At 41.6% G+C, this 144,179-nt stretch overlaps 3 protein-coding genes and 1 long non-coding RNA gene across 5 annotated transcripts in view; 3 read left to right on the forward strand and 1 right to left on the reverse strand.

Annotated features, from left to right (window-relative positions):
* The first annotated feature begins 19,452 nt into the window (after window positions 1-19,452).
* PDK3 (pyruvate dehydrogenase kinase 3) lies at window positions 19,453-81,466 on the forward strand. 2 transcript variants are annotated; one of them, XM_059834774.1, is made up of 11 exons: window positions 19,453-19,587; window positions 44,237-44,378; window positions 54,129-54,200; window positions 61,994-62,178; window positions 64,288-64,377; window positions 65,560-65,643; window positions 67,797-67,867; window positions 69,061-69,162; window positions 69,773-69,883; window positions 74,827-74,940; window positions 76,054-81,466. In XM_059834774.1, the coding sequence occupies exons 1-11, from the start codon at window positions 19,482-19,484 to the stop codon at window positions 76,195-76,197; spliced, it is 1,221 nt and encodes a 406-aa protein (XP_059690757.1). In that variant the 5' UTR covers window positions 19,453-19,481; the 3' UTR covers window positions 76,198-81,466. The 2 variants fall into 2 exon arrangements, with proteins under 2 accessions (XP_059690757.1, XP_059690700.1); XM_059834717.1 differs by having other exon boundaries at window positions 65,560-65,637; window positions 67,791-67,867.
* Window positions 81,467-93,771: 12,305 nt separating this feature from the next.
* On the reverse strand, window positions 93,772-123,974 carry PCYT1B (phosphate cytidylyltransferase 1B, choline). The gene is made up of 8 exons (XM_059822152.1): window positions 123,858-123,974; window positions 111,281-111,380; window positions 109,746-109,862; window positions 106,424-106,575; window positions 105,402-105,480; window positions 102,081-102,223; window positions 99,749-99,937; window positions 93,772-93,978 (listed from the first exon to the last, which is right to left on the reverse strand). Exons 1-8 carry the CDS (start codon window positions 123,972-123,974, stop codon window positions 93,772-93,774), a joined length of 1,104 nt encoding a protein of 367 aa, XP_059678135.1.
* LOC132317622 (uncharacterized) lies at window positions 110,646-114,412 on the forward strand. Its single transcript, XR_009484124.1, has 3 exons — window positions 110,646-110,661; window positions 114,047-114,104; window positions 114,298-114,412. It is a non-coding gene; the product is annotated as an uncharacterized LOC132317622 (long non-coding RNA).
* Window positions 123,975-140,546: 16,572 nt separating the features above from the next.
* The window catches only part of POLA1 (DNA polymerase alpha 1, catalytic subunit), a 205,252-nt gene continuing 201,619 nt past the window's right edge, over window positions 140,547-144,179 (forward strand). The window contains exons 1-4 of the mRNA XM_059815506.1: window positions 140,547-140,577; window positions 142,175-142,299; window positions 143,317-143,413; window positions 143,891-143,971. Of these exons, the coding sequence (XP_059671489.1) occupies window positions 140,547-140,577; window positions 142,175-142,299; window positions 143,317-143,413; window positions 143,891-143,971 (334 nt within the window). The remainder of the gene's footprint in view (window positions 140,578-142,174; window positions 142,300-143,316; window positions 143,414-143,890; window positions 143,972-144,179) is intronic.

Here is a 144,179-nt window from a genome sequence, read left to right on the forward strand (position 1 = left end):
TTTTCTTGTAATGATTGTAATGGGATTTTGAATTGCTTTTGTAACCTTAAAGAGGAGAAAATGCTAGTATCGTACCAACACCACCATCATCATTTTTAGCCTGTCTCTCCCTCAAGGAAAAGAATGCTGATAAATGGAGAGAGATGAAAAGGATTTAATTTGGATTTATCATTCTTAATTTTCTAGACTTAAACCCAACCTTTGAATGGCTCTTTTTGAGGAAGTGATCTGAATCTTCTTTTAAGTTCAATAGGATTTGGCTAATATTACTGACCTTATCCCATTCTCAAGCTGAATTTCTGCCAATAGTCCAAACAGATTTGCCTGACACTAAGGGAACTGTAAACAGTTGTAGCTGTCTGAGACGGGACTTGGTACTGGTGCTTTCCCTCCACGCGAGCAAGCAATCTCTGATGAAACACTCTCCTAAGGAGAGGGTGAGAAAAATGTCACTAAATGCCAGCTGTTTGTTTTTTCTTTAAAATCGTGCGATTAATTACTTCCAAATTTTCTGATCTGTATTCTTGTCTGTATTCTTCTACCAGCCAAAGCTGGGTGAAGGATCCCTGTAACTGTGCCACACTAAAAAATTTGCAGTGAGAGATGATTAGTAAAATTTGACTGACCGTCTTTCCCCCTGAACTCCTGTATTCCCGGAAAGCTACAGGCTGACTGCCCGGCAATGTGCAACAGCTATCCCCATCCCTGAGCCACCTGAGGGCTTTTATCTCTTTTCCAATTCTTGATGATCATTGAAAATGGCAAGCATGTGCAATGTGGTGTTCCCCCCGCCTCTTGCATCTCCTTCTGTTTGTCCTACATTGCAGGTAGAAGAACACGTGGGTTTGTAGTCTATGCTGTCCCGCCTTTCAAATATTTTTTAGCAGAGAACTGATGCCCATTTTGCTTTTCTAGGACACATCAAAGAACTTATTATGACAGATGTGAATTTTTTTAATTGTGAAAATAATTACCAGAAAAGTAAAATATTTCTCATGGAAAAAAAAGTTAAGCATCCCCCATGATACTCTCAATGAGCAAACTGCCTCATTTTTTTCCTGATGCGTAACATCTACACTATTCTCACTGTGTGTGTCCCCCAAGCAAAGCCTGTTTGGTTGAGTCTTTGGTGGTTCTATACATCAGTAAGAGCTAAATCAAGTTAACTTGATTATTTTTTGCAGCTAACACGTTTAGCTTTTTAAATTTGCATGTGCAGAAGTGGCTAACAGAGCAAGGGAAGGGGAGCTACCAGAGAAGTGTCGGTGAAGGAGGGGCAGTTGCCAAGGATAACGGCAGTAATTCCCCAGCAGCCTCAGTCTCAGAGGTTCCAGCACACTGTCACTGGGATAGCAAAAGAGGCTGTAGTTCATATTTGTGCCTCGATGGGAAATACAGTTCACCCCCATTTAATTTGGTTTTATTCTACAGCCTCTCAGGGGCTTTAGTGCTATACCTTGAGAAGGAACTTCATTCTGTCATGAAGTCAAAATCACTGTATTTGAGATAATTTCCCACTCTGGTTAGAAAAGAAGAAAAACAAAAAAGGAACATGATAAAATAATTGCGTGTCACCCTCCCTCCTCCCTCTCCCGTTTCCCAATTTCTTCACAGCTGAGGAACTGAACGTAGCGCCTACAGGGTAAGGCAGTTATTTCACAGATCAGAGAGTGAAGGTAACTGTTGAATGCTCAGTGACTCCACCTAAGTAGCCTCTAAACACTGGACCCACTCCCTCTCACCTTCTCCAACAACCAGATGACCAGTTACTGCGGCGATACCAGCAGTTTCAAGCATCCAGCGTAACATCTGGGACATACAGCTGTTCTGAAAAACAGAAAGGTGAGGAATTCCCATATGCAGGCACTGCAAGTCGTGACTTACCCATAGGCAGTCCTCAGTCAAGCATACGGCAGTCACTAGATGGCACACTTAAACAACTCACTGCGCTTTGTTACCTTGCTCTACAGGTGCTGGGGTGTAGCAGAGAGCTTTTCCCACGGGAGACAAGGGATTCTTTGATGCGCAGTCTCGTTCTATGTATATTGTATTTTTATTGCAGTTTCTTGCCTTCATTGGTAAGCTTACAATTTATTATTAGCACGTGAAGCTCCATTTCTTTGCCTTCAGTTATAGCTAAATTAGTCTTGCCGTCTTTAATTTTGGAGGACAGCTCATTTCGGCTGCTTTGAGGAATGTCTGCACAAAGTGATATGAACCTGGCTTGTCACCCCAGCAGTGATCACACAGCTGCAAGGTTAGGGGTATCTGTGATTTATTTGGGGGGAAATAATGCATGGTGCAGCCCCTCCTGGATACTGTTTTGAAAGCATAATATTTACAAAATATTTGTATCCCTTCCATCCTTTTACTTACACTCCCCAAAATATTTAGTAGGAGTTACTGTTGTTATCACTGCTACCAATAGCATAAGCAGTAAAAATCAAAACCTTCTAACCATCCTTGTAGAGGAAAAATGTAAATCAAACGAGGGATGGGCGGCAGTTTCAGTTGTTCTTGCTCAGATCCTACTGTATTAGTCCTGCCAGGTGGGCACTGCTTCTCCTTTACGGCACAGTACACATTTGTGTTGCAAAAATCACAAATTCAGTGAAGTTACTCCTATCTCACCTTTTGCTCTGACTTTCAGCCTTGCCAACACAAGACTGTTTACGGGACGTGAAGCTATAGAAACTCTTGAACCTTGCCCTCCAAGTGAATGCACCACTGCGGGGACCTTGGACTGGTTCTCCAGCTTGTGTTGGAGTCCATCCCCTGCCTGGCACAAAGCAAACAACTCCTCAGGGATGCATTATTACAGCTTGCCAGACTGGATGTGTCTATAGAAATGTTTTAAATTGGCTTAGCGCTTGCGAAGCAAATCTTCTAATCGTGTTTCTAATGATGCCTTGGGCTGCCCAGGGGGCTATCTCTGAGCACTCCGGCAGGATGCCTTTTGGGTGAAGCTCAAGGGGAAGATGTGCTCCAGGAGTGCACCTAGTGCTCCTCAGCTGCCAGCAGGCTTTCAGCCCACGGGACCAGCCTAGAGCTTGGCCAAAATGTGAATAATGGAGATATCAAGTCCTCCAAACAAACCATTGCACTGTACAGGTTTACCCCTATGGTGCCACGCTACCTGCCAAGTGTACATGGAGATACTGTCCTTGATGCTTAATGCGAAATTTCCCCCAGTCTTCCTTTGGGAGCAGTCCTTGAATTTGTCCCTCAGCGATCTCTATACTCTATGTTGTTTCCTTCAAACTAAAGATTTTAGAGAATTTTGCCATTAATTAGTGAGAATGTGTCTACTGTGCAATATTTTTCTTTCCTCCTTTCTCCTTGTCCCTGTATGAAGTACCAGTCATGACTGTCCCAGGGATTTGTTCTTCTGCAGTGCTGATGGACATGGTACCAGACACAGGAAAAATTCTATTTCATACAAAGAAGTAACATAACCCCATGCCCTACCCCATAGTCTGTGGTGCCTAGGGGTTGGAGCATTTTAAAGGCATGCTGCAATTTTCCATCTAGGAATATTCAGTCATACAGGGTAGCTGTTTTCAACCGTGCTGTTTTTCACCTTATCGTTCTGGCTTGGATGTATAAAATCCAAGCTCAATGTGCCCTCTAGTGAGAGCCTATTCCTTCCTTCTGGTTAAAGAGGCACTGTCAGAATGTAATGTCCTAGTTTATCCTCCCTTTAAATATGGCTAGAGACAGCCTGCTAATGCCACTTACTAGTGGAAAAAAATTCTTCCCTTCACAGCAACCCCTCTGTTAGACAGCAATACTATCTAGTGATGCATGTTATCCATCTCCATTTTAGTTGGTGGTATCTGGTAACTTCAGGCCTTGAAGTCTTACTGTGTGGCAAGAAGAAATGAAGCAGGGGCAGAGGGAACGGAGGAAGAGAGCCAGGACTAGTGCTCATGCTGGCAACCTTTTCTCAATGGGTCATTTTTCCTTGGGCATCTTCTACTATGCCAAAAGACTGCAAGGTTTAAAAGCATACAGCAACTATTTGTATCAACTAACACATACAGCACACAGGTACAACTAACAGGCTACTCAGCTAAGTATTACAAGTATTACAACAGCTGCAGGCAGGCAGCTGTTGGTCAGGAGGGGAAGTTTTTATTTCCGTGGCTCTTTGGAGAGAGTCGTGATCCCTCATCTGGCCGAACTGCTGTCTGCTGAGTCTCTGCCTTCTTTCTTAAGGTGTTGCATCTTCTCCCCGCCCCCAGTATTTTCCAGCTATCTCTTACTGGCTCTACAATTCCACTTCTGCCTGTGTACTTACTTTCACGTGGCTTTAGCTTACACTCTTTATTGCAGCTGGACAACAACTTTCTAAGCAAAACTCAGCCAAGGCACCGCAGCTGTGCCACTGCAAAAGCAAGCCTTGGGTCACAGGCAGCGGAACATCTGGGCTCCTGTTTGGTGTTTGAAAGTTAGCTGCACATTCCCATCAGAACAAAGGTAAAGGTAGAATATTGCTCTCTGTCGTGACACCTAGACTGGCATCACACTGATAATTAACATTGGGGTTTTTTAAATTACGATTAGGGCACGTTAGACCACTAGCCCTTCAGATATTTAGATACAATCATGAAGAAGTTCAGGCTCAGCAGCTCATCATAACACCAGCAACAGTCCTTGAACTAACCATTGATTATACCACAGAAAGTCTTTCAGATAAACACACTGGTTTTGATTTCTGAAAAAATCTAGTGATAGAAAATGTCCCACAGGCTCAGATAAATTGTCCTGGTGGTTGCTTTAACACCTTAAGAAAGACCAAGTGCACCAGAACGCTTTCAGTGAGACATGCTGGTTTTGAAATAGGCTGTAGAAGATCTGAACAACAAATTTTGTGGGAGTGTCTTTTGCAGAGAACAAAGAGAATATTAGAATCCACCTTCTGAAAGTTCAGACATACAGGAAGAAGACCAAGCTTTTTGGATAGCAGAGCAGAAAAGCCCCCAGGTATCTGATAATGAAAAGAAGCACTTACTTATCAGGAGCCACACATATGGAGAATGAAGAATGTGATCTTGGTGGGGCAGCTGGGAAAAAACCTCTTTGATTTGCCGGTTAATCAGAATGCACTGCAGAGAAATCAATATAAAGATAATCTCATTTGCTATTTATTTCTGGCTCATATTTTCACAGGCTTTGAAATGTGCATTTCATCAGTCATCTACTCGGGAGAGGAACGGCATGAATTTCAACTCTTCTGCTATTTTTGTCTGCAAAATATTCAAAATTGTTTCTGCAGAAGCTATGGGCAGCAGTGGGGGACATTTATTTAAAGAAATTTGGAACAATGGATCACTAGTGATTAAAATAAAAATGGAAATTACATTCTGGATGCAGGAGGCAAATAAGTATTGCATTTACAATACTTAGGCATTTTGCATGTATGAACTATTCCCAAGTAGTTGCACTGTGGAAATTTTGAAGCCTAGTTGTCTTTTGAAGCCTATGAAAAATGCAGATTCAAGCTCCTCGTTTTATGCTAATGTAAAAAGGTGAAGGAGAATACCAGTTTGTTGAAACAAGGGAATTAGCATGTGAATGGGGAGTATTGGACTTCTCCCTCTTGAAAAGGCAGCTTTCAAAGTAGAAACTAGGACTTAAATCTCACGCTGTGATTTTTCTCTTTTCATATCCCCAAATCATGTTACTTGTAGTGCATTAACAGCCTTTGAGCCTGTACCCCATCGGGCTACAGGTGCTGTCATTTTAACTAATAGCCATAATCTACAAATATAACCATCAATGACCCAACTTGTTTTCTCTCCCCGCTTCCTGATTGTTCTTTCGGATCTCAGTTTCAGTTTTCAGGACTGACAGTTATAAAAGTACTTACAAAGTAAGAATCTGACTGGGAGACCAGCCTGGACTCCCTCCTTCCTCGTCAAATCCTTTTTTTCAGAGAACTGCATTGTCAGCCTTACCAGAGAGGTTTGCCATTGGTGCTGATGTATTCCTGGCGAACAAAACAAGCTTGCAGCAGTATGTTGCTGAGTAAGCTAGATTGTAGTGACACAGGAGAATTACTGCCTACTGAAGGGAAAAGGCTTGTGGAGTGTTTCCAGCACAGGCGGCCATCCACATGTCTAAAACCACACAGCTCAAACAACCTAGTCACATACTGTAACATGTCAAGCCACCTTCAGCAGAGACTATGACATTCTTCGCTCACATGAGGTAAAAACTCAGGAATCTCTGCTGTGAATGCAATTCCCCAATGAAAGCAGATTTTTGCTTTCTGAGCTCCTCTCCTCCCTCTCCCCCACCTCCATTTCCCCCAATTAGCCATGGTAACCTGCCCTGCATTTCAAACACCTGCTTGCATTTGTGCGATGGTGTGCATGTTTGCTCTCCTTCATTGCATTTTATTTGCCTTTGATTAATGATTAAAGCAAAACAAAACCATTCTAGCTGGTTTTAAGTGCCTCCTTTAGCAGAGAATGGAGCTTGCAGTAAGTGTGCTCTGGTGGCACGACTACTGCTGCCTCTGCCGGCACCGGAGCTGGGCCACTCTGGGCTGCTCTCCCGCTGAGTCCTGCACATATGATGTGATATGATGCTCTCTGCCCCACCCAGCTTGCTTTTATCTGCAAATACATTCACATGATTTTGAAAACAATGTTTTATTTGACAATAACACGGAGATTTTTCAGTTTTAGTCCTCTTACTTGTTTGGGGTAATCGTGGTAGTCTTCTTACAAAGTAACACTAGCCTGAGCTCCGTAGCAACTGGATGTTCCCACTGCAATAACAGAGAGCGGTGGCTAAAACCCACTTCTGCTGCACTGCCAGTTGGAAAGGTGGCAGGAGGTACAGTCAGATTATGCTGCTTTAAAGGTTGTAAAGCTCTTCTTTCTCCTGGCAATGCCAGTGTTTGCCTTTCTAAGTGACCATATTTTTGATCCAATAGCTGCTTTGCTCTGTAGGGGAAATGTAACTCACTCAATAAAACAAGTGTTTACAGTCATAAGATTACAAAGGTTGTTTGGTTTTGTTTGTTTTTAAAATGGATGTGTACTTGTCTTGATTGTCCTACTGGGCAATAAAAGTTTTCTAATCAGTTCAGTGAAAATCTTGATTGGTACAGGACTGGTGTTGTTGCTGACTTGTAATGAGATGTAGTGTCTCCCAGAAGGATTTATCGTAACACACCTGTAATCTTCTCAAGAGAAGGCAATTTAGATGGTAGCTGGTGGGAGATAACACGCCACTTTTCAGTTCAAGTCACCCTGACCGTCCCGTGAAACCAGTACCTGGTGTCATGTTCCTAAAGCTGCTTTACATTGTGCTGATTTAAATGATGTCCCACCTGATGTCTGCATCAGAAAGGTACTGCTATCGTTAAGAGTCAGGCTGTGCCTAAAGATGAGATATTTTAATATGGCTGAACAAATCTCACGCTGAAAGGAGTGCCTCTACTATCACCCCGGTTCCTTCGCAGCTCTGGAAAGGACCGGTAACCTCTTCTCTTTGCTGTTTTGGTGAGGAGCAGGGAAGCAGGAGCACTTCTCTGCTTCTGCAGATTCACCTGCTTAAGACGGCAGAGCCTGAGGCTGGGCTTGTGCCCTCAGCCGGGCAAGGAGGCATACTCGGGAAGGGGAGGAGGGGAGGTGGGACAGCCTCTCGCTGCAGTTGAGGTGCTTGTGGCAAGGTGTGAGCTGGGTACAGCCACAGCCGCCAGCTGTACTTGTCACTTGTTAGACCAAGAGGCTCAAAATTAGGTGGCATTGCAAAGTCCAGATGTCTGCAGACGGCACTCCATGATGACTCAGTACTGGCTTATCTAAAGCCATTAACTGATGGATGCCCTTTGCTTCTTAAGCCTGAGCATTAGCAAGGCAGCTGAGTGACTTTTGGCTGGGGCCAGGATGCAAATTCTTCCTCAGAGCTGTCTCACCTTCCTACCTTCCTTGAAATTGTTCACAAAGAGACGCCTTAAGCTATTTTTCTATATCATGAATATTCTTCTTAGGAGCTCCTTTTGGTTTGTTTTATGTGGCAAGGCAGAATACTGTGCTGCATTGAGCTGAATAATTTAAGTGCACTTTTCTCCCACATCCTGCAAGTGTCCACGTTTATACAGATGTGCCTCACATTTGCCTTTGTCTCTGTGTGAACCTACATCAAATCATAAAGATTGAGTGGAATGTCTGTATTCCACTAAAAAGAGAAAGAAGCCTCTGTGATATCAGTATATAATGGCCAGGAGACTTTTTGGCAAAACATTTTAATAAAAAGTACTTGTCAAAAATTGAGATGTTGAAAGAAATACATTAATTTTAAACAAATTCCTTGGTGAAGGGAATGGGCTGAGACAATAAATAAATAAATAAATAAATAAGGGAACATTTACAAAAAAATTCTCAATGTTAATGCTGGGTAACAACAAATATGAAAATCAACTTCACAATTCCTATTCTATAATCACAGGATTACAGACTGGTTGAGGTTGGAAGGGACCTCTGGATGTCATCTGCTCAAGCAGGGCCACCTAGAGATGGTTGCCCAAGACTATGTCCAGATGTCTTTTAATATCTCCAAGGAGGGAGACTCCGCAACGTCCCTGTGCCAGGGCTTGGTCACCCTCACAGTGAAAAAGTGTTTCCTGATGTTTAGAGGGAACATCCTGTGTTTCAGTCTGTGCCCATTGCCTCTGGTGCTGTCACTGGGCACCACTGGAAAGAGCCAGGCTCCGTCCCCTGTGCATCCTCCCTTCAGGTATTTATTTATACACACTGAGCCTTCTCTTCTCCAGGCTGAACAGTCACAGCTCTCTCAGCCTTTCCTCATAGGAGAGATGCTTCAGCCCCTCAATCATCTCTGTGGCCCTTCATTGGACTCCCTCCAGTATGTCCGTGTCTCTCTTGTACTGGGGAGTGCAGAGCTGGACACAGTACGCCAGGTCTGGCCTTACCAGTGCTGAGGGGAGAGGAAGGATCACCTCCCTCGACCTGTTAGCAATGCTTGCAATAATCATAACAATTGAAGTATTTAATTTATTTTCACAAATAAAATTATTTAGAAGGATGATACTAAATGATTTTGTATAACAAAAACATTTTACATTTAGGTTTTCTGATAACTTACTTAGTGAACTCAAACCTGTAAGATCAGAATTACAACTATGATACTCATGAATACGTGAGATGTGATTTGGAAGGGAGGTGTAGTTTGAACGAAAAGAACAGGAAAATATCTTAGAAATGGTGTGCATTGCCTAATGTTTCTACAGTCAGAATCTAATATCCTGCTGATCATCACTGCAGCACATCTAAAACATTTCATACACACAGTAGTCACATAATCAGTTTGTGTCGCTTACAACGTGTCTGTGAGAAGGAAAGGGGCTCAGTTTCAATTGTATAGTAAGGTATTTATTTTGGAGGAACAATATTTAATGTTCTTATGGCATTAAATTTTCAACTGTTACTGAGTAGCAATGTAAATATTTTTCATGTAAAAATACAAACTACAATAAAATCATCAAAGTCTGATCTTAACAGGTGAAAAATTATACAATAAGTTGAAGTGTGACAAACAAGCTGGTAAATACCATACCATTATAACCAGCGAGTCAGGAGACAAAAGCAAAACACCAGAAAAATGCAGCCTTACACCTAGTATTGTTATCCTCTTCTTCACTGTGCCTGGCTCAGAAAGATTGTTTTTCATGCTAGCAGAATTGGACTCCAGCTTTCACTTAGATACATTAAAAAAGGATAGTGAGTAGTGACACTAGTCCCCTTATGCTCCCCTCGGAGTGATGTGAAAGTATCAAGCAAAGGACAATTTCTTAGAGCAACTCTCTCCAGTGCTGCTTTATTTCAGGTGATTGCTCACCCCCAGGCTGCCTGGACGCTTTCTGTAGGAAAGTCCAGCTCATATTTGACACTGTATCTGGAAACGTGAGATTCAATAGTTGTGCTCCTCCAAGGGTAATAGCTGTAGCACACACAAGACACAGTCCCTTTGAGCTATAGATACCTAGGCCTGCTTATGCTGTAGCTTCAATCATGATTGCACCTGATGAACCTTTTTTTTCCCTTCCCCTGACTTAGAAAAGTCATCTTGTATTTGTATCTTGTTCATTATGCATGTGTAACATCAAACTATCAGCAGTCAATACTGGTCAAGTGGTTAAGGGTTGGTGAATGTCTGCTGAACACAACTGGAAATGGCTTCTCAAGGCAAGCATTCAGCAACTTTAATAATAAAAATGATCTGTGCTCTTCATTCTGCTCTTCAGTGTATCCATCACACACCACTCCCAGCTTCAGCTGAGAAGAAAAGCATTAAAACTACCTGGATGTGGAAATGTTGTTAATCATCTGAGTGTGACACCCTCATGTTTAGCATTCGGTTGCTTAATGAAGTGTAAAGATGACCCTGGACCATCAGTAATTCCATTCTTATCCATGTCCACATCCGTATCCATATCTAATCTTTCAAAGCTAATCCGTCCTACAACAAATGTGTAGACCAGAGTGATGGTGCAATGTGGAGAAAGTTAAGACTTCCAGGTAGTCAGTTCTCTGCACAGAACGGCATTTTATTACTCCTATTATCTCAAAGCACACATCTACAAGCAAACACTGAAGCAAAAGTTCTCTCCCCACCCATGAAGCTATCGGGCTATGCTTTCCCACTGATCATCAGAATAATTTGCAAAACAAGCTGCATATTATGCTCAGTAGGTAGAACAGTTAAAAAAAATATTAGTTTGCTTCTCTTCACAGAATCACAGAATCACAGAATCACAGAACCACAGAATCACTAAGGTTGGAAAAGACCTGTAAGATCATCAAGTCCAACCATCAACCAACACCACCATGCCCAATAAACCATGTCCCACAATGCCACATCCACACGTTCCTTGAACACCTCCAGTGATAGTGACTCTACCACCTGCCTGGGCAGCTTATTCCAGTGTTTCACCACTCTCTCAGTAAAGAATTTTTTCCTAATATCCAGCCTAAACCTCCCCTGGCACAACCTGAGGCCATTTCCTCTTGGCCTGTCGCTAGTCACTTGGGAGAAGAGACCAACACCCACCTCTCTGCAACCCCCTTTTGGGTAATTGTAGAGAGCGATAAGGTTGCTAATATATTTGTAAAAACATTTTTTGTTTTGATAACACATACCAGGTCAGACAAACCTGATACCCAAACCCACTGTAATTGCATGTGTGTTATATAAAGGCATTCTAGTGCATGTAATGCTTATTGATTTCAGAAAAGCACTTTCTGCATTTGGTGCATGAGATACAAGGAAATATCATAATGGGGTGGAGACTGATCGATGTGGAGGAACAAAGTGTTGTATCACTGCATCCTCAGAGGGCAGAGCTGCTTTTGGAACAGAGACTCTTCTCTCATCCCACTTTCTACTGCCAAGATCTGGAAGAGGAGGCAATTGGAAAATGCATTTGTGTGCTTCCCTAAAATGTCTTCTTTTTTGTTGAGAGGAAAATGGCTGATAAGTCACTACAAAGGGTGTGTTTGGACTCAGAATTTTTTATTAATTTGTTTGTCTCTGGCACACAGATACTTCTGGAAGGTGCAGCTCAGGAGCAGGAATTATTCTCTGAAATATTTTTAACGTTCAGAAAGCTCCACGATGACAAGAACAACAGCTCTTCTTCCCAGTTGTTTCTGGAGCTGAACTTCTATACTATTTTGTTTAAAGAATCCCATAAAATGGGTGGATTCTCAAAGAAGAATGTTTTGATGTTTCTATAGAACCCATGATGTTTCCTGAGATCTTTAGTTCTCACCTCATGGGTTGCAGTGAGACCAAAAAGCCCCAGTTTCAGGACAGTCCATATGGCAGAGCTGTGGAGGTTGGGGCATGAAAGCCTTGGGAAACACGCTTCTCCAGTCCTCCAGCCTGCTGGATAGGGTGTCAAGTTCCAGCATAGATGGGAACAACTTACTGTGAGATTATGGTGATTTTCAGACAAAACTGGTGGTTTCTTCTTGAAGATTTGAGTGCGTGGAAAACAAATGTTCTATGCAAAATGAACGAAAAGTGCATTTCTCTCCAGCTGAGAATTTTCAGAGCCAAGACAACTCAAATCTAGTCCCCTAAATGGCAGATTTTATTCCATTTATCTGTGGATACAGGAACTTCTCCTGCTGCATGGCAAATTCCATGTAGTAAGATCTAACTGCTTTTCAGCTTTTTCCTCACAAGGCCCCTGCAGGCTTCAATTTTTGCAAACAAGAAGGTACTGAGATGATTTTCCCCAAAGATAAAGGTATGTCAGAGTGTGATTGCAACAACTCAAACGGAAATAAAGTTTTGAATTTTCCCCTAGAAGACTCCCTAGCAAGGGAAGAAAAAAAAAATCAAGAGATGGAATTTCTTTCAGGGGCACTCCCCTCCTACTAATGCCAAACTAGTGCTGTCCTCCTCCTTGAAGTAGGCTGACAATCCCATTTTAAAGGATCTACTACAAAACCCAAAGATATATTTCTTATGTATATATAGTGACTCTTCCTCAGCTAGTGTTCTTGCAAGCTGTTTCTGGAAGAGAAGATTAAAAACTTGAGACAGAAGATTAATCCTTGACGTAAGTGTACTGACTGCTGGTTAGATTCAGTTTTGCACGGTTGAGATGCGAGTTAGGACCTGACTATGGTTTTTTTGTACATTTGAATAGTAGAAGGAGCACCAAGACGTAGTCTTAGAGGGAAGGGGTTCTTCTGATATGGTTCTGTGCCACACAATCATAGCTCTAACTCATTTGTTCCAATGGTCGCTCTTACGGCACAGGTAGGACAAAATACCGCAGCAATAAGGATAATCCTCCTAGACGGTTTCCTTGTTCCTTTCTGACAACTGTTACATTGCTTTATCCTGTCTGTTAGGTTAAAATGGGACTTTCCATTTCACCAACATTTTTACCTGCCTGCTGGAAAAACAGCCCCCTGAAACAGAAGTGTTGGGGTCAGAACTCTGCTCATGCATGCCTTTGTGGTACTTGGACACCCACAAAGACTGGCTCCTGCCCAGAGCCCACAAAGACTTGTCCTCCATCCCCTAAAATGCATTTGAGAAAGGGGCAGATGTGAAACTCCGTTGGGGAAAGAATGAGAGAGGAACACCCACGAAACAAAAGCAAAAAGCGTGGCTAATGGCGTACTCTTAAATAAGAGTGAGTAAACTCATAAACTTAAGGTGAGCTTTCCTCACTGCTGAGAGAAGTAGGTAAACTCTTTTTCTCTACATTTACCCTCAGTTGTCTCAGTGGCAAGGATTTTTTCTCCTGTGTGCCTTAATAATTTCAAAAGAAAATCACCTATTTGTTTTTCCTTAGAGATGAAATTTTTATGGGCTATTAAAGAATAATGTAGCTCTGTCCATTAATACTGGACACACAGATGGTGTCATCTGATAGCCAACATCACCACCATGGTGGCATCAGCTCTACTTAGTCTGAAGCAAATTACTGAGGATAGCTATGTAATTAAATGAATTGTGGAGTGCATACTCTAAAAAACCCTAATACATCTGAGCCAGCTAATTATAAACACTTTCACAAGCCATTCTCTTTACAAAGAGAACCAAGAATTTCTTTAATAACTTCCTACCTCTTAGATTTGCTGAACATTATTTTTGATAGTCCCTGATGGTTCCTTTAAAAAAATTGCTAAACTTTGCTGGTCAGCTGACTAGAATGAGGAACACTAAATGCAATGGCTACCAGCTTCTGCTGGCAAAAAACCTCAGTAAAGAAACTTTGTTTTCTTGGGTAATGGACATGAATGGCTGAAAATGTGGACTATGATAGTAACAGAATCTAATACTACATGTGCATTCCCAAATGTAATGACCATATTTACTTCAAACTCATGCCTTTGCATGCTATCATCTTCTGACCATTATGGGTAACAGCCCATCCAAACTTACCCCTCTGAGTGCAGAAATACTAGGAAGAGATAAATTATTAAAAATAAAACCATGTCTTTTTTGAAGTTTAGCAAAGCTTCATTAAGAAACCTTATCCCTTTCTAACTCCATGTGTTCCCAGTGCGGCTTTACACGATCCACTGCTTGAATCTACCCTTGAAAGCATATAACAGCGGGAGGGAAAATATAGCAGTGTTACTGAGAAAAATTAGTACTATGAACAGAAGGAATTTGTATGAAACATTGCACTACCTTACACCAGTTTTTCCTGTTCCTTGCTGGTTTTTTCTGTCATCTTGTAAAATATACATCAGGACTATAATTCTCTGTGTGAATTTCCCCCAAATAACTGTTATTGGTTACTGTTATTGTTAGTGTTTCAACTGTATTATACCCATTCTCAACGAGTGCTTCTGAACTTTAAGATATAGGGGTTACAATAACTTCAATATAGGTTTTTTTTGTTAAAAATATTACTACGAATTCCACAAAATCAATGTGTCTAGGAAACACTAATAACCATATTTTCTTGGTTTACAGTTTAACATTCCTTTTCTCCTCCTCTGACATCCATACAAAGAAGTTGATTATGCTGAATCCCCTGCAGCTAGTTTATAGACCTACTGAGTATTCTGCAGTGAAGAAAAACAAGCTTTGCTAAGGAGATTATGGCTCTGGTGTTTTAACGATCTGAAATGTTTGCTGTGAATAAATCTTAATTGGACAAAACATTAAATGCAAAAGCTTCACTCCCTGAAAATGGAAGTTCACGTAACACAAAGGTCCTAAAAGAACAAGATCTGAAAATGTAACAAAAATGTGACTGCCAAATTCTCCAGATGAAGTTTTGCTACAAATTTCTATAGGAATAGGAGTGAATCTCTAATCGTAACCAAGCACTAAGAAAACTCACACTTAAGGAGACCCTTCTTTTCCAGTAACGTAATTTTCTGACTACTAGTCATACAAGTGTTCCTTATTCATCCCTGCAGCTCCACTGAATTAATGTATAAAGACTACATGCATAGAGATTAAGCAGCAAAGGCTCTTCTCTGTATGCTCTGCCATTAGGGGACACCCCCTCCCCATCATATCCAAAGCACAAAGCTGGGGGAGGCCGGTTTTTAAATACTGGCACTGAAGTCAGCGGGAAGCAGTCAGCAACTTAAAACTTCTGAGGGTAGGAAACACCAAAAAGCTTTTGGTTATGTAAATATGCTCTGCATCAGATCTCCTGTTTTAAGGAATCACTCTGCAGCAAAACCTGACATTGCTTCTTAAAGTTGCTGTGGTTTGGGAGTCAGAAGCATTGATCTTACACCAACTCCAATGCAGAAAACCAAGGAAAACAATTAAGGCAAGACTGGCTACTCACAGAATCACAGAATCACAGAATCAGTACGGTTGGAAAAGACCTGTGAGATCATCGAGTCCAACCTGGGAAAAAAAAAAAAAAAAGAAAAAACACACAACATCAAAAAACCCACAAAAGAAAAGAAAAAAAAAAAAAAAAACAACCCACAAAACCCACGCCACACAACAACAACAAGCCACAACCCACCCAACACCACACAGCACCATGTCCATCAAGCTACATCCCACAATGCCACATCCACACGCTCCTTGAATACCTCCAGGGAGGGTGACTCTACCACCTCCCTGGGCAGCCTGTTCCAGTGTTTCACCACTCTCTCAGTGAAGAACTTTTTCCTAATGTCTAGCCTGAACCTCCCCTGTCGCAACTTGAGGCCATTTCCTCTAGTCCTGTCACTAGTCACTTGGGAGAAGAGACCAACACCCACCTCTCTGCAACCCCCTTTCAGGTAGTTGTAGAGAGCGATAAGGTCTCCCCTCAGCCTCCTCTTCTCCAGGCTAAACAACCCCAGCTCCCTCAGCCGCTCCTCATAAGACTTGTGTTCCACACCCCTCACCAGCTTCGTCACCCTTCTCTGGACACGCTCCAGCACCTCAATGTCCTTCTTGTAGTGAGGGGCCCAAAACTGAACACAGGATTCGAGGTGCGGCCTCACCAGAGCCGAGTACAGAGGCATGATCACCTCCCTGCTCCTGCTGGCCACACCATTTCTGATACAAGCCAGGATGCCGTTGGCCTTCTTGGCCACCTGGGCACACTGCTGGCTCATATTCAGCCGGCTGTCGATCAACACCCCCAGGTCCTTTTCTGCAGGGGAACTTTCCAGCCACTCATCCCCAAGCCTGTAGCGTTGCCTGGGGTTGTTGTGGCCGAAGTGTAGAACCCGGCATTTGGCCTTATTGAACTTCATCCGGTTGGCCTCAGCCCATCGATCCAGCCTGTCCAGATCCCTCTGCAGAGCCTTCCTACCCTCAAGCAGATCAACACTCCCTCCCAACTTGGTGTCGTCTGCAAACTTGCTGAGGGAGCACTCTATCCCCTCATCCAGATCATCAATGAAGACATTAAACAAGACCGGTCCCAAAACCGAGCCCTGGGGGACTCCGCTTGTGACCGGCCGCCAGCTGGATTTCACCCCATTCACCACAACCCTCTGGGCTCGGCCATCCAGCCAGTTTTTTACCCAGCGAAGAGTGTACCTGTCTAAACCACAGGCCTCAGATTCAGTTACCCATCTCCTTTGTGACAGTGCAGACCCAACAAAAACTGATTTGATGTGTCAGGGTGCTGCGAAGGCTGGGGCTCCCCGGGGACTCCCCAGGGAGGCCGGGCAGGGGCAGTTGGGCTGGGTGGTGCCCTCAGGGCCAGGACAGCCTGGCCATCTCGTCCTCAGTGTAGGGTTCTGGCAAGCGTCCATACCAAGACCCTAATTCACCTACAGGTGCTGAGGTTTCCGATTGCCTGCACACCCAACATTTTTTAACTGAATGGGGACTAAGATGTTTGGGCTACTAAAGGGCCATGTAAAACTGGGGCATATTTGACCCCTAGCCTACTTCTAGTTATTCCGGCTTTGAATTTAACTGGAAAATATTAAAATAATACCCTTGATAAAAGGGAGATGCTAAGCACCCAAGAAATTCAGCAGTGTTAGCTGTGTTATCAATGTTGTAATTAACTTTTCCTAAGAGGCAAATCCTTTCTTCCCTGCACACCTGTAGAGGTTCTTTATCATATAAACAAAAATTCAGGGAGGCACTTGCAGAATAAGCTGCAGGAAGCATTTCTGCATCAGATGTGTGCTGAAATACATAAAGGAGGCAGGTAGGAGGTATGAGAAATCCAAATTGTCCAAAAACCTGCTCTTTGCAAAACTCAGCTTGTAATTTAAGCCTATTGATCGCAGTGACATTTTCTATTTAGCATGGTTTACGCCACTAACTTCTCTTTATTTAGGCAGACTGTTTAGGAACTAGGTTTACATGTATGCTTGTTCCTGTCTTGCATTGGTAAAACAACCATAGTACCTACATGCATTTTATGTTCTCTCAAGCAAGTCTTGCAGTCTTCTTATGCACAAACTTAGGCAGAGTTTTTCGGTGAGTCTGGGATTCATATTTGTCTTGAGTGTGTGTATGAACAGTTTTCAGAGAATTTGACCTATTGGTTACGTCATCAGTTTCTCCAGTGTCGAGATAAGCTGTCGAGAGTCCATTTGATGAGAACACCGCACCTCTGTTTTCCAGTGACTTTGCCCACATCTTCATTATGGTTTTAGTCCGTGTCAACATAGACAAAAACAGTTCCAATTTTCACATGGGCTGGTTAATACAGGTTTAAAAAATTTCCAACAATGTGATACTGTGACACTGTTTATATTGCAAAAAAGGTTTTGTGTTTAGAAAGACAACTTAGTAGTTAACTGTTGTCTTGCTATTTTTTGAGGCAGAAGTGAAATCACACTAGGCTTACTTAAAAATGTGAAAGTATATAAAATCAAGTGGCTTACATTTTGACAAAGAATTGTTCTTTGAGGGTGCTAATTTCATCTTAATTTGGGGAAACATTGTTCTGTCTTTCACACAAAATGATACGATTTTCTGCCAGATAATTCTGCAAGCCATTTCAGAGTTATGCTATAGATAAATCAAAATCAAATCCTGAAGAGTATATAAAAAAGTTTTAAAACACCTTTCTTCATCTGCCAAAAAAGCTTCAGAATTACAGGAGATGCTTCATTTTGTCAGCCTTGATTACATGACAAGCCTCTTCAAGGCGGTCATTTCTATAACCTGCAATTGAAGTGATTTTAAAACGTTTTCCAGCTATTAGAAGTTATTTTGTACATTAGGTCAGGATTTCTCAATCTCAAATTCTATAAGGACAATCATGATAGGAAGGATGGAGAGAGATTTTCAGGAACTGAAGAGTACCTGTTTCTTTTGTGAGTCAGTTATAAAATTAGAGTAATATTATCTTGTATGTGCTAAAGTTTATATTGAATTCATTGGAGAAAAAATAAAGGGATTTGTGACCCGTTGTCATCAGATGCATTTGTCATAAATGTACCTAAACCACATCATAGCAAACCAGGAAAAAATAGACAGTGATTTCATTCAGCGGTACATTTTTGCTCTCAAATACCTGGCTTCACTTTTGATTTTAGCAATCAAAATTAATTTTAATTGTATTCAGGTGCTTTCTCAGCTAAAAATGGACTTTTGAGGGAATTGTAAGCATTATCAAGAGCTGAAATTTGACAGACACTGGACTTGGACTGTCTTCACAGGGAGCACAGGGTTTTGAGAGATTCCGTAGGGCCCCATCTACAGTTGTGGTAGGCCTCGTGTTACAATACGGTGGAGTCTTCCATCTTTAAACCTTGCTCTCTTTAATTAAAACTTGCTTTGTTACGTAAAATGAAGGCAGCCTTTCTTCGGTGGGCCTCAGACAAACTGTAACACCCAGTTGAATCAGTTTAATACTGAGACCGTTAAGGCTAAATTTCGAGCTGAAGCCAATCATGCATTCAACATTTTATGGGCTGGCTGAGACAGATTAACTGAACCGCAGCAGACCAATTCCAAACGCTGGCCCCACGCGTGCGGTTGAATGTCACAGGGTGGAAACGCGCTGTGCCGACAAGACGCCAGCGACCCTCCGCCATGCGGGGCCAAGATTCTGCCCCTCCTGCTTGGCCTGGCCCGCCCCGGTCGCCACCCCAGCGGCCGGCCCCGGCTCCCCTCAGCCGGTCGCCTCACGCCTGCCCGACCCCGCCCCTCCCTGCCCCGCCCCTCGTGGCGATACGCCTGCGCGTTAGGGCGCCCCGGCCGCTGGGGAAGGACGGCGTACGGAGGACACGCGCCAGCTTCTCACGCCCGCCCCGCCCCTGCGCGGGCCCGCGCGTGCGCCAGGCCGGGCGGGAGCGCGCGCGAGAGGGGCGGGGGGCGGGCAGCGACGGGGCGGCTCCCTCCGCTCGCCCCTCCCGCCGGGCCGGGCCGGGCCGCGCCGCGCCGCGCCGCAGAGGGCGACGGGCGCCGCCGGGCTGGCCGCTTCTCTGGCATGAGCGCGGGTGGCTGCGCCGCCGCCGCCCCAGCGCCCTAGGGCCGTTGTCGGGAGGGGAGCGGAGCGGAGCGGAGCGGCGGAGAGGAGCCGCGCCATGCGGCTGTGCGGGGCGCTGCTGAAGAGCCCCATCCCCAAGCAGATCGAGTACTACTCCCGCTTCTCCCCCTCGCCCCTCTCCATCAAGCAGTTCCTCGACTTCGGTGAGTGGCAGAGCCGCCCGCCGCTGCGGGAGCGGGGTGAGGGGGCTGGGGGTTACCCCGGCTCTCCCGCCGCGCAGGAGCGGCGAGGGCCTGCCCGGGTCGGGGGGAGCGGCGGCGGAGGCCGGCGCCTAGGCCTCGTCTCCTCGCCCAGCGTCTGGGCGGCGGCGCCCGCCCCTGCCGCGGCCTGGGGAGCCGGGGGTGCGCGGTCACGGCGGGGGGCGGCCGGGCGGTGCGCGCTGCTGCGGAGGGACCGGCCCGGCCCGGCCCGGCCCGGCCCGGCCTGGCGGCGGCTCCCCCGCCCCGGGAGGCCCGCAGGCTGATGGGGGCCGTCGTGTGCGAGGCGGGCGCCTGCGGTGACAGCCCGCTGTAAGTGGTCGTCGGCAGCCGGTGGTAGACTGCCTGGCCGCCTCGGCCTCCTGAGGTGAGGTGCCAGGAGGCTGGAGAGGCAGGCTTGCCTCTTTCCTTGCGTTATTCCCAGACAGCAAGCTCCCTGGGGAAGAGGGTCAAAATACGGGTTTCTGAACTGAAATTTTGTGAGCTTAGTGACTGAAAGAGAGAGTGAGCTACTGATCTTGAATGTGAAAATTTTAATCTGCCGTGCAGAGACTGGCTTACTTAAACCTCAGGCATGGACTCTGACAGTACTTGTGTAGGAGACCTGTTCACGGAAAATTCATGCGCTTTAGGAAGCGTTGCTGATGAATAAATAGCATTTTTCTTTTCAGAAGCACTGAACTGAAACCCAGGAATGACTTGTGGTGTTGTTAGAAAACTGACGTTTATATCTAGATAACAATAAACTTCTCATAGCTGTATCAGAGGTTATTTGGCTCCTGCTCTCTGACACAAGAGTTGTTTAGATTTTATTATCTTATGAACGTTGCTGGTAGAGTAAATATAAAGGCTGTGTGTAACATCGTGGAGCTTAATAGAATGTTCCTTCATTCCAGCATTGCGCTGAAGGTACAAGATGACAAAAATGAGGCAGTGGTGTTAAGCCAGAACGTAATTAAAAGTGGAAACAATTGCACGTTTATGGCAATGGTATTAGTGAAAGAATGCTGCAAGTATTAAAGAGCCAGTGCTGGGCTTGCTGCCATGTCTCAGTGAGACAGGGTTTTCTACCATGTTAAAACAAAAAATAAAATCACACCTTGTCCTGTGTTACATTAAAAGGAGAACCTGACTAGAACCCATGCTTTCCTTCTCTGCTCACGTGAGTCTGTTTTCACTTCCCCGCCCCTTCCTTTGCTGCTGTGCTTCCCCTACTCTGGCATTTGTGCTCATTATGCCGTGTCTTTCTGTACTGGGAAAAGCAATGGCCTAAAACTTAAAATATCTTCATTTTAGTCCTGGCACTAAACAAATCATTTCGCCATTGTCTATGTGAAAGTTGGGTCTCTAAATTGTTGCTGGGGAAATGCTAACGTTCATGAGGCTTTTCAGTTGTGACTGGAGAGGTGTAAAGATTTCAGTCTTTGTTTTAATAACTTGGGTGTTCTGGCAAAACGTTGCTTTTTGGTAAGGATTTCTACCATTCTAAGTTCTCCCGGCAGTACTACTTGCTTTTGGACATCTCCTGTGTGGCAGCCTTTTAATAATGCTGGTTTTTTTATTACCTTGTAGTATCTGTATTACTTTATGGTTTGAGAAGTGTCTCATCATTCTCCAGGAAGAAGTAGTCTCATTTTATGGTTTTAAGCCTGGTTTATGTTAGTGGAAATGAACAGGGTAAGAACGGTATGTTACAGCCTGGCCAGCCCTGTTCTTTGGATGTGCTCCAGTCTGTTGTCACTGGATGTGTCTACGGAATCTTGTGTGCACATAGGCTATATATTTAAGTGTATTCATGTCTTAAGACTGACAGGAAACTATGTAGTCTTTGACATTTAAAACCTCTGCAGAAAAAAATGCCTACCGTTTAGGCTTCTAAGATCACCAGGAGTTTTTAAGATTAGTAGTCTTATGTTGCATCAGCCTTGCTAAAACGATCAGCTTGATCTTAATAAGCCTTATGGGCCACTTAACATCTCCACTACTTTATCTTTAGTGCCTGTGTTTACTTAGTAATCTTCCTACTAGAGGTTTCCTGCAATTTAATCAAATAGATTAAAAACAATGTAGATACTTAACTTGTGTGATCCTAGGTGTTGATGGCTTTGGGTAATTTCAAGTTCTGTTGGAGACTTCAGAGGCCTAGAAGGAAAAATTGGCAACAAAACATAAGATATTGGTGCAAGAATTTTACCACTTGAGGCATGGAAGGCCTGGACAATAATGTGCTGTATCAGAGACCTACATTACTTCTACCTGTATTACCCAAAAAAAGAATTTGCTGGTGGCATAGGACACAAGTATTCAAGAGAGTAAATACACCAAGCATAAGGAGCGTGCTACTAAACTGAGGTTGTTCAGTCTGCAGAAGAGGAGGCTGAGGGGAGACCTTCTCGCTCTCTACAATTACCCGAAAGGGGGTTGCAGAGAGGTGGGTGTTGGTCTCTTCTCCCAAGTGACGAGTGACAGGACAAGAGGAAATGGCCTCAAGTTGTGCCAGGGGAGGTTCAGGCTGGATATTAGGAAAAATTTCTTTACTGAGAGAGTGGTGAGACACTGGAATAAGCTGCCCAGGGAGGTGGTGGAGTCACCCTCACTGGAGGTGTTCAAGGAACGTGTGGACGTGGCATTGTGGGACATGGTTTATTGGGCATGGTGGTGTTGGTTGATGGTTGGACTTGATGAACTTACAAGTCGTTTCCAACCTTAGAGATTCTGTGAAAGGTGCAGTTCAGTTGTGTTTGCCCAGCTTAACTATTTGATGGGAAGAAGACACTCTGTTTTGTAGTCAGCTTATAGAAGCTACCTAATGTCTCACTTAAAAAGAAATGGTATTTTTCTTGAGCTACGTAAACATATTGCTTGTGTTACAAAAAGATGATTAAATTTTCAACAAATGATAAAGAAGAATAAGCCCAAAGGGAGTGTGTGAATAACCCTCTCATGGCAGTCTGTGATTTTGTTGTCTGATGTAGGTGTGTTTCTTGTATTTAAAAAAAAAAAAAAAAAGGAGGAATTTGCACTTACTGCAATTCAGATTTTTTTGGAGAAGGATTTTTTTACTTAATTTCTGACAATAATGAAACTACAATATGGTCTTTATGTCTTCTTTTTTGTATTGGTTTTATTGGTTTAGACTAAACTGGCTTCTAAATTTGTCTCTGTAAAATCCTGGTGAGCAGGGGGAGAGAAACTGTATTTCTTGTGGGGTGAAGAGTCTTTTCAGACACAGCTGGTGGCAAGGTACACTGACATACAGCTTAGACTTGTTTTTATTACTGATTAGCAGTGTGGGTTGTATGGAATACAATTGTGTGCATAGTGGGGCTGTAGAGTCTCTATTCCTTTCCAATGATAGCAGTTAATGATGATTACTTTAAAACTTTCTCACATAGCTTAATTCAGTTAATTCAGTTAAAAACAGTTTGGCTGTTTAAGCTAATTCAATAGTACTAAACCCCTGTGAAACAAAACAGAAGGCAATACTTAAAGCAGTGATTCTCAGTCAGTTTTTATAGCTGAGTCCTATTTGTGTCTACATACCATGTTCTGCCGTATGTGATTACTTTGTCGAGCTTGCAGCTATCTTTGTAGCTGCTGCAACTGCGTAAGAGGTTACCGTGTCATGGGCTTGGGACCTCTATGTCACAAACTATGAGTGCTCAGATTGTCTGTGCTGCTTTTTTCTATGTGTGTTCATTTTCTGTTTGCACACTCTTCTTGAATACTGTTCATTCAATTTCTTTCTTACAAAATGCATTTCCCGAGATTCTTGTGCAATCTCATTCCTTTGCAAAAGAATGACCTTCCATAAATGTGTTTTAATATAAACAAGTTTTGACCTCGTTTAATGTTAGCATGTCATTCTAGGTTTATCCAGGCCTCCATAATTATTATGGTCTGGAAAAAAACAAAACCAAAACCAAACCCACTGGATTCAACTCTGGAAATTACTTTGGTAGTTTTCCAAGTGCAGGCATTTCTAAATGACCCAGTCTGCTATAATTACTAAAACATCTTTTCTGAATTAAACTTATAAGTAGAGATGTAGTTAAACATTCAGGTACATGAATCTTTCTACACTTTTGGGGCTAGACTGTTTGGGGAAAAAAAAAAATGCCCATACCGGAGATCTGTATTTTGTGTCAGCTTTAATACAGCATCTCAATTTAGATTTGCTTCAGTGTGCAAGGCAGGCCTTAGAGGATGACAGGTTAATCCAAAATAGCCAATAATATTCATCAGCAACTACATACATGGGTAACCAATTGGTCATGTATGCCTGGGGAAAGTAAATAACCCATCAGACAGGTCTGTCTGAGGAAAGCAAAGTTTTTATGTCTAGGAGTGTCCTAGCATTTAAAGAAAGATGCAAAGAGGCTTGAGTTCATTCTGCCAGCACTAGAAGCTGGCTTGATAAGGGCTGGGTGTGAGCCAAAACCCTTACAGCCATACTAACGCTGAACTGTGCCCGAGCTAGCAAGCTCCATGCAACTGCTTGATTTGGGTCGTGTTGGGGTACCTCGTTGACAGTGAAGATATTAACAAACGTTTCATGAAACAAATGGTTGTACTGAAGAGGTTACATATAAGATAACTAAGCACAAATAAAAACACGGGTGACATAAATTGTGTAATCTTTTGATCATGCATGAAAGAATCATTTGAAGTTGTGCTAGTGCTGTATTGTGAATGTATGCCAGTATAGTATACTCATGTAATACCCATTGCTGTTGCTCAGCTGATGAATTGCCTGAGACTTTGTGAATTTGAGGTTTGTTTCGTCAAAAACATGTACCGTGTGCTTTTGGGGCTTTTTTACTACTAAAACTATCTTGGCCAATTGTTCTTAGCTTTATTCTAGCCTTTTCTAAGTCTCAAATGAAATGTTTTGGATGAATTTTGTACCGAAGAAGTTAAACTTTGCTTCTCGTTAGCTCTTTGTACGTATAGGTAAAACTTAACAAAATGGCACTTACCTCTTCTTATTTGTCATATGTCAGTGTTCATACACCACAGTTACTAATGAGTTTGGACAAAAAAATTGTGTATATACTTAAGATAGAACATCATGAATCATAGTGAATTCTTGTTGTGGAACGTGGCTTAGGAGATCCTGATTTTGTAGGTTATAATCAAAACATCTGTGGCAACTGCTACAGCTACTGGCATTGAAAAATATCACAAAGGTTGTAATTTAGTAATCTTACCGTACTGTGAACAGCTGAGCATGCAGCAGATAATCACAGAGAGTGCATGCAGTTTGGGAACTGTTGTGTCCTGGGGCATATCTGGAGGAAAAGATGAGCAATGGATCCTCCCCATTTTTAAATGTAATTTAATTTTTGGTATGAAATTGTTTACTTTATGTGGTACCTATTAAACTTAGCTGTCTTGAGGAAACTTGTAGGCCTCTTCCAAAACTGATGTAAAGAGGTAAGCCAGGTATTGGCATTGCTGTTGATTACTGTCAGGTGTACGTGCAGTATTAGATCAGGTTTCTGCAAGAGTGTTTACACTGTGTGTTGTCTTGTTGGCAGCAGGCACGCATCAGCACTGGAACTGAAAATGTGCCATTGAAAAGGTAGCTAGCAGATAAAATTTGAACAACAAGATGTGGGGGTACAGAAGTAGAGGTCGAAAGCAGCCTTATGTCTCCAAACATAATTACTAATCTGATGGAAGATGCCTATAAGAAGCTATTTTACAGGAAAAGTTACTAGAAGGTTCATGGATTTTTTTTTTAACAAAACTTTAATGGAGAGACTGTGCCTCTAAGGACACTCATGAAGTTTAGGGCTCAAAGGTACTACTAAATAATTACCTGCCATTTATTGCTGTGTTTTTTCTACTGCTGTCTGTACACTGACCTTAAAACCATACACTTGATTTAAGTGCATCTTCAAAAAAAATTTCCTCTTAACATGGATGCTAACCACTGAATCAGATCAGAAAGATGAATGCTAGTCAGACATTACTGTCTTTTATTTTCATCTGACTGGCTTCAGCTTCCAACCAGCAATTTTGTCATAGCTTTCGTTAGTAGGTTAGGATCCTTTGATGCCTGGAATATTGAGGTATTTGTACATTGTGATGCAATGTTTTGTCTTGATCTTGTAAAGCTAAATACATTCTTTAAATAAGTTATTTCAAGCCTTATGAAAATACTATGGCATTAACTTTTTTGGCTTTTCCAGGATTTTCAATATTCTTCAAATGTGTCTGTTAGAGCTTTAAATAGAATCCCGATAGGAGTTTTGCCTAACATTGGAATAGAATCATTTTACTGCTGTTTTTTTTACCTTGAAAGGCTAGCCTTTTGTCACAGTGGAAGCTGGCTTGTCTGTCTGCTTTTATTCTTGAATTATTTTGGGGTTACTGCTTTTCTGTATTTAGTTGTTTATTTTCTAGATCTGAGCATGGATAAAGTTTGCATTTCATAATATAAAAAAGCATTTTCTTTGAATGGGCTAAAGCACAGCAAGGAGCTGGAAGCCTTTGTTTGATGCAACTGTTATAAATAACTTGCTACTATTTACAACTCTGCCAGTCTCTGGCAGGCAGTGATGTTCCAATACTATATATAATATTGAAGGTTTTTAAAAGGCCTAATATTGATTGTTGTGAAGGTCTGGAAGAGTCATTGTGGTTAGATAACTTTGTTCAGCAGTCACTATTGAACTGTGATATGGTAGAGATATTTTCGTGTGTGTGGGTGAGCACTATGCAGTATTAGATCATTGTGCATTTCACTTACAGAATTACCTGTATCAGTCACTTTTGGAGACTTTTTCAGGGATTAAGTGTGCTTGCTTGATAATCGCTTTTATAAAGGCTAAGCACAGGAAATCCTGCCTTGGGTAGGTGATTGAGTGGCCATTTCTTGCCTGTAAGCATAGGCTAGTAGTCTGCAAGTGAGCATCCTCCAACTGATGGGATTGATTGTGTTTTTTTTCCCTAAATGGCAGAAAATGTCTTAGTCTGTGTTCTGGTTGTCTTTGGACTGACCAAAGGTGCTGCTGCAGTCCTCTGCCTTCAGGTGCTCGGAAGGGGAGATGGTGTTACGCTGCATGCGTATGTGTGTGCGTACTCATGCATTTTTTTGTGGAAGCTGGTGTAGCATTGAAGCAGACAGGGGAATGTCTTTTGGTGAAAGAAAGAAGACAAGAACACCTAATCTCCATGAAGCAGTAAACAATGTTTTGGTTTTTTGTTTTTCTGTGTGGTTTTTTTAGCAAGTAACAGAAATAATAGAGAATACAGCTTGACAGAAATTGGGAACTTGATAACACTACATTCTGGAAGGACAAAAAGATAGGATTTCCAGTTCTTAAAGATCTAAGAATCCCGATTCTACCCCCCGAAACTGGTAGAAATTGTTGAAGTGCCTGCTTTAGACTAGATTTGGACTGATAAGGAAGTGCTTGAAGATCTGAAACTTAATTAAATTTTGATGAAAATTATAATGAATTGATAGCATTCCTTTCCCTTGGGAATGGAAGAAATGACACCTGGTGATTTTAAAGTAGCATAACTTTTACAAGCTAGGGAAATAAGTAGATAGGGTCTCTTCTAAGACATAAGGAACATAAGATGATCTGTCAATTTCTGAAAGAGAAATTCTGATGCAGGCAGAAGATAAGAGAGCAGCAGAGCAGTGTTAGGAATTCCAGAAATACTGTTCATTTAAAAAAGAATCATATGAAAACTGGAAACGAGGACATATATCTCAGGTTGCAGTACGAATAACAGCTAAGGTGTAAAGTCAGGGGATAGAAAAACAGAGAAAAAGATGCTGAGATAATTTATAGTAACTGGGGAGAATGCTGAAGTATAGCGTTTACTTGATTAAAGTAAGTACATAATGATAAAGACTACTGAATTCATCTTTGCTTTGATCAGAAAAAGATAAATTGTATCCAGAAACTTAAAGGTAATCACAACTCCCCCCTGTTCCTGATAAAATTTTTGGGTAAGCTGAAGTATGTTTAGATCCTCTTGGCTTAGTGGGTGCCAGCAGAAGTAAGCCAGTGCTGTGTTTTGTGAGTAGCTGACCGCTTTCTTCTGCAAATGGGAGTGCCTGGTGCAGCACAGCTGTTGCTTGCAGGCTTCATGGAAATAACCGATGGTGATGGCCCCAGCGTTGTGGAAGTGGGAAGATAAACTACTTGTCTTTTAAAGAAAAGGAAGAGGAGGACATTAGAGTAAGTCAGGTTGACTGAAGTAGCTGAAAAAATGGTAGAGCTAATAATGAAGTAATACATGAATAAGCACCAAGAGATAATAAGGTGGTAAAAAGACAATAAATTGTGTTGAGGTGGTCTGATTTCCAGGTTGATTTGATGTTTACTAAGGCAGTAGCAGTAGATGTTGTACCTGGCTTTTTATGAAGTTCTGGCACAGTGCCCTGTGAAATTCTTAATTAAAAAAACCCCACAAAAAATATGGAAGAACTTTAAGATACGATTGCTATATAGTAGGTGTGCAGTGTTCTGGTGGGTTGACCCCGTCCAGCAGCTGAGCACCCACGCAGGTGCTTGCTCCCCTCCTCCCACCCCTCATTGGGATGGGGGAGAATAGGAAGAGCAAAAGTGAGAAAACTTGTGGGTCAAGATAAAGACAGTTTAATGAAGAAGGAAAGAGGAAGAGAAACAAGTGATGCAAAGGCAGTCACTTGCCACTCCCACAAGCAGGCTGATGCCCAGCTGGTCTTGGTGTAATGACTGTCTTGGGAGACAGAGCCACCTGATTTTTTTATTGCTGGGTATGACATCATGTAATATGGAACATCCCTTTGGCCAGCTTAGGTCAGCTGTCCTGGCTCTGTCCCCTTCCATCCTCTTACCTATGCCCAAACCTACTTGCTGGGGTTGGGGCCAAGTGGAAGAGAAAGGGAGAAAGCGTTCAAGCTGTGCAAGTGCTGTTTAGCAATAGCCAAAATATAGGTGTGTCATCAACACTTTTAGTCACAGATCTGAAGCCCAGCACCTTGTGGGTTGCTGTGAGGAAAGCTGACTCCATCCCAGCCAGACTTAGTATACGTTTATGAAGAACACTCCATATATACTCTACATTTCACTAGGAGTCATTGATTTTCACAGTACTCTTCTGTGGAGAGTGAGTAGTATTTCTTAAGTTCCCCATGGTCCAAACCAATATAGTCCATAATAGAATTTAGTATAGATTTAGGAATTGTTTTATCTTATCCTAGAGTTGTTATATTAAAGCAGCTTTTCTTGATGCCAGTTACCCTTAATATATTAGTGGTTTTTAAAAGCCACCTTTTTCCCAAAATTACTGAAGTATTTTATAGGCTGGTACTTATCCATTGTAAAATATGTTTATGATTTTCTGTGTCTTCCTGGAGTCAGTTAAATGTAATTTTTCTTCTTGGAATAATCAGTTGAAAGGGCAGATTAGAGCACTGAACTGTGACTCTTAAGAGATAAAATTTTTCTCCTTTTTCTGATGCTTTGTGTGTTGGAAGAGTATTATATTAACCCTTTTTTCCTTTGAACGGTTTTATGTAAATGTGACATTCTCTTACATGTTTCTTTGTCCTGTTTAAATTATTTTCCTTGCCTGGGAAGAGGCTACTCTTACTCTGTTGCGCGTATGTATAAAAAAAGTCACATTAGGTTCTAGGCAATGTAAAATAACGCAGTGTTATAAATACTTTCACTGACTTAATTCCTTAAAATAATACACTTGTGCAAATTTTAGTTGATATTTTTCAGAACTAGGTTTAAGACTGTAAATAGAGAAAGAGGCAAAGCTAAGAAGTTTAAAAATTACTTTCTGCTAAAAATAGTTTACATTTGAACTGCTACTTCTTTGTTTTAGTCCTTGTTTATGCTTTTCTTAAAGATTTTATAGGCTGGATAAGTACATTCAAACCCTGGTAACTAGCAGTGGCATAGAGGAATCCTCTAATCTTTTTTGCAGTGTGGTTTGTTAATGATCAAAAGCATTTCGTAACAAGATGGTTAACAATGTAATACGTTTCACCTCACTGAGACTGAAGGGAAAATGGACCATGTGGTATTAGCAGTATTTTTATGTAATTGGCATTAACTGTGTGAGTCTTTGCTCATAAACGATGATTTTATTTATGCTGGAGATTTGGAATATTTTTCCCTTTGGCATGTTGACAGGGACTAAAGGATAAAGCAGAGATTAGTATTTTTCTGGAACAGTTAGTGGGGATTACGGAAGTTTTCCATAAAGTTAGGGAGGAAGTTGTCAAAGCTATGAGAGTTTAGGTAGAGTGTTAAAAATTGGGAATATCTAATTATAACCTTCAATGTGAAATAGATCTTCACCTTTTATGGGAGGAAAAGGTGATTATGAGCTCAAAGGAGCAAAATTAAGTCTCTTCTGGTCAGTTTATTGTAACAGAACCTGATCAGAGAGCCACAAACGCGGAATAAAGTTTCTTTGGCTTGGTGTTTTAAGCCTCATCTACATTTAAAAAAAATTTCTAAATTTGTTTTAAAATTTCGAGTCTCACCAGAACAAAACACTAAATTTGTTTTGTCCCAGATCTCCTATTTGAAAGCCATAGAGCCCTTTCGCAGTGTAGGTCAGAGTTGATGTGCTGCACAGTATGTGTGCCTCTGTCCTGCTCTTGGACTATTCCCTGCTTAGGTCTCAGGAGTGTTAGAGGAAGAGGAGCTGGTGTAGTCTGAAGAGCCACTTTTTTTTTAGAGGCTCCTTGCACTTAGTTAGGGAGGGCGTCTTTGGGTTGTATGGATAGCTCTAGGATCAGGAACCTGATCTGGGCCATGGTTTCTCCTAAGAACATTTTGGCTCTTTGCCTGTTGTGTGCTGTGGGGAGCACGTGTGATATGGGTGAGACAAAGCTTAGCTCCTAAAATGATTCAGCTATTTGACTTCCAGCCTGCTCCCAAAACGTCCTATGGAAGACAACCTTGGGCCTATGTGAATTGGCCTAAAAAATAATATAGCCTGTGGGTAATTGCTTGAGCATCTCTGCATTAAACTTCATAGATCTTTTTGATTACTGTGCTTTCTCTTGGCAAATGCTTTAAAATAAGAACTGAGTAGTAAGCAGTTAAATATTAGTTTTAGATCAGAGAGGCTTATTTTAAAAATTAATGCTTTTATTTTAATTTGGGTTGGTTTCTATAATATGTGGTATTGGTTTACAGCTTTTACAAGTGGTTGTCTGATAAACCGTTCTTGAGAGAGAAACAGACATCTTCCCTTGAGTCCCTTCAGTGAACAGAAGCCTGTGGCTTTAGGAGTTACAGTTAATTATTGCAGTTTGACTAAGACTTTGATAGATCTACAGTGTCTTGTGCATCTGTTAATTCCTTCTGTTTATCTGTTATGGTTCAGTAATAAGTTAAGCTGCTTTCCAGCACAGTTTCATTGCAATTGCAAGCCCTTGTTCTTGAGCTTACCGGACGTTTGCTGGAAATATAACACAGCTGAGAGGAAACAGTCCTGGAGGTTCCTGGAGTGTGTGGAAGATAACTTCCTGACACGGCTGGTAAGTGAGCCTACCAGGGGAGGTGCCCTGCTTGACCTGCTGTTTACAAACAGAGAAGGACTGGTGGGAGAAGTGATGGTCGGAGGCAGTCTTGGGCTTAGCGACCATGAAATAATAGAGTTCTCAGTTCTTGGTGAAGTAAAGAGGGGGGGGTCAGCAAAACCACTACAATGGTCTTCCGGAGGGCAGACTTGGGCCTGTTCAGGACACTGGTTGAGAGGGTCCCTTGGGAGACAGTCCTGAAGGGCAAAGGGGTCCAGGAAGGCTGGGCCTTCTTCAAGAAGGAAATCTTAAAGGCACAGGAGCAGGCAGTCCCCATGTGCCTTAAGAAGAGCCAGTGGGGAAGACGACCGGCCTGGCTGAACAGGGAGCTTTTGCTGGGACTCAGGAAAAAAAGGAGAGTTTATCACCTTTGGAAGAAGGGGCAGACAACTGAAGAAAAGTACAAGGATCTCGTTAGGTCGTGCAGAGAGGGAATTAGAAAGGCAAAAGCCCAGCTAGAGCTCAATCCGGCCATGGTCGTAAGGGATAACAAAAAATGTTTTTACAAATATATTAACAACAACAAGAGAGACAAGGAGAATCTCCATCCTTTACTGGATACGGGAGGGAACATTGCCACCAAGGATGAGGAAAAGGGTGAGGTACTTAATGCCTTCTTTGCCTCAGTCTTTAATAGCCACACCAGGCATCCTCAGGGTATTCAGCTCCCTGAGCTGGAAGACAAGGATGGAGAGCAAAATAAACTCCCCATAATCCATGAGGAAGCAGTTAATGACCTGCTATGCCACCTGGACACTCACAAGTCTATGGGGCCTGATGGCATCCACCCAAGGGTGCTGAGGGAGCTGGCGGAGGAGCTTGCCAAGCCGCTCTCCATCATTTATCAACAGTCCTGGTTAACAGGGGAGGTCCCAGGTGACTGGAGGCTTGCCAGTGTGACACCCATCTACAAGAAGGGCGGGAAGGAGGATCCGGGGAACTACAGGCCTGTCAGCCTGACCTCGGTGCCGGGGAAGGTTATGGAGAGGCTCATCTTGAGGGCGCTCACGGGACACGTGCAGGACAACCAAGGGATCAGGCCCAGCCAGCACGGGTTCATGAAAGGCAGGTCCTGCTTGACCAACCTGATCTCCTTCTATGACCAGGTGACCCGCCCAGTGGATGAGGGGAAGGCTGTGGATGTTGTCTACCTGGACTTTAGTAAAGCCTTTGACACTGTCTCCCACAGTATTTTCCTGGAGAAGCTGGCGACTCGTGGCTTAGACAAGTGCACTGTTGGCTGGGTAAAACACTGGCTGGATGGCCGAGCCCAGAGAGTTGTGGTGAATGGAGTGAAATCCAGCTGGCGGCCAGTCACAAGCGGAGTCCCCCAGGGCTCAGTTTTGGGGTTGGTCTTGTTTAATATATTTATCGATGATCTGGACAAGGGGATTGAGTGCACCCTCAGCAAGTTTGCAGGTGACAGCAAGTTGGGCGGGAGTTGATCTGCTCGAGGGTAGGAAGGCTCTGCAGAGGGATCTGGACAGGCTGGATCGATGGGCCAAGGCCAATTGTATGAGGTTCAACAAGGCCAAGTGCCGAGTCCTGCACTTGGGTGACAACAACCCCAGGCAACACTACAGCTTGGGGAAAGCTGCCCTGCAGAAAAGGACCTGGGGGTGTTGATTGACAGCTGGCTGAATATGAGCCAGCAGTGTGCCCAGGTGGCCAAGAAGGCCAATGGCATCCTGGCCTGTATCAGAAATGGTGTGGCCAGCAGGAGTAGGGAGGTGATCGTGCCCCTGTACTCGGCGCTGGTGAGGCCGCACCTCAAATACTGTGTTCAGTTTTGGGCCCCTCACTACAAGAAAGACATTGAGGTGCTGGAGCGTGTCCAGAGAAGGGCAACGAAACTGGTGAGGGGTCTGGAGCACAAGTCTTATGAGGAGCGGCTGAGGGAACTGGGGTTGTTCAGCCTGGAGAAGAGGAGGCTCAGGGGAGACCTCATCGCTCTCTACAATTACCTGAAAGGAGGTTGCAGAGAGGTGGGTGTTGGTCTCTTCTCGCAAGTGACTAGCGACAGGAGAAGAGGAAATGGCCTCAAGTTGCGCCAGGGGAGGTTTAGACTGGATATTAGGAAAAAATTTCTTTTCTGAGAGAGAGTGGTAAAACACTGGAACAGGCTGCCCAGGGAAGTGGTGGAGTCACCCTCACTGGAGGTGTTCAAGGAACGTGTGGATGTGGCATTGTGGGATATGGTTTAATGGGGATAGTGGTGTTGGGTTGATGGTTGGACTTGATGATCTTACAGGTCTTTTCCAGCCTTAGTGATTCTGTGATTTGGAGGACCATTTACTTGAAACAGGCTTACAGGAATTCACAAGTTACATACTGTAACTTATTACATTATTATTACTACATTATTTATTATTATATTAGTATATAGCTAATGTAATGGTAAATGTAATAATTTTGTCCATGTTGAACTGTTCAGTTGTGCTAATGACAGCTGTCTGATGTTTTGTCCTTTTGCCCTACATTTACATGAAAATGTGAACTGATTTTCTCTTGGCACCAGTGATACTCATCTATATGACCATAGTAATTAACGCACATGAGACACAAACAAGCTGACTTTTTCAGAGATTTTGGAAATAAGGGGAGATAAGTATATTTTTCCTATGTACAAACTGAAGAGTCGTTATTTAATTTTGAACTTCTTAAGTTGAAATCTAGACCTTTGGCTTGTCAATGGGATTTGGTCTGGTCATTTAGACAACAGAATATAGGCTAATGCATTCATATTAGTGATTGGTATCCTGAAATTTTCCTTTGAAATAGAAAGTAAATGCTGCAGTTGGCCTGGCGGTCAAAGAGTGCTTGAATCTGTTGTTAGTTGAATTGCATAAATCAGAAATGGTTTATTAAGCTCAACTGTTTCTGTACTTCAGCTCTCGTAATTTATCCATATGCTGTGTCACATGTCTGTTGGAAAGTTTAACTGGAAAGCTAACTAACATGTGAGCTTGCTAGTTTGGATTGCGCTTAGCAATGAAATGGCGCAGAGTGGAAATCAATGGTTGTAGGGTGTAAACAAATAAATTCTCATCTATGAACATAAATAATTTAGATTGAGAAGACTTGGTGTACCTCTATCAGTGTGCTTTTCCTTAGACCGCAAAGGTGCAACTAGTAATGGGAGAACAGAAACAAGTTATGTGGAAAAGCTTACTTGCAGACTTTAATTCGTCTGGCTTTAGCTGGTTTTCTGGCAGTAGTTTTTTAACAAAGCTTAATTGTTCAGACTTCATAAAAGTGATACATTTATTATAGTTCAGTAAGATCTAAAAATATTTTCCCATCCTTAATTCCTCAAGTTTTATTTTTTGAAACTTGAGTTTCTCCAGTTTCCTTACTGGCATAGAATCAATCTCTTAATATGCTGATCATATGTGCCGAGTGAAAGCATGTCCTTAAAAGAGGGCACTTCAATGGAAAAATCATAGGTGTTGGTGGAAGTAGCCTTAGAGAGCAGTGATGGAACTTGGGCTGAAGCTTAGGTCTGGGATGTCTAAAAACAGGCTGAATACCTAAGGTTAGTGTGGGCCGGATCCTTAAATTTGGCCATCTGCTGGCTACGTGTGTTGGAACAGCTGTACAGATTGAGGTCACTATCCTGTAGCACAACATGGTAGGTTGGAAAAGGGAATCCAATGTCAATGTACAGCTTTCTTAGAGGCAGCCTGGGCTAGAGAGTGAGGGTCAGCACGAGTCAGCATCTCCAGTTATGTTGTGTGTGTTTTTTCCCTTTGCTTCATCATCTTTATTGGGTTTTACAAAGCCCTGTCTTTTACCAAACAAACCATCCCTGTATGCTTTTTGTGAGATTGGTATTTTTAGTGGTTGGTGAGATAAATACCTAGAAAGTATGCTGAAAATGTCTTTATTTCTATGGTGGAATAGGGATGCTTTTGGAGTTGGGGTTCTTCTGAGTTTTTTTTTGTAGCCACGTTTATTGGGGCTGTGCAAGCATAGCTTGTTTGCCTTTTAATATATAGCCTATGCTCCTGAAATTGGTGTATAATGAGTGGAATTTTATCAATCCTTCTTTAGTTCTCTTTTTCTAGCTTCAGTAGCAAGTTACTAGGTTTAGCCTTTGCTCAGTCCGCTCTAATGCCTTGATCTTTTTGCCTGTTCTTTTGAAGAGTTCTCCATCCTCCTGCTTCACTTTTTTGTTGTTTGTTTCATTTGCCTGTACAGGAGCTAAAAAGTAATCTGGAAGCTCAAGAGAAGAGAGTAGTTATGGTCAATCACTCCTGCCTTCCTGTCTGTCTTCCTTTGTTTTGCCCTAGATGAAAGCAATAGTAGTAGTTTCACAGGGATAGGAGGTGAAAGACTTCTGATCTTGATTTTACGGATTCTGAAAGGAGTCCGTCCTCTCAGACATACAATAAGTGGGACTTTGCTGCTTTTGAGTGTTCAAGTAGTGTGGTATCTAATGTCTCAGCTTGGTGTTAGATACATAGTTAATGGAGAGAATAAGACCTCTGGGTGCAGTGAAAAGACTAAAAAGAGCACTTTGTTTCTTCTTTTCCCATCTCATCAGACAGATAAAAGCATCAGTAGTTTCTGAGTATTAACACTTATGATGTGACCCTGGCAGTCCAGTACCTGCTAGGGATGTGTCAGCCATATTAGGTTTTCAAAGCAGGTGACTTTGATCATCATCTGTGAAGGACTACTCCTGTAGTCTGTTCTCAGATGGGTATTTCATGAATGTGGGAATCTGGCAGCTGAACTGAGAGCATTTGACAATGTTCTGGAGGAACCAAAGTTCATGGTCTCATGCTGAGTTTCTGCCCTCTTCTGCAGCAAAATCAAGGTTTGCATACAGCCTTCTGTATGGAACTAATCCTTTTGTAATCTGAATCTTGGACAGCATAGTATTGCTCTGGCAATTTGTGGAATTTGCCAGAATTTAATCAGGTTCTGCTGCATGCATGTGAATAGTGTCTACATTGTTTGTGCCTCTTGTTGCAGGACCCAGAACAGACGTTTTCTCTAGGTCCAGCTTTGCAACAGTTGTCTAAGTCCATCACTGCAATGGAAGGAACTGAAAAGACACTGGTTCAGAGGGAGTACTGTGATGAATGTTCATTCCTTCCAACAGAAAAATACTTTTTTTTTCCTCCTACATGCCACAGGCATATGATCCTTAGAGCCTGAGTGGGCCTTGTTATCTATGTTATATCTGTTTTCCATTTCTTACCACCATGGGGTAAAAGGTGAAAGAGAATAACAGGGAAGAGGTGAGTAAATGCTCAGAGAAGAGTTGAATCTCAGAGAGGGGAAAATAGATCAGTAGAGAAAACTGTCTGGAAGTAGAACTTCCTGAATTTCCTTTGGATTGAAGGGTCCACCAGTGATAATATTGATATATAACCCTGAAACATTCCACTTTTAATCTTTTCCCATTTGATGGTATTGCATTTAGAAGATCTAACGTGTTCAAACCTGCTTTTGTGACCTGTGTTACCTCAAAGCTTCTGGATCATGTTTTATTTATACATTTTCTTATCTTTTTTTTCTCTGATACCTGTCTAATTGAATAAATGGCATGATTTATTTTTGGTGGAAATGACTAACACCTTTTCACATCTAAGAAAATTGATCTTAATATTAAATGCCACCTTCTGGGTGGACTTTTTATGAAATCTTAATGTCTTACTGTCTTATTTAAATAGTTTTACCTATATTAACTTAAACTTGAGCAAGGACAGTCAAATCAGTTCTTCAGGTGTGTCATACTTCACTGCATAAGCAAATCCACCATCATTTAGAGACTCTCTTTTGTGGATGGTGACCATTCCAAATGCAGCAGTGTTTGTGTAGGTACTGTTCCCACTGTATTGTTACAAACCCTGGCTTGATTCTATCATGTATAAGGCTGTTATATGGAAGGTTGTCCATAGAATATTCTTCACTGACCTTAGTTTGATGTAAAGTCCAGGAGATCGCTGCTTAGGTCCTTGTTCAACTAATTTTCTCATTTTCACTGTGTTGAAGGCTGTAACTGTTGTCAGTCTGTTACATTGACTTGTACTTATATGAGAGTCTCAGGATTGGCATCACAGTCTCTCTGGTGCTAGTTTTGAACTGAAGATTTGAAGGTGGCAGAGAGGAGGCCATGAATATGCTTTTCTGTATGACTTCTGTATAGGGTGACTGACTGGCCCAGACATTCCCTGTCTGGATTGTTCAGAAGATTGAAGATGGTAGAGCATTTATTAAACCACCTCTTTTTTTAAACTTTTAAAAAGTCCTACTGTGGTGACACTTGACATTTCTTTCAGTTTTTGTGCTAAGTGTGCATGCAGTGGTAATAATTTGAAGATTACTTTCTTCACAAATATTTTTCTTTGACAGAAAAATGGCAATAAAAAGTGACTTCTATTGTATAACTGAATTTACACAATCTGTGCTGCATTTTTACTAACTCTGACTTGCTTCAGAGTTCTCAGTTTTTGCTTGTTTCTCTCTATGTGCGAAATTGCACTGCTTTCTTTTTGCAGGTGATTGACAAAGATACGTGGTGATCACTTTCTTCCTCTTGGGTCAGGAAAGAATTAGGGCTACAAAGAGTGTTAGGCAGTGTTCAGTCTGATTTCCAGTTCAGAGACTGAATTAACTAGCTTAATGTAATTTTTGGCAGATGTCTAACTTCAATAGTAAAAGAGATGGCAAAAAAGCAGAGCAGGTTGCTGTCTTTTACAGTGTTTGCCATCAGGAAGTTTCTGTCAAATTATGGCTTGAATCTTCTGCAGTTTGAGTCTAATACTTGTTTGGTCCTTGACGGACTAGGTTACTGCTGTGTCCTCTGTAGTGAACTGTAAGGCTTTGAAGAGTGTTGCTGTGTTCTTTATCTATTTCTTCTTGGGTAAATCCAGTCAGATTCATTAATTCCTTTGTCACAGACTGTTTTACTGTTGTGGTCATCTGGATTTCTGCTTGGTCCATCTACCCTTTTAGAAGATGCTCAGAAATTGATGTAATTTACCAGTGTTGAGTAGAGTGGGTTATTTTACATGTGCTTTTCCTTCATCCTCTTTGGTGAAATTCTGTGTTAAGTTGTAAGCACTGTAGGTATGATGTGGGGGTTTCTTAAACAGCTTGAAAGTATAACTTTCATTAAGAAGAGTAAAAATATAAAGATAATCTAGCCTCTTGGCCCTGAATTAAAATTTAGTCCCTTAGAAAACAGAATTCCTTTATAGGGTTATTTTCTACCATGAAGAGTAGTATGGGGCTGCTTTGTTCCCTGCAGCAGAGTAGACCTATAGCAAAGAGGTGGTACACTGTATGGTTTGTTCTTTATGTTGCCTTAATGTGATACTCCTCATTGAAGGAAACCTGTTTCAGTGCCTGACTTGAGAATTTGGTCTGCACAATTTTTCCACTTAAAGCAACAAAACTGAATTATCATTCAATCAAAATCAAGTAGTGCGGTATTACAGACACCAGGAAGTAAATGTTGATGGTGCATGTAAAATTGTGAACCCCATATATCATGGGATGTCTTACTTTCCTTTCTTCTTGGCTTTGTGGATAAGAAGTGTTTCACTTTGAGCCTTCTAGTATTTCCATTTTCAGTTTTTTAAAAGCATGCTTTTAAAGAGATCTATTTGCTTTGTGTGTTTCTGGGTATATAAAGGTATATGTATGTAACAAAATGGATGCTGTCCACTACAATGTCCTTTTTTGGCTGTTCTGTCTGTATTAAACATTTATTATCAAGTTGGGCAGAAGGCATGTTAATGAAGTATAATTAATTCTAGAGATTACTTGCATACTTAATGAAAGGGTCAAATTTGCAATGTTGGTAATATCTGTCCTTCATTCTTCGCAAGATTGTTAAAGCAGACTATTGCTTAATTCTTCTGTGGAACTCTGTCAGTTTTATCTTCCCAAAAATCAATGCGGAACTTGTGAAAACTGAAATAATTGCATTTCTGATGCACTGTTCTGAAAGGGGTTTTCTTTTCCTAATGCACAATCTTAGGTGTCTAACAGCTTATGTACCTCAGAAATGGTATTTAAAATCTTTAACAACTCAACAGTTTGAGATGAGAACAGTTATTTGTGATAGATTTGTACACCTCCAAAAGTGGTTTATTCCTTCATTTTTATTTTTTTCATTTTAATCTGTTCAGGACTAGCTAAACTATGCAATGAAATTCTGTTGGCTTTTGAAAGGATCCGAAGACTTGGACTGTTGTTCTGTGTTCTCAGGGGTAGCAAGATATCGGAGGGTGATCTGTTACGCAGCTTACCGAAACATTTCCAGTAGATGCCTAGCTAGAAACAGTCAGTTAAAGAAATGGGATTCAGACTTTTTCGTAAGCGGTCGAGGATCTAAGACTTCCAAATGCTGTGGTTTCTTGGGCGTTCTTTCCTTTCTAGTATTTCTAATCTCTCATCTATGGCATTGGGAACTTCAAACTCATGTGTGAGTTGATGCTTCTTTCATGGGTATAGTGTAGCATGTGGGCTGATCCACAAATGAAGTGCTGATATTGGAAATGTACGCAGCTGCCAACTTAAGGAAATAATTTTTTAAGCTGCTTTTCTTGAAATCAAAACCTTCCCTAACTTCTGACTTGCAGAAAATTTTCAGTATCTTGAAATATCACTTCAAAACTTTTAATCTGCTTTACAATCTTTAAAAAAACCGAACCAAGCAAAATGCTTTAAAGTCTTCTCAAATGCTTTACTTTTAAGTATTTTGAACAGACAACTTTTTGCTGTGCTCATTTGTTACTTGTGCTTGAAATCTAAATTTAAGTATTTGACAACTAAGCAGAAGTACATCATATATCATTACGGAGTCTGTAGAAAGAAACTGCTATGCTGTCTCAGCAGATCAGTCTTCATTTAAAGAAAATTAATATATTTGTACTGAAATACTCTTTAGGATGAAATGTTAACCTAGCCTTTATTCAAATAGTTCAAACTCAGTATGAATATAAAAGTTGCGCAGAAATCCTTAGTTATTAAAGGTGTAATGTTTTAATGGAAGCACATGCAGTGTTCAGAGAAGGTTGAATCTAAATATTTTAGAAAGTATTTGGTGGTGGATTAACTGGCTTTAATTTGAACATACTCATTTTACTTAGAAAAACGTAGATGGAAAGCACTAGTAAAGAAGACAAGACCAAAAAACGCCTCATTAATCACTAATAATTAAATAATGAGTAATAGACTGTAAAAGTGCAGGCAAAGGCCTTGCCATAGGTTTAATATCAAGGTGGGAATGCTGTATGGATAATCTTATTGGAAACTTCTCTGTCAGTAGCAGTGTAGATTCTGGTTTGTCATTAGTTGAACAGTGAGGTCCCGCTTCCCCACCTTGGAGCTCAGAGTCCGTTGCTGGCCATTGATGGCAGGACAGCTGTTCTGAGGGGGACCCCACAGCTTTTTGTTTATTCTTAAGTCTTGAATATTTTTCCTACTTATATCCTGTCTCTGGAAGAAACTTATGTACAGTATTTAACTAGTAGTTGCACTGATGTCTGTAGGACTATTCAAGACAGTAAAATTACAAATAAAATATGCGTGTGAAGCTTTTTCTTTATGCCAGTGATCCTCACATTGCATCTTCTGACCAGACTCTTCTGCAGTATTCCTATAGTTCAGCGATTCAGTGATTTATAGGTGAAAATTCATGACTCCTCAGGGTTAAAAACAAATGTTAATTTCATATCATTTAACAAGATAGCATAAAGCTGTATTTGCAATGCATTGCTTCAAGTATAAAAGCAGTGGGCCTTCTATTAGTAATTCATAGCAAAAGCTCTACTCCTAGTATATTATAATGCCATGCAAGCAGTATACTTCCATGTCATTACATTCTGCCTTGAAGTATGCTGCTACCCAATTAAACAACTCTCTGACACAGCACCCCCTGCTTTCGGAAATGAAGCTAAATACAGTCCTTGATGCCTAGTGCAGTGTAGTCTGCACTAGGGCATAAGATTACTGTATTCTTTCTTCCATTTGAATTCATACAAAGGTAAGCAGGTCATCGTTTTATATATTTGTATTATTGAGTAACTTCTTGGGGGCTGCAGTATAATAAAGGAGAGATTATTCACAAGTTTCACTTTCACTTTAACCCTGAGAGAGTGACTTCAAATTCCCTTGAACTGAAACTGATGGATTTAAACTGGCTTTAGCTTACAGTGTTTAAGACAAAAGCCTGATTCTGGCCACGTGTATTGACCCAGCTGGAGTGACAACAAAATCAAGAATGAATGTTCTGTATTTTGAAAAAAGATGTAAGAAATAAAGCAAAAATAAAGCCAACCTGTGGGGGGAAAAAAAAAGATACCTGACTGTAGGCTACACCGGCCAAAGTGGCGTTACAGCTTACTAGAACGCTGTTTCTGGAAAGACCTTTAGAACTTAGACTTACTTGTGTATGATAAATTATTAAAGAAAATACCTAACTTAAAGACTCAGATTTTATTTTTTGCACTTAGTAGGAAGTCCCTCACTTTGATGAACGTGGTTGTACAGGCATTGCTGTGAGGAACGGCAGCTAAGGAACAACTGTTAGGACACTATCCTTTTTGCTTTGAAAGCTGGAGGATATCTAATTATTGCTGATTCTAGTGAATAGCCGTTCTCTCTTCCCATGCACGTGCTGTTTGGCAAGCAGATAACCGATACTAGAAGCCGAAGCAACTGCGGTGGCTCTCAGCTAAATTGCATACAGCTAAGCAGCCAATACTCTGACCACATGCCCCAAACAAAAAAGATGTACTGAAGTTCTGATGAAGCAAGCCTTCAAGCTAGGCAGGCTTGAAACAGAACTTCCTTTCCTTTTCCTCCACTGAGCATGAGAAGGGGACCCCAAAGGGCTCTGTACCTAAAACATAGCTGTACATTAGAGCAAGGCAACTCCTTAAAAAGAGACAGTTTAGAACTGCTGGGGTGAGACAGATTGAATAGAGATGTGCCCTTGCTCATGGGAGGAGAGGAAGTGGGTCTCTTCTGCCAATCATGATTTCCACTCTAGCAGCTTTTGTTGTCTGCCTTGCAGAAAGCTGGGGACTGTGTCTATGAAGGGCCCCCATGCCCTTTCAGACTCCCGCAGGCTGTGGGTTCTTGTTCACCATTTCCTCATTCTCTGTCTGGGCTGTCTTTCATTCCTTTTGCTTTTTATTGCCTGGAAAATAACTAAACTTGCTCTCAGTCACTCTTGGGAAGAAGCAGTCATCATCTTTCGTCCTGAGGGTTTTTCCAGCCCAGAAGGTTTAGGGTGAGCTAGTTGGAGAGTCTTTCCTGCTGTCCAGCCAGTCTTTCTAAAGACCTACTGTATAAAATGACTTGTGAACAAACACATGTCTGTCCTCTATTGGAGGTGACTTGGTATCTAACTTAATTGAAGGATTGAATTCTGAAATCATTACTGTGCTTCACAGAAAACAACAATGTAATGTCTTGTTTTCTTTGTCTGATTTTGATAGGATATGTGTATTTGTAATAGAAGATGTGAAAATGTAAATAAGTAAAATAGGTCCAAATGTTTACTGGAAGAACAATAATAGAATTGCTGACACTAATAGAATTTAACGATCCACTGATTGATGATACATAAATGAGCAAGAAAAAAGGGAAACACTAATCCTTCCTGCATATTCCTCCAACCTTGTGTTACAGTTAGGGAACTAATCTATCAGTGCATGTTACCTATGCAGAGAAGGTGAAAACTGTGCTGTTCAGCTGATTATAATGGGACTGTCTTAAAAAGTATCACCTAGATTGTGCTGGTGGCATTGTACTTGAGTCTTTCAAATTGCAAATCTCAGTGATTATGTGCCTAGCAGTGCTTTTAACACTTTATGGTTTGCTTGAACGTAATTTATAGCTCTTGTATTATGCCTTCACTCACAAATTTTTCAGGCAGTTGTACTGGTTATCATCACAAAAGACATTTGCTGTCTTTCTAGATGAAAGCAGAATACTGGCTGTTCATTACAAGTAAAACATGGATTTTTTTTATATTTTAATTTACCGGGACTTTTTAGAAATTAGTTATGGTGGGGAGTTCCCCCACTTGTGAAATGCTGCAAAAGACAAAAAAAGTATGTCAAGTCAGGTCTGATCTTCCATCTGAACTATTTGGACAGGAGTCTTAACATCTTATACTTTCAAATATTGGTAGTTAAATTTTTATAGGTATCTCCAGTAACTAGTTTACCTTAAGAATGCTATTAGTCACGTCAGTCTTCTGGTTTGTGTAGGGTGACTCCAGAGAATTATTGCTGTTCCAACTAGGTCTGCAGCAATGTATTGTTATTTTGCCGGATCCCTTTTATTTGCTTTCTGACTTTTTTTAAAAATATTGTGCTGGATAAAAATGTCTTCTAAAAATGAAAGTCAAGATAATTTCAGCTGCAGCTTTTACAAATGGGAATGTGGTGACTAGCACTGCGCTTTCCTTCTAGGTGGCTAGTGAGCATCTTGTAGGCTAGCCCTATGAGGGATAAAGACCTTTTGCTGGCCTTCCCAGGTACTGCTGAAATGTTTATGTAGTTAGTAGGTTTGAAGAGCTTGTGACATGAAACATCAGCCAGCTGTTGCCATTCTGTTTTGTCCCTTTGTTTTCACTCCTTAGTCTCCATTATGTGTGTGGCACGCACTTTTTAAAAGCTAAAAGCTCACTGTAGTAGAAGAGTCATACTGATAAAAGCTAGTATTTTGGGGTCTTATTTCCAGCTAATATCAAGCCTTTGGTATTTGATTTTTATTTACAGGATGAGAGATTTTTATTTATAGGATTTTTATTTACTGGACAGAGGATGAGATGATGTGAAATGAGGAGTAGTGTCAGATAAAAAGGATTAAGCCCTAGGAAGGTAAAAGTATAATATGTGTCTTGGGAGTGAGAGGGAAGTGAAGGTGGGTATTGAAAAAAATTATTTTTAAACTGTTTTTATTTCCACAAGTGGTATTTTTTTTTAATCTTCTAGCACTGAGAAGTCTAAAATTTGATCTGCTGCAATGGACATCTGTGTTCTTCCTTCCTTCTAACAGGTCGTGACAATGCATGTGAGAAGACTTCATACATGTTTCTGCGGAAAGAACTTCCAGTGCGACTAGCTAACACCATGAGAGAAGTCAATTTGTTGCCTGATAACTTACTTAACAGGCCTTCAGTTGGGCTAGTACAGAGTTGGTAAGTTTAAAAAAAGTGGACTGAAAAATTAGTGTAAAACTGACACTGTATGTGTTGCTTTACTTGCAACTCAGCTTGAATTGTGTTGAACTGAAGTATGTTTTCTGCCTTGAATTCTTTATAATGTGTGTTTCTTGTCAAATGAAGTTTCATTTTCTTCAGTCTAACGCTAGGTAAATACTCTAATATGGGTCTTAGATATAAGAATTTGTAAGTTAGTCTTGTAAGTTAGTAAAAGCATACTGTTGTCTCCCAGATAATTAAAATCAGTCAATAACTTCCAAGAGCAAGCTTTTAAAATATTCCTTACTGTATTGCACCCATGACTTCTTGAAATAGCTGTTCTTTTTCCTTATTCTTCTTTTGTCAAAAATACTGAAAGAAAATTTAAACCTTATCTGTTCTTCTCATTGCTAAATCTTTAAAAATATAACCTCGTATTCAGTGGAAGTTATGGAATGGGGCAAAAATCTGGTGTCATCCAGTAAATAACATTCTCCATTGTAATACCTAGTGTATATCTGAAGTGATTCAAAGTCCTGTCATCTTTTCCACAGTAATTAATTTCTAGCCTACCTGCATGTTCAGTGAGGTTTGGAGACTACTGTCTTGTATGTATTAAGCTCTGAAAAATTGTTGTTCATGGGGTATTTATTGTCTCTCTACCTGCAAATACTTGATCTAAAGAATTTATGTAAAAATACCTTTGCAGTATACAATAAACTTCCGTTTGTGAATAACAGCTTATCTAACTGTAACAGCAGCTGATGGTGTAGGCTTCTGTTAAGTTCAGTCATAGCCCTTGAGCCAAGAAATTCCACGTTGACTGTGCATTGACTGCTGGGTTTGGTCTCATATTTATCAAGCTTCAGACTTAGAAAATATAAATTAGGATATGTGATATTGTGTACTTCAGTTTAAATATGTTTGTCTTTGAAAGGTAATACTAGCTGTCTTGATGACCACTTCAAACATAGTGATTAAGTGCCTCAAATGAATGTAAACGCTGTGGAGCCGCACAATAACAATCACTTTGTGGTTAAGTGGCAGCTTGCAAGGTTTGAAGGCTTGTGTCACCTCTCTGATGTTACCAGAAGCTGTTATGCCAAATAGGAAAGAGTGGATAATATGCAGGGCCTTTCAGCTTTTCTAATCTAGATGACTGGTGAAGCTGTCTTTAGTGAAATGTGAACAGATCGGTGAAAAAAGGAAATAATTTTTCTGTAGTGACTCTACAGCATAATTGTTCTAGTCCAAACATATGTTCTGTGGCATATGCTTCTGCCCTGCTAATACAGACTCAAGCAACATATGGATCACTTCTGTCAAAGGAACTGAATGGGTGTTTAGAGTGGATGCCCCCTTACAGAATTTTTGCTTGGAGGTCTGAGGATTCATGGGATGACTTTTATGGCCACAATAGATACTACTGATTTTAAAAAGTAAAAATTAAAAAAAAAATCAGTCTCGAGTGTATTAGAATATATAACGACTGTAAGATACGTGTCCAAATTGTGTATTTTATATGATAATGTGATTTGCAGTACCACAGCTGTAGACTGATAGTTTTCTGTTAAATGGGCCAAAATATCAGACTTTAACGTGGTGAAGAAGTCAAGTGGACATCCAACCCGGAGATGAAAGTTTGAAATCAAAATGTTTGTCATAGTGTTCTTCTAATTTTGATCCTCAGTTAACTAACAGTTTTTGTGGAAAGGAGTATCTTCACTGAGATTATGTAAGAATATTTTTGTGATCTTGTGTCAGAAGTAACATAAGTAACTGTAGCATGTTGTTTTCCTGATTATAGATGTGGGCTTTAAAGAGCTTATTTCTTATTTTTCTGTTTAGAGGTTTTTAAACCTTTCTTAAACATTTACCTGTAGATTATAAGTCCTAGTGATATACTGGTGATGAACCTTGGGCAAAATTTACTGTATCTGTTAGCTTCTAAAAAGACCAAAACAAACCAGTTTTATTAACTTCAGTGTGAATGACCTTGAGTATTATGCAGCTATGCTGATAGCAGGTTTTGATACGTATTTATAATTTCTTAACCTAAAGTTTAGATATATCTAGAGAGAGATTCCTGAATTTTATACAGTAGAATAAATAAATATAGCTGTTCAGCTGTTTCGTGAACTTGTAAAGTGAAGAAACCTCTTCTTGATGCACTTGTTTGATAATTCAAGAAATAATTTTTTTCAGATCAGATTTCGTGATCCTTTATTTTTACTATGCCATAGGTTGAGGAAGCTTGACAATTTATTAATATGCAAACAAAAAATCTGATGTACATTCGCGACAAGTGAACAAAGACATAATTTAATGCATTATTCACCTTAATCTGTTTATTTTATAATTTTCAGTAATTTATGTAGTCACCAACATATTTATGATGTATTTACGCTACCACTTTGCACTAGAAACCTATGTTTTTATGTGCTTTTGGTGAGACTCCAAATTAGCTGGAGCTCTTAAATTTGAGTTCCCAGTCTATTCCTTAATGTCAGCATGCCAAAAAGTACAAAAAGCTCCTAATCTTTAAAGTACGTTTTATTCAACTTTTAAATTAGAGTAAGGCGGCTCTGTAAATAGATGGAACTTAGGTTTGGTGGAGTAAGAAAACAAATTAACCCTGCCTGCTGTACAGCATGGATCCTTTCCTGTCAGTCCTCTGTCCAGCCAGGCAGTGACATTCTGGATTGCGTGAATTTCCTAGTCCCTTATAGGTCCCTTGGGAAGCAACCTTGTCTTCTGACTTCTGAGAATATGCTCCCTGATGCAGGCAAGCCCTGTTCTCCTCTCAGTTTTCTAATCCGTCTTCATGGTCATGCTGTAGGCATTTTGTTTCCTGTACCATGCTCCTTGACTGCACTGCTCTGCCTAACAGATTTTACAACTGATTGCGTGATTGCTCTCAGGAAAGGTGCATTTTTTTATCCTTCCTTTCTGGGTTCCTTAGCCTGATGTGTGCAGCAATGAGGTCAGGCAAGACAGCGGTCCTTCCTTTGTGCTACTCAGCTACGCTTTTCTGAATAAAGCTGGCATTACCCAAGAGTGAACTATGAACAAAAAAACCCCAACCAGTTTTGCATTTCAGTCTGTGCAAAGGTAAAACATTACCTCTGTCCCAGTTCGAGTTTATAAATTAGTTTGTGTGTATGTTTTGCATGGCATAGAAAGGGAAGGAATAAAGTGAATCAAAATAATAACACAGTTAATATGTTCTGGCTGTGAACAGCGGTGATTCCAAATAACAGACGGATCAACAACCAGCGTGCTAGGGATCAGCAATTTATTTTCACTTTTTCAAAATTAATGGGGAACTTCCTAGTTCCAAAGAAGTGGGCCTCTCTTAGGCCAGCTTTGAGAGGGCAGTCCCTAGCTAAAGCGCACTGCAGGTAGGATATTGAACATGTGGCAGAATTGCATAATAAAGGATACAATCACTGATGTGAGGAGGGAAAATAGTTACAATAAAACCTTATAATGGGTAAGGTCAGAGCTTGTAAAATATCTAAAGTGAGTGTGAGGTTTGCACAATAAGCTACTCAGTCATATCTAAAATTCACATTTATTTAACTCTGACCAAATTTCTCTACTTTTTAGTACTTTTCCCTCAAAAAGGCTATAAATTTCCATTTGTCTCCTGGAAAAGACCTGTTAGAGAAATCATACAGTTTGGGGATTAATAATTGCTTTTCTTCTGTTTTTTACATTCAGACTACGCTAACAAGATTGTGTTACCATGGAGATATGTTTTATCTTTTCAGTGCTTTGGTGTTAGAGAGATTCTAAAGGAAAATCTTAGTGAAATACACATGGGGAAGAAGCAAAAGTATCTTGCATGAGCTTAAAAAAAAAGGCAAATAAAATCTGGGGTTGATATTATGGGCATTTACAGTGATTTCATGTATGAAATGTGCCATTCTAGAATTATTACATTTGGCAGACTAACAAGAATTCAATCTACCTGGCAATAATTAACAAAAGAACAAGGCTAAAGAGTGCTTGAAACCAAAGAGCTTGCCCAATGAGTTGTAGTGTATTGTGATAAAAAAATTAAACACTGGAAAGACAACAGATTTGAAGGGCATAGGCTTTGATTTCTGCTTCTGGTGACTCATTGAAGATAACAAAATACAATTGACATTCTTTTTTTTTGTCTGTGCTGTGGTGGTTTTTGTTTGTAGATTTGTGTCCTGTATGGTTGTATTAATTTACTAATAACATAGCAAGTCATCTATTACTTTGGTGCTTTTCTGCTTTATTCTTGCTGGCTGGTAATTGTGTGTGAAGTGTGTTTAAAATATCACAAGGTCTTGCTTTTCAGTGCTTGATAAATCTTGTGGTTACCACCTTCATTTATCCGTACCTTCACCCACAGTTCAAATTAAAAGAAAATTCAAGGAAATAGATGAATTGTATGGAAGGGGAATGACCTTTTGTGTACAGACTAGCTATTACAGGAGTGAACTGCCTTGCTGAGTGCTCCCTGTTAGGCATATTGTAATGATGGTGGTGATTAAGACAATGTTGTGATTTATTTATTACAGCTAACCAGAGTTATAAATTTCCTTTTAAACAAGTTTTTACTTAATTTCTTTAATTTTGAGCTGTTTGGGAGGGGGCGGGGGGGAGATGATGAATTTTATGTAAAAGCTGGAAATCACAACTGGATAAAAAAAAAAACGACGTACAGCATTTGCAGCTCTGAATTTTTATTTGGAGACATGGAATAATATACAGGATATTACAACATCCCAGGTTGGGTGACACATAGTGGTAGATATTGGACAGTGGGTTAGATTTGTTTGATGTAAGGTTACTTTTTTCTAGCTTCATTTAGTCAAGGGATTGGAAGAAGTAGTAAAAGTGATGGAAGACATTTGAGTAACTTAGATTTGAAGTTAATAACCTTTTCTTTGAGCTGGTCCCTCTAACTTGCTGGATACAGTGCTTTTGCTAATGAACTTGACTTCTAAAGTAATCAATTTACTTTAGAATCAGAAAGAGACATCTAAATATTGTTGATGACTCTATCTAAAGGAAAACCATTGCCTGTTTCTGTAGTTTCTCCATCACCACAGAGATTAAAGAGAAATTTCTTTAGCACATTTATAAATTTCTTTAGATCATTTAGTTTGTAATTCCTTTGTTTCAGAAACTCTCAGTTCCTCATTGGTGCTATGTTGAGCCTGCAGCATAATGACCTCAGAAGCTGTTCCGCCTGCTCGTTGCACTGAAGACTGGTGACCTTGTTTGGCTGCTTTTTTCTGGTTAAGATCTGCTTTAGTCTTTTTCTGACTGAGACAGTTTTCTGCACAATTACTTGCTGCATTAGGTGAGAGAAACACTTGGCTTGCCCTGCCTGATACTCTAGTAAAAGTGCTGATCCTTCAACACAGGAGTAGTGATGTTTAATTATTCCAGGAGCTGCAGTCTTAGGACCAATGTCCCAATAAGCTAACAGAGTATGAATCTCAATACAGCATACCAATAATGGTAGGCAACCAATCAAATCCACACAGCACAAAAATCAGGTATCAGCTACCTTCAGTACCAGAAATACGCATTGCTGTTTTATCCTCAGCATCAGCACAGTATTGCTGATGTTCAAGATTGCTCATAGGAGGTCTGTGGTAAAAAGCACCTGCTGTGCTGTTTAAGTGTGGTGGTTGTTCTGGACCTTCAGAAACAGGACTTTCATAATATTATATGATGACAGATGGAGGTGAGCAGCTTCCTAATAACCTCCTTTAACTTTGCCATGAGAGGAGCTGTCGCATCTTTCGTGACACAGATTTATTGAAGCATCTTTCATATGGGAAGAAGCTGAGAGAGCTGAATATCTCCAAGCTGTCTGGACTGTTCAACCTGAAGAAGAGAAGGCTTCGGTGGGCTGGGAGGCAGATATTAACAGTGTGTATAAATACCTAATGGGAGAGAGTGAAGGTGAGGGAGCCAGACTTTTGTCAGTAGTGCTCAGTGACAGCACAAGAGGCAATGAATATGAATTAAAGCACATGAAATTCCATCTGAACCTAAGAAAAAACTTTTTTACATTGAGGGTGATCAAACACCACAAGAAGGTTGCCCAGAGAGACTATGGAGTCTCCATCTGTGGAGGTATTCAAAACCCAACTGGACACAGTCCTGGACAGCCTGTTCTAGCTGACCCTGCTTGAGCAGGGAGGTTGGACTAGATGATTTCAAGATATGTCTTCCAACCTAACGGTTCTGTGATTGTGAATTTCCTTGGAAAGCTGGCTTGCAGTCCTGGGTTGTTCTGGGAGGCAGAAGGGGCTATTGTTGCTTTTATGAAAATGTGTGTAAAAGAGTAGCCTGGGGGTGTGGGGAAAAACAAAGAGAGGGCAAGGAAAAAAAAATAAAGGCCCCCACAAAACAGGGAAGATGGCAACAGAAATTTAAGTAGGAAGGGATTTCAGACCAGGAGGAAGGTTTGAAAGGATGGTGAGGGGAGCATGAAGAGTAGAGGGGTGTTTGTTGGCAAACCTCCTGACACCTACAGCATTTGATCTTTTATGTAATATGAGAAATACTTTACAGTGTGGAGGGTACTTGCGACAGTCCATAGTCCAACTCCTGGCGTGTATTGTGCCTGTGCTGGAGAAATCATAGCGGTTTGGCCCTCTCATCGGTTCAGGTCATGATGGCTGCCTTGGGTTTCACACATTTGATGCACATCTGCAGCAGCTTCCAGTTTAGTTTCTCCTGAGAAGAAACTATCTTCTGAGAAGTGCCAAAACCACTTCACAAATATAAGCAGCGTGGATTAGGTGAGGGTTATTGGGGGATTAGTTTCAAAACCATATTGCAGGTTTAGATTTGGAAATAAAAATGCTAATGTAGACACAGTCATTGAGTGGCAAGAGATCAGCCTGTATTTGAGGAGTAGAATAAGACTCTGTCCCAGAAATCATGGAGGTATTTTTTGGGTAGATTGCTTTTCTCTGTAGAATCAAATAAATATTTTGCCTGATTTCCTTTTACCACACAAACAAATTTAAGACAGCAAATATTTATTTAATTACAAAGGACGATATTAGCTTTCTTGTTATATTACAACCCACAGCATGAGGGAACTAGTCCAGTCTGACAAAGCTGATGGTCTTAAGTCAAGTTACATGCCTTTTTTCATTCCTAAATGTATTTGCAAGAAAAGGATGCCACAGGAATGATACCCTTTTCTCTATTCACAGAAAAAGTCCAGAAAGTCAGTTTCATCTTTGAGACAACTGTGGATTGGATGACTTAGATATGTTGTCATCACCCATTAAGGAAATGGTGAAGGAGGTAGCAAAGACTGGATGTGGAGTGTCATGTATTCACTAGAGGCAGAGCAAAATTGGGCTTAAGTATTGCTTCTGCATGACATTGCCAGGTTTGGCGAGAAGTCAAAAGCTCATCTTACTGCCTCCATAGAGCCAAACTGATGATGCCCTGAATTGCCTCAGTGCCTTATCCACCACTTTCCCATCTTTCATTTTGGAGTTCCTTTGCTGATTGCTTATTACTATGTTTTGCTCTTATAATGGTACCTTTTTTCCTATCTTGTACCCATGATTAACTTGATTGACCTTGATTCATGAGGCAGATGATGTTGAACAACATGTACCTCTTTGAAACAAAGGAGCAAGGGTGATCATAATTTGTTACGTGTTAAGTCTTGCAGGTAAAGCAGCTGACTTCAGAGGGTAAAGCAGCTTTTTCCAGTGAGAATTAATAAAAGGGGAGTGCATGTAAGGGCACATTCTCAAAGGAGATAAGTTCTCATTCACTCTTTCAGAAACTTAGTCCCTCCACCAGCTGATGGTCCTGATGATTCTTCCCTTGCCTCTCTGTCCTCCACATCATGTATACTGTCCCTGCATAGTTAGAACTGCTTCAGTATCTTTCTGACTGCTAAATGTTGCACTTTTCAGGAACTCATCTTCAGTGGATAGTGGGCTGTGGCTCCTTAAGTTGCTGCCTGTTCCCTGCAATGACCCTAAGCAATTTCTTGAATTCCTCCGAGTTTGGTGTGATGGTTGTTCTAAACTGGTACTATTGCCTAGCAGTGTAAAAGAACATGTTTTAAAATAAGCACTACTAGAGACATCAGCTACTTCCCAAGCTTGTAACTGACAAACGTTTGGGGGATTTCTGTAGTCATTTGTGATAATTGCAGGAGGGCAAAAACACACAGAGGGACAGGAGCTAGTGTTACTGTGCTGACCATGTTGAAAATGTCAGTCTCCCTGGAGAAATGTCGCAGTGACCTGTGATGGCTGCAGCTGAAATGGGGGGTGGAGTGGTTCAGGAGTGAGTTGTGTAGACAGCAGTGCTGTCTTAAGCTTTGCTGTAGCTTGAAGATGTAGGGTGAAGTTTCATAGCATGCTTAAGCTGATCTTAACATAGAACTGCTACCAAAAGAAGTTCTGTTGTTATGTGAAGTTGTCCAAGCTCCAGTGACTGGGGTCAGTCTCATAGGTACTGAGCTTATGCACAGACCATTCTGTTGAGCTGATCTAATGGGTTGCTGCTGCTGAAAGGGGAAAGGCTTGGTCACTTGTTTTGCTTTTTCCTTATGTAGGCTTTATGGTTATCTTTTCTCTCTTGTGCTAGCTTTAGCCAGCTAAACCTTTCTATGAGTTGTTTTCATGTGCAAGAATAATTAAAAAACAACAAACAAACAAACCTATCTGGCTTGCTCTTTTGTCATTGCAGGGAGTTACAGCTGTTGACACACACATCTGATTAGCATTGATGTTATCATAGTGTAAGTGGCAGTGCTTAACCAGGAGCAAAGGGAGGGCAAAAGGGAGAGGAATGACAGCTCCTTCTGGTAATGCTGAAACCCGAACTTTTATGTGTGTGATTGATACCTTGCGTGATTTACTTCAAGAAATGGGTCCCAATTCTGTAATCTCTAAAACTACATCGTACTGTGAAATGCACCTGCTTCAGGGGGTGATACCTGGTCCTCAGGCCCAGTGGTGTGAGGTGGTGGCATTTACATTGGTGTTGAGCTAGTCTCCTATAGAGCAGGCTGGCCATGTTCATGCTGAGTGGTACTTTGCCTTAAATCTTCTTTGGGTCCTGTGTGGTACCACTGTGGCTCTAAGCCTCAGTTAGTATCTCATGTGTGCTGAAAGTCTGAACTAGAGAGAGCTGTGTTGTGCAAGAGTGGTGTTTTTACGAAACTGAGGGTTGTGTCACGTGGCCTGAGGTACAATGTGAGGAGATGTGGGAGTGTGTGAAGGGGTGTACTCTTCTGGAGTACTGTGGTAGGACCAGCTTGGTGCAGTCTTGTTAGCATGGCTTTTGGGGAGTGTTCCCTGGAGCTTTATTTTGGAAGGAAGGTTGGATTGCTCTCTGAGGACCATGGGAGCAAACTAACATCTATACGAAGTGGATGACCAGGAAATCAAGATCCAGGGACAAACTAAGTTATTTGAAATTACAAGCCGACCTGAAGAGAGGGTTTGCTCCTGCTAACTTCAGCTTGTTTTATATAGCAGTTTTCCTGAATCATGGACTGTAGGTCATAAATAATACTTTTTAACTCAATATAATATATTATAGTTGCTTTCTTTTCCTCTGTTGCAGCATCCCACTTCATTTTAGCCTTTGCAGAGAACTGTGTACTGTGCATGAGGTTGTGGTCTTAAAATTAAAAAAAAAATTAAAAGTAATTTAGGTTTAAGTATTTTAACTCCTCCTTTATCATTTTGCTTATTTCAGGTACATGCAGAGTTTCCTGGAGCTTTTAGAATATGAAAATAAAAGTCCTGAGGATCCTCATGTTCTGGATGAGTGAGTAATTTGTTTTCCTGTGACAGCTCATTTTATAATAATCTCTCTCAAAAAGCCAGGTATTTTTGTACTATAGGATAACAGCGATCTTATTTGTAAGGTAGAATTTGCGCAGCAAAGGTCAAAACTGCAATCTGGAGCAGAATATAGGAATCCAAGTGCTTTTGAACAATACATTTTGCATTTATACAGTCTGATAGTTTAAGACATGGCATGAAATGCTTCCTCCAAGCATTTGAGAAGACAACATGCATGTGAGAATATACTTGCGTATCAAATACTTATGACTAAAGTGTTGTTTTAGTATACATTGAGCTTAGTACTCTGCTGTATATAATGTATACCAACACATTCATACTTTAAATTTTTTCTGTTTGAAAATGTTCAAGGTGTCAGTGATTGCTTTTGTCTAAAAGCTTTTTTTAATGGTCTTCAATTATTGGTGTTCACCTACCTCATTGAATAATATTACTTACGTTTTGAGACAAAAGGAAAGCTTAGCCAATTGTCTTTATCTACAAAATCATATGAAAATTCTCATTGGAATGTTTCCTTGAAATTTGTATGCATTTATACAGGGGGAAAAAAACCCCCACATGTAAGTGAGAACAACAGGTGTAACATATGCATCAGAGACTTAAAAACAAAAAACCAGAACAACACCCCCCCCAACACTAAGGTTTATGGTTACCCCATACTGTATAGCAGTCAGCTTTGTTTCAGGAGATTACTTCTTGCAGGTTTTTTGTTCCATTGATTAGTTTTCTTAAGGTAGCTTTTCTTTTAAACTTGAATTTCTTTTTAAGGTCTGGAAATCTTGCCTGATGAAGCAGTGCTTTATAGGAAGTGTTCCATAAAACCTCTTGCAGTCCAACAAATGCTCTGTTTGTGCAAGATGTGGCCTGTGCTGTGCAAAAATGGTGTTTTGTCTTCAGTTAGTTTCATATACATTAACTGGTATGTTATGTTAGGTTAAGTAAGGGTTTTATTAGGTAATTCGTTTTAGATGTTATGCTCTTTTGGTTGTGGGTGTCTGAGATATTTACATTTTATTTTTTAAGTATCAAGCAATACATGCAGGAGAAACTCAAGTGCACGAGTACCAAATTCCCTGTGTGGCAGAACTGTGGAAGGAGCTGTAAGGATTATAGACTGCCTCAGTGAATTGTAGTGCTGTTGAACAGAAGGAAAGTAACTATTTTCTGAATGCAAGTCCTAAGCTGGAACAGCGTCTTCAGTTCTGGGTACTACCTCTTAAGAAATGAAAACACATGTGGACAGTATTGATGTGAAAGGAACAAGAATTAAGAGACTTGGATGGTTCCACCTCTAAATAATGTTGACGGTATTTGTTTAGACTGGCAAAAAAGAGATTGAAGTGCAAGACATTGGAAGTCTGAGTGTGCCAAAAAAAAAGTCACTGTAATAAAGGATGACTGGTTGCTCGAAGTGAAGAGGTAGAGAATTAAAAAATGGCTGATTTTTATTAAAGTTGAGATTGTATACAGGGCAAAAAGTACAAATTCTAGTATTAGTGAGAACAGACTGAAAAAGACCATTTCAAAAGGCTGTAGAGCATCCCATTTATAAGCTTTTAAGAATAGGTTAGATAGCTTTCAGTGATGTTCTAGGCACGCTTATGCTGTAGTGGATAAATTAAATGAACTTTTTGATTACCCCTAGCTGATACTTTTTGTGATTCTGTATTTACAGCCTGTTTGCTGATGGAACAAGAATTTCTGTTTGTGACTAATTTAGCAGTAAGTTTTCCTACTGCTTGACTTACAAGAACATTCTGAGTGGGATTAAGTTACCAAAACTTAGGTGTCTGTTGCCTTTTGAGATGGCATAAGCTGTCTTAGACATCTAAGCGAGCCTGGCAAGTGTAACACAGGTCCTATTAAGCCTATAATGTTCTGGATGTGCACGTGGAGGCAAGGTGGTTATGGAGCTTCTGGTACCATCTTAGATGTTCTGTATTTAGGTAGCTGAATTTCAGCTTTTTATGGACTTCAGACGTTCAAGGTAGATCACAATATATATTTTTTTTTTTTCAAAAAAAGGTTGATGAACAATTTTCTTGGAGATCTGTTCTTAGAGCCTGTTCATAGTTATCAAATCAATTATCTGATTCTGCCATATGGATAACATGCATTCTTGATATTGTGTCATGGCAATTGAAAATATTGTTTGAGATGCGCTATATTAGTATGATATACCAAATATTTGATGATGAACCAAATATTTACTTGTTCAGTATAACTGTTTGTTAAAATCTTTTGAAATCTTGCAATTGTTGTGTTATATGTAATTAAGTACCTATAATAAGGATGTTGGGAAATCTTTGCTACCTACTGAGGTGAAGTCGAGCTAGGGACTTTGGCAGTAAGAGTTGTATTTTATACTGAGTTTGGCCTGTGAAAAGAGATGAAGGACGCGTTACCTGATTAAAGAGCAAATTCATTCTTCTTGACAGTATTGGATAGGCTACCTAAGATTAGGAAGTCAGATTTACTTTCCTGTTCTTTGCATGTCATCTATTCTGAACTTTCTGAAGGCTATGCCATTTAACTGGATATTGAGCTGTAATTAGCTATTATTTTAATATTCTTTGCAAACTACGTCTTCCAAAAATACTCTTAACTACATCCATATTTATCTTGTAATAACCCACAGATAAATATAAGACATTTCTCAACTCCTATACCAGTATTCCATGTTGCTGCTGTCTAGCCCTATCCTACTTTTATGCCTTATGGTCAGAGGAGAAATATCGGGAACTCTAGTACTTAATGAACTACTTTTCAGTGGAAAAAAACACATATCTAATTTCGTTTGTGTTTACATAAAACTTTTCAATTTTTTTGTAATTGCACGTATCATTTAATACAGAATTCGAACCGTTATCTGGGACTTTGTGGGCAGTGTCTTTAGGGATGCATGAATAGGAGTAGTACTTTTCTTTAACCAGATTGGTTTGCTTAGAGAAGGACATGTGGAAGTTCACTCTGTAAGGTATACCTGGTCCTTGGAACCGGAGCCTTTCTTGTCCTAGCAGTATCTGCAGTGTATCTCTTTGAGTACTTGGCATATAGTAGCATATGAAGAGGGGCTGGAGCATGCTTCATCTCTTGGTTCCTCTCAGCTGTCTTGTTCCTGCATTGAGCACGCTTTAGAAACATGCATATTACATATTAATATTACATATTACATACTTCATATTACAGAAGACCCAGTCTTGCATCCTTTGGTCATCATAGTGCCCATCCTTGTTAATGCCCTGTGTGGTATCAGACGACTTACACATTTCATGATGGCCCCCATCTCTTCTTCCTTTAGCTTAAAAAATGTCTCACAAAATGTGAGACTTGCCTGGATGGAAGTACTTCTGCCCCAGTACCACCCCAGAAACTTTTGTTTGGAGCTGAATATGGTATCCACCTCAAGCACTCAAAAAACATGAAGACTTACAGAGCAGTTGATTTTTGGAAATTGAAACGAGTGCCTTGGTCTTTCTGGCAGCTGAGACAAACTTCAGTTTCTGCTATGGCTAATCAAGGTAACAGTAGCACAGGAGAGAAGGGGAGCTGAAACTATCTTTTAAAGAGGTTCAGTACCCACATATGCTGTATCAATGTTGGCAGTAGTTCTTCAATTAATGCTTTCTAAAATGGTGGAATGACTGGATCAGTTGAACATAAAACTGTCGCCTGCCTATTTGTGTTGTATCTCTGCTTGCCTGGGGAGCCTGCTCTGGTATTCTCAATATTTGGGCACTCTTTCTGAGGAAACCCATCTTCTGTGTCAGTGTTACGGGATTATAGATGTTATCCATGTACTGTCTATGAAGCCATGCAGTGACATGAATTGGGAAATTGATCTAGTGGAAAAATAGCCCACTTTCAGCCCTATGGTCCCTAAACTCTTACACCGTGTGCCTACAAAGACAGACGGCAGTGCTAACACAATAGAAAGGGTGAATGTTTAGGAGTAAGTTCAGAGACTGAACTAAAGCTGATGTTTTTCAGAGTGGCCCAACTTACCTCTCTGCTCTTAGCATGTGAATTTGAGGACACATGTATGTTCATGAGTGTTACCTTTTTATAAATGTTGGACAAAATCCTTTAAAGGGATATTTTGTCTCAGCATTTCTGTGATGAAAAGGTTCAGAGGTGCTTTAGTTTCTTTATTACATTCTGCTGGTTGGCAGACCTTATGCAGACTTACAAGGTCGCCACATAACTCTCACTGTCAGTAGTATGGGCATACGCCAAAAGGTCAGGTTACTTTTGCATTTTTTGGTAACACAAATATCTTAAGCTGCAGAGTGGTCAGGTGGAAGTCTTTCCACAGTTCAGTCAAACAGTGTGATTGCAGGAGTGTTAAGATAAGGTGTCCAGGCTTGGTGGAGGGTGTAAGCTGGCAGAAGTGTTGGAAATTTCCCGTGGTGTCAATATGCATCTGGATAAACACACAGAAGCAGAAGTTGTTTTTCAAAAATTGAAGGGTTTGTAAAACATGCTGTTTACAGGTACTTTCAAAGAATGCTTACTCCACCCCGTATAGCCATGAGTTTCTTTGCTGATTTTTCTTTTGTGGCACTCTTTGTCAGAGGGTGTGTGGGGGAGTGTCCTGGAACTGAGAACAACTGAAGTTGTAGGCTGAGAGTATGTCTAGAGATAACACACATAAGAAACTTAGTAAACAAGAAGTAACTTTCTTTTCTGCAGCACTAAGATTAAGATAGGGATTCTGTTAGCAATTTAAAATAAATATTGGAGTAGATTTGATTAAGAAAGTGCCATTTTGTTACTTTCAAGTGTTGTGAAATGCTACTTCAGTTAGTTTTGCACTTCAAAAGTAGCTACACTTTCTAGTAGAAAAATCTTTCAGAGTGAACTTGTACCTGTCTTTCTGGTGATTCTCAGCTACAAGCTAGCAGCACTTCTTTAAAAAAAGCAGCTAATAAAAAAAACCCCATTGCATGTCTATTCCATATAAAAGGCCTTTTTTTCCTGTCTACTCATCACTTTCTTATCTTTAATCTTTCAGATAATACTATCCGTAAAAGAGACATAGCAAAAATTCCCTTTGTCTTTATATTGACTTTCTTATTACTTCTTTTCTTGCAGTGTGATGGTAGATCAAAACAGAATAATATATGTAGTCATTAGGGAGTTAAGTAATAACTTGTGTTGTGACATTCATTAATTGTCTTTGCAGAAGTCTATAGGCTTAATTTTTTTAACAGCAATGGTAACACCTAAAATATTATTTTGTTAATACAGATGCCACTGAAGCTCACTTGACTCAAATAGCTTCATATTAATAATTTCTCATCTGTCAAACCAACTGCATTATTTATTCATTGTGGTTTTGAAAATACGATACACTGAATTTTGAAAAAACAGTCATTGCTAAGTAAAATTTTCAGAGCTATTCTGGAGTATTCCCCCCCAGCTAATCCCATGAGCTTTTAAAAAATTCCTTGATACGGTCTCCCACAGTTTTGCATACAGTAAAAGCTTTGTGTCTTTCAGGGGTGTGTGGAGTGGGAGGGTGGTAAGGAATGAGTGGTACGATTAAGGAAATGTGTTTTTATTTCTGCCCTGCTGCTTTGAAACGTGCCTATATGCTTCATGTGTTTGGTCCTTTAAAAGCATCTGCCTGATGGAAGCACTCAAGTGAACTCAGTTATCTTTGAAGATGGAACGGGAGGTTTGTCATATCGCTGCAATAATGAAGAATTCCTTTATTGTGTGTGTTTGCACGCTATGATTTGCTGGTCTGTAGCAGATAAACCTCCTAGCCCTTTGTTTGCCCTTAAATGCTCTGTGCATTTAAGCACTTTGGTAGTGGGATGTGAACAAACAGTTTGCCCTCTGTGGAGCACGTAGGCATCATGTTGTATATATTGTGGATAGTGGAGGTGTTTAAAAACAAATAGCAAAGCTGTCAGCGAATAGCAATTAGTAGAGAGTGTTGTCAGTTGTCTTTCAGATGTGATTGTAAGCATTGCTTCTCAACACTGTGTTTAGCTAGTGTCTTGTTGTTCTGAAACAGAGAAGCAGTGTGAGTACAGCCAGGCACTAGTCTTGTCTCAAACTAACATCAGATCTCAGTGGTTACGGATCACACAGAGTCAAGACTTAATAAACATTAAAAAGTCTACAAACCTTTTAAGCATATAAAATATTTTAATCTGTCCAGTCAGCAAGATGGGTAAGTAAGAGAGCAGTCATTCTGTACTGTGATAGTATTTAGATTGGGGAATTAGGCAGTTAAAACTTCCTCTTTTCTATGCAACAAAATAGTGTTGAAAGTCTGCTGAACTGTTTGTTAACGCAGAGGCAAAAACTGGTGGTTAGGCTGAAGATGATGAAAAAACTATTAAAAATGAACCCTGCATTCCTTTGGAGCTGGCAGTGTAGAGTGGGAGAAATAATTTTAAAAGTGTATCACTTGTTAAGAATGGTATGGTGTACTATCAAATGATTGTCTTGGCTAAGTGGTTATGAAAAGGAAGGAAGCATCTACTTTAAATGTGGTGACTAATTGGTAGTCTTTTTTACTTTTGGTAGTCTTAATGTCCTTTCCCCTGCTCGTTGCAGGGGGTTGGACTAGACGACCTTTAAAGGTCCCTTCCAACCCAAACTATTCTATGATTCCTTCCTTAGTTGTTGTATATTCTACTTTTGATAAAAATATTTAATACATTTCTTTTCAGTGTTCATTATAAATCTACTGAGAATGTTTTGCTGTTGATTTTTTTTAAAAAGGATCTGTACAATTGCTGAATAGGCATAGCTGAATGATTCTCTCAGCTGTGCTTTCTTTTGAAAGCTGTATTTCCCTGTGTGTGCTTTTTTAAACAAGGTCACGAAATCATTGTGGTGTTAATATTCATTTAATATTAGAGAATGTAGCAGAGTTGAAGTAGTACTGATTTTCCGTGTATAGGCTTTAGAATGCTATTAATTATTAATATTTCAAGTTTGCATCAGTTTACGGGGGGGTGGGGTGGGGAACGATGAGCACTTTGAAGATCATAGGTGTTGAGCTGCCTTGGCAGGAGAAACAAAAATGCTGCAAGCTGTTTCAAAGTAAGTGCACACTTGTTAACAGGTGCTTGTTAAAAGCAATGGAAGTGATATCCTAAAACTTCCCAAGCTACCACAGAGAAGAGCCTGTCAGAGCACCATTGTATGTGCTCTGCCATCCAGCGGTGTAAAAGGAAACTGTACAGAAGTCACACTGATAATTACCTATCCTGATATTCAGACTTACTGGAATAGATGCCAGGTAAAGGAAGTGCATTCAAAAGTTACACTGCACAGGTTGAGGTATTGGGAAGAAAGTATAAAACTTTTCAGGAAATTATGAAGGGCAGTCAGGTTGTTTTTCCTGAGTTTCCTTTCCCATCTCCCAGCTGCTGTTGGTTGCAGAGAATGAGAGTTACCATGGTGCATATGATTGCAATAAAAGAAAATATTTTCCTCTCTGTTAATGGCAAAGAGAGACTTAATCTAAAGGAATGTTTTGGGGAGGAATAACTTAATTTGAGGCCCTAAATATTTCACAGATCACGTGAGTGAGAGGTTGACCAAATATTTCTCCTTAAATAGGTTTGTTTAGGTACTGCTATTTTTATCTTCTCCCTCTGATAATTTTTTGTTGACCGGGAGGGATAGTGAACAGATAAAATGGTTGTGCTGTGGGGAGTTGAAAACAGAAGTGAGAGATTGAGTTTAATTATACTTCTAACAATCTGTTTCTAATTTTGTTTCCTCTAGCTTTTTAGATGTTTTAATTAAAGTCAGGAATAGACATAATGATGTGGTTCCAACCATGGCGCAAGGGGTGATTGAATACAAGGAAAAATACGGCTTTGATCCATTTGTAAGCAGTAACATCCAGTATTTTCTAGATAGATTCTACACCAACCGCATCTCTTTCCGTATGCTTATTAACCAACACAGTAAGTAATTATTTTTTTAATCTTTGAGAACTCATTAGTTATTGCTTGTAAATGTGAGGCCATAGCTGTGTTTCATTTTTTTCATACTCATGACTAATTCTTAATATTCTGTGCTAATTATGGTAAAAGATATACTGGCAACTGGTTAATTTGGTACTTTGCAGTTATCGGAAGTGAATCCAAAACATCAGTACACTTTCTTTTAGAATTGTCAGGCTTTGTCAGTGTGGCTGTCACTTTTTAAACTTGTTGGCAGAGACAGCTTGCATAGTAATACATGAAGTATTTTTAGACAGTAGGAGAGTAGCTGTATCTTTCTGCTCACAAATCTCTCAACATAATTTGTAGAGCTGACAGTTACTTCATAATGAAATGCAAGAATGGCATAAATTTTGAATAGGTTATGCACTATATGTATTTTTATTGTTGTTTTTTTCAGCAACTTTCTAGACTTTCTTGCCTTCTAAAGAGGTTGAGTATTTCTAACTTAAGTTTTAAATTATATCCCTTGTCTCCCTCTACTTCCTATTCCTTATTTACGAATAAATGCTAGAATTAGTCATCCTTTGCCATTAGGTTCTGTTTAATTTGTTGTTACTAATAAACTTACTTTTTTATATTCATATTACAGAGTGAAAGGACTTACTGGTTAATACGAGCTGTGCAAGTATGTGCAGCCATGCAGAAAAATGATCTTTATAAAGTTAAGGACAGTCTTGTGATTTCTTTTAGTGTATCTGATGCCTTTTTAGCTCTAGAGCTTCATTCTCTGCCCAGTATTCTTCTTTTATGAGCTCTCAGAAATTGTAGTACGCTACAGATAATGCAGACCCTAGAGTACTGTAGTGTAAGGTATTTTACTACAAGTTGTGTGTCTTTCCAGTAACCTTTTGTGTAACTAACAAATGCCTTGCTGTGTGTGTACAAATAACTTTAATGTGTCAAAGCATACAAAATGATATAAATATGCAGCTTATTCATTACTTGTACCTGGGCAGACAAATGACAGACATAAAACCAAGTTAAGTTAAAAGGCTCTCACAGAAGAGTTCTAGCAATAAGTAAAAACATTGTCCTAATAGAATTCTGGGGCTGAGTGACTAGTTCTAAAATATTAAACTTATTTCATTGAACTGAAATGGCTTTTCCTATGGACACTCTTATTTAACTGGTTGAAACTTAAAACTGCTTATAGATGCTTAAAGTTTAGTTAACCTTGTACAATTTCTCTATGCTAAGCAATGTTAGTGATCCATCCACGATGGCAAATATTAATCTTGAAGCACTGATAAAAAAGACAGTTGGAAAGCAGAATGCAGAAACAGGTTTTTATGTAGTTTGCATTTTTGTTTCATACGTTATTGACAGACTGTTTCTTACAGTGCAGTTCTGCAAGGTGCAGTGTGCCAGTGTATTAGCTCACCATGACTGGAATAGGAAAAGCTTTCAGATCTTGTCTTTTGCTCACCTCATACTGCATCTGTTTCATATCAGAGCTGACTAACTTGCTAAAATAGCAGAAAATCACTTCTGCAAAAAAGTGTAAAACCTTTCTACTTCTTGAGAGCTAAATGCTCAGTGAAGGATCTGGTGATTGCCAGACCCTTGTGCAAAGGAGGGAGTGGGGAACATACCACTGAGAGTCTGGGAAAAAGTTGAGTGGGTGAGACCTCTGTGCCAGCTGTGAAATTGCAGCTTAGGTGAGTAAAAGGCTTTTAATGCTGTCTTATGGTTCCTCAGTCCTTTTTGCTATAACATTTTCATTGTTGTGAGTGCTTCTGTTCTAACATAGTGGTATGAATGAAGCATTTTACATTTTAGTTTTATCTAAGTTTTGACAGTCCACTTTGAAATGTAGGTTTTCACCTTAACCCTCCCACACCACTATTTCTGTTTTAACCAGTCCTAGCTATAAAAAATGAAAAAAAAAAAAAAAAAGAGGAGGAGGGAGGCAAGTAGTTTTCCTAAACAGGGGTTCTGGCAATTTGCTAGAGTATCTTTTTACAAAATTATGCACTATCCAGTAAGTTTTAGATACCATCAGATTTAAACTTTCAGGGCTGTCTAAAGTGTAATAGACAATTTTCTGCCATTTCTTTTTCCTTTTAGCACTTCTTTTTGGCGGAGATATTAATCCTGCTCATCCCAAACATATTGGAAGTATTGATCCTAATTGTAATGTGGCAGAGGTGGTTAAAGGTAAGATGAAGTTAATTTTCTTGTTGATTAAAACCCCACAACTTAGAATATGCATAAATATAGAGACTGAAGGTGATTTAAATGCATTTAATAAAATAAATAAGAAGAAATGGAAGTTGTGCCGTTGCTCACAATAAAGCTGTGGGCTTTTTGAGACTTTCTAATGTCTTCATTATTGAGAATGGAGGAACTTCTGGTATGTTAACAGAACTAAGAAAACAACTGAATGTTTTAATAACTTTAATCTGTCCTTTTAACTGTCAGATTAAACATCTAAGTCTTTTCTTAAACTTTAGATGTTTTCTTCCCTAAAAAACTTAGAAGCAGGTTCTCATGTACTGCTTTTTTATCTGATGCTGGTACTAAAGAAAACTGAGAGTAAGTGAAATTGTCCAATTTGTTTAGTTAGACCTTTCAGTAAAATGTCTTCAGGTGTGCAGATATTCCAATTAAACTCTCCATTACTATGTGCATCTGATCATACCACAGCCTATTGTCTCTTACACAGAAGACATGTATGTGATGGTTGTACCTGAACGATCTGGCATAGTTGCATTAGAAATCCTTTTTACTTAATAAATCCTGTTTGCTTAATGTTGTAAATGTTCATCTGTTTTCAGAATGTTCGTGAGTAGGTATGAGACAACGCTGTCTGCTTCAAGAACCTTCAAGAACTTGTTTATTGAAGGTTCACATTCTGGGTGTATCTATTTACAAATACAGGTCTTGCTGTAAGATTGAATTCCACCCTCTACCCTTCACTGCTGTTTGCGCAGCTGCAAGAGGGGAGGAATGTGTTTCTCCCCTTCACTGGTTGCAATGTCATCCTTTTTTATTTGAGATGGAAAGAACAAGCATTAAATTGTGATAGGGACATGACAAATAAGTAGATATTATGGTCAGCCTAAGATTATACCCTTCTGGTTTTCAAGCCCTGAACAAAGACAAAAAATAGCTTGTCTCTAGTAATCTGCTTTTGTTTGTAGAGCTTTAAATATAATTTGCTCTTTCTTGACCCATGGGCTATAAGCATACAGAGAAAAAGGGATTAGAATGGATACCAGTTGTAAACTAGTTACTAAAATGAGTGTTCTGCTTCTAGTCTTTCATACACAGGACGAACTTTGCTATTTGTCTCTAGATGATTTTGGTAAATCAGTGTTCTGTTCTGTTGGTTTTTAGATGCTTATGAAACAGCTAAGATGTTATGTGAACAGTACTATCTGGTGGCACCTGATCTGGAAGTTGAAGAATTCAATGGTAATTGTGAAATTATTTTAAGTGATGTATATAAGAAAAAGCATTTCTAATATCTGTGATTTCTAGTTTTGTTAATTAATTGTAAGTTATAATTTGACCTCTGCAGTTCTGTATGCGGAATTACTTTTCTTCCCCTAGTGTGTCTACATGAGCACCTGAATTATAGTTTATCACCATGACGTGTACTTCTTGATGCTGAATGCAGAGTGCTATCTGCTGAATTCGTTGTCACTTTAAGGAAAATAAAGTGGTCAAGAATCCTCATAACTGAGAAGGAAACATACCTGCCTTCTAACTAATCTTTTAATAGAGCTGAAATTTGTTTCATTTTGAAGTATGCTTATAAATTCCACTGTCAGTCTCTGCACCAGTGGTGAGCTCTTCTGTGTAAGATGGCAAAATTAGAGATTTTTTTACATAGTCTATGCTTTAAGTCCTATCATAAACTTCTCACATGAAAATCTGTTTCAAGTTGATGGCAAAGATGAAAATTGGATGCTGTGAAACTGTTGAGACGGTCCTTGTCAGTGTATTGACTGATTTTTGTTCATAATTTCTATTGACAAAAGATAGATTATTTTTTTAAGTTAAAAAAATAAATTGTCTTGAGTCATCCTCTTATAAATTTTGGACAGCTGTCTAAATATAAGACTAAGATGTTTCCAAACTTCAGCAGAAGAATTGCAAAAGTCTCAGAAATAGGTAACACTCAAAATGGAGAGAGTGATATATGGGAACAAATGTTGCTCAAAGTACTATTTAATATTGTAGAAGTACTTCTCTACACAAAGTGATATTATCAACACTGATGCATTACTGCCAGCCTTCTCTCCCAAAAAGAAAGGACCCAACCTTCCCCACCCCCCGCAACTGAGTGATTTTTAGAGCTAGAAGTACTGAGTGCTGTAGTAGAGGAATCAATGCAAAATTCATTTGAAGGCCTAAGTAAAGAGATCCAACAGTCGAGAAAACAAGTTGCTGGATCTCATAAAAAAAGAAGTGAGGAAAGCATTGCTTGTTTCCTTTTAGACTAGCTTATTATCAGCACGAGGAAAGTAACTTTGCAAATTACCTCAGAAGAACAGTAACATGTTTTCTACATGTACTCTATGCCTCAAATGAGTCTGCCTTGGTTTTGGTGATGCGTAAGAGAATTGGAGTATGGACTCTGGCAAAATTAACATATTAAAACAGCAAGTTGCCTTGTGACTAATTATGCAGAGCATTGTTTTGGTCTTCTCCTTTTCCTAGGATTTTTCACTACTGTGTCTCTTAAAGTAATAACTGGCATTATTATCAGCCCTCAGTGCCAAAAAGGATGAAGTTGACTCCAGTCACATTCTGTGTGCATGTTTGCATCTTCCTGCAGTTTATGAAGCAGACATTTAGAGACTTTTCTTCAATCTGAACTGCTGCTGAGTCTGACAAGCTGTGACTGTATAATTTAATGCCAGTAGATATTTGAATGTTCAGGGATGACTGCATCTTCAGCACCAAAGCTGTCCTGGAATGTATTAAATGCAGCTGTATTTCCTGCCAAATCAATTAGCACTCTAGCATTCAGAGTGGTGCCAAGCCATACACCTCTGCTGAAACACTGACAACAGGACAACAGTGGATAAACAATTCTCTTACGATTTGGAATAAGAAAACTGTGATACTGTTTGAAATATATTTTGAATATTTTTATGAATACTTTACATTTTATATGTTTTAATTAAGGGGAAATACGTAGTTTTTTAAAGAATATTTAAACATTTAATTTTTTTAGTTTAAGAATCTTTTTGTGCAGCAAATATTATGCTTAAATATTGTGTGTGTTAAGAAAAAGAAACTTTCCCACTTAAGTGGGAAAGTTCTCTAAGTTAACATACATTGTCGGTATGAAACCAACCACTGCTTAGTGAAGTTTCATATTTACACAAAGTCTGCTGGCACAGATGTCTCTGAAAATCATCATTAGAATATGTTATTTCAGGTGATAGCAGTAACTGAAATTTATGGTTTTACTTCATGGAGTTAATCTTGCACTTGGAAAATTAGAACATGCTTACATACTTGTCTTTGCCTACAGTTTCATGTTATTCCTGCAAATAGAAATGTTACAAAATACTGTATTGAAAAAAAATAATTTGTCTTTTTTTTTTTTGTAGCTAAAGCTCCAAACAAGCCTATTCAAGTAGTCTATGTTCCTTCTCATTTGTTTCATATGTTGTTTGAATTATTCAAGGTAGGTTGCACTTGTTAGTATTTGGAAGGTTTTTGTGAACTTACATTACTGTTGAAATGGAGATTCTTTTCAGTTACAGCTCTTAAATGTTATTTCAGTTTTCCTTTTTTAAGCTTAGTCTTAAACAATTGAAGAGGGTTTGAAACTGTTAAAAGCTAGGCTTACAGCCCTCTCTTATGCCCTTGTGTACTTAAAAAATTTTCTGTTTCCCCACTTCTTTTGTGCTTTTGCAGCTGATTAACTTAAGACTCATGATAGTCTGTTTTTGCAATGATTCATTACCTTGCAATTTTCATAAGCTTGCTTCTTTATTGCATATTTGAGGACTGGTTAGGATCAGTGTCTTCTGTTTTTTGTGGAAAGAGCCCATATGTCTTTGAATAGTGTAAATGGCATGCTTTATTTTGTTTCTATTTGTGTTTTCTGAATAATTGGAACAACAGTGAAAATGGAACATGTGAGAGCTACTATATGTTTTCAAATAAGATAGGTGGTCTCTAGGTGGTGCAATTGAACACTAGAAATTCAGGGGAAAAAATGCATTTGGTCAGAGAGAAACTTTTCCTAAATAGTGGTATTTTGGGTTTGATTTCTGACATTTGTCAAGTATGTTCATTAGTTTTAGGGCAGAACAAGTGAGAATTTGTACACTACTTGTAGGTATGTTTTGGTACAAGTCATGAAACAGTATGAAATCAGTAAGTTGTAGCTGTAGGTAATGGTAATCTGTGACGGACTGGCAGTGGAAACTCTGTTAATAGATATGATAAAGTCAGATTGATAGATGGTAACTTAGCAATTATGTGACCCGGGCCTTAGCAATTACGTGACCCAGGCTGAGAAAATCAAAGCTTATTCTCTGTGGTGAATACCACTATTGGTGTTCTGCAAGGTGGAGGTGAAGGATGTTGTCATCCCTTATATAATTACTTGATTTCACACAGAAAAAAAAAATTCTTCATGTTCTCTGACTGTATATTGAATAGATAAAAGTATGTATAGTGGAGTTCTGATGTAAAAGTCTAACTAGACAGTTGGAAGTGCTTCTTGAATTTCTTTTAAAGGCCTTTTCTGTCTTGTATACAAATGTAGGACAAAGTACCTAGATTCAGCAAAATAAATGCAAGTTCTAAATTGTCACAAAAAGCGTATATGGCAAAGTTAGAATCAAAGACACTTTTTTTTTTCTTCAGAATTCAATGAGAGCTACAGTGGAATTGCATGAAGGTAAGAGAGAAGGCTATCCATCGATCAAAACCTTAGTCACTTTGGGGAAAGAAGATCTATCTATTAAGGTAAATGCCTAAAAATAGTATGCAGCTTACAAACCTGCTAGGTTTAGAATAGTATGACTTGTAATTTGAAAACAGAAATTAATTACTGTATCACTTCTGACACTTGCTTCATATTCATTAGAATAGAATTTTTTCATTTGGAAGAGACCTGCAAGGATCACCTAGTCCAACTGCCTGACCACTTCAAGACTGACCAAAAGTTAAAGCATGTTATTAAAGGCATTGTCCAAATGCCTCTTAAATGCTGACAGGCATGGGGCATTGACCACCTCTCTAGGAAGCCTGTTCCAGTGTTTGACCACCCTCTCAGTAAAGAAATGCTTCCTAATGTCCAGTCCGAACCTCCCCTGGTGGAGCTTTGAACCATTCCCATGCATCCTAGCACTGGATACCAGGCAGAAGAGATCAGCACCTCCCTCTCCACTTCCCCTCCTCAGGAAGCTGTAGAGCACAATGAGGTCATCCCTCAGCCTCCTTTTTTCCAAACTAGACAAACCCAAAGTGCTTAGCCGCTCCTTTAATATTTCTAGTCATTTAGATAATGCTGCTTGAGTTTTGCAGGTTTTTTCAGAACATAATGTTTAAAACTCTTTAACTTTTCATTACTTAGATAAGTGATCAAGGTGGAGGTGTACCTTTAAGAAAAATAGACAGATTGTTTAACTACATGTACTCAACAGCACCCAGGCCTAGTTTGGAGCCCTCGAGAGCTGTGCCTTTGGTAAGCAATTGGAATATGTATTTAAATGTCCCTTTGCACTACTCTGGTTGTACATTTTCCTTCACTGCAATCTACTGGATCAGGTTTTCCATTGAAGAAATTGTTTATTATTAGCAATTCTATGCAGGTAAAACATATCAGGAGAAAATGGGTTTTGTTACCATCACTTAGTCTTTGGAACAGAAAATTGCTTTTCTTTGTCTTGACATTATATTCTTGGAAACAAGCATGTCTGCATAAGCAGGATATTTTCACAGGTTAATGGACAGGTTTTTTTAGTGCTGTGTTACTGAGAAGTTGGATGACATAACATAATGAGCTCCTCTTTGGTGTGTAAATTACTGTTTATCTAAGTTTCCTATAAAAAATATATTGAAAAGGTGAGCACACTGTCAGAATTATAGCACTTGAGAAACACCTCCTGGTAATGCACAAGCCTATATTGAACTTTGAAAATTATTTTTATATAAGTTATGAACTGTAAAAACACAATTAAAAAAAAATTTACAAACCTGCATGTGATATGAACACTTTTGGTGTATTTCTCTTCAGTTGGAAACATCTCATGTGGTAGTCCCTTCTGAGATGTATCAGGGTCAGATTTCAAACAAACAAAACTTCCGCATGGTTTCTTCTATGCAGGGAATTATTTCAGTGTTGAATGCATAGATTTTTTTAGCAAGCATGATTTTCTAAATTATTAGTAAAATTAAATTATTATTTCTAAATTATTTTATTAAATTACATATTGGCTCATTGTTATAAAAATTATATAGCTATTGTTCCATTTGACTGGCTTTCAATAAGTGGATTAATACTGATACTGTATACTTGCCTCTTCTCATCCTTGTTCTCTATTGCTTCTGATGCAATCCTTTATCTTCAAGTGTGTTGAGGAAAAAGCTGATTCTTTGAGAAATTTCTTTCCCCTGTTTAGGAACACTCTCATCTAGCATGTTCTTAAGTGATTTTTTTTTTTTTTTCCCTGCTGATACTTCTGTGCTTGAAGTGCCTTCAGGCAGGTAATAAAATGTGGCGCAGAGAGTATGTGACTATTTCTGGTATAAAATAATTAACAGTGAGCTGAGGGTGAAACCAGTTCGGAGTGGTTCAGAGATAATAAATTTCCTTTTTGATTTTTAACAGAAAGTTTTTTATGGTACTGTCTTAGTCCACAGTTCATAATGTTGTGGCACATAAGTGTATTGCATTGTTTTCACCAGTGTTTGATGCCACCGTGGTAGATAGGAAACCCAGTTCTGTATCTGCATTGACTTGATATTAATCCTTCACAGCTCCTACCTCTACAAATACATCTTAGTAATATGTTTCAAACTTTCGCTTTTTCGTAGCAGATCTTCTTGAATGGGATGAGTGATAGGGAACAGGCCTTCATTCAAACATAAACTTTTTTCTTTGTCAAGAATGGTAGAATCTTTATTGACTCATATTCTACCTTTGTTCTGTCTCACTTTTGATCAGCAATTTACTATATCGGCCTACAAGGATTTCCTGAAACTTGTTCTCATTATAAACTTATACCTTGATTACCAGTTGTATTGACTGTTAATGTCTCTTCCTTTGTGGCTCTCTGATTGTAAAATGTGTTCATTTCAGGATTAACACTTTTTTTTTCCCCCCGTGCATCTTCAGCAATGCGTTCCTGTGTTTATTTCCTCATCTTCAAGACTGCTTACTTTGATTCTGTGGCATTTATACTTAGTATTCTTCTACTGTACCCATTTCAGGCCTTGTTTTCCTCTTCAGTCTATATGTCACTGTAGTCAGACCTGCAAAGTATCCCCCTCTCTTGTGAACCTGGCAGCATTTGCCCTGTGAGTCTGACTGATGCCTGTACATGACTGAATGTCACAAAGAGTTGTTAAGCTCTGTTATTTATATGTGTGTGCAGAAAGAGAAAAGTCAAGAACAGGGAGTCAGTGGCATATCTTTCCACTAAGAGGAAAAAGGACTTAGCAGTGAAGCTTGAGATGTTATGTATTATGACCCAGATCCAGTTATAAAAACAATTATGCTATACCTTGTATGTCAGTCTAGAAATAAAACTCCTTCAGCAGAAAGGTTACGCATAAATCCTCTTCGAAGTCCCTATAGAAGGAGAGTTTCTTTATTGCTTAGTGCCAAAGACCAAACCACTTAAGAATTACAGTCCTCCAGAAGGTAGGTAGATCTGTGCTTGTGTCATTCTTGACTTAGATAATATTCTAAACTAAATTGCAGTGCGGTGTAAATACACGTATTTTTCTGTTCCAACACTCCCTCCCCTTCTTATATGATCCACTGTCTAGTTTATGAAACACTCATGGACTTGGGGAGTGGAAGAGAGGGATCTTTTTGTTGATTAGTGAAAATTCTTTCTCAGTGTCACTGCAAACGTTATTTAAAAACTGCTGAGAAACCTTGTTACCATGGCAGCATTTGGATTCTAGCAGGTCTTGTGTTCATCTGTACTGCTGTACACATAGTGGAAAAAATGTTAGGAACACGTGGTAAGTTTTAATGATAACTAGGTTTTCTTAGAGAATTTAATGATTCTCTTTCTGGCAGCATTTGTTTATAGTGGGAGAAACGTGGCTTAAATTATGTTTAATTAAACTTGTAGACACTAGTAATGCAGAAATCCAGTAATTTCCTTTTTGTATGATACTGTAATATTTAATGAGAAATTGGCTCTAAAAAGCTTTCCCTTCTCAAGGCAGATGTGTCTTGAGATATTGACTATATTCTGTCCTCTAGGTCAAGCACAGACCTACGTAGAAATAATTTCTTCTTAATTGTCTTTTGCAAAATAGAGCTTTTGTGAGGTCTTGCTTTAACAAGGTACTCATCTGGGATCTGTGGTCTTCATATTTCTTATAAGTTACCTGTTTTGGAAAATACCCTGAAGATAATGTAGAGAAGAGACTGACAGGAAATTTTTGGAAGAGGGCAGTATGGAATAATTATGTGGGCTAGCACAGAGCGTAAAAACATTTTTCTGGAAGGAGCAGGAAGCAAACAGAAGTTGGGCATGGGTTTTAAGGAGGTGTAATTCTGGAGAGAGGAAAGTATAATGTGTTTTCAGGATTGCTTGATACCGCCCTTTACTTGAGCTGTTCCTGGGGGTGTATAATATCTACAATTTGCCTTTCGGTTGCTGAGCTTCTTAATTTCTGTAGTGTATTTATTGTCCGATCTCCAGAAAAGATACAATTCAGCTTCTGGAATTTTTTTTAGCGCTTTCTAAGACAGTCAAATATCTTCCATTTTTTGAGGTTGAGAAATAAATGCATCTGGTTTTAAGACCGCATGTTTGAAAGTGATGCATGTGTCTCTAATGGGAGTCTTTGAAAATTACACTTTTAAAGCATACCGTTGTTTGAAAAAGTGCAGCTAAGTAGCTGTTTTAACTGTGGAAATGGACACTAATAACTATGACAAGCGGTGTGAGTAGAAAAGGGCATCTTTGATATTTCTGTTTCTCATTTTGCTCTGAAGAACTGAGTGAGCAACTCTAACCAATTTAAGATCACTAAATTTAGACTTCTGTAAAAAACAAGGCTAAGAGGTCAAAAGATACTGTAGAGATAGTAGATGACAGCAAGAGAATTTGTGACAGATGCTGTAGTACAAAATTCTTCAGTGTTCACCCCTCCCTCAAGGGATTTCCTATAAAGTGATACCACATATTAGCTATGTATAATGCTCGCAAGTCCTTCTTCATGTTTTTTTGTATCATTTTGGGGCTTTGTTTTTAAGATTCAGGGCATGATTCTCAGTTATCTGTCAAGTTACCTGTGTAGAAATATTATAGTGGAATGAGTTTATTGGTTTTCTGAAAACTTTAGGTGTCTAATTGTTCTTGTAGTCCACCCTTATGGAAGAGTTGTATTACTCCATTGCCTTGTATATCCTTCCGTTCAAATGCTTGTGTGTCTGGAATCCTTCCTTGATTGCTCTGGATAGTCCTGAAAATTTGGGGGCGGGTGGGTGGTGAGTAATCAGCCACTGTGATTCTCAGCACATACCCAGTCATCTGAAAGAGTCTATGTGTAGACCAAAATCTTACTCCCTGGCTGCAGTGAGAGAGGCTTGGCTTTGTTGTAACTTTTTATGACAAGAGTGGGTTAGAAAAGGTGCCACATGTTGACCTTGTTGCAGCTATGGTTATGAACATTAGTATTGTAAATCGAAAATCTAAAATTTGTACCTGTCAAGTCTGTTATGCTTTGAAAATTGTGTGATCTGTACAGGGTCTCCGTCCTCAGTAGATCATTCAGTGCTGTGGAATCCTGATTTTTGTTAGATGGGTAAACAACAGTGAGGATTATTTGCCTTGTATTGCTTTGTATGTAGTCTTCCGCAGTCGTCTTCTGATCTCTATGGCAGTATGGCATCAGCCATCACTTAATAGTGTGACCTAGATGAAGTAAACAGCTGTCTCTGGCTTTCTTGTGTAGTCTCCTAAGTGTGGAGGTGTTTGAGAATAATAATCCCAGGCTTGGGGGAGAAAAAACATGCTGCCAAAAATCTGATATTTACCAAAGGAAGAATGGAATATTATAGCAATGGTAGTCATAGTGAGGAAGCAGTAGAGAGTATCAGTTTGCTTTGATGATTGGAGGCAGCATGTACTGTATGTTACACCTACCTGCCTCTTTGAGAAAATGCAAAATAGACAAGGTAGTCCTAACAAAAGACTCCGATTTTTTTTTTTCCCTTTTCTGTACTTAAACTAAAAAATTATGACTAGGAAAAAAGGAGATTGCTCAGAAGGCTGAATACCAACTTAGTGTAGGCTGAGTAATAACAGAAAGCTTGAAAAGTAATTTGACGCAAATCTAATATTTAGGTATCTTCTGTTTTATAAATTATTGCAGTGATCTGTTGCATTTTTTTTAACTGTCCATCATCTTTTGCCTTTTGTTTTCTTGTTTTTGTAGGCTGGATTTGGCTATGGCTTGCCAATTTCTCGTCTGTATGCTAGGTACTTTCAAGGTGACCTTAAACTCTACTCAATGGAGGGTGTTGGTTCAGATGCTGTAATTTATTTGAAGGTATGAATTTGACCCTTTTATAAGCTAGTAATGCAGTGCCATTTTTTTGTAGCAGGCTGAATAAATGACCTTTCTCTCTTTTCACTCGTTAACATGTTTTCAAATTTGTAATTGCTATCTTTGTTATATGTTATCTAAATCAGTTACACGGAATCCTAAAAAACAAGGTTATAAATACTAACCCAGTACTAATACTAGTTAGTTTGCTTTGATTTTTTTTTTTCAGTCACGTGTTGGATCTTTGCATTTTGTAAATCCATTGTAAGTGCTGAATTTTCAAAGAATGGTGTGATGAGAGATAATTTTGGTTAATACTTTTTGATTCTAAAAGTTTTGACCACAATAAAACTGAGAAGACTATTGACTAACTCTTGACTAGTACATTTTTTTTTTCTATGCAGTTCTTGACCTTTGTGCAACAGACTGTATTGATCCTGTTGTCGTTTTTTGGGAGATCCCAGGCTACTCAGGGGCTTAAGGTTGAAACTAACTGCTTGAATTTCATCAGGGAATTTAAAAGAATATAGCGTATAGCTCATGTGCAGGTCATTGACTTAGCTTTGTCACTGTGACTTGCTGTATGTAGTGAGTGAGTTGTGGAATCCTGTGCTAACTTCAGTTTCTCATGGGTTTAATCCTGTGCACGTATGTGTGGAGGAAAAAGGTATGGCCTTTCTCAGAGGAAAAAGGCATGCTAATGGACTGAACTAGATCGGTCCTCACAGATCAGTGTGCTGACAGAGTCCAAGTTTGTTGGAGAATTGAAGTGTTTAAGTAGCTGTCTGCTCCGTGTCAATGACAAATCTCCCTAAAATGTTTTTGACCAAAACTTTTGTTTTCTTGCTATCTTTGTAGACACCACTCCCTGGAAAGAAGGGAAATACTTTAAAGTGTTACTATTTTCTTTTAACTTTTATTATGACTAGTACTTTGACTATGACTACAGTGATTAGTCACAGCTAAAGTATTTTCAAAATAGCGTTGTGACGTGTAACACTTGGATAATTGAGACACTTGTTCGATACAAAAGTTGTAACTGTAGAACTCCCCAGAGTGTCATCTTGCTCTTGGCATCTCTAATGATATCTTGCTATTGTTTTTGTTCTTCCATAGGCCCTTTCAAGTGAATCATTTGAAAGACTTCCCGTTTTTAATAAGTCAGCGTGGCGACACTACAAGACCACACCTGAAGCAGATGACTGGAGCAATCCTAGCAGTGAACCAAGGGATGCTTCTAAATACAAAGCCAATCGATAATTTGCCACCTTTTGTCTCTGTTGGAGATGACCTCTGCATTCAGTATAAAGTCTCTGCTTTGTTCCAAAATCCTTCAAACCACAATAGCTAATTACTTCCAAACAAAGACCTAATCAGGGCATTGAAAAATACTAAGAACAAAGTGATGATTGGGACTTAAAGGAAGGCACTAAGCACGTTTGGTATGTGAATCCTGTCTACTTCACCAGAATATGCTTGGTTGCTTCAGTCATGCATTGACAAAAGGGATTGCACGGTGATTGCACTTAATACAATGTTGTAACAAAAAGATACTGTTTGAAATGGCCAATTTTTATTCCAAAATAAGGATTGGCAAGACGTGCAGAATCCCTTTAAATGGTGAATAGTCTCTTGCACAGCAATACAGTGTAAGAGAAAAATTCTGATGTAGTTAAACATACGCTTTGAAAATCCACTCTTTGCTGCATTTTGTATTGCACAGTGTCATCTGTTACAGAAAATCCCTTTGAGCTCTTCAGATCTTATATCTAATGAGCTCATAAATGCATAGTTCTAAAAAAAGGTTGTGCAGCTTTAAACTGATGCTTTTCCCAAATTCCAAATCCATTTGTCAAGTGCATACAAAGATTATGTTGTTATAAGACATTGGGACTTCCACTTCCACATTAAGGTATGCACCTTAATGATTTTCTTGACACGCAAACACAGAAGTGCGTTTTTATACATTTTTTCCTTGTTTTGAGGAAAGATCATAAGTAGTTAGATCACCTCTCCATACAAGAAATTCTGTTAATACAGGGGCAGGGCGTAATTCAATTTCATGTTTATTGCCTTTCATTTTGGGGAGGTTGGGGAGGGGAGAGAAATGCTGAAAGGCCAGACAGCCAGTCATACAGATGAATTTGCCTTAAGAGTGTTGGTTGCTTGGAACCTGATTAGTTTAAAACCTGTAAATAGTTTGCAAAGTTATTTATATATTCAATGTCTGACTATAGTCTGGTAATCTGAATTTGTAGTGTATATAAAGATATTGTACACCAGCTTTTGGAAAGTGTCTTTGGTCTAAATACATGAAACTGGAAATATCGTAGAAATGGGAGGGACAAAACATAGCTGGTACCTTATTTAAGGAAAAAAAAAATCAAAGAGAAAAAACCTAAGTATTTTCCCCTTAAATTTATTGTAAGGGTTATTGCTGACTATTAGGAAACTGTTCTTCACCAAGTCTTTGCCAAATACCGTTTCTGATACCATGGCCTTTCAGGAAAATTTCTGAAATTTAGAAGTTCTGGTGGTATCCTAGACGTGGGAATAAGTAGATGAGTTGTAAGCAACTCTGCACCCTCAGTTTATCTTAGTTAGGTGTTTTGATATTTTTTGAAAGATATTGCAGATTTTAGCATGGAAAAATGAAACTTGTTTACTAAAATTGTGGGGGAACTGTCCCTTTAGTCCTTCCAATATTTATTTTTATAAAGAACTGATCTCTTAGGTAAACAGGGAAATGCTGAGAAATTCCTAGGTATTTTTTTAAAAAAAACTTAGTTTGACTTAACGATAGTACTTTGCACTTACATAGCACATTTCATCAAAGGATTACAAAGTGCTTTGAGCAATAAACTTTGTATAGCCCCATTTCTGAAGAGTCGGAGTCCTTACCTTGCAAACCCTTACTCTTACCTGTTGCAGTCAGTTCAAGAATTTGTATGTGAATAGTTCATGAGTTTGCAGGGCTTGCGGTTCTGTGGGCTTGACTACACTGTACAGATAAGTCACATAGGAGCGCCAGGTTGTTTTAACACTCTCTCATACACGTTTCTGCGTAGTGCTGCCATACTGTTCAGAGGTGGAGATGCCAGGACAGCCGCTGAAGGCTGGCTGACTTGTTAGCTGGCAAGCGGTGCCCTTCTGAGCTCCCTCTGCCAGCAGGTAGGGAGAGGGAGTGTGCCGATGGGGCCGTCCTCTTCTGTTCCCAAACCGGACTTGTTTAACCCTGGCTAGGGGATCTTTACCTGGCACAGTGAGGGTGTAACGCGTGTGGCCTCCAGAACAATAATTTCCCATTACTGCAGGCACTGCTGCAGAGAAGGCAAATTGCTATTCAAGTGATACAGCTATGCTGCTGGGGTGAATTCAGAGTAATAGCTTGACTGAAACACCAGTTGGAAGTCACATCTACTAAAATTTAGTCACTTAACTTCTGGCCTCGCCCATAACTTCTTACTGTTTTTTAAATTCATTTCCAGTTGTGTATGTTTTCTAGTAATCGCAGAGGAGGTCTTGCTTAAAAATAGAAATTTGTGATGAAACTAATATTTTCCCAGTTGCGTGTGATCAGTTTTTCCTAGAACATTACCTAAAACATTCCAAGGAATAAGATAGTTTGTGTAAGAAGCTGAGTTTCAGCTTTCCTTAGAAATTGTATTTTGAAGTAGTAAATCCTGACCTGGTGCTTCTTTTTGGCTGTCTCCTTATACATGAAGAGGAGGGGGAACAGAAAGAAAAGAAAGGATGCGGGCATATTGAACTTGTTGTCATGAAGTGACTATAAACCATGGGAGTTAATGAATGAAAGCTGAAGATACCATGGAGGATGTTATGGTATATTAGTAATTTCACTTCTTTATTCACAAAAACAACTGGCTGGCTTTCAGGACTGAGGTGCTCTAGTGTCTGAAAACTGAAGTCCCCTGAAATGGCACCCATTTCCAAGAACCCTGAGCATGTATGAACAGCTCAAAGCAGGAAGGTGGAGCACAAGGAATGCATTTTCTTTACATTTCCCAAGGTCTGTTCGTGGGCATTATGGTGAATGTGAGCAAGAAGCAACTTTTCTCCTCTCCAACCTTGTCTAAGCAGTCTGTGATTTAGTGGAGATCCCAGGTATGCCATAAATTGTTCTTCGCTCATTGTCCTCATGCCATGTTTCTACATGGGGTATTAGTCTGAAAACTGTCTTAGGAAACAACAGCAGCAGACCTTCGATTAGAAGAGTTTTTCAGTGGGTATGCCTGAAAAATGAGGGTGGATGGGTTTTTAATATGGCTAGTTTAACTACAGATATTGATCTTTTTTCAGTTACTTTACCTTTGATTGGAGTCTGTCAACTATTTGTTTTAATATCTTGGGGCTGTTAATTCCAAACTTTCAGATGATATAAAAGTATATTTCTTTTTTGTGGATTTCAGATGTATAGCCTGCGAATGTTACTGCAAGTGCTTGTCTTGAGTTACAGGACACACAAATAGAAAAAAATGTTTTCAGTGAAAATGCTTTGTATCTGTTGTGTTTAGTGATTAACAGAAACAAACTGAGCAAGAGATGTTTGCTCCTCAATTATTCCTGGGAATTTACAAACAACTTCTGTGTGTTGTAGTGTAACATAGTTTAACTTTTTTGTCCAGTATGCATTTTTCTGGTGTATGTGTCTTGAATGTAATCTATTAATCCCCTGCCTAGTTTAATATTAATAGATACTGAAGTCTCTCCAAATCATGTATGTATTTGTGTTCCCTGCTTTTCTAGGCTTTGTTTTGAGGCTAACAAGGGATCTTTCAGAGTCAGCACTTAATGAGAAATATTCAGAAGATAATGAAATGCTTCTTTTACAACTCAAATGCACAGTCTTTGCCTCTGTACTTGACTGTGATGACCTAGGATGGTACTGATAAAGTCTTTGTCCTGCTGCAGTTTGTGCTACCTCTTGGGCAGTGTTTAGAGCAGGTCCCTTGACACATGCGTGAAGAATATGGATATTAATTGTAGTGTTCTTGGAAAACTCAAGCTACTTTTTGGCTATGTAAACTGCACTTGCTGCTCTGACTGGATAACATACTTTTCTTTGTCCTCAGTGGCATGTAGAATTTGCTTTGAAACAGCTGTTCACTTTCTCCAAAAAGTAAGCAAGACTGGTCTTTCAGTGTAGTGCAATCTCCTAGTCACCTCCAACCAAACAGTATTTAGGGTGAAATCCTGACCTCATTGACAGAAGAAATTTCCCCCTGCCTCACCTTCAATAAGCACTTCTAGATCCTTATGTGCTAGGTGCTGCAAAGTGGTCTTGATTGATAGAAATAATTTTGTAGAAAACAGCTTAAAAGTTTATTGTTAGTATTTATCTCTTGAGGATAACCATGTCCGATTGTGCAGTGTTCAGTTTCCTTGCATGTTTCCTTGGTTGCTGTATGGATGCTGTGGTTTCTAATAGCTCTTCCTCTCTTCTTCCTGACATACTCACCTGCCTATGAATTAATATATATAGAGGTGTTTTTGTAGAACTTAAGAGAATATGATGGCACATGACAGAACGATGTATTACCGAGTTCAAAGGTGAGTTTATTCACAAATGAAGAACATAGTTATAAATTGTGTAGCGACTTCAGGGCTGAATCTTGCAAATACTTGCACAAGTAAGCAGTGTATGAGAGTAATCCAACTTAAATGAATCTGTTCTCAGGATCATGACTTAAGAATTTGAAACAATGAAGATTTGTGTAACTGAAGTGGCTTTCAAATTAAAAATAAACATGAAAATTTAAAGTTCGCATGCTTTAATTGCCGTATTAGGTTGCCTTAGGAGATCTCAGAAATTGGCATAGAGAACTTGTTTGTTTCTTAAATCTAGAGATTATTTTATGCAGTATCAGTAGGATTGATGTGTTTGTGGTAATTCTGACATTGTCAAACTAGTATTAATTGCTTTAGTAAAATTTTTTCCTTTGAATTGAATACTGCCGAGAGGCACCAGATTGACAGTCCTTTGAAATTCATACCCTCTGCAGATCACACCGGGCAGTGGCAGGGCATGTTTCCCAGTGGTGCACTATCAGTGCTCTCAGCTGTTCAGCAAGGACCATCCTTATGCGAGGGACCTGCTAGCTGTTTCACACCTGCCATCTCTGAACTGTTAACAGTGTGCTAAACTTGTCCTGGGTTTGATGGTGTGCGTTTCTGACGTGGGTGGAAATCAAGTCAATTTGTTCCCAGCATCGATTATGGGACAGAACTCTTACTGGTGAGCTGGCCTGTGTTGCACCTGGCATCCAAGAGGGAAAGAGGTCTCGTGTTGCCTTTCCTCTGAGGTGGCATCATTTGAATCAACTGAACCTATAATGGAGCAGTGCGAAGCTAATTTTTTCATGAGATTACTTGGTGATGTTTTAATTTTGAGTCTTCTGTAACTTGTGTTGGCATTGTTTCTAGTCCAATACCTGTGTATATAATTTCTGTATACTCTTATTTTCCTTTATTCTTTCTGTTGCTGACAAATAAAAATATGTAAAAGCTACATGATGACATTTTAAAGGGACTGATTCGGTTTCACACGCTATGGAGCTTAGTTTGTGGTTTGGCAGCTCAAGGTCAACTTATACATACCTACAGAGGGACACCCTCAGAGAGCTGCAGTTGGGAGCTCAGAGTAATTTTAGATGCAAGTGTTTTTCTTGGCTGTTTTGTCACAAAGCAGTTTGAAATCTTCTATGGAAACATACATTTGAGTGTTTCCATGTCCATTTCCCTCCCCCCCATGAGATTTATTGTTAATATCGCAAGCATAGTTTTTTTTTGTTAAGATGGTTCTAGAAATACATAAAAATGCAGTGGCTTCCATATTGTATTACTATGAATTTTCAGGTACATTTAATCTGATCTGGTTTGTATCAGATTTCCAGGTAGATTTTAAGACTTTAAAGCTTTTAAAGTCTTTCATAAGTTTGTTTTATTCCTGTCAGATGTGAATCTTTATGAAATGCTTATTTTCACAAGAAACTCTAGTTTTCATTCTGAAGTTACTTTTCAGTGATACTTGTGGCACAAGACTTGATTTGTTCTTAAAAAGATAAAATCACGTGCTGACATAGCTGAACTTCACAATTCTTGATTTTGCTGTTATGCCAAGGACCTGATATCAACATATTTACCAAGACAGCAGTTGTATGGAAAATAAAATTGTACTTGATTTGAGTGGGAAAAATTGAAATATAACAATATTTTTGCTAATTGTAAATCTTTCTACAGAATAGTCTCTTTCTACAATAGTCTCTTCCTATGAAATAATGGAACTGCAGAAGTTCTCCATCTGTGGGAGAGTGGCTTCTTGAAAAACTGGTCACTACAGAAATTACTCTGGGTCCATCACTTCTGCAAATATTTTTTCTATGTTATTCCTTTTTCTATACAGATAAGCTCCCTGGTTTCTATAGGTTTGTAGCTGAGGGTGGGGCAGGGCGGGGAAGGGAGGAGGCATAGGTGGCAATGTGTACCCTAAAGTATTTTGGGATAAAACCTGATTTTTCTCTTCTGTAGTCTGAGAAAATTGGGTTAACCTAGTGACTCTTGTTTTACTTTCTCTTTTTAACTAGCATTCATTGCTCTTACTCAGAATGTTGAGGTACGAAAAGTTCAGGCCTCTTAGAAATGGCTGTTTCTGAATAACTGCCTAAAATAGAAAGTCTGGCAAGAACCTCAAATTCTCCTTTTCTCGCTTTCATAGAGGAATCTAGAAATGGTTGTAGTTTAAGAGCGTTAAGTTGAAATAGTAATAGGTTAAACTTACTTGGCGACTGAGAACTTTTCATCTTTTCAAATGGCAGTAATATTTCAATAAACGAGTTTCATTCATGTTCTCCAAATTCTTGGTTTTGAGGGAACACACAGGTTTATAAGCAGAAAAGGTGTTAGCATTAGCAAAACCTAAGAGTTTAATTTTGGTACTGTCTGTACGCCATGTGTGTTTCAAACTTTGCTCAAATTTAGCTAGAATGTTGTGATTTCGTTAACCATTTTGCGATATATGTGTATGGGGTTTTTTGTCTTTGGTTTTATAGCCCTTACTGTTGATCAAGACTTAATAATTTATTGATTTAATTTATTGGCTTAATATATCAATGCATGTTACAGAAGGGAGCATTTAAGCCCTTGAATCATCGTTACTGTGGTAGGAGCACAGCTTCACAGCACTTCAGACTGCTGGTTAGCAGAAATACCTGATTGAGGGTGACCAAATTCAGTGAGATGCTGAAGGCAGGGATTGAGCTATCTATTTTGGCAGTGCTGACGCTTCTTCTGAAGTCAGTAGAGATGAAGCCTACAGTTTTAGCCACTTCATAATATTTCTGTGGAGTGTGACGCTTCCTTTAATGTTCAGTAGTATTAAGGATTGCCTAATGCATCCTTGCTTCCTGGAGTTTTTGACTTCCTGACAGAAGCTCCTACAGCAGTTTAGAACCAGAAGTGAGTTATTGGGGATTTCTGAAACTCGGCTATCCAATTGATCTGGGTACATCAGCACCATTTATCACCACACATTGTTTTCTTTGGTTTGGATTTGCGTTTTTTCTGCTATATAAGTTTCCCTAAAGCTAAAATTTCCTGGATTATAATTGATGTTTGAAAAGCCTGTTATAAAATAACACCCAAGGCTTCTACCTTTAAAGTTTTAGATGTGTTCGTAACTTATTCAAGAAAATGAAAACCAAAGTTTGTTACCAGGCAATTCCAAAGCAGGAAAATGCCTGGAGACCCAGATTTCTTGACTCTTTAACTTTCTTATTAAGTAATAAATGAGGCTCCAGTTGGTCAGAATTATGCTAGAACTGAGATCTAAGTTTTCCTTCTGATGAAGAATTTATTTTAAAACTTCAGATGAGAAGAAATCTGTGCGTCTTACTTTCTCGCTGCTTACCATTTGCCGTGATAGGATATTCACAGGAGCTGAGTGGTTAATTAAGTAGCTCAAAATTGCAAAATCTGTCCGCAGGTACCGCGTAATATTTGACAGTAGCTGTCTGTACAATGGGAAGCAACTAGTTGCAGCAGCAGTAGTATAATGAAGATTTATGGCTCTAGGACACAGGCTTATGTGGGAGAACAATTTGTCATAAGGGATCAGTCATACATTCATGTCTCATTTAGACTGTTGTAGACTCATTCAGTACTTAAATTTGTTACTTTCAGTGGAAACAGAAATCTTGCAGTAGACAGTTTTTAAATGTAGTCAGGCATACAAAACATGTCAGGCATGCTTAATAGGAAGAATTAAACACTTTTTTGTCAGATTAGTTTATATTCATCATCTAACTCTGAGGCTGTTTTTACTTCTAGCTTTTGTGCCATCTCCTCTAGTAGTAAGAGTAAAATTAAGTGAGTTTAGTAAATAATGCCTGCTGTATTTTGTCTAAGAGCATCAGCTATTCAGAAAACTTGTTACAGCAATCTGAAAATGCTTCTCCATCTAGTGACTTGGATAATTTGTTATGTCTTTGGCCCAAACCATCACCCTTTCTGTCTCCTGGTCCAAAGGCAACAGGCATGTCACTTTGCTTCTACTGGCGTGCAACCAGGAGACTTGATTTGAAAGTTGCAAAATGATTTTCATTCTTGGTCTGCCACTGGATTCTTTCCCTGAAATTAATAAATGAGCAGGTGCCTGTAAATATGCTGATTTAAGACTTTTCAGAAGAAGGCTTCAGTTCTGCCAGTTAGCAAGGTCGCATGTTGATCTGTGTTTTGGTGTTAGAAAGCATTCAAAGGACAGCTTCATTAAAATTTTCTTGTGGTTATGGAAACTGATGCCAGCTCACACTGTTGTGAGATGCAAGTCGTTAAAATGTAGGAGCCATCCAAGCAGACCTGAGGTCGTTGGTGGTGTGCATGGCTTCTGCCATGCGGTCTATGAGCACCTTCCTTGCCTGTTTAGCTTTGCTCTTTACTCTTATGATAATAAATCTCTTCACAGACATAAGAATACTTGAAACAATCCTTGGGGCTGTGGAGGACAATGATTAGGTTTGCATTCAGGTAAAGGAACCTGTGTTTTTGTGTGCGCATGAGCCATGGCTGTGTAGTAGTTTCTATGTCTCTAGATGTTGGTGGACTAAAGGTTAAGTTTTACCACCAGGGAAACAATATTCTTTTCTTTTTTATTTTCAGATATGGGTGCCCGCTTCAGTACGTGGGTGCCCATTGGCAGTACGATGCAGTATGCTTGAAAACTGCCTGCTACATTATGCACTAAGTAAAATGGCCAGGTCCTGTACCTTATAATGTACAAGTTTACCAGCTTTACAAACAGCCATTTGCGATGGATGAAGAGGTTGGAGTTATGCTTTGTTCTGGTATATTTAAATACATTTGTCTAGCTGTTACTCTGCACTTAATTATGGAGAATGCTTGATAAACGTCAGGTTTTACAGCAAGAGAACTGAAGTTTCTAGATTTTTTTTTTAATGGCATATGAAGGTATTTTATCAAGGTGCTTGATACACAGCTGTCAGTGCTCAAATATATAATTAATCTCTAACTTTTTGTTTCTCGATAAACAGTTGAGCAGTTGGGTAAAACATGCAAAATTATCACCTTGGGCAGTTCCCTGTAGATATAATTGCATTCAGTTAACGGGTGAAGTCAATTCTGCGGATGGATGGCATGATAGTACCACCACTCTTTGCATAATGGCTAACTGCATTTTAATTAGCTTCTATGTAGTTTATTTCTATGTTCTTAAGGACAAATTGACTTGAATTTCCAGAAACTGGGAAGTTGAAAGGCGTCAGAATAGAGGTGCTTGACCTCATGACGTTATTTTTTCTTGCATTTCTTTAAAAGATACAGACTGTGAACTTGCTGGTGTTTTCTGATGGCTCTCCATGTTCTCTCTCTGTCTGTGATACAAATACGTACTGTGGGGTGGTTTGAAGAAAAGGTTCTCTTGGCGGGGGAGTGAAAGAAAAAAAATAAACCACCCAAGATGTTTGCTGTGCTGTTTGGGTTAATGTTTAGTTTGGAACCTGCAAATTTTACAGAAATTTTCTCTACGGAATAGTTTCATATTTTGTTTTGATGTTTGGCTTTTAATCATGTATTGTAGCGGTGCAAGCTCAGGACACGAGTTAAATGAGTGAAGCTAGTTAACTTTTAAACTGATGATGCAAAATATCTTAAGTATGGCAAAGTAGCTGGGTTCCTACTGTTTTTATGCATCAGTTTTGAAATGAAAAAGCTAGAGACTAGCATGGCATGTAGTACCTTAAAATAATGCAACCCTGTTGGTATTCAAAGCTAATCACTTGCAAAGAGCAGGTTATAATTAATCTACTTTTCCTAAGTGGATGATGGCTTTGCAGTTCAGTTACTTTATTTTACAGAAAACCAAGGTTTGTTTGTAGAAAAGTATGATTAGAGAATCATAGAATAGGGTTAAAAAGTACCACAATGTGCTGAAGAAGCCGTAATTTATTGTAGCAAAGCTGTTTCTAGAATTTGAAATACGTGTGAGACTTGACGTGTGCCTGCAGCCTGGTCAGTGCCGCCATGTGGGATTTTCCCTTTTGAGTGTTCCTGTCTTTGTATGCTTAGGCACAGGAATAATTGTTTTGAGATAATGGACCATTTTTTTCTTGATTAGTCCTGGTAAAGATTTAAAAAATTAATTTATTGCTAGGTTTTGTGAATGTGAAAACTGTGCCTTGCAAACGTATTATCGCTCTGTTTACCACAGTCATTTAAAAACAAAAAAGCCAAAAAGTCTTCAGATTCCTGGATCCCCAGCTTTCCCTAGTCAGAGGTTTTGTTTGCATCCTTTCTGCAAATAGGAGAAGTCAATCACAGGGGTTTAGGGTTTACTGCACCGTTTGATCCCTGAGGGCCACGCTTGCCAGCCATGTACTGAGATAGCACCCGCCAACCCTGCCGAGCTGCTTCGAGCCTGTGGGCTCATTGCTGCAAAGGAGGAGCAGCTCAGGGTCTGGGCACCCGTTTGTGGCCTGAAACAGCTTGGTTCACCTGCCCTCGCAGACGTGTTTCTGAGCATGAGCTTTGCCGCACCAGCGAGTGTGTCCTCTGTAGATAGGGAATTTCAGGCTGCTTGAAAAAGGGAGAATCCTGCTTCTTTCCCACGTGCTTGTTGAAGTCACAGTTAATGGCAGAGAATCGGGTAGAGTGCGGGTTTGGGGTGTCCCCCCCTCTGATGCATGTCTTGGCTCTTCCAGGAATTTACTGCTGTGCTGTGATTATTTAACATAGTTTGCTGGGCAGCAAAAAGAATCCCCCCCCTGCCTATGGAGATGAGACTTCTATCGAAAACCCAAATGTAAATGGAAAGCTGAGCTACCAAAATTGTGAGAGGAAGGTGTTGGAACTACTCAAAACCCTGATGACTCCACAGAGTCTATACAGTATTTCCTGTATAGAACACACCATGAAGTATTACCAGAGAAATTTGGGATCAAGCCCTGTAACCTTTAAAGCGTTTTAGGGGACAGTTGTCTTCTCATAGGGTGAAACTGCCTTTTGAGAGGGATTAAAGGAGGTGATAGTTTCAAGGGCTTAATTTCCCTCTCAAATTTGTTTTGCCCGTTTGTCTTCAGATTATATTTTGCCATGCTCCAGTATATGGAGCAGGCTCTTGTGTTTGTGTGAAAGGCAAAACTGCCTGCCTTAGCTTATGAACTTGCAGTTCATGGTTTCTCATTGAAGATGAGATTGATGATGATTGATGCTGTTGGAGAGAATATATAAAAAGGGATGGAGATACCAAGTGTTAAAGAACGTTTGAACTGAAGAAATGTATTGGCCCAACCATAAACTGGCCGTGAATAACTGCTGGAGCAGGGGAATTCAAGCCTTTTATTTGAGGAACTGGTTTTAACATGGGAGCTTGCTGCATGCAGCTGGGAGATCAGCAGAGTGACTTGTCATAGGAAGAACCTCAATTCTTGCTGGAGTCTTGGTCCCACATTCCCTAGTTAGCACAGCGAAGATGCATTTCTGAAGGCTCTTAGCTATTTTTACTTCATTCTGCATCTGTCTCCGCTCCCTCAGGTGGAGCTGTGAGGCGGTGGCCTTGATTTCCATTCAGATTGGAAATGCTAATGCCACCTTTCACCCACCAGGAAAGGGCCTTCCCTTCGGAAAGAGAAGGGCAGAAAATACCTGTGTGCGCATGCTTGAGGAACACGTGTGGTATTTTTGAGAGGAAAAAAATACCTCTTCAAAATAAGATCGGAACAGGAGTCCTTAAGATAGCTGGCTGCCTGAAAGGGTCTCCACACAAGAGGCAAAGCCCTAGGTCCGTTTTCTGGTCCATTTTCAGCTCTCTTTTAGGAGGAAGTCAGAGGTCTGCACCAGGCTTAAGTGAAACTGCTGCTTAATTATGTGCGATTATATAGGACTTTTTTCCCATGATGGTTTATTATTACCCTTTTTTTACAAGCAAATTTGATGCAGTGTCAAACCGTTCCTTCCTGCTGAGCTGAGTTGCCAAGCCTTGTGGTGATTCAGGGGACCTTCTTGTTCCCGAGGGGGTTTGCCCTGCACCGAAACAAGAATCTCCTCTGACCTCAGGCTGGGGTCTACATGGCAAGGACCCGGCTTCCCAGGGCGTGCGCTCACGGGGATGTGGCACCGGAGACCCACGAAGTGGCTTCTGTTGGCAAAAGTCATTCCCCTGAGATTTTGGAGTGGAAAAGCAAGGATTGCAGTTGAGGAAGCAAAGCCACAAGCTGAGGGGAATTTAAACAGCTTCACCTTGTTTAGTGAAGGGTTCGGAGTGGGGAAGGAGGTACAGGATCTGCCACTGATGTTGGGCTCTAGAGCTGTTTTAGTCATCTCGTAGATACTCTTCCCGTGTATGTCTGTGGCCGCTAGCTGAAGAAGGCGTGAAGCCTGTCCTGCCTCCAGACCAGAATTGCCTCCACCTTTTATTTCAGGGAGAGAAGGTGAAAGTGAATAGCAGCAGGTCCGTCAGGATGACTTTTAGACCTAAAAGAGAAAGGTAAGCAGACAAGGAGAGGATCAGCAGCAGCGTTCAGGAGAGATCAGAATGGCCAATGCTGGGGATTTATTACAGCCATCTCCTCCTCAATAAGTGTTCCTAGCTCTGAGCTGGCCTGCTTAGGAAATCAGGATTCCTCTTCATGAGAAAGCACTAGTGTTCTTGTGGCTTTATTTGAAATGCCTATTTCCTGTTGTTAACTTTGTCTAACTTCCAGCTGTCAGTACTGCTTTGTGCTATTGAAATATTTTCTTTCTTTTGAGAATTCTGTCCTTACAGTATTTGGAAATAATTTTTATTACACACAAAAATGATAATCTGTTTTTTAAATGTTTATCTTTTCTGAGCCCTGTGAGTTAAATCATCCCTATGAGTGAGCTTACACAATGTTGTATTTCATGCCTAAATGACGGACAGATCTAAAACTAAGGAAGTACTGCAGATGTTTCACAAGCGCTGGCAGAAGAGCTCTGCCTTGCCCTGCAGAAAATCTCTGCTCCTGCAGCCACATTTCAAACATCCTCCTACCTGTTTTATATAAACTCGTATGAACCTACAGCAGAGACTTTCTGACTGCTTCCAGTCATGCTCTTTGCTAGTGTTTTCAGTGTTTCTGTGGTGCAATTAAATCCCAGTTAAAAAATTGAAAATGCTTTTCAGTTCAGACTACTGGATTTAAAGTTTGTTCCAAATTTAACTCAGTGCATGCTTGTATTAGAGGGAGACACTCCCACAGGGTGCTGCAGCTCTTGCTTTGTGTCACCTTGCCTGGGAGGGCCCGACTCGGTGATGGCTGATGTCCCTGGGTTTAGATCAGGCCCATGTGAACAAGGTTCCCTGTTGTCCCTTCCCAGAGCGCTGTCGGGTGCACAGAACTGGCACCTACAAGCCAGTGAGATTGTGGGGAGGCATCAGTCAGATGTGGTTCCTCTCCATGGGGCTGTGGAGGCAGCTCAGTGGCAAAAGAGAAGGGGGACTGCAGCTGGGCTGACTGTCCTGGTCCTGGGAGCATACAAGGATGTCTCGTATCTCCCACGGGATGCAAGACACTGCTCAAAACAGCCCCAAATCCTTCTGAAGTGATAAAGCTTGTGTTATCAGGGAGCATTTTGGTGTGGATGCTGTGCCTTTAAATAGTTTCTCTGCCATGCTGAATGACTTTGAAATTTGTTATTATTCCATAATTAAAAATACCTTAGCTGAGAAGTCCTAAGCCCCCGTCTGCTGGTTCAGCTTCTCCCTGCCTGAGGCAGGACTGATAATAAATAAAAAAATCTTTTCTAAAGCTGCTGCAGGAAGAACTCCTTTCTTACAGAAAGGACAAAATGGAAAGAGTGCAGCAGGAACATTCAGGCATCAGACTGACTTAGCTGGAGGGAGAGTCAAGTCCAAAGGACAGTGTCAGGAGTTCTACCCTGCGGCTAAAGTTTGCTGCTGGAGTTCTGCATAAACCTGGCACAGCTGCAGACCATGTTGGCACACACAAGAGCATCACGGCTGCTGCTGCTGGGGATGGTTTTCAGAAGCAGAAAGAGGATGGTTGCAAAAGCACTGCCTTTTTCTTCCACTTAGAAGTAAGAATTAAAATAGTGGCTCCTGATTCCACTGCGCCGCGGCAGAGGGTAGGGGAGGTCTCAAACTTGCTGATGTCTAATGCTGCGCCTTGCCAGCTGAGGCAGCGTTTCCCCACCTCTACCTTGCAGCCAGAAAAATGTAGATGAAAGCGAAGAGAGAGGTGATCCTGTCAGAGTGGAGAGCAGCAGGAACTTGGACAGGTTGGAGAGGCTGCTTTAGTGGCATCCGCGGGGGTGTAAAGCCCTGGGGCACAAAGGATGGGGGTAACAGGCTCTGTGCTATCAGTGGGTCTTGTGCTGGGGGTTGTGTTTATGTGGCCAAAGGTGCTATAAAATGAAGGTGAGAGGCAGCAGTATCTGTTGTACACTGTTTATTTTTCATGTGGAGCTTGGCTGATAAATAGGACTGAATTAAAGCAATACTCATGAAAAATAAAACCCAACCATGACTCAGAAGTGCAAAATTGCCCTCTACGTGTCCAGAGACAATGAGGTTCTAGTTTGCTGGAGACAGCACATGGATATTGGTGTCTGTACCCGCAGGGCAAAAGGCTTCAGCTTATTGATATCCTAAATGTGAAAGGATGTCTGGTACAGTATATGGCTTTGTCGCTGGGTAGCCACCTGTGACTCTGAGATCAAACAGCTTCTGTTAAGAAGAGGTCACTGGTGAGTTTTTCTCCAGTTCCTATTTACAAGTCGTGGTGCTGTCTTCCACTCAAGCCACTGAACAGTAAGCGCTATGAAATTAAAACAAAAACCAAACGGTAACAGCCAAGAACAACAAAAACCTGCCCACCTCCATTGCATTGGACATGGCTCGTCGTATAAACAGCACCAGTAGAGAGCAGATGGTTCCTGTGGTGGAGGAGTGGTTTGTGATGGGAAGACTTAAGACTTGCAAAGGATCAGAAAAACTAACAAGTGCATCCCAGGTATGAAATTACAGTAACAGGTTGCCTAAGGCTGAGAAAAGTCTTAATTGCATCGTCCCATCGGGCACACAGCTGGTGGCAGCTGAACTAGCTGTGGCTCTCCCCTTGCCCTTTGTAGTGAAAGCGGTAGTTCACCCTATTCCCTGCTCATCTTTTTTTGCAGCTCTGTGAAGAAGGAACTAGCTTGACTCCAGAGGACAAAGCATGCCACGAGATATTATGTACTCAGTCTTATGGTAGTCAGAGAAGTGTCTGGCAAAGTGTACCCAAAGAAAAATAGGTTACCCTGTGGGGGGCGGGGGGATGAAAGCTGTAGGGAATGAACAGAGTGCGGGCTAATTTGGTGCCTGGTACAAGGGTCTGTAATTCACCTGCCTGGAAAAGTATCTGGAAGGGAACCAGTGAAAGGAGTTTACCTACTAGGTCACTCAGCGAGGTAAAGATGGTAGCCTGGGGGGGACTGCTGCCACCAGGTACTACCAGCCCCTGTGCTCAAGTACTCGGGTGTCTTGTTCCTTCACAGTTTGTTATTCCAAGAGCTGCTCAGAGCCCTCCCTCTCCCAGTGTCTCCTGTGCTGCCTGCGCAGGGAACCAGCAAAGTGCTGATGGGTGCTGCCCACAGCAGCCTGCCTGTCCTGATGGGTTTGCAACTCCAGGGAGCAGTGGCACAGTGGCGATTTCACCGCTGTGACCCCCTGCCCAGGCTTGCCGGAGGTCTGTGCCTGGCAGGCTGCTGGTGGGACACGCAGGCCATGGCACCCTTTACCTTGCTGGCCTGGCACCAAAGCTGGTGCTGGGCTGGAGAGCCTCGAACGTGCCCCTGCACTGAGGCGGGCTGCGCCAGGCAAGCCTGGGAGCAAAACTGCATTGTTGCTTTGCAGCCCTACCACAGTGATGTGGGCTGGGTGTTTCCTGCGGCCTTCTGAGCTGAGGCAGGGCAGCCTTGGGGGCTGGGGGTCCCCCATGCACAGAAATCCTGCAAGTCTGCAGCCACCTCACCAGGTGCCAGCTGCGGGACTGAATGGTGGAGCCGGACATCAGGCAGGTCTGGCTTTGCCAAGCTGGAAGGAGATCAGCTAGTGCATCGAGAAAAGGGGAAATCTTCACTCGTGCTACCCTTTCTGTGGTTCTGCTTGGAGCTGTACGGGTGTCACAGAAAGAGAAAGAAAATCCCCATGCCTAATCCTATTTAAAAGGTTTCCATTGTTTTTTCCAACTTTTTCTCCATGTTAGGTTAGACGAATGGCCTCGGGACCCCTGCGGAGGCAGGTTGTCTGTGAACACATCTTGTTTAGAGTTTGAGAAAGTTGTATAACAGGCTAAGTAGCATGTGAGGACAGCAGCACTGTTGTGCTCATTGTTTGGTGATACGTCGCAGGGAGCAGCAGGGTTTCCTAGGAGGCCATGTCCCAAGGCCTTGCGATCCCATGTGTGTTTTTTAGAATTCAGTAAAAATCACCAACATCTTCAAACTATCTATTTCCTACAACACCACATTCCAGCTAGGGCTGTCTTTTCATTTACTTTCTTGCCCCCGAAGTGCAAAGCCAGGGAGCAAAACAGAAGTTATCAGGTAGCTGTTCAGGCACTAGGAACATGGGAGAGCGATTTGATAAAGCAAATACATCCTGACTCTTCACATACACCCTGTACAGCGGCTTGGTCAACAAGCAGCATTCAATAGCTTGAATATCTTAAATGGATTTCCACCAACTCAGCTGGAGAGCTCTCCATTTCACTGGCATGGTTTGGGGTCTGGGGCAGATTTCATTCGAAAAGAAAAAAAGTAAAATTTTATTTCCTTTTTCTGAATGTATTTGCTGCAGCAATGCCATTTCTTCACGTGCCAGAAGAGCTCAAGGTTAGCAGGGTCTGGTACAACTGCATCTTCTCCATCCATGGGCTGCAGGTGTCGTGTGCCTGTGTACCGTGTCCGGATCGGGAGCCGACAGGGCTCCTCCTGCCAGCCCCACTCCGTGCAGAGTTCCCCGCCGACCCAGCCTGGCCGCAGCAGCCATAAGCAGCAACACATGGACAGGAACTTGCACAAAGGTGTATGTTTTTATGTCAGTTCCCAGTACTGTGTCTGGCAAGCACAGCTGGCCAGGCCTCCAGGCACCGCGAGAGAGCGGGGATGGGATAAGATCTTCCTGAGATCTCCCTTCCTGTGCTCCGGTCCATTTTCAGCATCTTCCAGAGCACATTCCCTGCTGTCAGAGATACCCCAGATGTTTCTCAGGCTTCTCCCCATCCTGCGGTTGAGTTCATAGCTTGTTCTTCTGTCTCATGGTTAAAAAAATATATCTTTATTCTACTTTTCATCCTCATCTCCCTCGCTCATGCTGCTGAGGGAGGCAGAGGCAGCTTTTGGAGAAGAGGGAGGGGAAGCTTTATTGAAGACCCAGGGTGGAGATGGAGAACGGGATGGAGAACGGCCCCGCGTAGGACTGCTGTTTGGGCTTTGCCGGGGAGAAAAAGCCTGGAGCATTCGTCCGCTTCGTTCCTGGAACATCTGCTTCTGCAAAAGCAAAGTGGAAAGATGCTCTTTGAGTAATGCACAGAGAGGAAGGTATGTCTGTGGGCAGGCAGGGACTGTGCTGCACTGTGCCTCTCACCTGGGAAAGAAGATAGACTTCTGCTCTGAAGCATGGCCAGTTCAGCCCACACTTAGCCTTTGTCTCTCCTGCTGTGCTTGTAATAACCTCTTTTTTACATGACAAAGTTTTTTGGGTTTTTTTTGATCAGATACCCCTAGTGTGAGAATACTGTGTGTATTGTCCTAAGCCAGCTAGGGGGAACTCCCTTTGGATTTTTTATGTGTTGGTCACACTCTGTCTCAAAGTCAGTTTTCTGCCTGAACTCCCAACATTCCTCATTCCCAGGACCTTTTCCTTTTAGTGTGCTGGGATGGACCACCCATCTCCTGCTGAGCTTCCTGGCTGGCCCAGCCATTTTTCCTCCTTCCCTTCTCAAGGGAGGCAGCTCGGTGCCTGCCAAGTACTGGCAGCCACTTCCCCAGCTACCTGGAGCAGGCACCACCCAAACCCTTAAATTGGGGGTGGGAATGTCGGAATTCAGGTGTCTTTGTTGAAAAGAGAAACAGGTGCATGCTCTATGTTCTGCTTTGGCCTTTATTGTCATTTTTGCTTTGTAAAGCTCAGTGGAGGCCTGCCAGAGCTGGTGGGGTGCAAGAGACCACCTTTTCAGTCAAGCAATCTGCTACACTAAGGCAAATGCTGCTACTTCTTAGCACCTATGTGGCCTTGCGTTAGGCTGCTGGGCTGAGTTACAGGAGATCTGGCACGTGCTGCGCAGCTGCTGCCGGCTTCATGTGGAAAATGCCAAATGCGAGTGCCTCGCTTCTCCTCCTGGGGATGGGGAACAAGAAGTCTCAACCTTGGCTGGAGTACTGGGAGTGGGATCGCAGGCAATGTTCAGCTGGAACGGAAGAGCCAGCGTGGACAAAGTTAGGGTGCAGCTCAGGCCTGAGAGAATAGCTCTGCAGAGCGTATTCTGGGTTTGCCTGGTTGGGCAGCTGCAGTCCACAGACTTTCTCAGCTTGACTTTTCATTTTGTTCCTCCTCCCCTTCCCCCTGCAGCGACTGCTCTGTGATGACCTTCCTCCCAGCCAAGGAGCATGTGGCTGCCTGTCTTGCTCTTCCTCCCCCTCTTTGAAACTCAGTATTCCCTGCCAGCAGAGGGGCAAATGCTAGGTTTTCCCATCAGATTTCTGGTGTTTGCTAATCCTGGGGGTTAATGATGGAGCACAAATACCAAGCTTAACTGTTCCTCTGTGAGCTCCCTCACCCAATTTATATCTTTATCACATGGGCCTTTATTAACTTAGTTTTAGAGCCTGGATGTCACTGCAGTGTAGAATGACAGAACAGTTCCTGCTTGGAGCCACGCTTAGCCATGATCTCGTGCATAAAGACGCATGGCGTGTAACCTACTCCTGCACTACTGCTAGGTCCAAAATAGTCAAGACTTCCTAAAAATCTCAATAGTTAGCAGATGGTGGTTGCTTCTGATAAATGGTGCCAGGAAGCATTTGGATAGGGGAGGGTTTGTGCTGCTGAGAGCTGTGAGGATGCCACAAGGGCTGGCAAAGCTCTGGAGCCTGTTGAAATTCAGTGGTGGAATGCAAAATTTCTCTCTAGATCACAGAAATTGAGTTTTGTTGGCTTAGTCTGTTTCATCCTCTCACTGAAGATAAACCCCAACAAAAAATGATGTTTGATATGGAAAATCTTTTTCCTGGCCAAGCAAAACACTTTGACTCCCTCCTGCCCCTGGCACCTTACCAGCCACTTCAAAAAGCTCAGTGACATTGCAATGGTTCATGGTGTTGTGGTACTGGTGCTAGAGGAGATTGAAGTGTCCCAGCTTGGCTTGCATCCCATGTGGCAGGAGGTACTTGACTGTACCTTGGGCCACGTGGGCCAGGGATGGAAAGGAGAACCCCACCTTCCTGCTAAGGCCCTCAGCCAGGCTGTAGGACACCTGCTTCCCAGTCCCTGCTTCAGCAAAGCGTTTGTTGCTTGAACAAGCTGGTGTACTCACACCTTCAGCAGGGTAAGCGCCCAGCCAGTCCGAACTGCCTCCTGCATTAGTGCTTTAGCCACCAGGTTGCTGGCTAAAACCACAACTGCTGCAGGAGGAGGAGCTGGTGTAATTCACCTGCCTCCAGAATGACTCTTCTCCTCCAGCTGTGCTCTAGCAGGTCAGTAAGTCATACCCCTTGCAGGCAAGGTCTTCCTAATGGGGTGGGGGTGTGGGGGGTGCTCCTCCAGCCATCGGGTGCCGATGACGAAGTAGAAAGAGTGTTAATGTCTCCCTTGAAGTGCAGGAGAGTTAGACAAGGCTGGGTGCGCTCTGGACCTTTATCAGAGGTGGGAAAATAATTTCAAAGCCTTGGTTCAAGCAAGTTCAGGTACATCCAACCAGTTTAGGGAGATTACACTTTGCTTTTGGCAAACTTGCTACTGGGCAAAAATATTTTGCCTATTTCTGAATTTTATTGCCTACATGTTGATACTCCTTTGCTTTGCAAAACAAGTGCCAGTTGGGCGTTATGGAGGACTGCTGTTTTTGAGCTGCTGATTCTTTCAAGGCCATGCTCAGGTCCAGGCTGTGGACGCATGGTGTGGCCTAAATGCCAGCCCTGGGTTCCAGTTGCAACCTGTAAGATTCCTTTGAGCTCCCGTGGACATCTGATGTGATGCAGCCTTCTCCCGGTGTGGCCATCCCCGACTCCCTCTGTGCACTAAGTAGAGGGAAATGGGCCCTTTGGAGGGACACCTCAGCTCCTCCAAGAGGGAGATTAGCATGGAAATCCTGCCCTGTGAGGCTCGCTTTCTCTCCACTGACCTGAAGTGCAGCTGCCTGCTCATATGTGTCTGAGAGAAGGTGGAATGAACCCTGCTGCTTTCCGCTTCCATGGAGTGGCATCTCTGCCATTAGGGCCTCTGTGCTGGGCTGTGCGGTGGTCCTCTCTCAAGCCAGGACAAAAGTCTCATGTTGTGTTAATCATTGTTTCTGACCTCTCTGTGACTCTCTCACAGAAAAAATAGATACAGGGGATTGCACAGGTGGGCAAAATTGCCAGTGAATCATAGATGTCTTGATGTTTCAAAACCGACAATTTGACCGTTTTCAGAATGGGTATTTTTTGGTGGGTTATGTGGCCCTTACTTTACTTCTAGAAAATTGATGCTAGCATAAAGCGTATTATAATAATTATTTGTGAAATAATAACAGTGTATTAATGGCATGCAAATTACTGATCTAGGAATCTAGCATGCCCATAACGATTCCTGTACTTTTAATGTCAACATTAAAAGCAACATCTAACTAACAGTGATAAGGCAAATTAATGTTAATAACAGTTTTGACACTAATAGCAAGTTGTCATTATTTTAAGTCTTTCCTGTTGCAAGGCTCAAACTGATTTTAAAAAAAAGCTACACCACCTCTCAGCTTGCTGTCACTGATGCTTTTGGTACAACACTGCAAGGAGATTTCACTCTTGTTCTTAGCAAAGGTGTCTGGTTGCACCAGATTTCCTACTCTGTGGTTGGGACACTAACTTAGTAAACAGGAGGCCACCTTCACCCCCCACCCCCACCCCCCCCAAAGACCTCTGCAGAGCAGCTTTTCTCTAATCAAATTTGGTGAAATGTTTTATCCGCAAAGGGTTTTTAAAAATGCCATCAGTGTGCAGTCCTGAGTGGGTAAAGCCAGGGAATGTGATCAAGGCTTCGAAATTCTTTTCCTCTCTCTGCACAGCCAAGCTTATCTCACCTCCCATGGCTTTCATGTGCTCTGTTAGCATTAGTTTTATTTATTCAGCACCTATGGCCACAGGACCATCCCACATGAGGAACACTCACCAAGGTCTATGGAGAATAACTTACAGAGGAAGCACTCTTCATGTGGCTGTGGTCAATGCAGGTAAACCTGGGTTTTTCATCAGAAGAGTTTACCCTCTTCCCCTCCCCAAGGAAAATGATACTGACAATGAACAAATTGCTAAGTAAGCTATTTGTTTATATGGCTGGGACTGGTGTTCTTCAAAGAGCACCCGTCTTTGCATGGGGCAGACATAGCTCTAGGGAGATTATAAAGATGCAGTCTCTGTTCTGAAGCCTTCACAGCCTAATTTCAGGCTTTTGTCAACTGAGTGGTAATCAACACAGCAAGTCAAGGCAGAGAAAAGATGAGAACTCTAGTATGAGGCAGGTACTATGTGCTTCGGTGGCACTGAGTTGTGGCACGGCTGTGATGTGGGCTACTTAATTCACCAGGGGTGTGTGAATCTTCCTGAGGGTTCGCTTATAAGCAAAAACTCTGCTGAGAGCCTTTCAACAGAAGGTACCCTTCATGATGGGAAGTTGTTCAGGTATGAACAGGTAAAAGTGACATGAGAGAACATTACATGTGTGTTGGCTCTTCAAAAACATTTCAATAGTATCTGCTTCATGCTCGTTCTAAACTGTTTTTTCTGGCTTGCTGCCTCTATTTATATTTTGGCTCAAACTGTAATTCATGAGCAGTTAAAGCTTTGCACAAGCCTCTTGCAAAAGGTTTGCTTTCAAGTGAGGAGGGAGCTGCCTCACTGTCTGTGCGCCACAATCTGAAAATGTACCTCTGAAGTATCCTGCTGTTATGCAGAATTATTTGTCTAGCTCTTACTCTGCTCCCTTCAATTCACCCTGCACTGCTTGCTGCTCTCCTGTGTGCTTGCTCACATTTCCTCAGACTGGGCAAAACCTTCACTTGGAGCTTGCAAACAGAGCAGCACATCCGAGATGATGCCTGTACTGAAGGGTCTGGCTGGGGCCTGGGCTTTCACCAGAACACAGTTGCACAGAGAGCTTGTTGGAAAAGGACTGACCCAATGGGAAGGTCTAAGAAGGTCTGTTCAAACAAATGGTAAATTTTACATTCAAAATAAGTTTTGTTGGTTTCAATGTAGCAAAGGGAAGTAGTACAAGAAAACAAAGTTTCTCAAGGTTTGGCAAGCTATCAAAACTGAAAGATGGGGCCAAGACTCTTCTGGGGCTCTGAAGTATTGCCAACTCCCCACCTGCTCAGTGCATGACTTTGATTTGAGCAGGTATGGCCATGGGGTTTCTGCCCAGAAGGACACTGTTACAGACTCTAAACTGCCTTTCCAAGGCATCTGGGGACCTTTGGTAAATGGGCTCCGTGGAGCCAGCATGTACCGAAAAGAGCTTTGGAAGTGCTTCAGTTCCACCTGAGCCTTCCCTGTAGTCAGTTAGACAAGCCTGGCCACTCGACATGTAAAATCATTTCTTGGAGCTTTAAATCAGTAGTTTTTAAAGTTAGAAAATCATCACCTACTGCTGAGTACAGAGCATGAAAAGAACTACTGAAAAACTTTTCAGTGTCCCTGTTTCCCTCATGACCTCCAGTGTACAGTTTCTCCCTGATGTCTGTGTGGTCCCATCTAGTGCTAATGGGGAGAATAGACTGTATTAGTCTGCTCGCGTGTTGCTGTTAGGCAGCTCTACTGAATGCAGTGTCACATTCAACATTGCACATTCATAAAAGACAGAAATTATCCTAAAGAAGCAACAGCCAGAAGTGGCAAATCGCCCTGCTGCAGTATTGGCATGCGTTACTGGATTCAGCAAGCAGGTTTGGCATTATCCTACTGTGCTGGCTTTCAAAACAAAGACTGCAGCAAAGGAATCTGCTCTTCACCTGTGTTACAGAAGATAAATAAAAACCACTCAGACTTCCTGGGATGGCAGAATACCTACCCAGGCTCCATCGGGTCCGAACAGCTCTAAAAAGTTGCCAATAAATTCCCTTGACTTTTCTTCCCATTTCTGAATGAGGTCATGGCTCTTCTCTTCCACCTTGTAAACAAATTCTTTTGATTTTTCCTCCACATTCTTGACTTTTTCTTTCATTTTGTCCACTTGGTTTTGAAAGCGGTATTTCTTCTCCTGTTTTAAAAGTGTGGATAGAGATTAATATACAGGGACTTGGAAATAATTAGCCACTGACAGTTGAGAAGAAGAAAAAATTCCATTAATGTATCCTAATACATATGGCCTTGGTTAACTATTCCTACATTATTTTTATAAATGCAAATTTAACATTTGTGGAATGAAGTGCAGAAGGTACATATTGAAAAGACCGTCTGGTGTGATTACTGTGTTCCATTCACTACTTGAATCTTTCCATATTTTCAAACTGAATCCACTTTGAAAATTCTATGAATCTTGTGAAGGCTACAAGTGAGAAATTAACAGCTCAAACTTAAGCAAAAGGCAAATCTCCCTGGGTTTCTTAGCAAACGCAGCCCACTGCTGACTTGCCAGCCTGGATGATAACTTGGACCAAAATGTCTCTTTGATTGGATTTCTGCAGAGTAGAAAGAAAACTTTCTTCACCTCCAAGCCTGGCTAATACAGGAGCTTCTGGCTGCAACAGAAAGATGTGCGTAGGCCAGTGGTTTGTGGCCTGCAAACTCGATAGAAAAGAGAGCAAACTCCTAATTGCTAAGTCACGCAGAAAAAGGGAAGGACAGAGAAGATAATGTTAAGGGCCTAACGTTGGGCCAAGCTTCTAAAATACTTCAGGGTTAGAGGGCTTTTGTCCTGAAATGCTTCTGTGCATCTCAAATGTACAGGAGACACAGCAAACTAATGCGGTGCCCTTGAAGGTGTCATGGTCTCTATCAGCTTTTAATTTCCTTTGAACTTCATTTAATGGGTACTTGAATTTACTTTTAAAACAAATACTGTTTAGCGCTGAGGTGGGTTTTATTCTAACTCGTGAATCACTAGAACCACTGTCTTTGCAGGCCACAAGGCTCAACAAAATCCTCAAGGTCCAAAGAAACCAAACTCATTTTGCACGTAATAGGTGACCAAGCCTTTCTTTAATGAGGAAGCCAGTGCTTTTCTGTTTTGGCAAAATCCTGGGGTTTTTTTTATTTAGGAACACAAATAGCCTCTGCTGCAAATTAGTATTTCTGCATTTAAATTACTATAAGCTAAATAACCAAATGCTAGGAGAGACTTCAGGATATATCAGTGTCTAAGACTGGGGAAAGCATACCTTATGCAACAGTGTCTTAACTTCAGAGTCACTAAAGGATAAATTTGAGAACCCCCAAGGCATCCAGCATGCCTTAATTTAACGGATATTTGCAATAGTGAATCTTCTGGGTGGAGTACAAGCAGGATTTTTTAAAGGTGTAAAAGACTGAAAAAAAAGCATAGTGAAATAAATATTTATGCCCTGTGAGCTGCGATTTATCTGCCAGACTTCAAAATAAGAAAAAAGTAAACAAAACCCTCATGAAATGACACAATTCAGTCCTTCACAAGGGGTTTTCCTAGCTCCAGGGAAGGAGGTGAGAAGTCCTGCTGCGAGCCAGCCCATTGACAAGGAAGATTTCTTGAGACTTTAAGTTAAGACTTGAAACAGAAAATGAAGGAAAGTAAACTTTCATTTCTGTTAAGTGTTTACTCCTCACTGGAGGGTAAGATGCAGTTCTGTACGTGGAAGCTGAATAATTAGAGCCATCCTTTCAAATGGCGCTCTTGCCCTACCTATTGTGGCTTCTGATTAGCATCACTTACATACCAGCTTCATAACACACTTCATTGTCTTTTAAAAACCATTTTAGCTTCCTCTAGTAATCTTGCTGCTCAGCGGTTGGGGTTTTTTTGTTTGTTTTTATCCTGTGGCATTGTAGAGAAAGTTTGGACATCAAAATCTGTGCTCTCTGTACTGCCTTCTCACAATGGGAATAAAGAAAGGAATCATGTCTTGGGTGAGTGGCTGAGCAGCCTGCGGGGGGGGGGTGGGCCTCTTCCTAGTGTGTCATTAAGTCATCTACAGCTCAAGGAGGAAGGGGGAGCCGCAGCTTTGTCACAAACGTGAAAGCATAAGATTGAAATGAAGCTGCTAATTAATAGGAGCAATTAAAACTACCCTCAGCTTACCAGTTTCTTTTAGACTAAGTTCTTCCCAGCTATTTTAAAAGAAGCAGGAGGAAGATATCCTTCCTTAACCTTTACATTTGGGGTCCTAGGAGAGAGTATTTCAGAAGCAAATGCGGATCGGTGTACTTACATTTATAAAACTAACATTCAGCTCTTTGGCGGTGTATCCCCGTTGGAGGTTGCGCCGGGCATACACGTCATAGTCCCGGACGATCCTTGTGATGATATCCGATGTTGAGATACCTTCGGTTCTCTGAGTTGGTATGAACATTCCTGAGCAAAGTGGGAAGAGAAAGCCTGCTGAGAAAGCACGGCAGGACCAGGCACTGCGGCAGGTAGCTGAAGATGAACACAAAAATGCCTGACCAAGGGTAAGAGACTCGCAGTTCTGCGTATCTTATTCCTAGTTCTTTCCTGTTGTTCCTGTGTGAGCTTAGGGAAGGCACTAGGTTGCTATACCGTTCATTTTTCCTCAAGTCTTCAGAAAGGCTGAAACTTGCCCTCTTCACAGTGTCAGCTGTGATGTGGAAGTTATTAGACTGGCAGGGGCTCCCGAGCCAGGAAGGCTAAACCTCGCAGTTGTGACAATTCACTGAGCAGTTCTGTCTATAAGCGTAGCCCTTAATTAATGTTACATAAAGGAGCGGGGGGCTGGCTTCCACTCCCGCTATTGAAAGGCCATTTGCTGCTCTCCTATGTATTTCCACTCTCCCCTCCACTCCTGTGCTGCACCACCTGACAGTCTTTGTTCTGCTGAGTAAAACAGACCAGCCTCTGGCCTTGGCCAAAGCCAGGAAGCATCTTCAGGTAAAAGATGCATTACGATAACTGAAAAACACCCTGGAGGTGCCGGTAGCTTGTAACAGGAAGATGAAGCACAATGGTGGTGTGAACAAACACAGCTATACCGTGGGGACTGAGGGTACCCATCTCGGCAGCCCCCATTTCAGGTCCACCTGGCCATGTCAGTGGCTGCGTAACCACTCTTCTTGCTCCGACAGATCCGCCCCTAATAAAACTGGCCATTTATTAATACTGCTTGTATTTTCCTCAACACACCTGAGGAATATACTGCTTTTTAATTGCTCCTCATCAAGACAGGATCACTTGAGCTCTTAAAGCAAGTCACAAAGGCAATAATAGCAGAGTGCTAGCACAGCTTGGTTTAGTAGTTAGACAGAGCTACAAAAAATTACTACTATCACTTATATGTAATTGCAACATCAAGCTGCTGAAGAGAGCGAGCTGTAAGATGAGACTGGAAATGGTTTTGCAAAACAAAGTAGTGCTTTGTCTTAAAAGGATGGTATAGGTACTGGCAAATTAATCCTCACATGTTCACTTAAAGTAGGCAGGTATTGCTAGCAAATTTCACAGGGTTAGAAAAAGATCCGGAGAAGGAATCAAGAAGCTTAGCAGCCTCTTGTGACTAAATGCTATGTGATATTTTTTCTTTCTGATCTCTAATTAGTACTCTGCTAAAAAATAGATTATGTTAATCACGAGCAGAGAGGTTTCCCTGATCGTGCTTTTCAGGCTTGCAGCAGTCACTCAGGAAACTATTTTTGGAAGCAGTGAAAACCACTTTGAGACAGAAGCCTTTATAGATAGGAGCCACAAGAATATATGAACACATCCAAACCCTACCCTTGCTAAGCCAAAAGTGGAATTGCCTTCAAGTAGATGCACAAACCCATGTATGAGAACATTACCTTTAGTCACTGATTTTGCTTTCATATACTTCATGTGTTGGGCTGATTCATGTTTTCCAAACTAATTGTTCACAGATGTGCAGAGGTTTAGTCAGTGCACCGTCACCCAGCTCATCATTGTCCATATGCCCTCCCACCCACTGAAGGGAGTGGGGAAATGGGAGCTCATGGGAATCTACACAAGGAGCTCCGCAGTTCCCATCTGCTTCTCTGCTCCCCAACAACCTGATGTGGGCAAATGGGAGTACTGGAACTAAGGAAAATGCACAAGTGCATCCACAGCATTGGTCTATTTAAGACACCCTAGGAGAAAGGGGAAATTCAGTATCGTAATAATGCTGTTCTGGAGCATTAGGACTATTATGGCACTAGACCTCAAAACTTTTCACAAATAAGGTAACATTATTCCCAGTTTACATATAACAAAATTCAGCCATACAAGATTGAAGCCACTTCTCCAGCATCTTGCAGTGATGGACACAGGCCAGACCACAAGTCCCTGAAGCTGTAAGTCCATACTCTGTTCTGCAAAGTTTGAATTTCTCATCAGGACGTGTGCACACTGCACCTGTGTCCAACAACAGCAGAGAAGGATGTGCCAGGTTTGGGCACTCTCCGGCTCAGTCTGGTAATGATGCAGTGACACCAAGGGCTCCTGTCATGTTGTCCTGTGCACCCAGCACCTTACAGAAGAAAGGCAACATAGCTGCCTGGCCAGCACATATGCTGTACGTCCCTTGGTGACCCGTCCTTACCAGAGGTACCTTTGTTCCATTGCCTAGTGAAGTAAGCTGGTGCTGGATCTGAAAATGTAAACCAGCAGTTCCCAAAGGAGGCTTGTGAGCCTAACACCACAGTGAGGTTTGCAAGTGGAAAAAGATTAAGAACTGCTGCTATAAAAAGCTTATTCTTTCAGCTCAGGTCAATAACTGGTCTACTGCTGTCATTGCATAGCTTGAGAAGGTCACTTAGCATGACAAATTACCATCAGGCAGATTTGCTCTGGAATTTTTTTAAGCCTGCAATATGCATGTTTATGTAGACCAGGAAGAGGATGGATTCGCCAGTGTTCAGGGCAGCACCTCCAGGGAGCAGGAGAAGAAAGGTATGACCAGTTCCTCCTCCCACATTGTTCACTGTGTTAGGACAGCTGCTGCTGGCAAACAGTGGCTTAATATTGTCTCCTTAGATTTAATTCAGCTTCCTTGAACCGAAGAGATACAAACTCATGATAACTTCAGCACGGTCATGTTCAATGTAATATGGTAGTCAACCAAACTGCTAAATAGTCATGGCAAATTCATCACTCTGGTACTGATTTAAACCCTCTGCCAGTGTAGTAAAAAGAACCCTCAGTGCAAATCAGAAGTGGATCCTAATGACTCCTGAAGGCTGCCTGTGCTTGCCCGTATTCAGGACTGGGCTGTGTCAAAGAGTTATCAGTTTGTGGTTATCAACGAACCACTGAAGTTGGCTGGGCTGCTGTGGGAACTGAACTCTTTTTCATCGGTTCAGATGGGACTCTTCCATGACAGATCTGAATGGGTTATGGCAGGAATCCAGCCAAGGACATCCTTTGTGGTTTTATAAAGTGAACCTTGCAGTACTTACCATTAGGGTGTAGGAGAACGTAATATTATCTCTACTGCTTCTCTCCCAGCAGTCGTGGTCAAAAGGCAGTAAAAGAATTTGAGCTGAGGCTGAAAGGGAAGGTGCTAAAAATGTAAAGTTGCCCTTACCTGCCTCCTTTATGTGTTTGTATACATCATCCGAGCCAGCAGAGGAGTACGGGATGTCATCGTGGGCTACAAAGTCAATCTGCCAGTGAACAGAAGAAGAATCACATGCCACCATCACTGAATTTTGGTTCAGTGGGGGGTCGTTGTGGAGAATCATCTCTTTTCTCAACTTCAGCTGACTTGCTTTTGACATTCTCATTCTAAAGCCATCACCTAGAATATTGCGCTAGATTTAGGCCTACAACTGCTGTGTTGTATGATCAATTATGAAAGAACAGAAAGCTTGTCTCCAGAAGTACTGCCATTAACACATCGCTCTGGCTGGCTCTGTGTGATATTCTGTAGAAAACCTAAGACATCTGTTCCTGCTTTTATTGCTACTGGAAGAGCTAAGTCAAGTGGCAAAGCCCTGGCTTTCAAAACCATGGAGGCAGGATTATTGATTCTGCCTCCTTAGGGCTTGCGTTTATATATGTATACCTAGTACTGTCATGCTGTCCATTCGTCACCTGGTGAGGTGAACACTGAAATACATCCTAGTTAATTATGCTTTTGTTATATATATTGTAAGACAGTTAAGAGCACATAAGAAATTCTTTCTTGCCTTTTAGAGAACACATGACATTTTTACGTATTTCTGGCCAATTATTGCACTTGTCGACATTAATAAGAAACGTGCCTTTAATTCAGGACTTTAACAGGACTTTAGTCACTATGTGATAACTTTTCTGGTTCACGATCACCTTTCCTGAAAGTCAGTTTATGAATAATTCTTCAGTGTTATTTTGCCATTCAAAAATGCCACCACAGAAATCATCTTAGCATCCTGAGAAAAAAAAGGTAAGACAAATATAACATTTTCTGACAAAGATGGAGGCAAGCAATGCCATGTACCTAATGTCAGTGACTGGAATTAACTGAATTAAATAATTTGCTCCAGCTAATAGAATTTCACAGGCTTGTTGTATATTCTCAACTGCAAGTCTACAAAGCGGAAGGGAGGGATAAGGGGAGAAATGTACCTTATGTTTTTCAAGGAACTCGGGTGTCAGTGTCCACGGTGCATCTCTGATGACCTCATCCACGTAACGACAGTGTCTGAGGGCTTCATATCGCTCAGTTTCATTCATCACAGTGAAGCCTTTGAATTTATGAGTTAAATCATCACTGCAAACTAAAATATGGAAGTATCAACAAAATGGCTCCACACTCAGTAGAATTAGCATGACCAGCAGTTAATTATTTCCTGATAATTCCATTAAGCACTTAGTTATTAGCTTAGCTAATTTTGGGGTGCTCCAGGGCATCTAAGAGTTCTGCTCAAGGTTGGCAGGTACAACCATAGACTTCTGAGAGATCCTTCCCCTTCCAGAGGAGCTGCAGCCAGAGCCCAAGTGAGATATTGTAGGACATCTCAAGTGGTACTATATGCACATGTTGAGGTAACTCAGTTCCACCGTAAGTGGGGATTTCATTGGCTGTGAAATTTCAGGGGTGATAGACAATGCTTTAAAAACGATCAAAAAGTACAGTGTCAGCAACGACAGAGTGCTCGCAAATGTCATGTAACACGAAATGGTCAAGGCAGGAAGGCACCACTGGACATCACCTAACGAAACCCCCCTCCTCAGAGCAGGGTCAACTACAGCAGGTTGCTCAGGGTCATGTCCAGTTGAGTTTCCAAAGATGGAGACCCCTCAGCCTCTCTGGGCCTCCTGTTGCCACTTTTTGTTCTTATGTAAACAACGCTCTAAATGATGAATTTGCCAACAAAGCTGTAAATCACAGCAGAACAGTTTCTCACTAAATAAACACTGATGGAAAACAAGTCATGGCAGATTTTATAGGAATCTGTCTCTGAGTTTAGCTTTGAGTTCAGCAGGTTTCATAGAAAGAGAAGTAAGGCTTGTGCCATGTTCAAATGGGAAATCGCAGAAGGAAGGCCCATGGAAAGGACTGGGAGAAGCCGTATGCTCTAACAGAATGAGCAAGTCCAGAAATCCTGCATCTTTAACTCTGGATGTACCAATACTTTGTCACATTGCTTTTAAAATGAAGGGAAGCAACCCCTGCAGGTATTATCTTTCTACTCACATAACATTGCGTAAAACACAGTGGCCTGTCCCCACAACTGTAACTGTCCAATATTATACCTACGATAGTCATTTGACACCCCACGTGGAATAATGTGATACCCATTTATAGCTGGGTTGACAGTGGTTGTCCTTCACCACAGGTCAAACCTCTGCCTTTGAATCTCACTTGTCTGTGACACTGGGACAAATAGTAAACATACTTGACAAATGATAAATGCAACGTTATTAGTGCTGCAGGGAAGTGTGAGAGCAGCTCTACAGCTGCTGCTTCTTTCTAATTTGAAAACATCAACCTATCAGGTAAGGCGCTGGCAAAGATGCAGTCTTTTTTGAGATCTAAAATGGATGTTCTTGCTGTGATGGTCATTAAGGACCTTTAAAGTAGGAAAAATGTAGGAAGGCTTAGATAGCCCTGGAGTTTGTGCAAAATTCAAAGCCAGATAATAATATACATATGAATTTCAGCTAGCGAAATGCTACTCTATCCTATTATGTCATTTTTTGATGCCTGCTGACAAGAAATTTAATGGAGATGAAAGCATTTTCAGTAGAAAGATCCCTTCTGAGATTGTATTTATATTTATTTACAGCCTTTATGTCATCTTAAAGCTACCCTCTCCTGGAAGAAAGGGTCTACTAAAATTATTGGAAAATAGTAATTTTTGCTTGAATTATGTAGAAAGGTTTGATTTCATTTTTTGATTACTGTTTGTTCATGTACAATGCAGACACAGTATCTCTGTATTTCCTTTTGATTCTGTCATCCTGCTCTAATGACTGATTTGGGAAGGTATAAATATCTATTAAAATTTCTTAGTTCCAAATAATTGTCTTCACAACGAGAAATAAAAGGGGTTGGGTGTGGTGCCCACAAAGACATATGACACCAGGGCTTTTACAGCACAAATTGCATGTGGGTGTGGAAAGGTGCCCATTTTTTAAACATGCTAAGATGCAGAGTGCCTTGCTGGGAAGAGGTGCTGATGAGTGCTGGCTGCTTTGTCCTTCACTCCAAAAATAAGGGCAAAGTGAAGCTATGCCATGAATTTCAAAGGAGCCAGGCTTTTGCTCCAGAGCTCCTTCCCTGATCTGGGACACCCCCCACTCCTTTAGAAGCAACAACAAAACCTACATAACTTGCATTTTTTTTTTTTTAAACTTCACAGTCTTGCACCTCTGCTAGCTGCTTCTGCAAGCTATCTGGCTCAGCGGGAAAACAAGAGTCCTAAATGTTTCCTTCATAACAAAGGCATGTCTCCTTTCCCTCTCAGGAAGCTCCATGGGAATTGCCACAATTCATAAACTTAAGCATAAAACCAAAAAGTGTGTTTATAAGGAGATTTTGCTTTTCCTCTGTGTTGGGTCTTTTTTTCCCCCCTTTCAACTGATTTGGGACAAAGATGCAAAATAATGCATCTTAAAAAGTCTCTGAAGGTTGCATTCATATTTGCTTTATCATCACTGCTGTAAGCATTTGAGCAGCTGAAGGTTGCTGTGAAATGTTTACACGAGGTATATCTCAACCCTAAAGGTGCAGGGAAACAGAACCGAAATGCATGTTTATGAGGCCTCACGAGAGCAGGGCTTGCACAGCCACCCTCTGGTGACTTCCTCAGGCACGTACCAACTGCTGAACAGCTGTTAGCCAGCCGCACAGCAAAAAGATACGATACTCATGGCAAAAAAACTGATAAGAAAGTAACCTGCCTGGGGACACTTGTGAGCTGAAAACTATGTTCAAATCATGACCTACATTTGGGTCTCCAATGATAACGGGCTGGATTTAGCTTCTCTGCTGATGTTGAAGGCTGGGTCTGCACACACAATACTGACCTGGCAGCCAGGGGACGTGGGCTGTGCTTGGCTGGTGGAGGAACCAAGGAGCCAGAAATAAATGAGCAGTTGATCTCATTCACTCATCTCCATCTTTGAACAATTTTGAGCAAATAACTGAAAAAGGTAAATTATTCATATGGAGCTATTCTAAGCTCAGAGTCATGCAGGCACCTGCTTTAACTAGAATGGGAATTGTGCCTGTGCTGCTGAGGGCAGAATTTGACTTTTACTTTAATTGATGCAATTGTAAGATGTAATTCAAGGCAAATCGCCTACAGAAAGCCCCCAGAGGGAAAGTAGCATTCAAAGTCATAGTGTATAAACAGCTGGGGGTGCGAGCACAGCAATAACTCTCTGATACTGAAGCACAGAAGCAAAAATCCAGCGCAATAAATAATAACTCTGATCTTACCTCCTACTAATAAGTAGCTATTTGGGAATAGAGTTTTGGCTTGCATAAGAGCTCTAGCATGGCCAGAGTGGAAGAGGTCAAATATCCCATCTGCATACACTCTCACAGGTCTATCAACTGTGGAGAAAGAAACACAACAGTGATTTTTCAGACCCAAAACAAGTTGCACATAGTTCTACTGGACAGGTTTTTGTTCCCAGGTCAGATGATTGTGGAGATTTACCCCAGTTCTGATGTTCTGATGCACTGTGGGTGAACTCGCAGTATTTTATCCTGCTCATTACTTCTTCTTCTCTGTACTCTCTGCTGTTTTCTCTCAGACTTAGCCTATTTATTATCATCCATCATCCCCGTATTCTAATTTGGCAAAAATGTCATCTTCCTGCCTCATTTGGAGTTCCACCATATGTCTTGTTCTTTTCTCTCTGCCTTTCTAGTCAGTTCTACCTTCTGGATTTTTTCCTATCATCTCCCTTTTTCTCTCCTCCTGTCTGTGACTTTCTTTTTTCCACAGCTTACCACTGTAAAAATGTACTGCTTACCTCTTCCACATAAACCTTTCCCTTCCCTTTTTCCATCCTTCCCCCAAGCTCTTCTCTCTAATGAGCCTATCATTTCTTTTTCTCACCATCCTCCTGATATCACCCCTATAACTCTTGCTTTCTGTACGACATCTTCAGCAGCAGCCTCCAGATAGAAAAAGGACTTGCTTTACCAAATGACACACCTGGCAACTATGCCTCAGAGAAATCACCTCCAAGCAAAAGAACAGCAGAGCTCCAACCTCCATGGAGTGTGCTTCAGTGCTACAGAGAGGTATCTCTGCTGTCAGGACATCCAGGGGTCCACGGAAATATGGGGACAACATTGTTCCTTGCAGAGCTGAGAGGAAAGCCGGGGCTTACCCCTATAAAGTGTACATACTTTAAAAGCCTATTTTAAATACATAAAATAAGTATATGAAAGCTTTTTTTAAAGAATCTCATGGAATTTAGGGGGCCGTAAAGTATGTATTTGGGACTTTATGTGAAATCATCCTGTTTCCCCAGCCCAATCACAAAGGTAGGTCTGGAAAAACTGTCCAGATAAAAAGTTCCAAAATTGGTCATAGTTTCTTTTCAACGGGCAAATGGCCTTTAAGGTCACTTAAGGTCTTCTGTGATCAACAAGAATATCAGTGAAAAAGGAGGTTTTCCAGCATACAGAGGCAGTATAGGAAGAGAATCCAGGAGGTAGCCACTACAAAATTTAAGGCCGTCTGGAGTAGGCTGGCAAGCCTTCCTTCCAACCAACATGGAGACATCCATAAAAACATCAAACTCTAAGTTGAAATGTTTTCTCTTGTCCTTTCTCTAGCAGAAGATAATGGTCCTCTAGCCACTGGTTTCTTCCCTATTACCTGATAGCACCAGATACCAGGCTGGCCTTCCTGCTTCCAAGCAGAAGGCACAAGTGAGCAGGGACAGACATTTTTAAGGGAGAGCCTGTGCTTTGGGAGCACCCATGGTCCTGCTGATGTTGCTCTCTACACATACCTGGTGTTCCCAGGCGGGCTTGTGCAATGGTTAGCTTCTCATGGGGTGCTTGGCACTGACAGCTTGTTTCATCCGCAAATGGAGCAGGTGCCGTCAGAGTCTGGAAGGGGGAAAAAACACAAAGAGAGTCAATTTGTTTCTTCCATCAAGCAGTTAAAAAAGAACCATTTAACTGTGGCAGGATACTGCAACCAGGCTTAATGCTGGTTTGTTCCCTGGGGATTTTTGCTTTTTGGTCACTCCTGCGCATATACGATTCACACAAGGTAAAATGATTGGGAAAAAAAGCTTTCCAAACACATCATGCAACTTAATTCTTTGTCTCTGTTGAGAAGCTCAAGCATTTCTGAAGCTGGTGCACGTACATAATTTTTCCATTTGCTGAGGTCAAAGTCAGGTTTGACGGCCCAAGCACCTTAATCCTTGGTTTGGTCCCAATGAGTCCAAAGGCCTAGAATGAAAAATGTATTCTGCTATGTGTAAATAATAGCTGGAAAAACTAACTGGGATTTAAAGAGCTGCAAATGGGCCACCTCCTCACAAGCACCAGTTCCTCCCACTGACAAGACATCAGTACAGATGACTGGGACTACAGGTTGTTTTGTTGTGTTTTTTATCAGATCCTTGTATAATTTTGAGGAGTTGTTCAAAATAAAGCCAAGACTGCAACGAGAAGTCCCACCTAACTAGAGCTAACTGAGCTGCAACTCCTTTCTCTGGTCTGACACATACTGTAATAGTACTAAAATGCTCTAACTGTCATCAGAGCACCATGAGGGTACTTGCTCTGAAGTGCTTATAACCTAAAGATACAAGAGAGAGAGTGAGGATGTGTGAAGAATGACATGGCATTATCTGTCAGGAAACCTGATTACAGAAGTTACATTTTCTGCCCATGCCTATGTAGGAAGTTATCAGCGATCAGAATCTCATATTTAATATCTGCCATATGGTCTGATATGAAAAAACACACTTCTGCTGCTCTTGGCTTGAAATCTTTATGAAATCATAGAAACAGCAAACAACCGTAAGCTGAGTTTTGGGTTGCTTTTTTTTTTTATGAGATGAGGTGGTGGTTGAGACAAGCTGAAATATATCACTTACTTTTCCTCCACCATGATTTAGCTGGGACCTCATGGGCTTGAAGCTGTGGCTTGGTTTGGTTTTGACAGTGACTGCTTGTGTGATGCACAGTTGTTCTATCAGTTTGAGCACCTATGCTTGACTGTGGCAGAATCTCTCTTCCCCTTTACACTTTTTTTCAGCTTTTGGATGCTGAATGCTTAATCACTGAGCATTTATTTTCTTTAGCATCCCCAAGACACTTTAAGACATGTCATGCCTAATTGCTGCTGACCTCTGGGCTCACTGGCTTGTTGCATGGGAAGCTTAGAGGACAGCAGCAAAGACTTAAAGTTAGCTCTAAGGTTCATATCCAACTCTTTCTGCTGATGTACTATTCATTTTGTTTACTGAAAGCACTAAAATTTTATGTAGATTTCTTTTTTTTCTCCTTCCATTTTTCTTCCCTTCTTTTTCTTAATCTCCAATGTTGCAGGAAATCATCTGACGAAATGTTAATATCGTAGTGATGAAAATCACAGCTTCTCTGCACAGACAAGGTTAAAAATGGAGAAACAATGACCAAGTCCAAGTTTCTGTCTGGGTTTTGTGGATGGGCAGTGTTCATCGGGCCACCCACGCCGCACAGCGTAGAACATTACACATAATGATACTGTGCCAGCTCCTTCCTTTATTTTCTAAATACTGTCTTTTTGCTTCTGGCTTTCTGATCACTGTGTGCTAGCCCGTCTTTTTGCCTCCAAGCAAGGTCAAGTTAGACAGCAGCCCATACAGCCTGGTTCCCACTGGGATAAAGAGGAAGGCAGAAATGTTAAAACAATAATGGCTATGGTCTGAGGCCTGCAACTGGTAATCAGATCCTAGCTTGGCAGAGGCTGTTTCCTTGGAGATTATTTGAAGAAAATAGGCCTGGTTTGCAGCAAGATTATTTTTTTCCCCTAGGCAAACACAGTGGTGCTTTTTATCCATGTAAACGCCTTTGCAGTACCAAGATTTTTCTGTCGGTCTCTTCTCAATGGAGGACCACCTCTATTAGCTTCTCATCGGTCCAGCTTTTGAAAATGCTCATCGTTAAAGCTTAGTTTACAGGTGAGGGCTTAGAACCAGGATTGTCAATATTCCCATTACTCTGTGACTTCTCAGTCACTGGATATGAAAATACATTAAATACAATAGATTAAAATCAGCAATATTCTATCAGAGCCACATAGAGAAATGCATAAATACCGTGTGCTGACAGATCAAGTGAAATACAGCAATAGCTTCCCAATGAGTATCCAATATTATTTCGTTTTTATCTGGCCTAGAAAAAATGTTGCTGAGCTTAACAAAAACATATTACGAGTAAAATAAGATGAGACTGTTTGGTTTGTATATTACAGCATAAGATAAAATATTTCAAGAAATTATTAAAAGACAGAAATAATTTATCAAACCTCTTCCAGTTTGTATATAATTACTTGTATTCTTTCCGGTCTCTTGTCATTAATAACTAGAATTAGGAGAAGAGAGCAAGTAATTTATACAGCAGCTTTTTCATTTTGGTTAATCCATTAAAGTACTTTTGGAAGTTTGCTATAGTTTTGCCAATAATCAGATGGTTAGACAAAGACTTTGTGCAAATATACTTCTGTCTTTCTCTGACAGATTTTTCCCTTCATCTGTGCCTTCATTATTTTCTAGGAATTTACATTTTGTGATTAGTCAAGCAAGTCAAATTAGCCTCATATTTTGGACCAAGGTAAGCTTCTGAGATCTGCATCATCCTGTAGCAGAGTGCTCTATAGCCTAAGTGTGAGTTCAGTGATGAATTATTTCTTTTTTTTTGTTCAGCACCTGCCTCCTCCTTGTATTATTTGATATTCTTGTACTAGAAGCTTCAGTAAATTCATCCGCAGTCACCTATTCCCTGCCTCTCTCTTTCCTCCCCTCAGTCACATTTTCCAGGCTTAAGAGCTTTACCTGATTTATTTGTTCCTTGTATGGAAGCGGGTCCACAACTTTGATTATGTTTGTTGCCCTTCCCTGTTAACTGCAAGGTGGTTTATACAGTGCTTGAACTGGTAAGTCTTCCAGTTTCTAGAGCTTTAATAGATAGGAATAGAAAATTATTTACATGGTGCTCATACTTTGTGTTTATCTTTGATGACATAAGCACCTTACACCTGGTGTCAGCAGGGAGACCTTACTTTCATTTAAGCAGTCCAAATGCCATATCATTACTGTATTATTAATATGTGGTGTCTAGAGAAAGCCTGTTACATGTCATAAATGGAGAAGTCATGATAATATTAGGACTCATTAGTGATATTTACTTCAGAAGTTGTTAAAAAACTCTTGCAATGCAAGTCCTGTTTCCTGGGAATGAAGATGCTGCATTCAATTACAATTAAATTCACTTCCTAAAAATGAACGTATGCGAAAGCATCATATCCAATAACCCTTGCATATCAGAAGCCATTCACTCTATGACAAGTTTAGATAGTGTCTTGCATTCTCACAAATTTGCAAAATAACTGAATGATGCTCAATAAACTTCAGGATATTAAAAGATGGATGGTAGGTAAAAGGGGGCTTCCTAGCAAACGTCTCACAGCTCCATTTGCAGCAAGTAATGTCTTCGTAACCACTGACTGTATTTAATAAGACAGTAGCCCAGAGAGGAGAGTACAGTGTGGTAGGCAGCCCTGAGCCAGTTCTGTGGCCGGGACACTTTATGAAGAAACCCTACATGACAGCTAGAAGCAGCTTATTTTCAGGTGTATCTTGATGCTGCCTTTATATTATCACTCTTCATAGTCTCTTAGACTACTGTAGCCATTCAAATTAGCTGCTAGTCAGCAGATAAACATTCATAGCTTCTGTTCCCAATGGATTAAAAAGAAAGTGATTTGCAGAGGAACAGGAGTCATACCACTGAAATAACAGGTTAAAAGCATAGCACCTCCACACCCTCTCCTTTGTTTACAGCCTGTAATAGAAAATAATTAGCTGTGTTATTGTTTGCTTGTTTTCTGTATGGTTGTTGGGTTGGGTTTTTTTACATAATAGCAAGGAAGACAGAAATACTTTTTTAAATGGGCAAACGTAGACCCATCTATGCCATAATGCATCTGCCATTATAACTCTGCCTGCAAGGTAGTTGCATGCAACATGTGCTAATGGAAGGAGCCACTCTTTTCTTTTTTTTCTTTTTTTGATTCACACAGCTACACTACCTACCTCCCTCACCACAAGACATAGACAAAAACGTTGGTCTCTTGGTAGAGAGACTAGTTGTATTGTCATCTAAGATTTTGCCATCAACAAAGGTCTAAGAAAATTTCAGATCTTGAACCGGTACAGCTACACAGGCAAAACTTGGTAGAGCAAGCTGGGCCTGTGCTTATAAAACAATTAAGCTGGTAGGCAAATTCGTGGGAGGTCTGATTGCCATAATCCTCTTTTATCTCAGAGGCAGTATTTAAAACATAACTGATTTCACTGGAACAAATCACATGGGTAAGATCTACTCATATGAGGAAAGATTATTTTGGGAACCTGCTCCTGATGTTGGCAAACAATAATTACAGAGCAGGAAACACTGACATCAGTTTTAAGGAACATTTAAGAGAAAAACACTATCAAAACTCTTGAGAAGGAACTAAAACTACGTGCTGAGTTTCTGAAGTATGAATACCCTTTGCAAGTGGAAAGACTATGTTAAGGACTACCCAGGTCTTCTCTTAGAGGTTCAGGGAGTCACCATTATGAAAAATGAAAACCATGTTGTCTCATGTGTTACCTTTCGTAACCTTGACCCAACCAGGTACATTTATGAGCAATTAAGTTGTAACTGAATGTTATTGGTGGGTGCCTCACAAACAGTTCCAGTATTAACACATGTATCAAAAGAAAATCTAGCCTGTTCTCCCACAGCTCTGCTGACTCAGGGAGGTGGATGTAAACTAAAAATAAGGCAAACTAACCTAATAAGAATAATAACTTAAAAAAAATAATTCTGTTTGCAGGCATTCCAAATTGCCTTATTCTCAGTTCCTTTTTCTGGGCTTTATCTTCAATCAAATATACTTTGCTTGTCATTAGTATTAAGTCAGTAATGATTAAGTGCAAGATGCAATTACAAATTGAAGATAAAATAGAAAAGCAGCTTTCACTGCCTTCTCAAGAAGCACAATGATGCATATATATACAGATTCATAGATTATGAAGCTAGAACAACTATTATATAATCTAGTCTAATATTTGCAGAAGGCCAAAGAATTTTGTGACAAGATTCCTGTGTGACAGCCATGACTTTTGACTGAACTGGAACACGTTATTTAGAAAATAAAATCCATTCTAGAGGTAGGATGGGCCCCAAGTCAAGCAGAGCCCAAGTGAAAGAACTGCCGAGGAAGCACCTCAATCTCCATGAACACCAGCTGGAAAAGAAATGCGACCCTCGGCAGCTTCCCCTCAGAGCCCACTCCCCTGGCACAGCTGGAAGGAGCACTGCGTACAGGTGACCCAGGTAGGACTCACTGAAGGAACAAACTGCAGCTAAGGTGGCGTGCAGCCTGTGAGCCTACATGTCCTCTTGTCCTGATGGCCAGAGACTTAGCCAAGCTGTCAGATGTACTGGCACTGAGGAGGGATATGCAGTATTTCAGGACAAAGAAGTATGCGGCTCCTTCAGCAGGGCACTGGTTACCAAGCGGCAGCCTGCAGACACCATGGCAAAACGAGGACATTGCAACAGGACTGCAGAACCAAACTGGCCATAGTGCATTTGCAATTCAAAGCTGAATGGCAAGTGCTTGCCGGCCCACCAGTAATGCTGAGGGTTGCCCATGGCCAACAGACCAAAAATGTGTAACCACTGCTCTAATGCCACTCTGTGTTTTATTGTTCAATCCAGAAACTGGAGATAACATCAGTTCGTGTTTAGATTTCTAATACCCATTTCTTTTTACTTGTACATTACTGTACACACCTGATGTATGGCTAAAAGGACCTAACTTAAGCTTTAACGTAGGCAAGGGTTAATCTACTGAAATCAACTGAGTTATAGCTAAGCTATCAGGTGAATTTGGCCCAGTATTCAATCTCTACTTGTGCTTCTACATAAAGATACTTAATGTGTATCAATTATTTCGTGTCAGATGTAGGACAGCACTTTGTATAAACCATTACCCAAAACAGAGCAATGTTGAAGCAAAAATTTCAAACCATTTTTCCTCCAACAAGAGGCACGTACTGTCTGCAGTTCCCCAGCTGGCGGACAGAAGCACCCTGGGAAGAGCTATTTTCCCACAGGGAGTGCACTGGGCTTCTCCACCAGATCCCTGATTGATCCAGTGCCTTTCACAAGAGCTTTTTACCTTATGCTGTCTGTCTACCTGTGTGTAAGAAAGGAAAGCAGATTACATGAAAACAAAGGTATAAGCACGCATTGGGATAGACTGTGGCTGCACTGAGTGTCTGTACACAATCCTGGATGTGAGGTTATACGCTACACGTACTTCTTGCCCATGTAGTTTGCGTTTGGCTTCTATTTCTGTATTTCTTCTGCTCCACATCCATGTATGTGTTGGGTTTCTTTTTACGTTTTATACATATGTTGCGTTATAATGTTGTTTATGTTTTTGAGGAGGGAGCAGAATCTATTTACAATGGTGTTTCTACTCCTTTTTAAAGATATGATACAAACCTTCATAGTAACAACAACAGAACAGTTTATGAACTTGGTAGTATTGTCCTAATAAAAGCTGCTTCTAAAATAGCATTGCATATATGCATTTGCAAGCAAGGAATGCAATACATCATAGAACGTAATGTTTTTTCCTTGTGTTTATGTGTCATTTGTGAATCCTGGAAAAATATCTGTAGTTCTATATATCTGACAAATACATACTGCAACATGTTTTTGCAGAGACTATGGCATTTCAGAACGATCACCAATTGCATGTCCTTTGATGTAGTAAAGGGAAATCACAGCAGATTTTTGGTGTCTATAGGCAATTTGTATTTTTTTTTTTAAGTGCGGCAATGATTGCTACGCGTCCCCAAGTGCAAACCACATTTGGCATGTTTTTATGGGTTTGTGTTTTTATGTAGTAGCCAACGTTTATGAAAATGAAAATTAATCCAGAGCAAAACCCAAGCTTGGAAAGGACCCAAAAGATATTTGGTCAAATAAAGTCATTTTCGGTTCCTTAAATATAAGGCTATTTACATATATATTTATGCTTAGTTCCACATTGAAGTAAACAGATGGCAGACCCCCTAAGTCATAACATCACGTGAGAGAGAAACAGATGCATGGGACACCTTTTAACCACAATAAAACCCCCATTCATCATTAGCTCCTCTGATTAAAATTGCATATACCTTTCAGTGATACAGGAAAGATAAATATGAAGATCTATGCAAGCTCATGGAAATAGAACATCTGAAATAATTCTAGAGGTTACATCGGACCCTCTCAAAACACTGTTTGCAAATACAAAGGGAGTAAGGCATCCAGGGATGAAAATACAGGAATCCAAGGCATGCACACTTTTCTTGCAATTATTTCAAATTTTGTGCTTACATTTCATTGCTTAACAGCAGCAACAAGGAAATTGTCTGAAGGAGCCTAGTGCCCCTTTAAACCATTAGACAGCTCCAGTGAGTGAAAATACTAAAACATTCTCCTCTACTCTTCAATAAAATTTAAAAAAAGCACTGTTTTCCAAATGGACTTGAATAATTTGAAAACATAAATTCATGTACTCTCATTTCTTCTAAAAAATCGATAAAATAAACAAAATGCTGCTGCTTAAAGCAGCTGATAGCTAAAATGATGCGAGAGCTGTGATCTTTAGTTGTACCTGAGTCTCATTCTCCAAAGTATTGTAGATTCAGTGACCCAAAGATATTTGATACCTAATTCCTATTGAACTGTAAAAGTCTGTAGCTTCTGAATCTCAAGACAAGGCAGTAGAAGTAAATCTGGGCTTGGGAGCAGGCACTGGGATTGCCAGGGTGAACCTCAAAATGGCCCTGATGCTTACAGTGCCTTGGCAGAACATGTTTTATCTGCCCTATGGATAGGTCCTAAGTCTCCAGCTAGTCTGTCCTTGCAATGGTGATGCTAAGCAGAAAAAACCAGTTGGGTACTTCCACATAGGGCCCTGATCCCATTTCCTGCACAGGCAAATGGGACCTGGCCACAGCTTGAGCTGCCTGAGAACAGGCGTCCGATGGTAGCATGGATGTCACGTAACCATGATCTTGGGAATAGCCTGGTATTCCTGGGATCACATTGCCAAGGACAGAGCAGACACAGCAAAAAGCACCTATCTGATGCTTTAAGTCATCTTGAAGATAGATGCGCTTTACTTTAAATTCATGAAAACTGCTGCTGAAGTCGTGCCTGGCCCTGTACCCACATAGTCCCCACAAGTGCAGGCCAAGCCAACCACCCACCTGTCTAGCCTCTCTCCTCCCCTGTAGTTCACTTTGGCTAATTCAGGTGGTTTTCTGCTTATCTGTTTTCTTAAGGTTTCTTAAGTTGTACCTGACTTTCCCTGTGTGTTGCAGAGGAGCCTGTATTCGGGATTCAGGCTGAATCTCACATTAGACTCAAAGCACAACGAGGTAGGTACTGCGATGGAAACATATGTTTCCTTGCCCTGCATTCCCTTAGCTGACCTAACCCTAAGGACTTCAGCCGGTTTTGAAAATAAGACATTGATACCCAGGTCCCAACAGTACTTTCCCAGATGTTCCCATTGAAGCCTGTGTTGGATGACAGAGACGTGAAATACGAGGAAAAGAAGCTCTCAGCGTGTTCAAGGGAAAGATGAGACCAAGCAGTAGGTTTTGAAGTTTTTTTCAAGTACGTTTCGATGTGTATTCCATTTTGCTTTATCTGCAGCACTGTCCTTATAAATTGCCATTGTTTTCTTTTATGAAAGACACTATCCGGAATTGTCTTCCTGAAGGAAGTGTGTTGAAGTGCCTGTTCTTTCTTTCAGGGCGAGGATTGGTAATTCTCGAGGTGCGCACCCATCCTTCAAGGAGCTGCCCACATGTGGAACCAAAGTCTTGTGGGACCAAAGTGAAACTCTTGATCCCAAGGGGCATAAATAAATTATAAAAAAGAGAGCAAATAATTTCACAAGGCTTTGTACTTACTCTTTGGTATTTCCTCCTATGGTATCTCTGCCATCCAGTCAAACTAAGAGCTTGCCTCATGGGCCTTTTTAGCACAGACGCATGCAGGCAACCCCTAACGCTGGGATTCCCAGGCTGAGATCTGCAGCCCAGAAGTGCTCTGCAGCTTGTTCAAAGTTATCCGGGGGCAACTGCCATACCTTAAATGTGCAGCATGGTATGACCGGCAGTGATGTTCATCCCATTCAAAACAATGAAGGCCCCCATTACTAAACCCTATCCTAGGGTTTAAGTAGGAGAAGCTCACTTAAAAAAATGGATGGGACAGTGGTAGGTGAGAAAGTGGCCTAACCCAACAGTTTGGTCCAGACAAGAAACGGATAAATGTAAAACTATACAAACCAGGATTGGAGAAAGACTATTTGTGGGGGGTTTTTTCTTGACTGCAAAACTGCTAAAATCACTGCTACGGATAAAGCCTGCGACTCTAATTGATTTGTTTCTCCATTGTGCATTGAGACTAAGGTACGTGTGTCACTCAGAGAGAGATTTTCCTGGCATTCAGATACATGGAAGTTGAGAACATAAAGAAGGCAAAGATTAAGTGAGAGATGGACCAGGGGAATTGACTGAAGCATGAATGCTCGTTAATGCTCTAGCTGGTGAAGAAAACCCAAAGAGTGTCTTGGGAAAAAATTAATGGCAATTTATATCACAACAGTACTAGGCACTGGAAAACATCAGGTTTCAATACACATTGAAACTTACCTGAGAATTGCCTTCAATGTCCCCTGTTTTCCTGCTCTTTGAAGGATACAGGGGTTTTCTTTAGTCCTACTGTGACTGCCAAGCTAGCAGACTCCATAGCCTAAAATCAGAGGATCTAGTGGCAGACATCCATTAAAAATGTTCACAGTTTTAAGGCTTTAAAGAAATAATTCCTGTTTTAATGAAAAGGACAACAACTGTTTCAGAAGAGAACTAACACCCTTTTCATCTTCTACAATTTGAGCTGATTCTGAAGTTATATCTCTTTTCTTAACAAAAATTGCTTCCTAAAAGTAAGCCTATACTAAGAACTTGAAAGCCCAGACGATTAATTTTAGAGAGGTGTAGTAATCAATGAACAGCATTAAAAAGTCATCTGTAAATACCACAGACTTTACTTGCCACCTGTTATATCACTCTGAGGTACCAAAGCCATCCTGAGGTACCATCCTGAGCTCCAGGATAATAAAACAATATTAAAATGTTAACTGAGGCACCCTCTTTCATTGATATGAATGAAGTAAGTGACTTGGTTACTGGCCCACCACTGTACATGCTGTCTTCAAATGAGTGGGATCAGAGAAGGTACTGAAGATCTTAAAAAAGATCTGACAGGAACTTGATATCCATGTTATTAGATCATCTGTCAAAGGGTGATTCACTTTAACGTGTCAGGACACCAGCTCTGAGTTCTTTTCACTTAAGACATAACTTGACTATGCTTGCTTGCATCACTCGTAATGCCCCAACAAGTACAGTGTATGGCATTATACCTCACGAGGCAGTATTTTTTTTGCCTGAAGAGAACGTAGATCTGCTGACTGACAAAATATCACTTTATAAGGACACACTTTCCATAAATCTTTGTTCAAAATGTCTCCATTGTCCATTATCGGTACTCAGGAAGATCTAAAACATCATAATGAATTCCTGTTTTATTCGTGTACTCCAGCTGTCACCTTAATTTCCACAGAAATTATACTGGAATGTATGATACTGTAAATACTGGCATCATATTGTCACTTCTTTGTTTAAAATCTTTTAAAATGTCAGACTACATGGAGTAATATATTCAAACGGGTTGTTATATCTGAGCTTTTGACAGAGAAATCTTAGACAGCCTGTATGAACACACTGCAGTAACAACACGTGAGCTAACTTTCCCTATTAAAACAGATCCAAAAGCCTTCCATGAACAAATTAACAGTCTTCTTCAAAGTTGATTCTAATTATAAGTAGAAAACATTAATTTAGGTCAGCTCCAACAACGGTTGCTATTTCTTGTCATATCAGAACAATGCCTCAACTATAGTGTGGAATTTAATTACTGAAGCTTGATGTTTAAATATGTTTTAATTAGGACTGTGACTGAATTCTGGTGTTAAATGATCTAATTTCCAGTACTAAACTGTTGCATCAATCACGCAGTTTCACACCTTGATGCTGTGTCTGCATTTCTGTGTGTGCAAACAGGTATCGTTATTATTTTTCTACCACCTTGCCAATGGTGCCTACCATGTCGGGGAAAGGAGTGATCATTCCTGACGGGCATAATACAAGGTTTCAATGAAAAGCAAGGAAACATTGCAATTATTTTAAATTAGCACACGAAAAAGGGGCAGCTCTCAGAACCTTAACTCATGGGGCGCAGCAGCCTTGTAAAGTTGCCTGCGTGGTCTGAGGGAGCCTCCCCTCACCTTTGACCAAAGACCATCCAAGGAGTTTATTTTCACTATCCCTCTCCGGGCTCTCCCTCATCCTCCCGCCCCCAAAACGCAGCTCTCCACGACTCTCTTCCTCACACATCCCGAATCGAATGGGGAACTCCTCACCGGGCTCTGAAGCTGAGGAACGTGGGATCTGCCCAGCAGTGCTGGCAGCACTAAACCTGGCCGGGGGCCGGCCTGCAGGGCTCAGCAGGAGCCGGCGGGTCGCTGAAGAGGAGAGGCTGCCGGCCCCGGCAGGACGCGCCTGTGAGCCGGGGCCGCGGGGCGGGAGGAGGCCGGGACCGGCCACCGCTCCCCGCAGCCGCCTCCTTCGAGCGCAGGCTGCTCCTCCGCAGTCATTACTAAAGACATGCAGCTTTGCTGATTGTAAGGCGGCTTTACCGAGTCACATGCTTCCCGTTACCTGAGCTGAATTCGCGGCTCTGTGCTCCGGCGACTTCACGCGAGCCTTTCGCAAATGCGGCAGACCGTGCCCCATCTCTTCCCAGACGCGCCCTCAGCCGTCGGGGGCGTAGGGGGACTGGGGTTTCTGCCTGTGAAGAAGGGCCCTGGAATTCTGCCTAGCTGTCCCTGCGCTCCCCGGAGTCCCCACACGACGGAGCACAGCAAGGGCAGCCCGGACGGGGTCCGAGGCCGCGGGGACAGCCCCCCCCGGCAGCCTTGCCTTGCCTTGCCTTTCCTGGCCCCGCGGAGGCGCGGCGCTACACAAAGGGACCCGCCGTAAGACGGCACCGGCCTCTCCCTCCCTCGCCCCCAGCCGCGCTCGCCCCCGCCCCGCGGCCCCGCAGCGCCCGGGAGGCTCGGGCGGGAGGGCCGAGGTGGGGCCGAGCCCCCGCCCGGGGCCGGGCCCGACTCACCAGGCGAGGCTGGGGGCAGGTGTGCTCCAGCTCCTCCATGGCCTCCGAGCGCCGCGCCTCAGAGGGGGATTTCGGGATACCTGTTTCTGACTCAGCATCGGGCGCGAGCACTGGCATGGCCGGCGGCAGCCTCGCCCGCCGCCGCCGCCGCCGCCGCCCGGCGCGGGGCTCCGCCGTCACGCGTGTGCCCGCCCCGCGGGGGCTCTCCCCGGGAGCCGCCCGGGGGCACGGCCGCCGCGCGTCGCCATGGCAACCGGGCGGCCGCCGCGCCACCGCCCCCTCCGCGCGGGGGACGCCGCCCTCATTTGCATGCGGCCTCCTGGTTGGCTGCTGCCCCGCCGCGCCACCGCGGCTGCCGGCGGCTCCCCGGGCGGCCGCGGCCCCCGCGGCGGTGGCAGACCCGCCGCGCTGCGGCCCGCCGCGGCCGGGCAGCCCCCTCGGGGCGCCTGCTAAAGTGCCCCCGAACCGTGTCCTGCCCGCGCCGCACCGGGGCGCGGTGCGCCCTCCTGCGCGCGGGCAGGCCCGGCTTAGCGCCAGGCGCCGAGGTGTGGCGGAGCGGTGTGGGCGCTCGGGAGGCAGAGACGCACCGAGAGCCGCCCTGGCATCTCCCCCCGGCCGCAGCCCCTGCACAGCTGCACAGCCGGGCCAGGCGCCGCTTCAGCGGACCCCTCCCGCCGCCTTGCCGGCCCTGGCCGGCCTCGGCAACTCCCTCACGGTGACCTGCGGTGAGGTTTGGCTCGTTCAAAACCGGCCGCGGGAGGGAGGAGAGGCGGTGCTGAACGGACAGCTCCTGCCCGCAGCGCCGCCGGTAACGGCCGTGCGCGCTGCCGCGCCGCGCCGCGCCGCACCGCCCCCTGCTGCGCGGCGGGCCGCCGGCGGGCAGCGGCCGCAGGGCTCCCCGCGCTGCCCGGTGCTTGGCACCGGCTCGGAGGGGGGGCCGGGAGGGGCCGCCCCCTTCCGCTCCCTGGGGAGGAAAAAGATGCGGAGAGCGCCTTTTCGGAGTAGGGCTGAAGTGTCCGACGTTGCTGAGTATTACGCGGTTTTCAGTTAGTGACATCAGAAGAATTCAGGGGACAGGGGTGCGTTTCTTTCAGAAATGCATATTCACTTCGGCTTGGGTTGAGTTCCGAGGCCACGCTTTTGCACATTTGCGGTACTAAAGAAATAAAGTTGCTTTGTAGTGAAAGGATTTATGATACATAACAGTTTTGGTAAAAGTGTAATTCTCTTCTGCCAAAAGATGGATAAAAGGACGTAGTCGTTAACGGTAGCAGCTCCGTCTGAATGCAGCGAAACGTTTCTACGTTTCTATCACGGCCAAATACGTGACAGCATTCCCAGGCCCTTAGTGAGGAACCTGGCTAGTACCTGGCCAGGAGTCACAACCACATCTTCACCACACACAGCTGTGGCTCCTACATTGCTGAAATGAAATACCTGGCCACCTTACTCTCAAAGAACATGAGAATAAGGTCAAGTTAATATAAAGCCAATGCTTTTTAGAATGGAGAGACTCTGTTGGCTATCGTCAGCCTTGACAAATTTGTTAACGTGTATTTTAGCAGTACTTAGCGGTGGGCACTGTGAGCGTTGTTTTTAAAAATCAAGCTTCATCAAGGGGCACAAACATTTAAGGCCATCCAAAACTATGAGGAGTTACGAGAGAATTGTGCCTCGGGACTTGAGAGCTTAATTTCAAATGTCTTATCTTTTGCACATTTGCAAAGGAGGCTGAGCACAATACAAAAAAATATATGAGCTATGTGAAAGGGAAAGGAAATATACGAGCTCTGGGAAAGGGAAAGGGGCAGGTAAGAGAAGAAGAGGAGATGCAAAAGAAAGTAGAAAGAAAAGAGAATGTGAAAAGAAAGAATGAGACAACAATCAAAAAGGAAAATACATGCCAAAAGAGGTGACTGAGCAAGAAAAACAGGTAGCCAAACTATCTAAAACTCACAGCTGAATCTTTTTCTCATAACTAAGTTCCTTTATCAGTTATTCTGTGAGGACTACTCACACATTATGGAAAGCATACTCAAGGGAAATTATTAAACCATGATTAATGCAGCACTCTGCCCAAAATTTGTTGCTCATTTCTTAGGAAAAATACTTCCAGGAGTGTGTGCTGTTAGAAGAATATTTGGACAGCATGGCTGAGCAGCGTTAGGACTCGAGCAGCCACAGGTAGCAGGTAGCCCTTTTATAAACCCAACTACATATGCCAGCTCTTAAGAGACAGATGCCGGTGTGCTGAAGGAGTAGTACCAGGTATGGACATATCTGGAGTCAGTGGCTGGCCCTCCCAAACCAGGCAGGTGCATGGGAATTGAGACGGAAGGGAAATGGGCCTTCTTGCAGCTGGATGATTGCCAATAAACTGGAAATGTACATTCCCTTGCCTTTTTATTTATTTTGAGCATGAAAGGGTGAATGGCATCTTTGCTTTCATGCTCAGAGTTTGTTATTGACTCCGGCTACATTTTGATTCATCTGTTATAGAGATTAGTTTTTCCATATATATGTAGCATTAAAGAATGATGTCTCGCAGTAGTGTTATCACCTATCTAAGTTGTGCCAGAATTTCAAAGTGGAAGTGAAATACTTTTCTTGTTGCTTATTTCATTTCCACCTCTGTGAAATACTTTATAATTTTTTTTCTTCTGTTCGAACACCATGATTAAGAAATGTTGTGTACCTCATTAACAGAGAGAGAGAGAGAGAGTTGAAATAATGGCAGAGGGAAGGTTGTAGGGTCTGTATTGTCTATCCAAATGGAATTTGTCACAGACCGTCTTGGCTCTGATGACCTTAGTCAATGTATTGGATATCTTGAATAAGATATCCTAAATTGCATCTTCTTCTAGCTGTGGGGGCAAAACGGGCTTTCAAAAGGATGGAGTGTGTCTTCCTTACTCTCTAAAATAAATAAATAAAAAATAGGTTTGACTAGAGAAGCTCAGCAGGCGGTCTTTTGTAAATCCTTACAAATCAGCCAACTTTTAAAAGAACAGTGGAGCAAGTGTGATGGGTGGGAAGGTTCATGCATCTAATTTCTTTTATATAACCAAATATCCTGCACCAGGCTGAGTACAGTCTCCTGGGCATTCTTCTGCCATTCCTTCAGAAGTAACAGGGACGTATAGCCACCGCCTTTAATGACTGAGCTCCTGGCAACTGCTGTTTGGGCGTGAATAGACATCTGATGCATAAAAATCCTGTCCCAGGGTGCATAAATTAACATTACATGCAAACAAGCCAGGAAACCATGTTCCCAACCCTCTTAACACCAATTCCAAGGTCTGAATTGAATAGACAGCAAACAGGGAAAAATCTTAGCCGTTAGGAAGGTTCCGTCTGCTATGTGGTGGGGCTTTCTCTATACGGAACTTCAGTTCGCAAACTAGAAGAATTAATTCTCAAAGTATGAAAAATATTAAAAAAAATGTTTAGGTGTTACATTTAAATCCTCTCCTTTCTCAAACTGAAAGTATTATCCCTCTCTGACCGTTGTGGGCAGCTGAACATTATAGAGACAAATACTCTTTGTAGATTCTTCTGTATCTTCAAGCCCTAATTTTTAAAGATCTCCCTGCCTTTTTTTTTTTTTTTTAATTCAGCCATTCATATTTTTAAAATCTTTTAGTGGAGCATTGATCAATGCCCACAACTGTAACTAAACAAACTTTGATTCCTTGTAGACACCAGCACCTATAAAACCTGTCATGCTTTTACCATATTACGCATGTTAAACTGTTTCTTAGAAGTCTAGCACTGGTAAGCCAACATGGCTGAAATCTGACCATGAATTAATGTGTGCACTTCCCTCAGAGGGGTTCTTTTCTCTGTGTTTGATGGATTAAGATAAGCAAGAAGTTTATTTCATGAAACTTACTACATCCAGATTCGTAGCTATGCTGTTTAGTGTACACTAATTGCATCCCTATCTTAAGGCAAAATCCCTAGAGGGAGCAACCTGTACTTGGAAATTGTGAATAAACCCATTAAAGACCTCAAACTGCTTGAGCAGGGAAATTATATGCATTTCACAACTAGTTAACAAGGAATGCTTTCTGCTTCTTCTAATGGTAAAGCAATGATATGGTCTGCTACCTGCAGCAGAGTATAATGACTTACATCCAAGGCACTTGCTAACAAGGTATTTTGGCTTAGATGCCCACAGTTGTCCAGAGATACTACTACAGACAAGTCTGTAAATACTCAACAAAGTCTCCAGGCTAAGGACTGCGACATTTGCTTTATTAAAGCAAATATACTCCATTATTCTGATGTCCTTCGTAAAAGCAGGGACTGGAATGTATTGCAGCCCCTGGAGAATATTCTCAAGTGTCTGAAGTGCCTCAGTGGATCTCAAGCACCAGTTAGCACAGCAGAAGTTGCATTTAAAATGGTCTTCACATGAGAGAGGCTGCAAGAGTCTTCTGACTTACAACTGAATCACAATGAAGAGAAACAGACCCTCTTGTATTTTCTGTTCAAAAGTCAGCAGGAAACTATGGAAAAACGGGGACTGGTATAGTTAAATAGTGTTTGACTTCAAAGCCAAACATCTACAGAAAACATCATAGAATAAATTCTTAGATACTTAACAGATGAGCTGAATTTTGCTTCAATGTATATATTTTGGATCCTGAAGGTTTTAATAACTGTCAACTGCAAGACTTTATAAGATGGAGGAATGGCTTATGTCTGGAGCAGATTAGTTAAAACACTATGTATGTATGTATGTATGCCATATAATTCTAGTCATGCTAGAATTAGTAGTCAAAAAATAGCAGAAAAAGATACCTTATGGCTGAGATGATCAATTATTTAAATCAGATATTTTTAGATTAAAACAATGGCAGAATTTTTCCCCACCTGCACAGATGGGAAAAAAAAGGGAGAGAATGAAAGGTATGAATTTAAATACACCATATAGGTTTTCACCACCTCCAACACCATTGCTTTGCTGCTTCCATGTAATGTTGTCTGATACTGCAGCTTTAATTCATTTTTAAGTTGCAGTTCATCATTCCAGTGGAACACACAGTGCTTACAAACTACCACATTTTTTAAGAATAAATCCCAAATATTTCCTATTTATGAAAGAGTCTTACAGAATTGTACATGGATTAAATCCATAGTGGGTTTTTTATATGCAATGATAGTCTGTAAAATATGAAAAGTAAAAACATAAGATTTGGTATAACATAATTTTATACCTGGTTCTTCCCGTAATTCCATAGTGGAGATGTGTTTTTTAATAAATGATATATTCTCAGGATACTTGTATAGAATCAAATTAGTCAGTCTTTATATAAGAGCTTAATTAAAAATGTCATGTTAATTCCAGTATGGTATGTAGATAAATCATCTGAAAAAAATAAATTATTGAAAATAGTGGCTTTTGATGATGCCATTCATCCATGCTTTATAGCACTGTTTTGAGTAAGTGGGGCTACCCACTTTGGGGTAGGTTCTTTGTGTTTGTGCTCTTTCATGAACTACTTTTACAAGCACTTTTGAAGGAAATGGTGAGAAATTATGGTTGTTTTTTGACCAAGAGGCTATCTGCCTTCATTTCATTTTCCACAGCCAGAGAGATGGGCACTTAGTGTTAGGTCTGTCTGTCCTGGTATTAGATTGTTCTGTTGTCCTTGCTAATTTTAACAATCAAGCTTTTAATTATTGGGTTTTCAGGGGAGGATGAGGGATTTCCGGCAGTGGGACTTCCCTGCTGGATGCATGGAGGTTGGGAAGTACTTCCATTAGCTAACCTCTGTTGGTCATTCCCTTCCCAGAACCCCAATTATCTAGTCGATTCACTCTTATCATAAAATCATAGAATAGGTTGGGTTGGAAGGGACCTTTACAGGTCATCTAGTCCAACCCCCTGCAATGACCAGGGACATCTTCAACTCGATCAGGTTGCTCAGAGCCCCGTCCAACCTGACCTTGAAAGTTTCCAGGGATGGGGCATCTACCACCTCTCTGGGCAACCTGTTCCCATGTTTCACCACCCTCATAGTAAAAAATTTCTTCCTTGTATCTAGTCTGAATCTACCCTCTTTTAGTTTAAAACCATTACTCTTTGTCCTATCACAACAGACCCTGCTAATAAGTTTGGCCCCATCTTTCTTATAAGCCCCCTTTAAGTACTGAAAGGCCGCGATAAGGTCTCCCCAGAGCCTTCTCTTCTCCAGGCTGAACAACGCCAAGTCTCTCAGTCTTTCCTGATAGGAGAGACGCTCCAGTCTTCTGTTCATTTTTGTGGCCCTTCTCTGCACCCCCTCTAAGAGGTCCATGTCTTTCCTGTGCTGAAGACCCCAGACCTAGATGCAGTACTCCTGGTGGGGTCTCACCAGAGCAGAGTAGAGAGGCAGAATCACCTTCCTTGACCTGCTGGCCATGTTTCTTTTGATGCAGTCCTGTTCTTTCTTTCTTATCAGAAATATTTGCTTAGTATCTAACCTGAACCTCCATTGCTGCAATCTATTGCTTCTGCTTGTTTTTCTACTGGACGTAGAGAACAGATTTATGCTCTTTTGCTTTTTGTATGATTCATATGGTTAAGATTTTGAAACAATAGTTTGAGGATTTGGAGTAGAGAGCTGACATTCAGCAGGTAGGTTGGTATTTTTGTCACGTCTCTCATGACTTTTCTAGACTAAAGTGCCCCAGTTGTTCCAACAGTTTCTCATAGGTCATATTTTACAGATCTTCTCGTTATCCTCCTGTTCTATTTTGGGTTCTCTGTAGATTTCTTGCAGAGCGGTGCAAGCACAGTGCTACAGCTGCAACTTTACTGCTACCAAGAAATATTATGGTGAGTATTACAGATCTCACTCCTTTTTATATCCCAGTATAAACTTTGCCTAAATGATTCATATTCTATCTGTCCTGCTTTTATTGTTACAGATAAAATATAATTTAAGAAAAATCCCTTTCCTATTTACATTTAAACTACGTTGTTATCCCTCCTTTCTCTTTTTCCCCTCTTCTGGGTTTCTAGATATGCACTGCAATTCCCTCAAATCCACACAAAGCTAAGACTGCTTTTCTTGCACATATTTGTATTGCACTCACTTCTACCCATTTGCAATCTATCTGGTGCCTTCCTTTTCCCCCAGCTCAATTTCAAACTTCTTGGATTGATCTTCAGTATTCTGTCACACTATCTTTTTTAGTATTATAAGTCTCCAATACTTTTATTTCTCTCCACTATTCTTGTCAACCTTTATCTTCCAATTTGGCAATTTTTCATGCAAATGCCTTCACAGCTTTTTTCCTCATACTATCTCAAATGCAAACCTGCCAAGTAAAACATCAAAAAATCATACTGTAAACTGCATTCAAGTGATTGTTGGGGGTTCATGTTTAATATTTTGGGTACCAAAAACTTAGTAGCTGGAGGTTTTCATAACCTGAGTAGGGATACACACTTTATTAAAACATGTACTTATGCACTGTAAAATGATTATCTACTAGCTAGTGTAGCTTTTACTAGTTATTAAGATTGTTTGACCCTAAGATCCTTTGACCCTAAGCAACCTTTCAGTTGCTTATAACTTTGCCACCTTTGAAACTTTTGATCTGACGTGTTACCAGCTGGGCATCTTCTACCCACTGAGCAGTTATGGACAACTTCTACCAGCATAATGCAACTGTTTCTGGAGAAGAGATTGAGAATACTCTGCAGATATTTTGGGGGCTTTTTTCTTTGAAATATTCAAGAGCTTTCATGACTGGGAGGAGAAATTCGAGATTTGTTTGGAAGTTTGGCACTCTTAACAGTGATGTGCTGTTTTCTATTTTCATGAAAATTGGGCAAATTTGGTCTTGGATGTAAGTCACATCCTTTATGTAAGGGCCCTGAGGGCACTAAAAGACCTTGATGACCCTGACAAGCCTCACCTGGAGCCTCCACCCCACACCGGCTATCCATGGGCTCAGGGGCTCTACTTAAGTTTCACACCCCCACCCCTTCTCCCTGAAGACCCCCTCCTTTGATCTGGGCCTATAGCTGCAGACTGATTTCCTGGCTTGACCTCAACCCTGCCTCATTTCTGTAGACCTGCCTGGTGATTCCTGGACCTGATCCTAACCCTGTCCTGCAGATTGACTAAATGGCTTGAGCTTGGACTGCCTCATTGCCATGATATTGCCTTATGATCTGGACTCTAGGTTGGACTGGGACACTTTCTCACGTTCTGCCCTGCTTACTTTGCTCAGGTACTGTGGGGCTGGGTCCCAGCTGGTGAGAACCCTGACTTGCTGGCAGTGTGATTTCCCCCTTGGCTCTTGGTTTGTTTTTTCTTAAGGAGCAGCTCCCTGGCAATGTGCATGGTATTGGTATGCTGAGTATTTTCTTGTTTTTAGCTACCAAAGTATTTGGAAACCCCATTCATTACTGACTGTGGGGTGGGGGGAAAAAAATCACAGCCCCACAAACTAGTTTAGTTTTACAGAACAACTGCTTATGTTCAGTCTTGGGACTTGGAAACTCAGAAGGCCTCTTCCTGTAACAGCGTCTTCCATTTTGCCTAAGCTAAGGTAGGTCAAGGCACTAAAACTGCCTGGAGGGATGTTTTCTCTTAGGCATGTTCTTCTCACCTTTGGACAACTCAGAGGAGTGAGGCTTCACCATTTTTAGAAGTGGCCTTCTAGAAGGCCTGTGGAGCACAAAGAGAGAGAGATGGGGGACAGGGAGAAGGTAAACCCATCCCCCAGACTGTTCTGATGCATGGAACGCGGTGCTGGGGAGTCTCCATCCTTGAGGTTGCTCAGGCCGTGTCCAGTCAAGGTTTAACTATCTGCTCTATCTGGACCTGCTTTGAGCAGGAGGAGGATAACTAGAGATCTCCAGAGATCCCTTCCAACTTGAATTATCCTAAGATCCCACACTTGGACAAGCTAACTACAGCAAGATGACAAATTGTTTATGCTGTGCTCTTAAGGGGAAGAACACTGACAGCGTAAGAGTCTCAGTAAATCTGGGAGAGGTAGAAAAAATTGGGGAAGTAGTTATGGTTGAAAGATGAGAGGGAAAGAGGAAAGTAATTTCCCAGCTTCTGTATTATTACTTGTAGATTAAAAAAATGTCTAAGTAGGTCATGAGTTTTTGAAAAAATACATGTAAGAATGAGAGAATTAATGACCCTTAGTAACAGCTAGACTTCTGTAGTTTAGCTGCCCTAGCACAGTGAAATGTTAATGATACCAGAAGGCCAAATATAAGTATGGCAAGTGATTCAGTATGTAAGATTTTGTTATAATAAATGAAGGGCTCTGGCCATGTGATTACATTGACTTGGGCTCTGTCGGTACCCTGAATGCATTAACAGGCTTTAATAGCCCTGACCACTCTCAGCTGGGCTGTCCCCATATCCTGCTGCCCAAGGACCAAAGAGCCCCACTTCAGTTCAGCCCTGGGCCTTCAGTCCATGCCTGAACTGTGTTGTAGGAGTGGGTGGCTCCAGCTGTGTTGCAGCTGAGCCTGGCCATGGACCCTCTTGATCTTGACCTCAGCCCAAGGACTGATTTCCTGCTCTGGCCTAGGACCTGCCTCATCACCATGGCCTTGCCTGGTGATTGCTGGGCTCTGTCTGGCCCACGTTACCATCACCAGACTTGACCCTGACTTGTGTTTCTGGCTTGCCTGTGGTGATGAGTCCAGAATCTTGTTCGATGATCTGGACTCTCGGCTGGGCCTGCCCAGCTCACCTTGCTTGGAGCTGCGGGATGGGGCCCTGGGTGGCAAGGTCCCTACCCCAGCAGCCATATCATGTCATCAGCTCCCTGTCCTTAGGGAGCAGCTGACCCTTGCTGCACCCTGACAGCTAGCTCAGGCCCTCCGAAGCCCTGAAACAAGCACAGTGGGGCCTGGCCCATGGCTGTGTGGGGTCTTCTCTGGTGATTCCTCCTCAGACATCAGCCTGACCCTGGGCTTTTGTGTCGCCACCATGCTGACCCCCTACCCAGCTGCTGAGTGAACCCTCTTCCCAGAGCTCGCCTGGCAGCCTCTGGGGGCTGGTCACCGGGGTTCCTGCCACCTGTAAGTCCCCTCTGCCGTGGCCCTTTCCTAGGCCTTTGTCCCTGCCCTGGCTCAGCGTCCATGAAGTAGCACACCGAGAACACACACCAATTAAATCACTCTACAGCAAACCCCTTCCGAAACCCAGATCTCTAAGGCATGAGGACACACCTTGTTTGGGAGGGGGGACTGTTGCCAGGGTCCTGAGGGCACTGGCAGCCCCGATCAGCCTCCCTGGGTCCCCTGCCCTCTGCTCGGGGGCTCTGTTTGCGTTCTGGCCCATGCCGTCAGTCCTTGCTGGAGCTGGGCTGTACAGTGCGGGTCTCCAGCTCAGCCACCGCCATGCCCCTGGCTTCCTAGCCTGATCTTGGACCTGCCTTGTCACTATGGACTCATCTGATGATCCCCGGGCTGAGCCTGACCCTGGCTACGATCATCGGGCCTGATCCCGGTCCCCACCCACGGGCTGACTTTGTGGCTTGACCTGGGACCTGCCTCATCACCACGGACTTGCCTGGTGATCACTGGGCTGCATCTGACCCAGGTCACCATCACTGGACCTGACCCCGAGTCGTGTTTCTGGTTTGACCTCGGACCTGCCTCATCACCATGGACTTGTCTGTTCTGGGCTGAGCCTAACTCCCATCCCCAGGCTGCCCTGCTCACGGTCCTCAGGGGCTGGGGGACAGGGCCCTGGCTGTCCTGCCAGCCTCACCACGTTGGGATCCCTGCCTGCAGGGAGCAGTAGGCCATTCCTGCTTCCCCATGCTGTGAGCACAGCCTTTACCAGCACCAGTGCAGCAACAGAGTTGTCGGGATTACAACTAGACTTTGCAGCATATCACGATGCTTTCCTCCTTTCTGTCCAAGAAATGTGAAATGGTGAACGCTGAGGGTATTCACCAATGGAAGTGCATTTGGTCTTCAGCCAGGTCTTGAAATGTAACAGCCTTTCTGCAGTAATGTTCTGCTTACACATTAATTGTTCATTTTTATAAAATTGTAAAGAGAGAGCGCTGAAAATAGTTAAAACAGACTTTCATGCTGTGGCAATAACCGAATGCTTTTAAATACCATTGGCATCAGACTTAATTCTTAGACATTATAATTATGTGAGGACTCATCCTCTCTGAGTTTGCTCTAGCTTGTCTTCCCTATTTAATTTACATTATAATATTTTGTACTTTTCTTCTAGGCTTGAATAGGAATATCGTATTAGGCAAGCAGGTGATGAAATTCTGCTCTCTGTTCCAGTTAGTGTAATTCCATCAATTCTGGTTGAATTACTAGGATTTGCTGTAATTTAACTGCATTCAGAATTTAATATGTTGGAAAAAAAAAAAAGTATCTCTGGATGTTCATTCCATAGACCTTTTTTTCTGTCAGAATGGAAACTAATGTGTTGTTCTAGTTTCTATTTCACGTTTGCATTTCAGAGCCTTAACATCCTAATAGTGACTTTATTCTTTTTATCCTGATGTTAGCAGGTAACTCAGCTAGGAAATTAAAAAGAGCTGTGCAGTGAACAAAAGCCATTTACAGGCCTGGTAAGCAAGGAACCTACCCTTTGAACATAAATTTTGCATTATCATCTTTACTGACAAACAAATGGAGAAGCCTCTATTTCTTCATATTTCTATCATTACCTACCTGTGAAGAGTTGTGAAAACAAAGACCTCTTGGTAAGTAATAATTTCAGATTTTTCATTTTTAATTTACTTAGTCTGTGCTCTTTTAGGAGTTTAGTTCCCCATACAGTTAAGTAATTCATGTTGAAATGTCACGTGAATGGTGTAGTTTAGTAAGCAGCTGCTGAAATGAAGTAGTCAGAGCTGGATCATATTAGCTGTAAAAACTGTAAGTTAATTGACTGATAACATGAATTAATTCAGACCAATGTAAGGATCATCACACGGCACCTACAGGACAACCAGGTGATCAGGCCCAGTCAGCATGGGTTTATGAAAGGCAGATCCTGCTTGACCAACCTGATCTCCTTCTATGACCAGGTGACCTGCTTAGTGGATGAGGGAAAGGCTGTGGATGTTGTCTACCTGGACTTTAGTAAAGCCTTCGACACTGTCTCCCACAGTATTCTCCTGGAGAAGCTGGCGACTCGTGGCTTAGACAGGTGCACTCTTCGCTGGGTTAAAAACTGGCTGGATGGCCGAGCCCAGAGGGTCGTAGTGAATGGAGTGAAATCCAGTTGGCGGCCAGTCACAAGCAGAGTCCCCCAGGGCTCAGTTTTGGGGCCGGCCTGGTTTAATATCTTTATCGATGATCTGGACAAGGGGATTGAGTGCTTCCTCAGCAAGTTTGCAGATGACACCATGTTGGGTGGGAGTGTTGATCTGCTCGAGGGTAGGAAGGCTCTGCAGAGGGATCTGGACAGGCTGGATCGATGGGCCGAGGCCAATTGTATGAGGTTCAACAAGGCCAAGTGCCGGGTCCTGCACTTGGGTCACAACAACCCCATGCAACACTACAGGCTTGGGGACGAGTGGCTGGAAAGCTGCCCCACAGAAAAGGACCTGCGGGTGCTGGTCAACAGCCGGCTGAAGATGAGCCAGCAGTGTGCCCAGGTGGCCAAGAAGGCCAACGGCACCCTGGCCTGTATCAGAAACAGCATGACCAGAAGGACTAGGGAAGTGATTGTACCTTTGTACTCGGTACTGGTGAGGCCGCGCCTCGAACACTGTGTTCAGTTTTGGGCCCCTCACTACAAGAAAGACATTGAGGTGCTGGAGTGTGTCCAGAGAAGGGCAACGAAGCTGGTGAGGGGTCTGGAGCACAAGTCTTAGGAGGAGCGGCTGAGGGAACTGGGGTTGTTCAGCCTGGAGAAGAGGAGGCTGAGGGGAGACCTTACTGCTCTCTACAATTACCTGAAAGGGGGTTGCAGAGAGGTGGGTGTTGGTCTCTTCTCCCAAGTGACTAGTGACAGGACAAGAGGAAGAAATGGCCTCAAGTTGCACCAGGGGAGGTTTAGATTGGATATTAGGAAAAATTTCTTCATTGAAAGGGTTGTCAGACATTGGAACAGGCTGCCCAGGGAGGTGGTTGAATCACCATTCCTCGAGGTATTCAAAAGATGTGTGGATGAGGCGCTTAGGGACATGGTTTAGTGGTGGACTTAGCAGTGTTAGGTTAACTGTTGGACTTGATCTTCTTAAAGGCCTTTTCCAACCTAAATGATTCTATTAAAAGTACGACAATGAAACACTCCATTTTTGTAGGAAACATACACATAGAGCATATGCACTCATATCCTGAGCACTAGCATGCACACACAAATTCTCCACAAAGACAGTCTGTACTTAACAACCATATAATAATGTTTAGGTTTTTTGAGTTAGACATAGTACAGATGAATTTGCCACCTCGCTGTAATTCATGCTTTACTCACATTCTGTTTTTTATTCCGCCCCTCTTAGTTTCAACAGATTTTTTCCATCATCAAAAAAATTACCAACCATAAGCTTAATTGTAATGTCTGAATCGGAGAGCTTTAACTTTTTGTCCTACTGTCTCTGAGACAGATCAAGCATGCCCTAGACATAGAAAGGAAGACAAGAATAATCCTCAATACTGTTATTATTTTGTCCTTTTAAAATAGGTTTGATACTATACTCCATTTGTACTTTCATATGCTAATATATACTACTGTTTATATTATCTTGGAGCTCTTACAATGAGTTTACAGTATTTTCTATTCATAACTTACACACTTAAATTACAGCTCTAAGAAAAAAACATGGAAAATACATCTTTGTCACCTTTTGTTGAAATCTGGGAGCTTCCTGAGCTGCTTCTTCTGTACTGCGTTTTTGGCTGCCTACCATCTTCGTTACTGTGCTTCTCTTGCACTTTTCTCCGTAGCTGTTACACTTGCCTTGAGAGAACCTTGGGTGGCTCTGAGCTGCACAGCAGAATTCCCACTTCTTGTACTTAAAAGACAATTGAGCAAAGGTCATGCCAAGTTGTTCTTGTATGACTGTCCCAAGGGAGGTTAAAGATCAGCTCAAAGTAATCTGCTGTGATAAAGCCATTTAGCAGAGGAAGTCCCAAGTCCTGCTGGGTTATTTTTCTTTTCCAAAGCAAAGCGCATCCCCTGCCCCCACCTCCCACCCCTTTTTTTTCCCCTGCAGCATTTAAATGTGGTTGTTATGCTGTGCTGCGGGAAACAGATGCATTCTTGTTATGGGCAGAGATGAATGTCAGGATTGAACTAGCATTCATGAAAAAGGCTTTTGTTTGATCTGCGCTGTCCCACAGCGGAGCTATAGCAACAACTTCAGTTTGGTAAATTAACTGTATCACTGTGTACCGGCTCAAATCATGGCATCACCTGAATGACAAACATGCCACTGTTTGACAGCTGTATGACAGCTCACAAAGGGTATTGTTTTATTTTAATCAAAAGCATGAAAATCCAGTCAATTCAAAATTCCAAAGCATGTGAAAGCTAGGTATATGTGAAATGCAGGATCACTTTATTTTTATTCAAACTGAACAATTTTGTGACATTGTTATTTTATAAATGTTTCTCTATCGTAGCTTAAAAAATTGAGTAACTTCTGAATTTGAACCCCACATCATGCTCAGTGATGTGATCTTGTTTTCTGCATGTGTTTAAAAAAAGAAAAAAAACAAACAGTAGATACATACATGAAAGGCTGTCTGTAGGTCAGACAAGCATTCTTCCTATAGCTGTCAGTGTTTCCAAAGATGTGGGTTTGCTACAGCTAAGCTGATCTAATAACTAGCTACTGCTGAGGGGGGTGGTCTCATTGTGTGCCTGGGAATGGGCATTCTGGCTGGGGGAGCAGACTGGTCTCTTCCAGCACCAGGGAGCTGTTACAGGTGGTTAGGGTGGTTCTTCTGCTTCCATCTAAGACCCGGTCCAGCACTGAGAGGTAGTGTTGTACTAGGAATTAGGTAGATCAGTTAGAAGGATCAGTATCTGGTATTTTTTTATTTTATTTCTCTCTTACCAGTGCAAAGGAGTCCTTGTAGAGATGGAAAATAACTCTCAGTTTCAGAACCATAAAAATTCTCTCTTCTAGATAGTTGAAAATAGTCAGTATATTCAGGCCAGATAATACTAGCTAACGCTCCTGTAACAGCACATCAGACGTAAGGACAGAGTCCTATTTACTCTCAAACAGCTCTGAAGTGTTGGTACCACCTGCCTTTGTAAGAAGCTGGAGTCAGTGCTCACATATTTTCATGAGCAGCAAATGCTTCTCCAGAAAATTCTGCAAATGAATGTGGCGAGTTCTTTGGGTAGTGAATGGCCAACCCTAATGACTTCTGAAAAAAGATCATGGTTCCAAGCAGATCTAAGCCATTTTAGAGGAGACTGCTTGTACAATTTCAGTTGTCTTAACTGATGCTTTTAGGAACATTTCCAAATATACTTGAGACTGAAAGGTATCCTTTTCCAGACACAGCTCTTGCTCCTCAGCTCAAGGCTGGTGTGTAATACTCTTGACTCATGCGAGTGAAGGTATTGCTGTAGGATCAAGATGAGCAGAACATACTCTGCCCTCACCCCCGCCTCAAATCAGGTGTGTGCAAAGGAAAAGCTAACAGCTCTTTTCTCTGAGCCCTCTGTGCACTTGGCCTCGTAAGAGATCCAGTCTAAATCTGGGTTTTTTTATGTCTAGCAAGGAAGGGAAGAAAAGGTAAAGGGATTTGGGAAATAGGAGGGAATCCATTACATTATCCATTTTGTCACTAAGCTAGCTGACCACTACCTGTCTCTGAAGAGACCAGGGAGTAATTTACTGGAAGAGTTCCTGAAACTTGTGACAGAGGAAAACGGTACCTACTCTAAATACACAAGAAATCCATGGCTGTTACGGATGTTATTCATAGTCTGTCATGATCACCCTCCTACATATAGTTGTATATAGTTTAAAACTGTGTGGGAAATGCCCCTTTCTCCCAGCAGCTACTGATCTGCTGACAACGTTGTTGCAGGCTGTCTCGTCTTCCGACGGCTGAAATCAACCACCGCCTTCTCCCAATTCAGGAGTGCCTTGACACTATTTTGCCCCAGTTAAGGCGCCATAGCCCTGCGGTCCATCAGCCCCTACATCCTTGCGGCAGGTGGGAGCCCTGCCGGAGATCCCTCAGACGCAACCCGCCGGACGGCGCTGCCCTGCTGCTGCCCTCGCAGCCCTCTCGGGCCCTCAGGATGCAGTAACGAGCACGTCTGCGCGCAACGTCTCGGAAAGCCCTCCCGCTGCGACTGCAAAGCCGCGGCTCTAGCGGCGGGCCCGGCCCGGCCCGGCCGCGCAAACTGCCTGAGGCGGCTGCAGGCGCCGGCCCAGGCCTCCGCCGGAGCCCGGGCCGACACGCGCCGCCGGCGGCGCAGGCCTCGCCCAGGAAGTGGCTCCGCCTCGCGCGGGGCTTCCTTCCCGCTCTCGGGAGGGAGGCGGAGGGAAGACCCTTCCCGCGGCCGCGCTCCCCCTCCGCCCCACCGGCGGCCGCGGCTCGTCCCCCGCCCCGGGCGGCGGTGCCGAGCCCGCCCCCGCGCGGGGCGGCCGGAGCCACCGCGGCTGCTGATTGGCTGCCGCCCCGGCGGCGGCTCGCGGGGCTCCCGTCTCGCGCCACTTTCGGGAGCCTTGGCGCGAGCGGAGCGCGCGGGCGCCATGGCCGAGAGCGGCGCTCAGAGCCGGGACGGTGAGGCCCGCGGGGCGCTCGCTCGGAGGGGACGGGGCGCGCGGGGCGGTGGCTGCCCTCGTTTCGGTTTTAGGCGGGGGGCAACGGGGCAGCGGCCCTCGGGGCGGGGAGCTGGGGGGGGGCGGGGAGAGAGTGCGCGCGGGGCGGGTGCCCGCGCGGGTGCGGGAGCGCGCCGGCGCGGCGGGCAGTGGCGGGGGGTGGGCAGCGCTCCGAGCGGGTCCCCCGCCCGCGGGGGTCCAGAGCCCCCCCGCCTTGGGCTGGCTTGGCGGGGCGACTCTCTCCCGCTGGGCAGGGGGGGTTACACCGGGAGGGGCGGCTTCTGCCCGGCGGCGGGCGCGGGCCGCGCGGCCCCCCCCGCCCTGCACCGCGCCCCCCGCGCCGGCGCTGGTTTCGCCACAGCCGTGAGGCTGCGTTACCCCGGGGGAAAGGCTGTAGGCTCACCGCCCCCTCACGAGGCGCCAGCCCGGGCCCTCAGCCTGGGGCCGCGCTGCCGTCTGCGCTGAGGGCAGCGGCGGGCGCGGGTGGTCTCGGATGGGGGTGAAAATACGCTTGTCTCGGGAGGGATACGTTACCTTAAGCGCTTGCTTACAGTAACCGCAAAGAATTGACAGAAAAGCTTGTGTAAGTGTACCCACAGCGTTACATCTTCGCGGTTTTTCCACATCTGGTACCGGACGGTGTAATTGCCCCTTTTTAGTCCATCCCAGCCCTTAGCAATGCAAATCCCTACTTATTTGCCTCAGCCACGCTGCTGAGGTGCAGCTCTATTAAGAATTTGGCCTCCTGCTGTTACCGGGAAGGGACTGGCCTCTGGCTGCCTGGCCTGGCCCGGCCCGGCCGCTTGCACTAGCCCTGGGTCTCCTCTGACTGTAGCTGGGGGATTCAGCTGGTCACACAAACCCCATAGGCTTGTTCCTGGGCTGGTTGTCTGCTTTCATAAGTTGAATTGGGAGCATTCATTCTCTGTGGTCAGATAAATGTGCCCCCCCCCCCCCCCCCAAAAAAAAAAATCAAGAGAGAGAAGAAGGTCAAGAGAAGTGTAGAGCACCTTGCTGGGGGGAGCATTGTGAAGGGAAGAAAATGTAAGAGGAAATGGGGCGGCAGTCTTCTGCTGTCAACAGATTACTAGTTTGTCTCAATCTAGCTGCACTCTTAAACATTGTGAAACCAGGTAAATAAACATTACTGCTTTGTAGCAACGTAGGCCTTTTCTAAGTCTGTCTATTCCTGAGTTGTCATGGATACGTGCAAAATAAAAGGAGCTGGAAATGCCCAAGGAAAGAGTGTGGGGATCCTTTTCAGCTAAGGGTTGATGAGGTTTGAGGAGTGCTTTGGAAATCTAGGTGGTAGCTTCTTGCTGAATGTGAACAGGCACAAAGTCTGTTTGCTCTCTGTGACTGTCTGAGACCATGCCTTCGGTGTCATTCCAGAATTGGCTTATCAAGAGCCGTCTGTGACTGTGCTTGTAGCCAAGTAGGTCTTTCTGTTGGTTTTAACAAAACTGCAACCATCTATTAATACATCACTGAACGCTAAGTACCAAAGATAACAGCAGCTCGTTACTAAGCTTATTTCTCTTGTTTTTAATTAATTGCAGCTATGCATGAGTCTGGAAGTTTTGCAGCATCACGTTCTAGACGTGAGAAGAAGTCTAGAAGAGGCCAGCAAGAAGCACTGGAACGTCTGAAAAAAGCTAAAGCTGGCGAAAAAATAAAATATGAGGTGAAAATTCCTCATCTCCTTTTTTTAATAAAAAGTGAATTTGAGCTGAGATACCTAACTACCCTTTGTGTGTATCTAAAAGTTATGGGAAACAAAATCTGTCTTTCAGATCAGCTTTTGTTTTTTAACAGTGTATATATTTCAGAATGTAACTAATTGTTTTGCTGCCTTCTGGCATCATTTATTTCTTTCCTTCTGTTTTCAAAACTAAAACAATTTTAGTAACTGCAAGTCAAACATGCTTGATACTGCTTGATAACTATCCCACAGGAAAGGACCAACTTTTAAAATTTAGTTGCATAATTAATGTTATGATAGGAACTAATTCTTTTTTTAACTTCAAATTATTTTAAACTTTAAATTAATTTCAAAGCTTTACGTGACTGAAATCCATTAATATTGATATGCTGTTTTCCCACAAAGAAGCCAAAATTTAGGTATTTAACTGGTAGAACTGAAATCTGGCAGTGTAACATTTATACTGCCCCATTCATTGTAATGCCAACAGAAAGTGACTTCCACGCTGAGGTGGATAAATCTAAGGAAGCCTGAAGCATGTAGATCGTTAACGTGCAAATTCACTCTGAGGCACAGAAGAGCATCTTCAGCATTATACTTGGGCACATCAAATCACCTTCCTTTTCCCTGAACTCATTTTGGTGTTTGAGAGTAGAGCCAAAGGTCAGAAGTCTCCATTGCTAGGATTTTTGGGTTTTTTTTTTTTGTAATGTGAAATAAGCAATAAAGCAAGTCAGTTTCAAATGAAATCTCTGCCAGTGCTTCAGTAGATTTTGAGTTTCAGTATATGGTGATAATTTTAAAAATTGATAACTTGTCTTTTGTCACTGCCAAAAAAGAAACTTCAACTGTGAATGAATAACTGCGCTTACTAGTTGTGAACAATGTAACGGTGTAGGAAAACATGCGTTTGTCAGGAACTTTTATGTTCTTACTGATGACCTATATTAATAAGTAATGGTATGGGAACAGTTAATCCTCAGTATACCTTAACTGTAGGTTGAGGAGTTCACAGGTGTTTATGATGAAATAGATGAGGAAGAATACTCCAAGATGGTCAGAGAACGTCAGGATGATGACTGGATTGTCGATGATGGTAAGTTAAGATTCATTTGGAGAGTTATTTTGATTATAGTGTTATATGGCTTCATAATGTTCATGATTTGAGGTAAGTTATAGTTAGTACGTTCTTACATATTGTTTCAGAAGAATAAGATAAGTGTTTATATGGAAATTAATCTCTTGCATTGTTCTCATAGTAGTGTATTAGGATGGTAATGAATATATTTTTGCATTAAGAACTGTTTTTGAAACTTTATTTCCAGTTATCTGATGTAATGTTAAAAAGAAGTACTGTAATTGATAATTTCTAATTAAACATAATAATACATTTAGTCTAATAAAAGATAGAGCTGAGAGTGCTGTAGTTTTTAACACTTTGCATTTATAACTTTTGCTCTATATTAAATGAAAAAAGTGTTTAAATATGTAAAAATCTGGATTACGAATATATTTAGAAATACCAGAAGACAGAATTTAAAATGTAAATTTTTAACAATTTGTTTCTCTACAGATGGGATAGGTTATGTAGAAGATGGAAGGGAAATCTTTGATGAAGATCTGGATGATGATGCTCTTGGTTCCAATAAGAAAGGTAGGTTGAACGTGACCACTGTAGAAAGTCTTCTAGTGGTTTTCAAAGGGTACCTAATGGGCAACTTCTTGGCATCAGTTTGTGGTGAATATGGCCAAATGACGTGTTACTTGAAGCTCTGTAGTTCTATGCTTGTGACTGTGGATTTTGTTTAGCCCCCATGACGCAGAAGACAGAGGTCCACAAATTGAGGTCAAATCACTGTTAA

This window comes from Gavia stellata, chromosome 1 (assembly GCF_030936135.1).
Source record: "Gavia stellata isolate bGavSte3 chromosome 1, bGavSte3.hap2, whole genome shotgun sequence".
NCBI classification, from domain to species: Eukaryota; Metazoa; Chordata; class Aves; order Gaviiformes; family Gaviidae; genus Gavia; species Gavia stellata.

Excerpts from the sequence above, each read along its gene's own strand:
- PDK3 (XM_059834774.1), top strand. The coding sequence starts at position 19,482 with ATGCGGCTGTGCGGGGCGCTGCTGAAGAGCCCCATCCCCAAGCAGATC. Across the intron at positions 54,201-61,993 it reads GATCCTCATGTTCTGGATGA|CTTTTTAGATGTTTTAATTA; the intron begins GTGAGTAATTTG and ends TGTTTCCTCTAG. Across the intron at positions 65,644-67,796 it reads TGAAGAATTCAATGGTAATT|CTCCAAACAAGCCTATTCAA; the intron begins GTGAAATTATTT and ends TTGTAGCTAAAG.
- PCYT1B (XM_059822152.1), bottom strand. The coding sequence starts at position 123,974 with ATGCCAGTGCTCGCGCCCGATGCTGAGTCAGAAACAGGTATCCCGAAA. Across the intron at positions 106,576-109,745 it reads TAGCTACTTATTAGTAGGAG|TTTGCAGTGATGATTTAACT; the intron begins GTAAGATCAGAG and ends TCCATATTTTAG. Across the intron at positions 99,938-102,080 it reads TGAATGTTAGTTTTATAAAT|GAGAAGAAATACCGCTTTCA; the intron begins GTAAGTACACCG and ends CTTTTAAAACAG.